The sequence below is a fragment of the Capra hircus genome, chromosome 6, assembly GCF_001704415.2.
Source record: "Capra hircus breed San Clemente chromosome 6, ASM170441v1, whole genome shotgun sequence".
NCBI lineage: Eukaryota > Metazoa > Chordata > Mammalia > Artiodactyla > Bovidae > Capra > Capra hircus.
In genome coordinates, this window is record NC_030813.1 from 44,537,096 (window position 1) to 44,681,274 (window position 144,179).

At 39.3% G+C, this 144,179-nt stretch overlaps 1 protein-coding gene across 1 annotated transcript; it reads right to left on the reverse strand.

The window, feature by feature from the left end:
- Window positions 16,634-72,104, reverse strand: DHX15 (DEAH-box helicase 15). The gene is made up of 14 exons (XM_013964561.2): window positions 71,859-72,104; window positions 63,870-64,305; window positions 58,881-59,074; window positions 44,983-45,142; window positions 43,091-43,309; window positions 37,356-37,523; window positions 27,692-27,778; window positions 26,558-26,707; window positions 26,055-26,163; window positions 25,351-25,542; window positions 22,265-22,387; window positions 20,781-20,971; window positions 18,396-18,565; window positions 16,634-17,201 (listed from the first exon to the last, which is right to left on the reverse strand). The coding sequence occupies exons 1-14, from the start codon at window positions 71,927-71,929 to the stop codon at window positions 17,084-17,086; spliced, it is 2,388 nt and encodes a 795-aa protein (XP_013820015.1). The 5' UTR covers window positions 71,930-72,104; the 3' UTR covers window positions 16,634-17,083.

A 144,179-nucleotide genomic window follows, 5' to 3' on the forward strand; every position in this document is an offset into this window, starting at 1 on the left:
CTATCGCTTCTTGGCCTTTTGGCTAAGATCAAGTGGTGGCTCAGACAGAAAGCGTCTTTCTACAATGTGGGAGACCTGGGTTCGATCCCTGGGTTGGGAAGTTCCCTGGAGAAGCAAACGGCAACCCACTCCAGTACTCTTGCCTAGAAAATCCCATGGACGGAGGAGTCTGGTGTCCATGGAGTCGCAAAGAGTTGGACACAACTGAGCGACTTCACTTTTCTTTCTTTCTTTTCTTTTTCTTTATCAGTGCTATGAAGAAAAATAAAGCATAGAAAGGGGAGATACAGTAATAAGAGGGTGTAATTTAAAATAGACTTCTCTGGGCAGGTGGCATATGAGTAGAGACCCAGGAAGGTACAGAAGGTGGAGGAGAAACCCAGGCAAGTAACTGGCGGAAGGAACAAGAAGACATTATTATATTGATTTATAGCTTTTACATAAAGCATGTGATGATGGTTGTATTAGCTTCCTATTGTTGCTGTAACAAATTACTACAAAATTAGTAAATTAAAGACATTACTAGGACTTCACTGGTGGTCCAGTGGTTGGGAGTCTGCCTTGCCATGAGGGGGACGTGGGTTTGGTCCCTGGTCAGGGAACTAATCCCACGTGTCACAGGGTAACTAAGCTCATGAATCATATGAGGATCCTGCATGCCATAGATAAGGGCTGACCCAGGCAAATAAACAATAAATATTAAAAACAAAACCCCCCCATCCTCCCTGAAACACATTATCATCTTACAGTTCTAGAGGTCAAAAGTTCAAAGTGAGTCTTAACAGGCTAAAATCAAAGTGTCACCAGATCTGTATCCCTTCCATAGGTTCCAGGGGAAAACCTGTTCTTGGACTCTTCTAGCTTCTAGAAGCTGCCTGCATTCTCCAGCTTCTGGCTCCTTCCTCAAATCACTCCAAACTTCATCTGGCTCAGTCATTAAATCTATTGTTCTGTGACCCTCTTGCCTCCTTTGTATAAGGACTCTTATGGTTTTAGTGGACCCACCAAATAATCCAGGATAACCTGACCTTCTCAGTTCAGTTGCCCAGTCGCGTATGACTCTTTGAGACCCCATGAACTGCAGCATGCCAGGCCTCCCTGTCCATCACCATCTCCCAGAGTCCACCCAAACCCATGTCCATTGAGTCGGTGATGCCATCCAACCATCTCATCCTCTGTCATCCCCTTCTCCTGCCCTCAATCTTTCCCAGAATCAGGGTCTTTTCAAATGAATCAGCTCTTCGCATCAGGTGGCCAAAGTATTGGAGTTTCAGCTTCAACATCAGTCCTTCCAATGAACACCCAGGACTGATCTTTAGGATGGAATGGTTGGATCTCCTTGCAGTCCAAGGGACTCTCAAGAGTCTTCTCCAACACCACAGTTCAAAAGCATCAATTCTTTGGTGCTCAGCTTTCTTTATGGTCCAACTCTCACATCCATACGTGACTACTGGAAAAACCATAGCCTTGACTACATGGACATTTGTTGCCAAAGTATTGTCTGTGCTTTTTAATATGCTATCTAGGTTGGTCATAACTTTCCTTCACGGAGTAAGCGTCTTTTAATTTCATGGCTGAAACCACCATCTGCCGTGATTCTGAAGCTCCCCAAAAATTAAGTCAACCACTGTTTCCCCATCTATTTTCCATGAAGTGATGGGACCAGATGCCACAATCTGTTTTCTGAATGTTGAGCTTTAAGTCAACTTTTTCACTCTCTGTTTCATCAAGAGGCTCTTTAGTTCTTCTTCATTTTCTGCCATAAGGGTGGTGTCATCTGCACATATGAGGTTATTGATATTTCTCCTGGCAATCTTGATTCCAGCTTGTGCTTCTTCCAGCACAGCGTTTCTCATGATGTACTCTGCATAGAAGTTAAATAAGCAGGGTGACAATATACAGCCTTGACGTACTCCTTTTCCTATTTGGAAACAGTGTTGTTCCATGTCCAGTTCTAACTGTTGCTTCCTGACCTGCATACAGGTTTCTCAAGAGGCAGGTCAGGTGGTCTGATATTCCCATCTCTTTCAGAATTTTCCACAGTTTATTGTGGTCCACACAGTCAAAGGCTTTGGCATAGACAGTAAAGCAGAAATAAGATGTTTTTCTGGAACTCTCTTGGAAAGATATAGTAATATAAATGAAGAAAATAAGCAATAAAAAGAGACTGTGATAAAAACAGAGTCTAGCCAACAGGCCCACCCATCTAGGAGTCCCAAATTGCACAGGTGGCCCTTTAGGGTCTTGTTATGTTGAATTTTACCTCAGGGTGACTTTTTTAAAAGGTCAGTGAGAAAGGTCAAGGTGCAGTGGAGAGACTTACATTTTCCCTTTAAAATCCAGAATAAGAGTAATTAACCCTTAAGCTGAGCAACTAGATTGGGCAAGTAGGTACACCTAGCCAATTTCTAGGTTTAAGCTGAAATTTGGGCTTAAACCTAGAGTTTAAGGTTGTATATTGTCACCCGGCTTATTTAACTTATATGCAGAGTACATCATGCGAAATTCAAAGTGCTGGGCTGCATGAAGCACAAGCCGGACTCAAGATTGCCAGGAGAAATATCAATAACGTCAGACAGGCAGGTGACACCACCCTTATAAGCAAAGAGGAACTGAAGAACCTCTTGAAGGTGGAGGAGGAGAGTGAAAAAGCTGGCTTAAAACTCAATGTTCAAAACAGTAAGATCATGACATCCAGTCCCATCAGTTCATGGCAAATAGATGGGGAAGCACTTCTTCCACCTTGAAAGAAAAGGAAGGACAAACCTAGACAACATATTAAAAAGCAGAGAATCACTTTGTCAACAAAAGCCTGTACAGTCAAAGCTACAGTGTTTCCAACAGTCATGTACAGACATGAGAGCTGGGACCACAGAGAAGGCTGAGTGCCGAAGAATTGATGCTTTCAAACTTTGGTGTTGGAGAAGCCTCTTGAGAATCACTTGGACTGCAAGATCAAACCAGTCAATCCTAAAGGAAATCAACCCTGAATGTTCACTGGAAGGACTCATGCTGAAGCTGAAGCTCCAATACTCTGGTCACCTGATGGGAAGAGCCAACTCATTGGAAAAGACCCTGATGCTGGGAAAGACAGAAGGCAGGAGGAGAAGGGGAGAACAGAGGACAAGATGGTTGGATGGCATCACTGACTAAATGGACATGAGTTTGAGAAGCTCTGGGAGATGGTGAAGGACAGGGAAGCCTGGCTGGCTGCAGTCTATGGGGTCACAAAGAGTCAGACACGACACAGACTGAACTACAACAAAGCTGAAATTGTCACTGTACATTAGTCTTCTATACTCTCAAAAGCAATTTTATCACCTGCTGATGTGACCCAAGCCATTCAGTATCTCTCAGCCTTACTGTCTGTATTGAGCAGTAAGAATAATACTCAGGGTTCTTCTCAGTGTTGCTGTTGGGACTCAATGTGTTCATTTGTGCAAATCAGTCTAGCACAGTGGCAGGAACAGAGAAGGGCCTCACCAAATAGGAGTTCTCCACCTTTCCCACGAATGGTCATGCTCAGTTAGTGGACACAGGGCATGATTCAAATATATCCTTGAAGGATTCTGGAGCTAGCTTTTCCAGTTAAAGAGTTCAGAAGTTTATTAAATACAATCACAGGGCTTCACCATAAGCCTTGTTGACTGCATTAGGCTTGTGCATCAAATTACAGAGTCTCACAGGTGACTGTATCCAAGCTCACTCTGCTCACTGCACAATGGGCCAAAAAGTTGGGTGTTGAGGTACGGAGTAACAACTTTATTTATAAAGCTGGCAGACCAAGAAGATGGCAGACTAATGTCTCAAAATAACCCGTCTTATGGGTTATGGATGTCAGTTTCTTTTACAGAACAGAAAGGGAGAGATGGTGAGGAAGTAAAGTTTTTCTTAAAGAAGGGCAATTAAATCTTGCAAATATCTCCTGGAATGGCAAGCCTTAGGGAGGGGATGTGTCAACATTCAGGTAGAGGGGCAGGGTTCCCTGAGGCAGGCCATTCTGTACACAGTATCCTTTTAGTGAACAATAGCAACTGAAAGTAAAGGTTAAAGAAACAGATTTTCCCCCTGTAAAAACCAGACCTGGGAGTTTTGTATGGATACTAGCAGGAGGAGCTAAATTATATGGTAATTAGAAAGAGTCCCCATACCCCAGTGGCTTTTACACACAGATTTCATTCTTGCTCACCTGCATCTGGGGTCAGCTGGGAGTTTTGCTTTGTGAGGCCTCATCCTGAATCAGGGCCGTGGCAGAAGAAAATGGGCTCACGCAGCGACTGTGCTCTTAACAGCTTCCAGCTGCACTTACTTGTGCCCTGGCCTAAAGAGACCAAGTTTTGCGCACATGGCCAAACCTAACTCCAAGGGGGATGAAGGAAACTACCACCTGACTGTAACCAGAAGTATCTGGAGAACCACATTAATGACTGGAGCTTTCCAGGTGGCCCACTGGTAACGAATCTACATGCCAGTGCACGAAGCTCACGGGGCGCTCTTCATCCCTGGGCTGGGGAGTCCCTAGAGGAGGGCATGGCAACCCACTGCAGTATTCTTGCCTAGGAAATTCCATGGGCAGAGGAGCCTGGTGGGCCACAGTCTACAGGGTCACAGAACAGTTATACACAACTGAGCACATACATTAAATTATGGGGCTCAGTCAGTTCCAGGGATTTTTGTCCTATGACCTCGGTATAGGGCTCCACGTTAATGACTATCACAAGGATCTTACAAAGCTTTCATCACAATGATTACTCAATTCTCACAATATCCAAGGTAAAAATTAATTAATTAAATGTGATAATTCAATGATAAGCCATCAGTAAACACCAACAAAAACAGAGAAAACCCAGAATAAACAGTCTGGGCAAGTCAGCCTACTATTCTGAGTCAAGTACCTGGAACAGATGAAATGGAAAGTGCTGCTCACCTCAAGAGGTGTCTGCCCATCTAAAGAAGAGTTTGCCTCTTAAAGTATGTCTTTGATAATGAGATTCTCATTTTAATATTGTTTTGTAAATGGCCCCTGAATGAAGGCCAACCATATCAATTCTTAGCTTAAAAATTGTGATCTTTCAATATTGTAGGAAAAACTGGTCAATATTTCTCCTTAAAGTAGCCCAGCATGCATTTCAAGTCTTTTATTGAATTTGTTAACAGTATTGCTTCTGTTTTGTTTTTGGTTTTTTTTTTTGGTCAGGAGGCATGTGGCATCCTAGCTCCCTGACCCTACGCTGAAGGATGAAATCTTAATTACTGGACCACCAGGCAAGTCCCTCAGCGTGCATTTCTAACAGGGTAACTTGAAGAACTGTACAAAAAAGATCTTTACGACCCAGATAATCATGATGATGTGATCACTAATCTAGAGCCAGACATCTTGGAATGTGAAGTCAAGTGGGCCTTAGAAAGCATCACTATAAACAAAGCTAGTGGAGGTGATGAATTCCAGTTGAGCTATTTTAAATCCTGAAAGATAATGCTGTCAAAGTGCTGCACTCAATATGCCAGCAAATTTGGAAAACTCAGCAGTGGCCACAGGACTGGAAAAGGTCAGTTTTCATTCCAATCCCAAAGAAAGGCAAAGCCAAAGAATGCTCAAACTACCGCACAATTGCACTCATCTCACACGCTAGTAAAGTAATGCTCAAAATTCTCCAAGCCAGGCTTCAGCAACATGTGAACCATGAACTCCCTGATGTTCAAGCTGGTTTTAGAAAAGGCAGAGGAACGAGAGATCAAACTGCCAACATCTTCTGGATCATTGAAAAAGCAAGAGTTCCAGAAAAACATCAATTTCTGCTTTACTGACTATGCCAAAGCCTTTGACTGTGTGGATCATAATAAACTGTGGAAAATTCTGAAAGAGATGGGAATACCAGACCACCTGACCTGTCTCTTGAGAAATCTGTATGCAGGTCAGGAAGCAACAGTTAGAACTGGACATGGAACAGACTGGTTCCAAATAGAAAAAGGAGTACGTCAAGGCTGTATATTGTCACCCTGCTTATTTAACTTCTATGCAGAGTACATCATGAGAAACGCTGGATTGGAAGAAACACAAGCTGGAATCAAGACTGCCGGGAGAAATATCAGTAACCTCAGATATGCAGATGACACCACCCTTATGGCAGGCAGAAAGTGAAGAGGAACTAAAAAGCGTCTTGATGAAAGTGAAAGAGGAGAGTGAAAAAGTTGACTTAAAGCTCAACATTCAGAAAACGAAGATCATGGCATCCGGTCCCATCACTTCATGGGAAATAGATGGGGAAACAGTGGAAACAGTGTCAGACTTTATTTCTGGGGGCTCCAAAATCACTGCAGACGGTGATTGCAGCCATAAAGTTAAAAGACACTTACTCTTTGGAAGAAAAGTTATGACTAACCTAGATAGTATATTCAAAAGCAGAGACATTACTTTGCCGACTAAGGTCCGTCTAGTCAAATGGCGGTCTTATGTGGTGGATTTGAGTCCTGCTGGGACTAACCTCCAGAGATCACCTATCTTGGGTGGCCCAACCCTCATGAGAAGAGTTGACTCACTGGAAAAGACTCTGATGCTGGGAGGGATTGGGGGCAGGAGGAGAAGGGGATGACCGAGGATGAAATGGCTGGATGGCATCACCGACTCGATGGACCTGAGTCTGAGTGAACTCCGGGAGTCGGTAATGGACAGGGAGACCTGGCGTGCTGCGATTCATGGGGTTGCAAAGAGTCGGCCACGATTGAGCGACTGAACTGAACTGAACTTGGAGAGATTTAATTTGGACTAGGTAATGATTTTTGCCTTAAAGTTTGACTTGAGTCTGACCCCTGAGTGAAAGATGAAACTCCACTTTATCCCTCTCCAAAAATCCCTGTCTCTTCAAGACAACTCCTCTGTGAAGGGACTACTTAGCTGCATCTCCAGAACCAGGTGGCTCTCTGGGTCTGGCCACTTGGCCTAGAATCTCAGCCACCTCGTCTACCCTGAAGACGGGCAGGAAGCTAAGAACAATTTCCACGTTTCTTAATTAATCCTGGCAAGGAAGTATTTTGGTCTCAAAGCTTGACCACTGGGTATCAGGCTTATGGGGCAAAGGAAAATAGAGATGGTTTATCAACTCCACTTAATGATGCCAATAGAATTCAAGTGAGATTTTCTAAAGGACAGAAAATCAGCTGGCCCAAGATGTCAATATGTCAGGGAACGCTCACTAAACTTTTCATCTGATTAAATCAGTAAATATCTTTTCTACATCTGCTCAAATAATTCATGTGACAGCATAGTGGTATGACCTTAATCCTCTCCTGATTTAAAGACTAAAGGGGAGTGGCCAACTTCTATATATGAAGCAATTCTAGAGACAGGTTAACTGGAAAGCTTCCTGCAACAGAACACCTGGGAATGCAGAAGAAAAGTACTTTAAGGACATCTTTTTCAATGCATAACCAAGTTTAGGAGGAAAGGGGGGAAATCCCCAGGATGGGGCTGGGATGAAACAAAGCGACTGACAACTCAAGTAAAGATCGCATGAGTGGGTAGCTTTGACATTTGACAAATTTGGGAAGACAAGGACAGGAGGAATTGGGACTGAGGGATAGAGCACAACTGTGATTTACACATTAAGTCCTGGCCTCCAAAAATGCAGGTTTCAAGTGGCACATCTAAGACAAGGAAGCTCAACTTTGCACTGGCTGGGGGTAGGGTAAGGTATTATGGGAAATAACAATGCTGTAGAGAAGACATTGGGGCCTGCTCTCCCTACCTTTCATCTCCACTTTCAAGGTTTAAAACTCAGCTCTCCCTTATTAGGTTTGAAATCTTGGGCAGGTTACATAACCTCATAGCACCTTATTCTCCTTGGCTGGGCTTTGGTGAATGATTGATCAATTTAGTTTAAGCGCTTAATTAGCATACTACTTGGTACATAAAAAAGTAGTGTTCAGAAATCAAAATATGTTGGAACTGTGTTTTTCTTCGAGAGTTTCAGTTTTCCTTAAGTAAAAAGAAAAAAAGATACGCATTATCTGAAAGTTGGGAAGGAAGTAACTCCATCTTTAAAGGACAGAGATTTTACATCCCTATGAGATGCTAATCAAATAATTAGAAAAAAACCAGCCTGAAATTAGCCAAGGTTTGAAACTACCTTCATTATGAAATTACTAAAATAACAAACACACAAAATGTTTTAGTAACTGTCATCAAAGTTCTCTTAATGCCACAGGCATAGTTTAAAAGCAATTTTTGTTTGGGAAAAGCAAAAAAGTCAAAAGTAATTATAAAAATAAAACCAGCATGTATATAATTGCATGGAGGGGGAAGCCCTCACTTGGAATGAGAAAAGAAAATAACAAACTGAATACCCTTGAAGCAAACTTGGTTACCTCAGGGCCTTGATTTTCTCTGAAAATGAGGGTTTAAAATCAATGACTTTTGAGGTCCTTTCTAGCATTTCCTGATTTTGACAGCTGTTACAATTGCAACAGAAAGTACTATCCATTTGTCCCTCCCATTCCACAAAAACAAAACACACAGTATCATTTTAAGAGTCAAGAGGCAAATTCTTGTTTTGAATTTTCAAGCGCTACATGACTGCTAAGGTTAAAACTCTCTTTCAAAAATCGAAAAGGTTGAATCATCAGAGGATAAAACCCATCACTACTGCAAACCAAAGTGGATTTTCAACTTAGTAGAAAATCTGAATTGACAAAGCATGCAAAAATTAGCTCCAATAGCTGCAGACTGCCCCTATGAGTATCCTGGTAAATGCCTAGTAGTTTTAAGTGTTTATTGTTTATGCTGCAGAAAGCAATGAGGCTGGAAGCATGAATGTATCTGCCTAGAAACTAGAATAGAATCTTCATTCAACAGGGAGTTTCCTCCAAGTAAAAATAACACAACTAAAAAATTACAAATTCTTATCAAAAGATTTAATGGTTTTTTCACAGGATTCTTTTTCTTTGGCCGGCGGGGGGAGGGGAACGACAGGTAACACGAGTGTAAGTCACCAACTATCAATCACGTATTTGCAAAATTTTCAATTTTTTAGTCACCAGATTTACATACATTTGTAAGCAATGTTTCTCCACATACACATACAGTGAAAGACACTGTTCAAATAACTTTTGATGTAAAGTGGAACTTAGAAAAATCACTTACGAAATCAAATCTTTTATAATAGAAATACTTTAAGCACAGCATTCATACATTTGACAGTAGATTCTAAATGCTTATCTAAACAGAAGCAATGCAATTAAGCTGCCTTCACTCAAAATGGTGTCAGAAGGCAACTACCCTATTTACTAGCCACTGATAAGTTATGACAACACTATTTCAGAGCCTGTCACTGTATTTCTTAACCCCTATCCCCAAGCACTAGGATTCAGGGTATCCTCATCACGAAGGACTTATCTCAAAAGTCTTAGTTCAGAACAGTAAAATAAATAAATAAAGATTGCAACGACACATTTAGAAACTACATCAGGACTTGGAAGTAAAAAAGGAGACGGAGAATTGAGGAACTGTCACTTACCTGTTTTTTAAGTTTTCTATTTTTAAATAAATAGCAAAACTAAACTTAAAACACTAACTGAAAAAAAAAGAAAAATCTAGCAGACTTAAGCAAATCTGTGGGAAACCCAATGGCCACGGAAAACTTTTAGACCACTACTAGTAGGTCTTTGTTCCGCTATATTGTTCAGACATAATTTAATAATACATATGAAGACGGTGACACAGTATTCCCTTTCACAATTAAGTTTTAAAAAGATGATTCTTTAAATATAAGGCATATACAAAAGCTATGAGTATTGATACAAAATAAAAAAATTTCCTTACTTATACATTCAAATATTATTTTCCTCTCTTCCCTTATGGGACTGGGGGCAAATGCTAGAGAAGAAAAACTGGTTTCTGCCTAACAGTTCAAAAAGTCTTCTGTAAGTCTAAACACCCGTCTCCTACTTGCCTGGCTGTGCCTAAATCCTGTCAAGAGACTAAAAAAAGGAAGATCAAAACAAGTAAGGCCTTTCCCTGGACATTTCAACTGCATTTATTCACAGTGCACAACATCCTCAAGTTCTCTCGTAGACAAATACACTGGTCATTTATTTGTAATCAGATGCTGACTTCAGATGATAGCACAGGTTCTGAAACACTGTCACAGACACTGCATTATTAAATATAATGTGGATTGTCCATGAAAAGTTAGTGATTCCTTCCAAAACATTCAATGCACTCTTTCAGGCTACTTCCCTGCAAACATCCTCTGGCATGTAAGAAGACAACATTCATGTTACTTACACCTTCTTGTTACATTCACATGTATCAATGTTTACAAAGGGGAATCTCTTTCCAGGTGATTTTAAGAATCCTGAGTCAGGGACTAAGCAAGACAGACCTCTGGAAGGTGATCACAATAAATATTTCAGAGTTCAAGTAAAGAAGGGAGCTTTACTCAGGACCCACAAAATACCCAATTATAGTCGTATTAACAGCAATGGGATAGGAAAAGCTGCTCCTTACAGGCATTTCATTTAGTCAACCCAACCCTTTGGCGAAGTATTATAACCAGTTCTCCCCTGAAAAATGAGGCAACAGTTTAGGTTAAGTCACATCCAGTTATTTCAAACCCAATCAGCTCATTGCACCATACTCCCCAGCCCATATTCCTTGGACAATTGGATTTCTAGCCTGGTGATTAAAAAGAAGGCAGTTTAGGGAGTTCCCCCACCATCAGTGAGGAAGGAACAATGCAAACATGAGAAAGTCACAGTGGTTAGATTTTTAAAATATCTGCTGATACCTTACTGCATACCAGGCCTAGTGTTAGGTACCAGGGATAGTGACATGTGACAAGGCCCTCGACCTTAAGGCACTCACAGTATATCAGAGAAAAACAGCCTTAAAATACTCGCGACTCCAAGGGGAGAAATGGGAAAGACAATCATCATAATGGCTCCAAATGATGAGGAAAAGCAGTTTGCTGTGAATATGTAGGAGGGAATATGATTCACTTTGGTTTGGAAATAATTCTTAATTCAAAAACTCTCTCATTCAACAATGACTAACAGAGGCCAGGTGGGGCATGCAAATGACAGAAAATGTGTCTTCCTACAGGGAACAGCCACAACCCCATTGCAGATTACTGAGTGCCAGGCTAAACCTCAGGTGGGCCTGTCCTTGCCTCACTTCAGAATATTTTGAAAAACCTTTCTGAACAATGGCTCTAGCTGGTTTCAAATACTAGGTCACACAAAACAGACGAGCAGGCAGAAATCTAGCTCTTTTGGCTACCAGTTTGCAGTCTTTTACCTTCAATGTATGTTAACTGGCTAATCCAACAACCTTCTAGATTCCCAATTCTTATCTACCCGTAACTGCACTATCCAAACTGTTTTCTTTCTTTCTCTCTCACTCCCCAATTCTTTGATCAAATGTTCTGTACTTGCAATCTTTGTCATTTCTCTCTTTAGGTGGCAACTGGGATCTCAATAAAACGACCTGAATGAAGCTGAGATTCAGTTGGCACACTGAGCCATTTCATTCACTTGTACCCTGAACCAGCTCTTTTAGGGGATACGGGGGTGTACCACATGGTATTTGAGATCTTAGTTCCACAAGGGATCAAACTGGAGCCCCATGCAGTGGAAACACAGTCTTAGCACAGTGGAAGCACCGTCAGGGAAGCCCCTAAACCAGCTCTCTGTAATGATTTCTTTGCTTCATTATTACCTTACCTTGTGCTCTTTCACTCTTATTTTTCTGTTTGGGTTCAATCTTCTTACTTGGATTATATTATTTTCTAAGTGGTTTCAGTGTCCCCCACCACTTCCAATCTATCCTCTCTAGTGAACTTGGATCCACTTCTAACCTAGCCTTTGAAGCCCTCCCAACCTAAATTCATAGACTCATCTGTCCTCACACTATGGTACAGACATCATGCTCCAGTCAAGATGGAACATTCCCTTAACACACCGTCGAAACTGGCCCCAAATACCAAGAGCACAAATCATGAAAAGAAGAAAAAAAAGAGGATAAATGGCAGCGGGGGGTGGGGGAGGCGTGTGAATGCTTGAATATTTACAAGTTCTGCTGATTTTCGAAAGAAACTCTTAAGAACATAAGAGAAGTTAATAGGCTTGGAAAACGTGTAAATTATATACCTCATCAAGAACTGGGATCCAGAGTAAGTAAAGAACTCAAACTCAACAATAAATTTAGTGATTAAAAAGAACTAATGATGTAACCAATCATTTCACCAGAGATATGAAAGGCAAACGTGTGTGTGCTCAGTTGCATCTGACTCTCTGTGACCCCACGGATGGTTGCCCCCCACGCTCCTCTGTCCATGCCAATTTTCCAGGCAAGAATACTGTTTATCTTTCTTACTCCAGGGGACAGTCTCGACCCAAGGACTGCATGTGCGTCTCCTGCACTGGCAGGTGGCTCTTTACCACTGTACCACCTGGGAAGACCCATGAATGGCAAAAAGGCATGTAGAAAGATACTCAACTTCTCCAAAGATTGGTTGCTAGTGGAATGCAAATGGAAACCACAAAGAGGGATTACATACCCACCTAAATGGCTAAAATTTAAAATGTAAACAGGTAATTACAAAACACAAGAATGCAGAGCAACACACATTGATGGTAGGATAGCAAAATAGCATTATAAGTACTTCGAAAAACTGCTTAGCAGTTTCTCATAAAATTAACCATGCACTTACCGTACAACCTAGCAATGTTTCCTAGGTAAAACTTCCCCGCTAGTGGCAAAGAACCCACTTGCCAATGCAGGAGACCTAAGAGACACAGGTTTGAGCCCTGGCTTGGGACGATCCCCTGAAGGAGGGCATGGCAAACCCACTCCAGTATTCTTGCCTGGAGAATCTCCATGGAGAGAGGAGCCTGGTGGGCTACAGTTCATGGGATCGCAAAGAGTTGGACATGACTGAAGCAACTCAGCACACACACACAAAATCATACAAACACCTATTTGCAAATAGCTTTACTCACAATACAAAGGCTGGAAATAACCCAACATTCCAGCAACAGGTGAATGCATAAACAAATATGATACATACATAATGGACTACTGAATATACTAATATACACAACATGGATGAACCTTAAGAGCATTATGCCCAATGAAGGAGAATGTTAATGTTGTACACAACTCTTTGCGACCCCATGGACTTGTAGCCTGCCAGGCTCCAAAACGGCAACCAGTTTATGACCTTCTGGAAAAGGCTAATAAACTAAAAGGACAGAAAGTCTGTTGGTTTGCAAAACTCTTGGGGAGATGAATAAGGGGATTAGTGAACAAAGGGACAGGGGTAACACTTTGGGAGTGATCAAAATATCGAGTATTGATTGTGGTGATGGTTATACAACTGTATAGAGTTGTTAAGCTTCATCAAACTACACCTAAAAAAGATAATTTACTGTTATGTAAATCTGTCTACAAAATACTCAGTGCTTGTTGAAATCCTAGTATTTGTTTGACACACAATGAAATGTCCGCCACAAAATTTTGATTAATCCCAAAGTTATGAATGACTGCCTAGAATCTAGCTTTGAGTGAAGGAAAAAAAAAAAGATCTAAAACTTCTAAAAGAGAGATTTAGCATATAAATTTGAATTTCCAGCTTGATTTAAAATATCATTAGGCACTGTCCAAGACAGAGCCAGGGATGTGAGCTTATTTATCCTAGGCCTTCACCACTTCCAGTGACTTACACCTAACCATTTAACTTACTGGGCTGCTTATTTACCTCTCTTTCCTCAATACTCGACTAGTCCTTAAACTATCTTTTCTTTCTGATACCTATTAGCTCTTTCATCTTTACCATATTCATTATACCTTGCTTTTATATTATAGATCTTGGAATACATTTTTAAAACTCCAACCAAACCATAATTCGAGACAATATCTGAATTACCAAATCTATTTTTATAGACTCACACAATGCCTTCCAGAGTTGGTACTTAATAAAATGAACATGATCAGTATTACTAAGCAATTAATATAGAAATTCTCTGAAGGAATACCACGAAATGTCTATTATGGAGAAATGTTAAAAAAAAAAAAACAAGTTATAAATGTAGTTTTACCATTTTTATCATGAATTCTCAATCTGGTTCCACTTACTACAGTCTATTTTTAACTATAAATAAAGACTCCACACACACACACACACACACAAAACCAGCATCTTTTCAAACAGAATAAAATAGGCCCACACATTAAAAGAATGCAAGAAACTTGCCAAATACAAGTAACTCCCAGATTTGGGTTAAACTTAGCATATGACTGATAGCAGTATTTAAGAAGCAATTTTTAAAATGTCTAACCTTAAATGGTTATTTAATGGGCTATAAATGCATTTAACGTGGGGTGAGGTCTCCAAATATTAACATTGTGAGCCCTGAGCCACATCCAAAACTATCATGTAATAACTAGACACCATAAATTTATAGTGAGATTCACAGAAGCTAGAAGGTTATGGTTGCATGAAAGGGTAACAATCTTTTAAGTTGCATTAACAGAAGCAATGGCATGTCTGGTCCCCTGGAAAATACAGATTCCATTACACTCTGCCCAGTTTAGACCGTAGTATTGACTATAATCCAGAAAACACCTACCAGAAGTTAAGCAGGAATGTTCAAAGAAGAAGGCTGAGGGGAAACAGGCTATTCAGCCTAAATAATAAAGATGACAGTTAACTCAAATAACTAAATGGCATCATGCGTAACAGCCAGATGTAGTTAACGTTACTCTGGAATTAAAAACAATTAGAGAAACAGTATTCAGCTCAGCATTTCAAACAGAACAATTAAGATGTCTTCTAAAGTAATGGTGTCTCTAAGGTATCTGAGCAGAAGGGATGGCCATTAAAATTATTGAGAAGAGAAGCGCAATTGTTTGCAGGTACCTTACAAACCTAAAATCCTAGGACTAAATCATATAGCTTTTATTTGGGGGGATTCTAGCTCAATGGATTGATCACAGGGTAATGTTTACTTTATCCTGTCCTATACTCCAGCTGTCTTAATTCTCTCACCATTTACAAGCAAAGGCTCCATTTGCTGCTGGCCCTCCTTCCTTACGCTACGCAGTCTGCACTCTATCTAGGGCTTCTGAATCCAGGGATGTGGGACCGGGGTTAACAGAGGCCAACTGTATCGTGCCATTTAATACAAGCGACTTGAGCAACCATGGATTCTGGTATCCACATGGGGCCCTAGAACCACTCCCTTGCAGATACTGAGAACTATATTCACAACAAAAAATTGTTCTATTTTACTATTTTGAGAGATAAGGAGATCTCTCAAGAAATCTTCAAAAAAGATTTTTCTGAATATTATGGGGGGAATTTTAATATTTTGGTAGGCATGATAATAGAGAATAAAAACTCAGTTGCTCTAATGATTCCATGTAGCCACTACCAACACATATTCACCACTTATACGATACAAAGAATACTAGCCATTCCTAGAAACTCTGCCAAATAAATAACCAACACTGCTCTACACATTGCTCTGTAACTTGTCTCTGTAAGAAAACATAATGGTCAAACTCCAGATTTTAAAAAGCACAAGGTTAAACAATACATACACTAGAAACCTATTTATTATAAAATCAGATAGATTTATAAAGATATGCAACTGATTTACCAACTGTATACTGTGGTATAATTTGATTAATGGACAACATAGGCACATAATGTTGCCAACAGTTAACCCCAGGATAAATTTAAACAAAACCTAAAATATTATTTCAGCACATAAATTACTCCACAGCAACAAAACTAGGCACTTAACAGAAGTATCCCAGTAGCGTAAAAAACTCTTAACTTTCCCAATTAACTCCCTTAAACCATACTAGATTTATGCCTCAAAGTAGTATTTAAATTCCAACTATGTACACCTATAATTTACTTTAACATTTAATTTTTGTAATGAGTGGGAAAGGTAGAAGAGGTGAGTCTGGGCATTAATGAGTACAGTATGCATGCTTTAAGTATGAGGAACTGATTTATTACTAGAGACCCTTTGATAGGACTCACCCTGAAGAATACACCTGACCCTAAAGATGGTCACACCTACCCTCTGATGGGTCATTTGTGGATAAAATAGTCTATACCTGTCACAGAGAAGGAAATTCACATTTTAACACACTATACTCATGACTTTGTACACTGCACAAAACATCCAACATTAAGAATTCAATAAACTGACCAACATCTACAATATCACTTCCTATTGTCTATTTAACACAAACATTTGTTTCAGAGACTAGAGTACATAGAATGTCTAAGTAAAACAAAAAGATCTGCTAAAAATTTGGTAACAAAATAAATAATCAGTCTTATTGAATGAACTTTATGATGAAAACTATCATTATTCTGTCTTTGGGGATCCAATTCTGAGTTAAAAACAACATACTCTATCCCACTAGATCAGATCCTAACTAACCTAACAAAGTGCTACAGTATGTCCTTTAAAACCTAAGAGCAGCCCCTGTGGAAAGACGCTGAATATGGAGTCACAGTACACTTACAATTTAAGGAAACAAAAAAAGCCCCACACTTGGGAAGAAAAGAAGCCATACTTAGACTAGAACAAAAATATTAAAGTGCTGTGGCCAAAATTAGTATAAATAGACTTTATTGAAGTCAGTGCCTCTGTACCGAGACAGAAGATTGTGTCTACATAAGCACAAGTTGTAACATTTCACAACTTCTAAAAGGAATGTCAACAATTACAACGATCATGCATACCATGGTCGATAATCACATTTTAGAAGCATTTTCAACCATTTCTAAAGAAATGCTTATAACATTGTTATATATAGAACTACTTTCAATAAACTGCAAAACATTGATCGACTTTTCCAGTATGAGCTACAGTGTCAACACAAAAGGGAGGCATAAATGTTTAATTTATGAAATCAGAATGGAATATTTACTGTAAAGAAAAATTAAAAAGCTTTCAAATAAAGGCCATTATTGAACCAACATGAAGAGCACAACTTGAACTTTTCAGTTCGTTCATCTTTTAAAGCTGTCCTCTGAATAACTTCAGTTCTAAGCATTGCATTTCAGTACTGTGAATATTCCTTGGATTGCAGTTTGGCAATGATGCGGTCCAACTGTCTCTTTGCTTCACACTGTGGGAAATTGCTCATGTCATAATATTGAGGGGCAATTTTCACCAACCTGTCCAGAAGGAGGGGAAAAATCACCAAATTAACAATTAGAGTACTGGAGCTTCTGATAGGATAGGCATTATTCATTGACACACTGACAAATGCAAATAAAAGTCCAAGCCAATGGTAAAATTACAAATGCCTAATCCTTATCAACACCACTTTCAGAAATGTGTGCTTCTTAGTACGCTGCAGATTTTCTGATGGTGGACTTTTCATAAACTTAAAAAACGAAACAAAAAACCACTCAAATTCTTGTAAAAAAAAAAATACTCCTTTCTTTTACATAGACATTAACATAAGGTCATAAGTTTCTTCACTCTGGAACACTATTTTGATCTATCTCTTTAAAGTTACAATATTACAAGTTCCATACAACAAACAGGCTGATATTCAAATGACTGGATCTTCTCATTTTCTAAGTTTTAATAACCATAAATGTAACTCTATACCCCAAAGAATAAACCTGACTGAATCTTTTTAAACATTTAGCCATGTAATTTTCTTCTCAACAAAGCATTTAAGATAAACTGGTAATGTCCTATACAATTTAAGTGTCAAAAGTCACAAATCAGTGGAGGAAAGAAGCCTCAAAATACACAGCAAGTGACATCAACTAAAGCAAGTGCTTTCAGTCCCACCATTCTTGGCTGACATTTCCATCTTAAGTTACAGAATAGATTCTGGCCCCTAAAAAAAGTCACAAAGGGGAACTGCAGTGGGTGGGTAATTTTGCTTAAAGTCAGTCAGTTCTGATCACATTTTGTGAATCAAATATGCAATGATACAAAAAGAGGTGCAGTTTTTAATGCTTGCTTTGCTTTTAAAGCACCAACACAGAAATAAATAATAACTGAGAGCTGAAATACAAAGATTGACTACTGGAACCTGGAGACCAAGTTAATCACAACAGCAAGAGAACGGCTTCAAAGATACCCTTCATGTTAGTCAAGTTTAACTTGGTGTCTCCAAATTGCCCATGCCCATGCTAACAATTCTACCATCCTCTTTACAAAGCAATTATTCTTAACAGATAATCACACACCATTTTGTGCCCCAAATCTATACACAGGAGTATACACCCTAGCTGGGGAACACCCAAGTTCCCCAGAGTGAACAGAAAAACAAGACAAGACTCTCTTCAGATTCCATTCTCAGCAAAATGGTTAACGAAAACTTTTAGAATGAAAGACACTGAGCTTACCATTCGGGCTTGATGTCTGTACACGTCCGGATGTAATTCTTTGTTGTAAGAACAAACTCATTATAAAGCACCCATTCAGGCTTGTGGTCAAGAACAGTAGAGGGATGCAACTGAACCACTTGGTTATCTTTCACAGTTAAGTAATGCCCTGTTCGTTCTAAATGTGCCACCTGAAACCGAAACCCAGTAAATTAATACAATGCTTCTGACGTGCTAGTTACAAAAGTGATATAAAGCCTATATATCTATACCTATATAATCAGGGAAAGGCAAGCCTCACCTAGTGCTTTTAATCTGATGGCTAGACTTATTTAGCACTGCCTAATAAAAGCAGCTATCAGCAAACTACAGCAGGCTAAATCCAACTCACTGCCTACATCTTTAAGGCCTCTTAGCCAAGAACAGTTTATACACCTTTAAATGACTGGGGGAAAATATCAAAACAGAAACACTTGGTGATGCTGGAGCGGAAATCACATGAAATTCAAAACGGTAAGTAAAGTTTTTTGAAACATAGTATGCCCATTTGTCCAAAGTTGCTTTTGCACAACAAGGGGAGGCAGAGTTGAACGGTTTCAATAAGGGACCTAAATCTGGTCCCATCACTCAATGGGAAGAGATGCGGAAACAGTGTCAGACTTTATTTTGGGGGGCTCCAAAATCACTGCAGATGGTGACTGCAGCCATGAAATTAAAAGACGCTTACTCCTGGGAAGGAAAGTTATAACCAACCTAGACAGCAGATTCAAAAGCAGAGACATTACTTTGCCAACAAAGTCCGTCTAAGTCAAGGCTATGGCTTTTCCTGTGGTCATGTATGGATGTGAGAGTTGGACTGTGAAGAAAGCTGAGTGCCGAAGAATTGATGCTTTTGAACTGTGGTGCTGGAGAAGACTCTTGAGAGTCCCTTGGACTGCATGGAGATCCAACCAGTCCATTCTGAAGGAGATCAGCCCTGGGTGTTCTTTGGAAGGAATGATGCTAAAGCTGAAACTCCAGTACTTTGGCCACCTCATGTGAAGAGTTGACTCATTGGAAGAGACTCTGATGCTGGGAGGGATTGGGGGCAGGAGGAGAAGGGGACGATCGAGGATGAGAATGGCTGGATGGCATTACCGACTCGATGGATGTGAGTCTGAGTGAACTCCGGGAGATGGTGATGGACAGGGAGGTCTGGCATGCTGTGATTCAGGGGTTCGCAAAGAGTCGGACACGACTGAGTGACTGAACTGAACTGAACATATAATAGTAAATAAACTCAATTTCACTCAAATATTTACTAAGCACCTATAGGTGGCAGGCACTACACTTTGAAAGTCCCATTTCTAATGGATTTTGGTTTTAAGAGAGAATTAGAAATCCATAATGCTTGAGTAATAGTGAAAATCCTAACTCTCATAAGCACTGAAACTTCAGAATAAGGTGCCACAATAAACATTCTGTTATTCTGATCTCAAACACAGACAAGGCACCGATCTCCTTTCATTCTGCCTCCGCGCACTTAATGGCCACTCTATGTATTGGGCTCATTTGGCCTTAAGGCAGGCCACATCTTACTTATTATACATAGCCAAAGGAGAGAATCAAAGAACAAGCGGGATATTTAAAAGATAACTAAAATCAATCTCATTTCAAATAAGGTACTGATGTGTTTTCATTTTTTCACCACAAACACTTTCATTTTTAAAAACATAATTGGTTTCATGTCCCTTAAACTGTAAGAATTACCTGACAAGTTTTAACTTCAGCCTCCAATATAAAACACTTAAAACCAAAAGAAATATTTAAAACTTATTTTTCATCTTAAATCATTATTCTGTATCTGACTTTCCTAGGACCCACGTGTCTTATTATAAATACCAAAGATCGCACTACAGGATTGAGCATACAACAGTTGCTTATTTGAATTTTAGGGTGCTAAGTTTCCACAAAGGGAGGAAAGCGAATTGTACTTCTGGATCCATCCAGAAAACTGCCTCCTTTCAGCATTCCAGTGCAATTATACATCTCCAATTAAGATCAAGATTCAAAGAAATTCTTTGATACATTTATCCAAAGTCAAAATTTGCATTGAAGAAATGGCTAATAAAACTCACCTGAAAATAGCCAAGGTATCTATTTAGTATAAAAAGACTCCATTATTTAAAAAGTGCTTGTAAAGTTGATTTCTACATAACTGGATCCCTAACTATGCCATTTGGTAAACTTAAGACATGTAAAAACTTCTCAGTTTATTAGTTCATTCAAGAATCTGGACAAAAAATTAAAGATTATTTATAGGCATTCTTTAACTGAATTTTGTGTTTAAGTGGACTCCAAGCACTGCTTATAGAAAACAAATATTAAGTAAGCACTTAATTATGTACTCCTGTACCGTCCACATACCTGCATAAAATACCCAGTAACCAAAGCTTTTCTTATATTAATATAATAGTCCCTGCTTGTAAAATCAGTACTTCGACGAGGCAAATTAAATCTGTCCATAATTCTTGATAGCTGCTGGCGTACATTATCTGCTGACATCAGGGACCTGTAGTTAATGAAGTTGTCATAACACCACTGAACCGACTCATGATCTACAAAGTTGGAAAGAGGGAAAGTAAGAGGGGACATGAATCATCCAAATAGGTGTATTATCTAATTAAAAAATAAAATCAGTATAAACAGCAAGCTAAACCAAAAAGGGAACTAAACCACATCATTTTATAAATTAATCAGTCTTAATCAACTTTACTAAAAATCTGGAGTCAAGTTCAAAATTTAAAATAGCACTAAGGTTTTTGGCTACTGAATGACAAAACAATGATTTTGGAAAAAAAGATTTTTTAAGTTATTTTATCCATGGAAATCTACCTGGCTCTTTTCAACAGATATTCTTAACAGGGGTGGATTCAGAGAATCTGGAAAAATGCCATGTCTTTCTCATTTTCAAAGAAAAACAGGCTTAGATTAAGACTATCAAATGCAGCTTAAAAGTTATAATACTCTCTGAAAATATGATATAAAGCTAGAAGAATATCTCATCATGTAGCAATAGCATCATATTGAACCATCTTTCTAATGGTGGGCATTTAGGCATTTTTCGTTTTTCTTTACTATCATAAATAACTGAGATGATAAACTTGAATCGTATCTCTGTCCAAAGAATACTAAAAGAAAATTTCACGGATTATCTATAGGTCAAAGGGTATGAGTTTGTTAAGGTTGGTAACATCAAACCTACTGCTTTTCATAAAGATAACATGTATTTCTATTCCCACCTCTGGTGTTAAGACTGCTGCACTGCACTAGACCCACTCCTACACAGCTAAAGACTATTTTTCTTTAGCCTTTGCCAAATTTTATAGGTGACGAAATGGTACCTCTCAAATAATAATGCACATTTACTGAACTGCAAGTAATGCTGAATAGCCCCCCACTCGAGTTTATGAACCACTTACAACCTGGTCATTCACATTTGTAGCCTATTTTCCTATTCCGTTAGTTTACTTTTATATAAGAGCTATTAGGAAAAATATTAGTAATAACTCTGTAAGTAATACAAAACTATTCACACAAAAGGTAAAGTTAAAAAAAAAAACTGTATCAAAAGCCGTATGTTTGTGGTAAATTTTATACCAGCATTTCATTTTGACTGCTCTGTATTTTCTAGCTTTCTAGTGCTTTCCTCCTGATTATAAAAATAAACAACTTTGGGAAAGATGGGCAATTTTTATTTTAAATGCTAGTCAGGAGTTTTTTCTCAAGTACCTTTGGGTTTCTAATGTAAAGTTGTCACAGATAATAAATGAAAGGGAGATGAAGAAATACCTTATATGCTGCAAGTGACGTTTAGACAAAAGAGTGCCTTCAATCTAATTTATACTTACTTTGTTTAAAAGCATGGTAGACATTCAGCAGTGTCAGATGATCTCCATCTATGTGGGCAAATCTCATCTTGGCCTCATCTGCAGCTTTCTTGGCCTCCGTGGGACGAACAAAACACTGTGGGACTAAACAAGGTTGGTATGGGCCCAACACAAACGCCCATATCGATGAGTCACGCATTCACAGACAGAGGAACAAGGCCTAGCTAGGTCAGTTCACAGAGCATAGGGCAGGGCAGGATGGCCTCCAACTGCATCTTGGACTGTTTACTACCTTGATTTGGTACATCAACACCTAACCACATCTGTAAGACAAGAGGGTTTCAAAGCTACAGAGTACCTGATTATTTTTAACTAAATCTAAAAGTAGGCATCAAAAACAGCTATTCTGAAGGCCATCAAGATACTAAAAGCTCAACTTATTGAAAAAACCAGTGCCGATAGCTCTACCAATAACCAGAATTATGGTGTCAATAGCCTTTTAACTAAACAAAAATTTTTCAAAAGGTCATTCATTCAATCTGCTGAATTCCCCACTGCAGGACCTAAAACAACTTTCCAACCAGTCTATTGCCACATTTCTATCGTAATTCTTCCCTAGTGTTGTGGCTATTACCAGCTGGTGGGTATCACTATTAGCACTGGTGAGCAGAAGCATATGTAACATAAAAAATATCATGAAATCTTGGGTTTTGATGGTAGCAGTAGTGGTGGAAGGTTAAACCGCCTTTGAATTAAGAAAATTCAAAAAGGCTAGGAATATTCAGCCTAGTTTTCCAGCATTTTAAGAAAAAGATTAGCAAATAAAGTCCCAAGTTCTTTTTAAAAATTGTTATTTGACTCAAAGTCCTCATATAAAATCAGAATCCAATATTTTAAACGTTGACAATTAGTCTGAAACAGTCATTATGTCAGGGTCATCAAAATGAACTATAGTATTTTTTAAGAGCCTCAATTTTAAATCACATAAAACTTGAAGTTGTTACAAAGTGTGTTCTACATTTTTTCAAATACAAGTTTCCTTAATTTACTTTATCAATTCCATAGTTATAAAAGCAGTAAGAAAATAAAAATATTTAACAGCTTGGGACTTTGTCAACACATTTTTAAAGCTCTTAAAACCTTGTCAACAAAAAAAATTAAAAATCATCAGTTCAGATAGAAAATAGGAATAATCAACAGGATCAAATACAGTATCAAATTACTCTTTACCATCCATACAGTTTCCCCTTTAAAATGATTCCAAAGAAGCCAAACAGAAACAATGACACATGATCACAGTAAATATTAAGTCTTGCTTAATGTAACTGAAGCAAGGTAACATATAAATACAGAAATCTCTCATAGCTGTGAACGTTAATGTGAACTAGCTACCAGAGTTAAATAATTGGGTTTAAGAAGCACTCAATAAGGCCCCTGATTTTTTACTATTTATATCAGGACCCCCAAACTCCAGAAACTCCTTAAATGGTAAACAAAGCATTACAAACTAAGCAAACTGTTTTAGTTGCATGACTTCTTAATCCTTTAACACTCCCCCTCCCCACAAATGCCTTGCTTAATAACTAATGTACATAAATGTTCACTCTCTTGATGTGCTAAAGACAACTAGTTATACCCATGCTTTGCAGAAACACCACAAGTAAGAGATGTAGATGGGAGATCTCAACTGCATCATAATGACCAATTTTTTAAAGGGCTAGTTAGTTTTCTAAACTCGAACAATGCTAACTCTATAGTATGCCCAATAAAAGAGAACCTAGAAATAGAAAAACTAGGTAGGTAACAAACACAGTCTGTTAACTCTTACCCCACACTCTCTAAAGCTAAAATCTGGGTTAAGTACAACCAGGAGAATCTAACAAAAATCACATATATAAGAAAAGGCAGACAACAACCTACCACCACCTCCGCAAGAAACTACAATTTCATTAAAATGATTCAGTACTGCCCTGCCCATCTGCTCTGAGTCTGATCAATCATAACTGCAAAAAAAAAACATTTTCGCTAGTTCTTAAATTAAAAATTCACATCATTAAAACACACATCTAACCTAAGCCAAAAAATTTATATTTAGAAATTTAAAAAAATTCTTCCTTTAATTTCATGTAAGAGTTTTAACTATTTGAGGTATTTAATTATAAATAAAACCAATATACCACTCTATGACTGGAAGTCAATTTTCCCCAGTACTGAAATTAACATTATAGAGTACTTTGACAGTCAGTAAAAACTTAATACGCTTCCTATTTTTAGCTGTAAGATTCAGTGTACATTTCTATGTTAATAATATTTCTCTGTTTTGGAAAATCTAAATTCCAAGTTACTATTTGTGAATTAAATGTTTCAGCTATTAATAAAAAAAAGTATTTGTTCAGCTCAATGTTCTGATTTTTAAAATTAAGCAATTTTACCTATTAAACATATTTCTTTTATCAACTGTCTTCCTGCCACTGTGAAAAAATTACCATCAGATTAGATTTTAAACCTAAAATTATATATTACTACTTCTATTTATTTGATACTAAGTTTAAAAGAATTATTTGACTGCCACTGCAATACAGTTTATACATGAAGAAAAAGCTTACTCTTTCAATGATGGCTTGGTTTGTCTCAGGCTCACTTAAATAGTGCCAGCTACTAGAACAAAGTTCTTCCTGAACTTTCAGCAATAAACTGCAAAACTGATGGACCTACCAAAGAACTCAGCTGTAGTATCTTCAGACTTATTCTTTAATTTTTTTGGCTATAATGTGAGGCTTGTGGGATGGAACCCACACCCCCCTGCAGTGGAAGCACAGATTCTTAACTACTGGACCACCAGGGAATCCTGGCCCTAACCTATTCTTTTCTTACTGATATTTTCATCTGAGCCAATGTTTTTTACTACATTTTGTGCACAATGCTTTACTTTTGTAAACACTATATTATTATGAAGCTATTTTTCAAGATATTTAGCAAACAAATAAAGTCCCTTAAAACATCTATAAAATTCACTATCATACTAAAAATTAAAAAACAAACCCAAAAGTGAAGTCCACCCAAACTTTGAAGAGCTGGGCTTTTTTTAGTTCCTTTCCCTCTATTACCTGACAACATAGCAGTAATAGATAGGACCTCATTAGAACAGTTGTAGTCACAACTTGCAATAACCATTTTAGCGAGCTGTGGATCTAGAGGAAACTCGGCCATCATGGATCCCAATTCAGTCAGATCTCCATCATCATTTAAAGCAGCCAGATAATTCAAAAGTTCTAGGGCTCTCATCAGAGTTTCAGGAGCTAGGAGGAAAAGGCAATCTATTAAGACAAGCTGCCTTAATAAGCAAAAACGTGACAAGGCACAAACTATTAGAAGCAATCTCATTTTTCACTCTACAGTGGACCAAACGTAAAACTCAAACTGCCATCAAATTCAATTACAGAGATCTAGCAAACTATGAATCATATAAAACTGCAAAACTTGCCTGTACAGTAGGTAAATGTCACTTTAAGTACATTAACTGTTAACTCAACAATGTGTTTATCAAATTATTTTGCCTCAAAAAAAAAAAGAAAAAACTTCCCATTTTCATGCCCTGGCAGTAACTCCCAAAACAATTTAGTTACCCTGAAAGATAAGGGGGAAAAAAAGACTATTTGCTATTTTCCCACTCTTTCACACTTAATGCCAACACACAAAATTTCTCTTGATGTATTGTAAGGGAAAGGTAAAATGTATTTAATATATATAAGGAATAGGATAGTCAATTTTGGTTAAAAAGATTGATAAAACATGCTTTGAGAATTTATACCTGGTGGATCCATAAAATCAAAATGCACCAAGTCATCAATACCAAGTTTCTTCAACTGTAACACAACTGATCCTAAATTAGAACGCAAAATCTCAGGATAGGTATTATCCTAGAAAAATACAAAAACATTTGTTTAGTTGAATATCCCATAATCTTCTTGCTCCAGGGGAAAAAAACATATCTGTTCTCATCCTTAGCTATTTACTTTGGCATTTCTTCTAAATGACTGACTTAGACAGGAGAAAAGTATTTGTGGACTAAAAAGGAATCAGATACTTCCCGTAAACTATCTTTACAGGGTTCAAAAGGTTACCACTGCTGCCCAATTCGACTTAGAACTGCAACAAAGGGTTGTATTGGTAGACTACACCATATATTTCAGGGAAAACCTGAACAGCTTACACTGCCAAAAGACAAGATAAAGTAAGTGAAGTAATTTTCTTCTGGTAACAAGTTTAACTTAACCTTCCAAAAACAGAGTAAGGACACAGTAAAACCCTTACCTGCATCTCTGTTTTGTAAGCTTTCTCTGTATAAAGTCGGAAGCACTTTCCAGGTCTTGTTCGTCCTGCTCGACCAGCCCTTTGTTGAGCTGAAGCTTTACTAATGGCTGTCACTAAAAGGGACTCAACTCTGATTCGAGGATTATACACCTATTGGGACGTAAATAACATTACAATTCATCCTCCAGTTAAACACAAAACTGTGATCTAACAAAAGTATCCAAAGCCCAAAATAAACCCCAAAATAAACAAAGCAGTGTTGATGACCAGCATAAATCATGCTGGGGCAGAAACGGAACTCATCATTCCTTAACTTTCCTTCAGGTGTTCCGACTCCAGCATTCTGAGATTCAAGCTAACATGAAAAGTCACTTAACACAGAGGTAGCCCTACTCTTCCTAATTTAAAATGCTTTCAGTTTTACCTTACTCTTATATGGTGGATAGTGCTGAAGGTTTTTGCCTGAAAAAAAAAAACTTGTCAATTTCAACACCCAATGTTCAGTGTGGACATCAAGAAAATATTTTGAACTCAGTCCAGAAGTCAGTTATATGCTGCCAATTTAAAGAATTGTTTTCCATCAAGAACGTGAATACTATGCACAATAAATTCTCCCAAATATAAAACATAATCAAATGCGATCAAAGATCTTAGGTAAGAAAACAGTTTTATTTATTAACTGAGTAATCCCTTAATTTGGCTAAAGTGCTTGGGTACTCATCACTGCTGAACTAGAGGTTAACATAATACTTTTTTTTTTTTCCCAAGTACTATGCCTGATACATAATAGAAACTAATTTAGCTGACTGAGTGACTAATAGGCAGGGATGATAATCCCGTACTTTTTACTACTCCTTACATGAATATACACTCACGTATGAAACACTCAGGATCACCACACAGAAACAAAGAAAGCAATGAAAAGAAAAACAAAAACAAAAACATAGGATTATAAACATGGGCTTAGAATGTGAAAGCCAGCTAGAACCAAAGGCTCAAATCACAAACTTCTGAAAATGAAACACAAATCGGAAAATGATTCTAAAAAGCGAACTTCAGGCATGAAACAAGTAAGCAATAAGTACTATCAAATGAACACTAATTTATAAAGTACTATAGTACTAAAATATGTACCTTTTGTTTTGCAAATCCAGGATCAATTACAAATACCACACCATCTATTGTCAAAGATGTCTCTGCAATGTTAGTTGACACAACCACCTGTTAAGATATGAACAGTATTTAATTTAAACTACAAGCCAAGTACAATTCAAATAATAAGATTAGTCATTAACTTATTATACTAAACAATCAATTACAAACCAGTAAATAAACAGGAATTAGGTTTAATCTTTACTAACCAATGCTATATAAAGACAAATTAATATTTAAGAATTCAAAGTTTCATTTAGTTCATCATAGCACCTTCCATTTTCAATAAAAAATCTTCAGGTTATTACTTGACTACATTAGGTTTTAATTATTCAAATAGCAGAACAAAATCAAAAGAAAATAACTCATAAACCAATAAGTTTATCTCACAGAAAGTCTCTCTGAGAAAACACTTCTTGGTTAATATTCAAACTGTACAACACATACATGTTTCAATACTTTCAGGCAACATTTACAAAGGAAAACTGTATCACCGAAAGTCAACTAAATATTTTAAATGAAATGGCATGTGGGGGTGAAAATCTCAACTTAGAATCCAGTAAGAATTGGTGTTTCATCAGAATTGAACATAGATGTTCTGGAAATCTCAGAAGGGGTATCACAGCATTCAAGGAATCTTAAGGAATGATTTGAACTTTTTATTGAAAGTGAATAAGGTTCAAAGCATTTATATACTAACATGATTGTTTTTTCATGTGGGTGTTTTATGCTTTAGAAAATTAGGGACCTGAGAATGACATGTCACACAATTTTTTCTTTTTAAGCAATGGAAAAATGGGATCTTCATTAGTATTTTTCTCAAAGCATCGGATCTGAGGAAGATTACTGCCATTAAAGTGGAGATGCCTGAATATGCAAGTAGTTGACACAGATGAATCAGAGTCTGCTCTTAAAGCTTTTTAAAATCTGCAAAGAAAGATTAGAGGTGGAATGGAAGTACAATGACAGAAAAAACATGCCATAAGAATTTTAAAGGATGTACTGCCCAAGCAAAGACAAGGAAAACTTACTCAGAAAATGGCATTTAGGAGAGCTGTTGAAGATAAGGTGGGATCTACCCACAAGGGAGAAGTGAAGAGCAGTAGAAGGTTCTGCTTAAACAAAAGCATGTGGATAAGAATGCCATTAGGCACATAAAAGAAAGGACTCACATTGCCAGGTAATCTTGGAGGTTTAAAAGGCTATGGGAACATCATTAACAGGATGATATTATGCAATTATTTACATGTCTAAAACCAAAATGCTCCCTTTTTGCACTGATCAGCTGAAAAGAATACTAACTAGCAAATGAACAGTAAACTATAAGTGGTCTGATGCTAATGAAATATATTTTCCAGAACATTTCAAAGACATGAACATTCAATAATTAGAGCTGAAGTAAGCATAAACAAGGTCAGGAGGTGAACTTCAAAAAGTATAAACAGAGTTTAATATTCTTCTACAAAGTCAGTGTGTAGTATCAAAGCCAGGAATCAAATCTAAGTAGCTAAGTAAGAGTGGAGCGGTTTTAACACACTCAAACTTCAATTTCCTTTTATAACTCTTGCATACTAGTCAGCTGAGACAGAGCCCTTGTAAACTATACAGAATCACAAACCACACGCTTGTTACTATGTAAGAGGTCTTGTGGCTTTCTGGAATTCTGGGGCAAAAGCTGTAGTTCTGGAAAATGTACATATAAACAGAAGTATAAAACATGTATTTTGGGGAAAAAATACACTTCACCTATTTTTTCTAGAACAAAACACAATCAATGTAATAAAAATGTACTGGTGCAAATAATTTTTGTCCATAAAAACTGGTGTTCACATGTTCTCTCTGGGTCTGTGTGACGAATTGTACAACATCTACAAGGAGGTGTGGATCTGTGATTCCACAGATATTAAGAATCAGGTGATGTTCACATCAACTTCGGCAAGCTCTGTGTGATTACTGTTGAGTCAACTGACACCCAAAAGTTAAAACTCTGAAATTCGAAGTGCTAACAAAGACCTAGAGAAGCACAGCTTTTAGGTTTTTTCCAATTTTTTTTAAATTAAAAGAATTAATGGGCTAGAAAGCTTTAAGACAATAAAATAATTTCTTGAGTAGGACCTCCCTGCCCCATGAGAAGTGGGTTTTGGGACAAAAAAGGGAAAAACTATTAAACTGTACAACTTTGAGCTGCAGATACAGTACTTGCTAAGGCTAAATAAAATATGCATACATACACACTCAGCGCACACCCCCCCCCAAAAAAAGACAAATAAATGATGCAAGTTATCTAGCTGCCTTGGAACCTTAACAGTGGGGTGAGGCAAGCCCTAAGTATTTTCTAGATGTATTAAGTGGCACATGATGTATTTAGGAAGCGGTCTCAACACAAAGTGGTCCTGAATTTGTTAACGAATACATATGCTACAAAGCTTTCTAGACTATAGCTTGGCAATAGTGTTCAAAGACCCTTAAAGAGTGTTCAAACCTCAATGACAAAGGAATTATTTCAGATAAATAGCCCAGTATATAAACTCTATGATAAAAAAATCAAAACAATGCCAATTCTAATCTTTTTATATTAAATGTGTTAAGAATAAACTCTCATCTAGATTTATCTCCTTCCCCCTCAATAATCTGCTTTTCAATGGAATTCACGTTGATTTATTTCAATAATTTCATTTCAAAGTACTTGAGATGCTCTACTTGAATTCTATTTGGACACAATAATGCATTTAGGTTAAAGAAGTGTGGGTTTTTAGTCCCTAGGGAACTCGGTGGGGTCTCTAATTCAGTGAGGACATTAGCTTATTTGTTTGTAAATATTCCAGCAGTACCACACTAAGTTATCTTCAGATAGTGGATCATTAAGCCTCTCTTTAAAATTAGAGAGACATCTCCACAAGGGCCATTTCTCTTTTTTATTGAGCAATGTACGCTCTGAGCCATGTTAATTAGTAAACTGTGAGATAAGATACAGAAAAATCAGCTATCTTTATGGACAAAATTAATGAAAATAAAAATAAAAATAGTTGCTGGATTTAATAACACCAAATCTATAAAACAGCAAATAAGTCTCAGTCAAAAAAATGCATACGTAATTTAAGCATAAATATTAATAAACGTAGAAAGCAACAGAAGCTTTAGCTCAAAGTCAAGTATCTGAACAAATATCAAGAATGATTAATGATTAAAAGAGGTAAAGTATCCACCCTCAAAAATTTATGTATTGCATCCTCAACTTTTCTTAACTATTAGAAAGCTTGAAAGTCTACCATTGATGCTATGCTTGAGCACCAAGCAAAAAGATCTCAATTATTTGTAAAAGGAATGCTAGTTAAGTACCCAATGCCCACAGAAGTTTACCTTTAATATAGCCTACATTTTAAAACTTTAGTACTAAAAGGCTGTTTCGTTAGTTTGATCACTATCAATTAGAAACTATTTTGCATAAATTAATACAATGAGGAGTAAGACAACAAATGAAGCACTACTTTACAAAATGTGATCGGATATAATTTAACAAAAGTATGAATCAAATAGTATTTAAAGTAATTGGAAGTAGACCTTAAATCCCTAACTCTTTCTACATAATCTTATTTATCTTTGTGCTTTTGGTCAGTTGTTATTTTTTTGAGTACAGCTGATTTACAATGTTGTCTTTCTGCTGTACAGCAAAGTGAATCAGTTATAAAATACATGCTGTTGCTGCTGCTAGGTCGCTTCAGTCAGGTCCAACTCTGTGCGACCCCATAGATGGCAGCCCACCAGGCTCCCCCATCCCTGGGTTTCTCCAGGCAAGAACCCTGGAGTGGGCTGCCATTTCCTTCTCCAATGCATGAAAGTAAAAAGTGAAAGTGAAGTCCAACTCGTACTGACCCCATGCTCCTCTATCCATGGGATTTTCCAGGCAAGAGTACTGGAGTGGGTTGCCATTGTCTTCTCCATAATATACATATATCCGCTCTTTTTAAGATTCTTTTCCAATACAGGTCATTACAGAGTACTGAGTTCCCTGTGCTATTCAGTAGGACATTATTAGTTACCTATTTTCTATATAGTAGTGTGTATATGTCAATCCCAATCTCCCAATCTATCCCTTCCTATAGTTTTAAATTAATTGCGAATATCAATCAGTGACAACATTCCTGAACGAAAAGTCCCATTCCAGTAACTGGCACAGTAATGTTTAATTAATGAATTCATGATAGAAGAATTAAGCCTTGGCCTTTACAAATAGAATATTACCAAAGTTATAGCATTTAAAAAAAGAGGACAGGAAAGCAGCAACTGAATACCAGTTTTTCCTTTTCCATACCCTCATATAACCTGTGTGCATCTTCATTACCTTTCCTCTTTCCCCACAATCCCATCAATCCTTTTTCCTACTTTAACTGGACCTGTCAGGCCCTGGGTCTGATGGTCACTTACTCATCTTGCCGGCCAGTCAGTGCTTGGCCGTAGTGCATTTCAATGGTCTCAGGTTTTCAACTAGTACTATCTCCCAAAACCAGCTTCAAAATATATGACTGGATGAGTAAACCCTTCTCTATAAACTTTTATAAAAATCGTTCATTATCCCTTAAACACGCTGGGCTTCAAAGTGTTTTCCCTCAGAGTATGATGCACCACTGCCAAGGGAAGTTCCCCCGCCCACTGGGGTCATCCAGGGAGGCTATGAGAGTGCTCCTTTGACTTCTAAGATGAAGCTGACTCATGCCAGGAGATAACATGATTTCCCAGCAAGAGATCCTACAGCTTTAGCTGAACGAAAAACATAATTAGTGGATGATGAAGTAGCACAGTGGCTCTTAGTTTTCATTCTGAATTAAAAGCTGGAGATATCCCAAGGTAAACCAAAGCCCTGGAAACTCCAGTGGCCTCAACATCACACACATATACAACTGCTGCTGAATCACTCTTTTTAGAAAGACAAAATTCCTCTAAATATTCTAGGATTTACAAGAACATGAAAAGCAATAGCTTAAAAAACAAAACAAAGCAACAACTAATTCTATTCCGTGGGCTTAAACTGTTAAAAAGTCTACAAAATGTACCATGTACAGAACCAGCAACAGACTGAACCTAAATTTCTACCATACTAGTATTAACAGAGAAAAGAAGAGCTCAAATATGAAGGTAAGGTGGGCCCCATCAAAGTAACTCAAAATGGAATGAAGAGAACTACATGAAAAGACAAACATGGTAAACCTTGCTGTATTTACTCCAAGATAAATAAAATCCACATTTTAAAATTAAAAGCAGATATACAGAGTACCCATGATTTGAAGAAAAATTAAACCATCCACATGGAAGATGCACTAACTCCACTTTAAACAAGTACTTTTATACACATCAACTGACAAAGAATGAAGTAAAAAAACTGCAGAGAATGAGTACTTTTCAGTCAACAAATCACCTTCAAAATTATATACTAAAGTTATCACTTAAAATTTCAAGTTTCCCCCCAAATTCTGAATGCAAATAGTAACAGAAAGTATTTTACCATGTTCTAGAGACAGCATTATGACAAAAATAGTTGCAGCATTCAACATAATGAAGCTAGCATCAGACTTTTTTAAGTCATGTTCACAGTTTTTGATTTATGATTAACTCTAAACCTGATCCCCCCCCACCCCAATCAATCTCCTGTTAATTTATACTCCACTAGGCTCATGCAAAGATGGGCTTGATAAAGGACAGACATGGTATGGACCTAACAGAAGCAGAAAACATTAAGAAGAGGTGGCAAGAATACACAGAAGAACTGTACAAAAAAGATCTTCATGACCAAGATAATCATGATGGTGTGACACTCATCTAGAGCCAGACATCCTGGAATGTGAAGTCAAGTGGGCCTTAGAAAGCATCACTATGAACAAAGCTAGTGGAGGTTATGGAATTCCAGTTGAGCTATTTCAAATCCTGAAAGATGATGCTGTCAAAGTGCTATACTCAATATGCCAGCAAATTTGGAAAACTCAGCAGTGGCCACAGGACTGGAAAAGGTCAGTCTTCATTCTAATCCCAAAGAAGGGCAATGCCAAAGAATGCTCAAACTACCACACAATTGCACTCATCTCACACGCTAGTAAAGTAATGCTCAAAATTCTCCAAGCCAGGCTTCAGCAATACATGAACTGTAAACTTCCAGATGTTCAAGCTGGTTTTAGAAAAGGCAGAGGAATCAGAGAGCAAATTGTCAACATCCACTGGATCATAGAGAAACCAAGTGAGTTCCAAAAAAAACATCTATTTCTGCTTTACTGACTATGCCAAAGCCTTTGACTATGTGGATCACAATAAACTGTGGAAAATTCTGAAAGAGATGGGAATACCAGACTACCTAACGTGTCTCTTCAGAAACCTATATGCAAGTCAGGAAGCAACAGTTCGAACTGGACATGGAACAACAGACTGGTTCCAAATAGGAAAAGGAGTACGTCAAGGCTGTATATTGTCACCCTGCTTATTTAACTTCTATGCAGAGTACATCATGAGAAACGCTGAGCTGGAAGAAGCACAAGCTGGAACCAAGATTGCCGAGAGAGATATCAATAACCTCAGATATGTAGATGACACCACCCTTATGGCAGAAACTGAAGAGAACTAAAAAGCCTCTTGATGAAAGTGAAAAAGGAGAGTGAAAAAGGTGGCTTAAAGCTCAACGTTCAGAAAACGAAGATCATGGCCTCCGGTCCCATCACTTCATGGGAAATAGATGGGGAAACAGTGGAAACAGTGTCAGACTTTATTTCTGGAGGCTCCAAAATCACTGCAGATGGTGATTGCAGCAATGAAATTAAAAGATGCTTACTCTTTGGAAGGGAAGTTATGACCAACCTAGATAGCATATTCAAAAGCAGAGACAATACTTTGCCAACAAAGGTGCGTCTAGTCAAGACTGTGGTTTTTCCAGTGGTCATGTATAGATGTGAGAGTTGGACTGTGAAGAAAGCTGAGCGCCAAAGAATTGATGCTTTTGAACTGTGGTGTTGGAGAAGACTCTTGTGAGTCTTTGGACTGCAAGGAGATCCAACCAGTCCTTCCTAAAGGAGATCTGTCCTGGGTGTTCATTGGAAGGAATGATGCTGAGGCTGAAACTCCAATACTTTGGCCACCTCATGGGAAGAGTTGACTCATTGGAAAAGACTCTGATGCTGGGAGGGATTGGGGGCAGGAGGAAAAGGGGATGACAGAGGATGAGATGGCTGGATGGCATTACCGACTCGATGGACATGAGTTTGGGTGAACTCCAGGAGTTGGTGATAGACAGGGAGGCCTGGCGTGCTGTGATTTATGGGGTTGCAAAGGGTCGGTACGACTGATGACCAGACTGAACTGAGGCTCATGTCTCAGACTGTAAAGCATCTGTCTACAATCCAGGAGACCCAAGTTCAATCCCTGGGTTGGGAAGATCTCCTGGAGAAGGAAATGGCAACCCAGTGTTCTTGCCTGGAAAATCCTATGGACAGAGGAACCTGGTAGGCTATAGTCCATGGGGTCACAAAGAGCCGGACACGACTGAGCGACTTCATTTTCACCTTCAGGCTCATGCTGCCTATCTTTTCAGTAAGTTCTTTCAGTTTGAAAAATGTATCTGTTCATTTAACATTTGGACAGCCAAGTAAATAATTAACCTAGATAAATTTCAATATCTATAATTTTTCATCAAACTGTTAAGAAAAAAGACAGCAAAAGAAAGAAAAAATTTTGACTTTCCTAGGCCTATATACAGAAATAAACAATAAATTCCAAATTTGATTGACATGTAAGTCATAAGTGAGTAGTATTTCCAAACATTTTTTCCTACATGAATAGACTCAAGTGTATAGTGGTTGCCACGAGGGGTTACTTTGTTCTAGAAATGTTAGTACCCTGTATACACTCAGTTTTATCTGTGTCAATCATCTTCCAAGGTGATAAAAGTAATTATTTATACCCACTTTAAAATATAGATTTCAAACTTTAAAATCAGATTAAGAATCTTACCAAAAATTACATGCAACTTTAAAGAACCTTACATAAATGTCTGGGATTTTTAAAAACCAAGCTGACCCTATTCTAGTGGTTTTCAAACCTTTTACAGCAATGCAACCTTATTTTCAAAGGATATATCAGAATCCCCATCTCAAAAAATAAAAGCATAGCTGCCTGTATCAAACTCAAATCTCCACTGTATCCATTCCAAACAAAGCACGCAGAAACAAGGCTGGAATACCCCTGGCCTCAGTTCCTGTGCCAGGCAGATATCCATATCAATGGGACCCACAGTTCCTACCCTCAAGAAATCCACATTATTTATTCAGTGTTATTAGTGCTACTGTTATCAGAAATCTGTGCAGTCAACAATGACATTTAAGTTATGCTGGTTCCAAAGAAGGAAAGGAGTACCTCAAGGCTATATATTGGCACCCTGCTTATTTAACTTATATGCAGATTATATTATGTAAAATGCTTGGCTGGATGAAGCACAAGCTGGAATCAAGATTGCTGGGAGAAAATATCAATAACCTCAGATAAGCAGATGACACTCCCCTTGTAGCAGAAAGCGAAGAAGAAACAGAGCCTCTTGATGAAAGTGAGAGAGGAGTGAAAAAGTTGGTTTAAAATTCAATATTCAGAAAACTAAGATCATGGTATCTGGTCCCGTCACTTCATGGCAAATAGATGGGGAAACAATGTCAGCAATGAGAGACTTTATTTTGAGGGGCTCCAAAATCACAACAGATGGTGACTGCAGCCATGAAATTTAAAAACACTTGCTTCTTGGAAGAAAAGCTATGACCAACCTAGGCAGAATATTAAAAAGCAGAGACATTACTTTGCTGACAAAGGTCTGTCTGGTCAAAACCATGGTTTTTCCAGTAGTCATGTATGGATGTGAAAGCTGAACTATAAAAACAAAGCTGAGTGCCAAAGAATAGATGCTTTTGAACTGTGGTGTTGGAGAAGACTCTTGAGAGTCCCTTGGACTGAAAGGAGATCCAACCAGTCAATCCTAAAGGAAATGAATCCTGAATAGTCACTGGAAGGACTGATACTTAAAGTGAAACTCCAATACTTTGGCCACCTGGTGCAAAGAACTGACTCATTGGAAAAGACCCTGATGCTGAGAAAGATTGAAGGCAGGAGGAGAAGGGGATGACAGAGGATGAGATGGTTGGATGCCATCGCCAACTCAATGGACATGAGTTTGAGCAAGCTTCAGGAGTTAGTGATGGACAGGGAAGCCTGCCATGCTGCAGTCCATTGGGTTGCAAAGAGCAAGACACGACTGAACAACTGGACTGAGCAACTGAGCAAAAATTCTAGGGAGAAGCCAAGGAACTGAGGAAAAAAGTACTTTGTGCCAAGTGATTTAATGGGGAGAAAGACATTTGGCCACCTTCCTCACCCTAAGCAACCTTCCATTTGCTAAGGAAGAATTTCCCAGGGATATGGAAGCAGTACCTGTCAAAAGATATGCAGAACTCTACACAAATACATTTCCTTCCATTTACTTTGGAAATTCAGATAACTATGTAGCACAGAATTCAGATCACAATCACCTGTAACTTATTCCTTGAATTATAATTCAATACAATTTGATATCTCACAGACAAATCTTTCGGTATCAATGCAATGTTTATAGAGAACATTTCAATGTTACCTTTCTTCCAATTGCTCCATTCTGTTTTTTTGGAGGCGGAGGTTCAAAGATGCGTTGTTGCTGCTGAGGTGGGAGTGTGGAGTATAATGGAATGATTTTGATGTCACCGACTTCAGGGCCCAAATCATCAACCTCACGCTTTATTCTCTTACAGGCTTCATCAATTTCCTACAAAATGAAAGTTTAAGTGTGCAAACAGAATGAATACACACTGCAACATTTTAAGGATTTACTATAATCCTAGTACTATGCAGCTTATTTTAGTCATCACAATTCAGCAAATTTCATTGAGATTTCAGAAATAATCAAAGAAACTTTGATTTCTCTAGTCACATAAACACACAATTGCCTTATTGACATTCCACACCCTTTTTTCTTAAGAGTCAATGTCCTAATTAATTCTCAACAAATTGTACTAAAATTGAATATTCTCACCCAGGAATATTTAACTGCACTCATAACCTTTTCAATTTTCACAATCTACAAGAAATTGATGTGCAAGATATTTTAAATAAGCCAGTTAGGCTTTAATGTCACGTATCACTAATGCAATTATATGGAAGATTTGCTTCATTGTGCCTAATGAGAACACACACCTCTACAGTATCAACATAGATATTTAAGAACCAGGTTAACCCAAATATCTTAAAGCCTCTTCAAAGATCTCCCTAATACACAAAACAATTCCAACACATTTGCATTTAATTCTAGGTTTCCAAAGAGGACACAATGAATACTGGGAGGGTGTGAGAGAGAGAGAGGTAGGTGAAGGCTCTAGGGGATGGGAAAGGGACTTTAACATGGGAAGGGAGCTATATTTAAAATTTTACAGAAGCTTTAATTCAGTTAAACTCAGAAGTACGCTAGATGATTTGGCAGTATGGCCAATATTAATTAGAAGTTACCCTTATTGACAAATTATCTATTATTTGAAAGACAGAACAATTTTTAAAAATTTACCAAGTAAAATTATTGTATATTATAATTAAGCTAGAGTAATTTTCCTTAAAATGATTTCTTAACTAAAGTACAATTCTGTTTCCGTGTTAAGAGAATATACATAAGAACAAAAAAAATTTAAACAAATTTAAAACATTTCAGCTTTCTGGAGTACTGATGAGGTCTTAAAAACTGACAGAGAAAATTACTAAAGATCTTATATACCGATCTCCTTTGAGGTATACAGTTTCCAAAAGAAATGAAAGTTTGCTATTCATTGAAAAAAAAAAAAAAACAGAAACAAATATTTTTACCAAAAAATTGCTTTCAAATGCTGTATCTAGATTAGAATGCCCCCTGCTGGTATACAAAAACAAAATTAGATCTTAAAAAAGGAACACACAAACACAATATACACCCCAAACTATATATATAGTTCTTAAAAACATATATATATATATATCTCCTATAGGAAAACTGATGCCAAATTCAGAATATTTTTCAATTCTGTTAATTCAGAAGTCATCAAATACCAGATTTTATATAGAAAATTAAGAGCCCCAAATTGTGCATTTGCAGACTCTAGAAATTTTAACAAGATTATTCCAAATTTATTTGAATCTATCTGCTAAGCATGTATGGAGCTGAAACAAAATCACTACTGCATGTGATATAATGAGTGAGAAAAAAAATCCCACACTGTTTATGGTTTTATGTAGACAAAGTTCTAAACATTATTTTTTTAAACTTGGCAACAAAATTTTCACTAAATTTTACTGAACTTTCAGAGTCAACCTTGACAGTTCAAAAGACCAGAAAGCTCACTGACATTCATCAGCACAATGCAATCTTCCGCTTAGTCATGAACTGAGACAAAAGCTGAAGAGTTTCTGAATTGAGCAAAAGACTTTCAGCTCCAAAAGCATCAATATATATTGATAAATTAATTAATATATAATAATATAAATTAATTTAGACCCTACTGAAGAATCTAAACTCCTACATGTTGAAAAGACTAATTTTTCTCAGTGAAATTAAAGATGAAAGAATGTATTGCTTAAAGAATGAAGAGTTCAACATCTTGAAGTATTTACTTAAAACAATTCATATTTCAATTACAATCATTGTTATCGAACTTGGTAGCACAGCTCCTCTAGGGAGTTCTACTAGGAACCCCTGGTTTAACGGATTAACAACAAAAATCAACATTCACATTTTCCAAACCTTCACTAATTAAAATTGGTCTTTCCCCTCCCAAATTAACTCAAGCGACTATAGAAACACTATTGTTTACATGGTCAAAATTGTAATATGGTTGTCATTTTTAAGTTTTGAGATAGCTAAATTTTATGGGTACTATTCAAATTTATGGACGGGGTACAGAACTCCCAGAACCTATCACTTAACTGACCAAATAAAAATAACAGGCTCACAGACATGAGGAAAATAGTAATATTGCTACCTCCTCTTCAAAGGTCTTCAAATTCCTCAAAACTAGCTAGTCGGATAAAAGAAACTTAAAAATGGAACAGGATACATGACATAATTGGAGATTATTCCTTTCCCTTCCCCAGCTGTGGGAGAGCTGCCAAAGTATCAGCCATAGAAATTCAACTCACAGAAAAGCATTTCAGGTCCTCACCAGAAGGCCATCTGATATTTCTTACAGAATTCTAATGTGCCTGACTATCTGAACATAATGATTATTTTGAATAGCCGTTAAAAAAAAACATGCTACTCACTCTAGAGAAAATGAGAAACTAGGGACCAGACACCAAAGAACAAAATGGACACAAATGCCTCAACACTGCAAAATATAAAGAAATCCTTCCATTCAAAATGCATACACAGACTAGTAGTTAGAGAGGTTTATCTGTAAAAGTGAATTTGTAACACACCGTATTTCTCAAAAGAACAAGTATGATTCTTTACTGGGAATATTTGCAAACTGGGGGAGTGTATCTACATCTAATGGGTAAAGACCAGAGCCACAATAAGCACCCTACTACGCATGGGGTTCCCACAGCAAAGAATTAATCAGCCTACAACATAAATAAGGACTTCCCTCGTGGCTCAGACAGTTAAGCGTCTGTCTACAATGTGGGAGACCTGGGTTTGATCCCTGGGTTGGGGAGATCCCCTGGAGAAGGAAATGGCAATCCACCCCAGTACTACTGCCTGGAAAATCCCATGGACAGAGGAGCCTGGTAGGCTACAGTCCATGGGGTCGCAAAGAGTTGGACACAACTGAGCGACTTCACTTCACAACATAAATAGTGCTAGAAAAAATAGAAATAAGTACTGGAAAAAAAAATTTAAGGACAGTTATAGTTCTTAATTCAACAATATTTAATTAAATATTATATATCAAGCATCCCTGTAGAATCTGAACAGCAGTTAGAGTTCACCTTCTCCTAGAGGTTAGGCAGTCACATAGCAGACCACTGATTTTGATTATGTGAAAGAACTAGGGCAATTTCCCACTATACTGTTTAGGGTGGTGTCACTAATGTACCATGGGCATTAAAATAGCTAAAACATTCAACTGGAACAGTGACTTTTAACCTAAGAGAACAGAAAAATGGCCTTTAGGGCTTGTTAAAGACACAAAAGAGAAGGTAATGGCACCCCACTCCAGTACTTTTGCCTGGAAAATCTCATGGATGGAGGAGCCTGGTGGGCTGCAGTCCATGGGGTCGCTAAGAGTCGGACATGACTGAGTGGCTTCACTGTCACTTTCATGCACTGGAAAAGGAAATGGCAATCCACTCCAATGTTCTTGCCTGGAGAATCCCAGGGAAGAAGGAGCCTGGTGGGGTGCCATCTATGGGGTCGCACAGAGGTGGACACGACTGAAGCGACTTAGCAGCAGCAGCAAGGATGCAGATTCTTATAGTATTTCATCTGTAAACTTCATCTGTTTCAGCAAGCCTGAAACAGGGCCAAGAACTTGCTTTAACAAATTCCCCTACCCAAGGCAGGCAATCCACTGACCACACTTGAAAAAAAAAATGTTCTAGAGCAGGGATCAGATTTCTTACTATAAAGGGCCAAAATTTTTTAGGCTTTCCATCCATATACCACCTCTGAAGCATATTCTTTGTTTTCATATAAACCCTTAAAATATGTAAAAACTAAAACTAAAATATGTAAAAACTAAAACAAGAGGGTCAAGCACATGTAACTAATTAAAATTCTATAAAATTAAATTTTAGTTCCTCCTCTCACTAGCTGCAATGCAAATACTCAAGCTCATTATATTGTTGCAGCTACAAAAACTAATAGTGTGGCATCTAGTTTCATTACTTCATGGCAAATAGACGGGGAAACAATGAAAACAGTGACAGACTTTATTTGGGGGGACTCCAAAATCACTGCAGATGGTGACTGCAGCCATGAAATTAAAAAATGCTTGCTCCTTGGAAGAAAAGCTATGACAAACCTAGACAGCATACTAAAAAGCAGAGACATTACTTTGCTGACAAAGGTCCATCTAGTCAAAGCTACGGTTTTTTCAGTAGGCATGTATGGATGTGAGAGTTGAAGTATAAACAAAGCTGAGCACCAAAGAACTGATGCTTTTGAATTGTGGTGTTGGAGAAGACTCTTGGGAGTCTCTAGGACTGCAAAGAGATCAAACCAGTCAATCCTAAAGGCAATCAATCCTGATTTTTCATTGGAAGGGCTGATGCTGAAGCTCCAACTTTGGCCTCCTGATGTGAAGAGGAGCTAACTCATTGGAAAAGACCCTGATACTTGCAAAAGACTGAGAGCAGGAGAAGGGGGCAAAAGAGGATGAGATGGTTGGATGGCATCATTGACTCAATGGATGTGAGTTTGAGCAAACTCAGGGAGATAGTGAAGGACAGGGAAGGCTGGTATGCTGCATTCCAATGGGCTGCAAAGAATCAGACGTGGCTGAGCAACTGAACAGCAACAACTATATTGAACAGTATAGACATAAAAACATTTCCACATGTAAAGAAAGTTCTAATGGAGTAGCACTGTTCTAGAAACAGACTCTCAGATCAGACCCTATACCTGACCTAGCGAATAAAAATCTGCAAGATTTCCAAATGACTGGCATGTGTATTAGTTTGAGAAGGACACTGTATAAAATTCACAAAGCCGATCACAACAAATGACAAACTTTCAGAAAACCTCTAAAAGAGTTTCTTTTATCCAGATAACTCACTGAACTTATTTAAACCATCAAAAATTTCACAGCCCACCTGTACACATCCTGATGGAAATGAGTTTAGAAAATGCTTCATGTGAGAATAAAATCCCTATCTTAAAAATGATGTAAAGTCTAAAGAATTTCAGTGATTCCTTCCAATTCTCAATAAACACATGTAGGAAGACAAAAACAAAACACAAACACTTGTTTTCATGGTAGATGGGCACCTGAGTTATACAAATTCCCTTACAAACGAAATTACTGCCTAGAGTAACCAGATTTCATTCATGGCTCAGCAGAATGGCAAATTAGCACAAAACCACTTGCCACTCAGGTCTCTCCAAAGTTGAGATTAAAACTGCTAAATCTTGAAATTCTAAAAGCATTTAATATTCTCAGGATATCAACTAGAACACAAAGGTTAACAGCATAAAAGCGTATATTCCTAGAGTACATAAAGGGAGTTATATATTTCATATAGAAATACAATCATGCTGAAGAAAAACTTTATAGACACTGGGATGAGAAATACATGGTTAATGTATGTTGGGTTCTTAAATTTAAAGTTGCTGCCTAATAGAAATAATATAAATAAGGAACCAAGTAATGACAATACCTCTTGACCAGTTAAGAAAAGTAGTAGATCTCCTTCCTCCTCTTCACACATATGAATTTGGATCACGGTTCGAATTGCCGCTTCAAGATAATCTCTCTCTGGTTCAGGAGTATAAAAGATCTCAACAGGATGTGTACGCCCAGGAATAGTTAAGAGAGGACAGTTATCAAAGTAAATCTGGAATTTTCCTGCATCCAGAGTAGCACTCATGACTATAACCTGAAAAGAAAACAGTAAATTATTTGAAGCGTCTTCAGAGATTGTAAAGAGATGAGTAAAGTTTACTGCTCCATATATGTCAACTACGGTGTCTCTAGTGGCTCAGAGAGTAAAGAATCGGCCTGCAAAGCAGGAGACTATGGTTCTATCCCTGGGTCAGTAAGATCCCCTGGAGAAACGAAGGACTAACCACTCCAATATTGTTTCCTGGAGAATTCCAAGGACAGAGGAGCAAGGCGGGCTAGTCTATGGGGTCACAAAGAGTCAAGACATGACTAAAGCAACTAACACTTTCACTCTTCATATATCAGTTATGCCTTAAAAATTGTGATAAAAAAATCAAATATAGAAAAGCTGAGCTACAGTAAATTTAATTTTTAAAAAGTAGGAATAAACCTGATAACCAATAAATAAACTACTGTATATTTTCATGAAGCAACACCTTAAAAACCAAAGTTTATAAAATTACATAAAAGGAACTGATAAAAGACATCAATATGTAATAGGATTATTACTATGCTATTAAAACAAAGAATGACAACCTCGCACACAGGGAAAAACAAAAAAAGCAAAAAATAAATCAGTGGTACAAATATTTCTCCATTCTTCCAAATCATCTTTACTAAGTGTAAGTTCTTCAGAAAATAGAAATTTCTAAAACAAACAAAGGTTTTCTATACTACTGAAAAAGCCACAGCAACAAAAGGTTGTTCAGGTGCCGGCTGCATGACTGTGTGGTCACCCTCTCTCTATTTAAATTATACATGACAAAACCCATTAAATAGAAAGCTCTCCCATTAAACATTCCACTACAGAGTTCTTAATTTCTACTTTTGAGTTCCTCCCTCGAAATTTCAATAGCTCATAACGTTTAATCAGTAATAGTACTCAGTTGTTCAAATATATTCTTTAAAGTATACATTTAATTTTTATAGTAAAATCAAACTCAGTATCAATTTTTTTAAGACCCAGAATCTTTCTCCCCAGCATACAAACCTCTGTAACACATACAATAACACTCAATACTAAGTTCCAATGAACTGCACACATACAACGCAAAAAGGTAACTTCATAAAATTTGGGAGGCAAAAAGGTCCACACAGTCGGTCAGTTTTAAGCCCTTATCAATACAGTAACACTGGCCAGGGTTTAAATGGTATAACGGACGGCAGGCGGGGGTGGGAGGGGGAAGAACCAAGACCCTAGGTTAAGGGAAGGCATTTCTGAGGAGCAGTATGTTCTGGATACAGTTATTCCACTCTCCAGCATTATGAGTTAGAATGAGTGAGTTTATGTTAGGATAAGAACAGGGATTTGATCCTTAATGAAGGTGTCCCCTGTACTTAATAAAAGGCAGGGTGAGCACAAGGTTTAAAAACACCATGACATAAAATCATTTAAAATGAAACAAAAAACTGGGTGGACTATATAATGAAATGATTAAAAACATACTACTAAAAAGTAGAACTATATTTAAAATCTAAAACAAAGACACAACAAGAAAAATTAAAAAGAAAGTATAAACCACTACTGGTACTCTCCTTATTTGCTTTTATAGGTGATTATTTTTGTAGTTGTAGTGATCAGCATGTACTCCCTTTTAAATATACACACACACACACACACACACACACATAGGGTTTTTAAAGAACCAAACAAATAAACTAATTCACCTTTAAATCTGATCTCTGTCTAACAACCTCCTTCAGAACACCCATGAGAATATCTGTAGCCAATGTCCTTTCATGAGCCTCATCAAGAATTATTACACCATAACGCTCCAAGAGAGGGTCATTCATTGCTTCACGAAGTAGCATCCCATCAGTCATATACCTATATTGACAAATAACATGTTGGTTATTTAGTGCATTTAAAGTTCAAGACATAAATATGAAATGCAAAGACATCAGATAAATATAAATTAACCCTTGTTCAAAACAAATGTTATTATTTAATAATCAATTACAAAATTAAGCTTCCATAAAAACTTTTCACTGAATGTATCAAACAAGTTATATATTATCAAATTCTGTCAAATGAGACTGTAATACCAAAATGCAATGAGAAACAATGTTAATATGATGACAGAATTAAACACATTTCACACAAATGCCAAAGTGAAAATAGTCACTTAAATAAATTTCTTAAAAACAAAATAAAATGTAAAATATTCAACTTACAAAACAAAACCAAGAAACCATTTTAAATTGCTTTATCACATTACAGCACTAAACTGTTGTTATTTCTTTAAAACTGCACTAACTTCCCACTTAAGCTAACAGGTTCAAAGGGGCTGAGACAGCAGGAGTCTACCATCTTTTTTTCCTCAGTCCCATCTAATTCAATAAAATGATGGTAAAGAATCAGAAAAAGGAATACATTCATGGAATGAGGAGCAACATTATGCTGTGGAAATGCTGATAAAATTATGGAAAAGACAAGGCATATAGCATTATCTGTATCAAGGAACCAAAGAGGAAAACTAGGCTTAGGGATGGTTTGAAAGAAGACAGCTAATATAGAATCCAGGCACTTAGATGAAGGGTGGTGTGAAGAATGATTTGTACAGGTCAGTGAATCTCCTGTCTGTTCCCTTCTGGCTGCTACTGTCACTAATACAAAACATCCTGCATTTGGCACTTGGACAAAATGAAGTCTGCCTGCAAATGCTGAAGCCACAGGCCACTCAGTTAAATACAAATCCATGGTTTTATTTACGTAATTAAAACAAGTATAAAAATCTGAAGTCATCATTTATGACTTCACTGTTCTGGCTCTATTTTTCACAAATTAATCTAATCTTTCAAGGACCAACTTTGTATTTTTAGCCAAAACCATCTGTTGAAGCACTAAGTTCTACAAAATGACAGTGTACAACCCAAGTGAAGCCTTCTCTTTATTCTGCCTAAACTTAGTTGTAGATTCAGCTACTCTAGTCTCTAGATGTTTTGAAATATCTTGATCTGTGAGGACGCTTGGTAACTTCTCCTGCCTGCAGGTGTTATTACTGACACAAGCTAGGCAGTCCTTTTGCACATTATCTCAGTAGCAAAACATTAATAGTTTCATATACTTGTGGATAATTTCCTTAGTTTCAACATACTCTGTCTTTTGCTTTGCAAAGCAAAAAAACATGGATTGGTCACTCTTTGAACAATATCTGCTTAAACACTATCAAATGTATACCCTGTTGCTGTTTCCAAGCCTACTCAATTCAACATGGAATTTAGTGTAGTATTTCTGAAAATACTGTAATTAACAAATGAACTCAACATACGTAGTTCCAGAAATACGTATTACTTATGAGAACTGACGATATGTACAGGTAGATCAAGTTCAATCACTGACCACCACCTAACTTCCACCTGTAAGACCCTCAACAGACTGTAAAATGCATTCTAATGTCACATATTAAATTGCTATTAAAAAGCCACTAAGTATCAAATTTTCACTTGAAAACCCCTTTAAAAAACAATACCCCTTTATTCTGATCTTTCCTCAACAAGCTTCAGACCACCACAATGTGATGATGGCATCCAAAAGTAGAGCTGACCCAAATACTCATTCTTTCATATTTTTCTGAGAAGAGGGTAACGATTACAAATGGCAGCTTATAGTTATAATTAATGAGCTATTATTTGCTCTTTATTAACAATTATGCATTATCACCTGTACCAAGTTAAATGGTCAACTAAACCCAAATCCTCGGACTTCCAGGTTTTAGAATCAGAATTAACATAGTTAAATTTGTTGCTTTCCCAGGGAGTATTAGCAGTTAACTTTTCCAGGGCTTTAAAATCAGTGGAATAGCCTGCTAAGACTAGGTATCAGTATACCGATTCCCAATCCCAGGCCCCTCAGACACTGACATACTCTCCTCAGTCCTATGACTTCCCTGGTGGTCCAAAGATTGAGAATTCGGCTGCCAATGCAGGAAACACAAGTTTGATTTCTGGTCCAGGAAGATTCCAATATGCCCAGGGGCAAATAAACACAAGCACAACTAGTGAGCCTGTGCTCCAGAGTCCCAAACCTGCAACTACTGAAGCCTGAACACCCTAGAGCCCTTGCTCCACAACGAGAAGCAACTGCAATGAGAAGCCAGAGCACCGCAACAAAGGCAGCCCTTACTCACAACTAGAGAGAAAGCTCTCGTGCACAAGGAAGAAAAATTTTAAACAAGCCCAGAAAGAGTAGAGAGCTATCACCTGATGATTTGCTAGATATATGAAACCCTTTCCCAAAAAACCAAAGTAACCTGATAGAATAAAAAAAAGGCAGAACCAGGTTCTGATAGCCCTATAAAGACCCTAACTATTTTCTTTTACCTAGATCAAGTTTTACTACCTTTCAAGGTAGCAATTAAATATTTACCCAGACTAAGGGGTGAGCCATAAAAATAGGGTGTCACAATAAAAGCTGTAATTACATAATTCTGAAGTTTTAGTAATGGACTAGTAACCAAAATTTCCCAGGACAGCCAAACTCTACATTTTACTGGGTATCCTATTATCCACAATGTTTCTCTAACTGTCTTGGGAAAATACTAGCTTTAAAAAGTCATCAGTTTCATCTAGGAACTCGTTAGAAATACAGAACTGGCTTCACTTGGGATCTACTTGATCAAAAAATTTGCACAGATAGCAACCTGTGTTTGCTTTCACATTTTCACATTTTGATGCTTGCTAAGCTGCAGAAAAGTGTTAGTCACTCAGTCATGTGACCCCATGAACAACAGCACACCAGGCTCTCCCATCCATGGATTTCTCTAGGCAAGAAGCCATTCCCTTTTCCAGGGGACCTTCCTGACCCAGGTATCCAATCCAAGTTTCCTGCATTGTAGGCAGATTCTTTACCATCTGACTTATTATTTGCTGTCTATTTTATATTTACTTTAGACTACAGAAATGAAGTTAGACAAAAAGCAAATTCAAACAATTTTTTATTCAAGTACAAAATGGGTTGTAAAGCTGCAAAGACAACTTGCAACATCAACAATGTGTTTCACTCAGGAACCAGTAAAGAATGTATAGTGCAGTAGTGGTTCAAGTAGTTTTGCAAAGGAGACGAAGCCTTGAAGATGAGGAGCACAGTGGCCGGCCATCGGAAGTTGACAACGACCAAATGAGAGTAATCACTGACGCTGATCCTCTCATAACTGCATGAGAAGCTGTCGAAGAACTCAACTATGACCATTCTATGGTCATTCAGCACTTGAAGCAAACTGGAAAGGTTTGCTGAAAAAGCTCAGTGAATGGGTACCTCATGAGCTGACCACAAATCAAAAAAATTGTTCTGAAGTGTTGTCTTCTCTTATTCTATGCAACAAAAATAGCGAACCATTTCTCAATCGTATTGTGACATGCGACAAAAAGTGGATTTTATACTACAACCACCAATGACTAGCTCAGTGGTTAGACGAAGCAGCAGCTCCAAAGTGCTGAAATTTCCCAAAGCCAAATTTGTACCCAAAAGTCATGGCCACTGTTTGGTTCCTGCCCATCTGATCCACTGCAGCCTTCATGGAATCCTGACGATATCATTACGTCTGAGAAGTACGTCTGACAACTCAATGAGATGCACTGAAAACTGCAATGCCTGCAACTATTGGTTAACAGAAAAGGCTCAATTCTTTGCCACAACAACACTCAACTGCACGTTGCACAACCAACACTTCAAAAGTTGTACAAATTGGTCTACCAAGTCTTGCTTCATCTGCCATATTCACCTAACCTCTCACCAACCAACCAGCACTTCTTCAAGAATCTCGACAACTCTTTGCAGGGAAAATGCTCCCACAACCAGCAGGGAGGCAAAAAGTGCTTTCTAAGAGTTGAAGCATGGATTTTTTTTTATATATACTATAGGAATAAACAAACTTACTTCTCGTAGGCAAAAATTTACTAATAAAGATGTGTTTGAGCCTAGCTGCAATGACTTAAACTGCATCGTCTGAAACTGCAATGGTATTTTTTAAATTATTATTTTTTCCACTCATGATCTTTTAAATTGAGGTATAGTTGATTTAGGGCTTCCCTCAGAGCTCATCACTTCATGGCAAATAGATGGGGGAACAGTGGAAACAGTGGCTGACTTTATTTTTTGGGGTTCCAAAATCACTGCAGATGGTGATTGCAGCCATGAAATTAAAAGACGCTTACTCCTCGGAAGGAAAGTTAGGATCAACCTAGACAGCATATTAAAAAGCAGAGACATTACTTTGCCCACAAAGGTACATCTAGTGAAGGCTATGGTTTTTCCAGTAGTCATGCATGGATGTGAGAGTTGGATTATAAAGAAAGCTGAGCACAGAAGAATGGATGCTTTCGAACTGTGGTGTTGGAGAAGACTCTTCAGAGTCCCTTGGACTGCAAGGAGATCCAACCAGTCCATCCTAAAAGAGATCAGTCCTGGGTGTTCACTGGAAGGACTGATGGTGAAGCTGAAACTCCAATACTTTGGCTACCTGATGTGAAGAACTGATTCATCTGAAAAGACCCTGACGTTGGGAAAGATTGAAGACAGGAGGACAAGGGGACGACAGAGGATATGATGGTTAAATGGCATCACTAACTCAATGGACATGAGTTTGGGTAAACTCCGGGAGTTGGTGATGGACAGGGAGGCCTGGCATGCTGTGGTTCATAGGTTCTCAAAGAGTCAGACATGACTGAGTGACTGAACTGAACTGAACTGAACTAAAGGAGCTGAGATGGTAAAAGTATCCGCCTGCACTGCGGAAGACCCAGGTTCAATCCCTGGATTGGGAAGATCTCCCACTCCAGTATTCTTGCCTGGAGAATTTCATAGACAGAGGAGCTTTGCGGGCTACAGTCCCTGGGATTGCAAAGAGTCAGACACGACTGAGCGACTGACAGACACATAGCTGATTTACAATGTTATGTTTATTTCTGCTGCACAGTAAAGTGATTCACTTATACAGACTTTTAAAATATATATTCTCCATTATGGTGTACCACAGAATATTGAATATAGTTCTCTGTGCTATACAGTAGGGCCTTGTTTAAGATATGCATTTTAAAACAGCACCATAAAAATGACTGTCAACCAGGTAGCAATATGTCTGGAAAGCTGAGAAAAGCATCTTAGATTCCAAAAAGAAATACAAATGGCTCATAAGTACATGTAAAGACGCTCAATTTCATATAAAAGAAATGCAGATTAAAATCATAATGAGATTTCACTTTTTAACTTACAATATAGACAAAGATAAAAATGTTCCACAACAAAGTGTTGTCAAGGTCATAGAAACAGATACTCATTTGCTCATCCCTTAGTCAGAGTAGCTAAAATATGGCAACAGCTAATAAAATTCCAACACACCCTCTGACCCAACCAGTTTCATTTTTAAGAAACTCATTTCACAGATATACTCACCTGAACGTGTGTGAAAAAAATGTGTGTACAAGTTTATAAGAGAATACTAAGGACATCAACTGATTTTAATAAAAGAAACTGTAAACTCTGAGTGTCCATCTAAGGAATTAAACTAGCAGTCACTAAAATGAATGAAGAAACTTTACACTGATCTAGAACAATCTCCAGGGAAAATATAAGTGAAATTAGCAGCCATGTGTCTTGAACCAGCCCTACTATTAAAGCTGAAGTTTAATACGTTCTGAATATCCTAGTTATGTGCTGTTATTCCAATCCTGTTAGGGTTTTGGTTACCTTTCAAAGTATAGGCTTTATTCTGGCATGACTAAACACGCAAATAAATCAAAACTGTTTCTAGAGGATCCAAAATTCATTCAGCATGACCAAAAGAAATTCCTGGTATCTATTTCACACATCGAGTAAAACCTGAGTAATCAGATTTACTACCTTACAAATACTTACACATAAATAATTCTATGGAGCTGAAGAATGAGGATAGAGAGAAATAACAGCATATAGAGTGATTAAGGACATATCCTTTTTGCAAGACAAACCTTGGTCAAGTTCCTGCTTTCTTACTGGTGCTCTACCTTAAATAAGTTCAACTTCCTCTAATGCTGCATTTGAAAAATGAGAATACAGTGGCTATCGTTCAAATTAAATAAAACAATAAATGCACCAACTGCCTGGCACTTGGTAAGTATTCAATGTAGAACTGTACACTACACTCTTAACTAACCTTCACCTAAAGAATCAATCTTTGGGAAAATCGATCTTACTCTACAAACATATTAGAATAAACCACACTTCTGTCCCTACCAACTGGGCCAACATAATCTCATGTTACACAGTGATAACCTTTTAGGATAGAAAAGAGAGTTGTATGTACACATCCTAAGTTATATGCTTCAGAAAAGCTTGAAAAAGATAAATCACATACAAAAAAAACCATCAAATGTGAGATAACTATAGAAGAGTGAAACAGGAATTCCATAAGACTGAACTCTTAAAATTCCAGAAAAGCAACACCTGGGTATTTCGCAAGTATCTCAGTTTAATCTCCCTTTAACAACTAGACATTTTACTAAGTAATGGAACTACAAAGGGCCCATATTCAAGGAAATGGCATTGGTTCTACACTAACAGATTGATAAATGAACGTGTTAAGTTTTACGTTACAATAAAATGTTTAAACTTCACATAAAATTTCTATTTACCATTAAGTTTTTAGACTAATCCATTACAATCCAGTCAAGTGACATCTCTATTAAAGAAAACCTACCTACAATAAAACGCCTACACAAACAGGTTTGTGTGTGGTAATGTCTTCAAACTTATAATGGATCAAGACTTCTCAAAGAGACCATGACCAAAAGTAGTACTTAATGCAATTTTCTACATGTAACTTACTTTTTGTTTAAAGCCCCTATCAGCAGAATACTTCTCTGAATGACAACAGTAAGGAACAAATGATAAGGCTAAAACAGCTTGCATTTATCAGGGATAATATTAGAAGACAGAACCACATACAGTGATTTTAAAAATATTGTTCTTTTCACCACCAAATATGATGAGTCTACCGTAGCAATCCTTCACAATATCAACACTATGAAATGGTTGGTCATCCCCCAAAAAGCCAACAATTTTTTAACATGTTTAGAGTGAAAGCTATTATACTTACTGAACAGCTATTGATAAAACTCATCAAATTATCTTCACCCATGAAAACGACTGTTTTCATCAATTAGTACTTCTATATGACATGGGTACAAAGAGTTGATGATGTATTTTAAGTATATATACAAGTCAGTTTAAAAAATAGGTTTTTTTTTTTACCTCTTTCAGAGGGCTTCCCTGGTGGCTCAGACGGAAAAGAATCTGCCTGCCACGTGGGAGACCTGGGTTCGATCCCTGGATTGGGAAGATCCCTAAAGAAGGGAATGGCAATCCACTCCAGTATTCTTTTGCCTGGAGAAACTCATGGACAGAGCCTGGTAGACTACAGTCCATGGGGTCACAAAGAGCTGGACACGACTGAGCAACTAACACACTTCTTTCAAGTGATCTGGCTATTTCTGGACTCACCTCTAACTTACACAGCTCACATACAATCCCCTAGCACAATCTAGGTTTACATTACTGAGCAGAAAAATAAAGGTGGCAGCATCCAATCTGATTTGAAGGTGTAAGAAACTGCTGTGTTCCAACAGCAAAGATATCCATTATTAAATAATGGTGAATAAGAATGAAATCAATTACTAAGCTTTTTCTTTCAATGTCCAATATTTGTTTAATAGACTATTAGGCTGTTAGAACATAAATTATTAGAATTTTGAGTTATTTCTTAAAGGGCTAGAGTACCATGAAAAACTCCTAACATTAAGCATGCTATAAACCAAAGCAGCGTGAGAATGTCTACTCCACTTAAAATCCAACTTATCCACCTAGTTAACTTGCCTATCTAGGTCTCACCATTCTTCTCAGCTCAAACGAAGTACTTCCTCTTCTGTGAAATCATCTACACAATTCATGTGACATTCAAACTATCTTAACTGCTTCACAGCATACCTCCTCTATCAAGTCAAGAAAGAGTCAATGACACTGATATAGCTCCTTAATAAACATAATGCTCCTTTCGTCTGTAAAAGGATAAAGATTTATATAGGTTCAAGTTTAATTTGACATTCTCAGCAAAAGCATTACCCCATGAGTAACATGAATCTCACTACAGCCACAGCACTATGTAGCATTATACTGGCTACAATGAGAACAAACCACTAGATGTGAACAGTCACATGGAAAGGTGCCATATGGTACTCTGAATAATGTGCAATCTAAAATGTTTTAATGAAATTCTAACACTTATAAAAAGCCAAAGAGAAAATATCACATCTTATTTATCAAATGCATAGCTTCCTAGTTATCAACTTACATGTTGAAGATCATCAGCCTAAGCATACAGCTTTATTTTGGCAAACACCCAAAATACATTTGGTATGTGTTTCAGAGTTAGAGATCTAATCAAGCAAAAGAAACACCTAAGAAATTAACGAGAAATAAGGAAACGATATGGCAACCCACTCTACTATCCTTGCCTGGCAAATCCCATGGACAGAGGAGCCTGGCAGGCTACAGTTCATGGGGGTGGCAAAGCATTGGACATAACTGAGCCACTGAGCACACAAGGAAATTAAATCATTTTTTCAAATATACTGCTTATTCCTCACATTTTCATAACTTTTGAAGGAAATGATCTCTTATCTTTACAACAGAATTTACAGAAAGCTATGATGGACGAGTATGTTCTTAGTATTTTCTTAAAAGGTGTCGGCACTATAAGCAAGAGAGACTTCTATAACTAATCCCTTGCAAGTGCTTTAAATACAAAGGTCAAATGTAATACTATATGCAGACCTTTAGGAAATCAAGTTAGCTTTGTATGAATTAAAAGTCAACAGAATTTTTTTCTAAGGTGACAACAGTGATTTTTTTAAGTTTCTATGACAGGAACTTCTGAAGTGGTAAACAACCACATTTATTCTTTACACCTACTCCTTTCTGAAGATCCAGTAAAACTACCTTTCCCTAATTCAGAGATACACTTGAATTAGAACAAAGCCCACCATTAACAGATGCTCGATAAATTAGTTTATAATTGATGTTTATATAATAATCTCTAAAGACCAGATTTGTTTCCACATCTTACCTTCAGCCCTAAAAGAATATTTGGATTATTCATTCATTTCATATTGACAAGTAATATCAATGTTTAATTCAAGCTAAAACCCCTACATTGTAATTCAAATACTGTATTAAAAGGGACTATATTAAATTAGCTTTGTAAGTCCATTTTAAATTAACCAGGTTAACTGGTTAATAAAATACAACAATTTCTCACAGTGAAAATCTACCACCACTATCAGCAGCAGCAAGAGAAGAAATGTTGACTTAGCACTTGCTATGTTACAGGTATTATTCTAAGGGACACACACAAATTACATATTTGATCTGAGAACAATCCTAAGATGTAGCTGTTATTGTCAGCTCCATCTTCTGAAAGCAGTAAGCTCAAGGAGGTTAATTAACATGGACAAAATCACAGCCAGTAAGTGACAGACTAGGACACAACTAGGCACCATGATCCTAGAGTCTGTGCTCCACAATCTATTTCCTTTTGATTCTTTTCTCAAGTCAAGTTTTTAGAACAAGACTGCCTTGTTAGAAATTCACTCCGGAAACTCTAAGCAGTCATGCAGCTGGTCCTTTGAACTGTTCCCTGAGGTCCCAAAGAATCTGCTATGGCAATGGCTGGTAAATCCTCCCCAAGTAGCAACCTTAGAGGTTCTGTTATACTAGGCTCTTGTATTTGTTATGTACTTTTAGATTCTCTTTCATCTTCTCACCTCGACTGCCTTTTGGAAATTAAAAAGTTCCCCAAGTTTCTGAACCATGTTCTGTGAAATAGTACTTCTTTAGCTGGCTTGTTCAAAACACCTCTCCCTCAGGTTTTACAAAGGGTTTATCGTATCTTAAAACCCAGGCTGTTTATTTCCCCCATCACTCAATTAGATCTAGACTATGCCCTATCTTAATTGTTCTTGATTTTCCAGCAGATTGTCCTTAAGTTATATAAAAGATAAACATCTCAAGATGCTTACCTACCCTTACAGAGCTAACATCATGTGTCCTCCAAAAAAGAGCTGCAACACTTTCTGCTTCATACACATTATCCCAGATTGAGTTCTTAGCCTTCTGACAAATTCCAAAACTGAAATGAAACTGATACTCAAAAGCAAACGATTCAGAATAAAAGGTAAATGACATACACCAAATCAACCTATCACTGTACCTTCTCCACCAAGGCAAGTTTAAACAATCAAGGAAAATGTCTTTCTGTGAAAGCTCTACCCTTTCCACAATTATGTTCACCAATAGTCTACACTGTGACAAGTTTTCACACTCCTCTGCTGCCCCTTCCATGTCATTTTTTTTTTTTTTAAAATAAAGGATCCATGCAGAAGCATACAGATACAAACTCCCTTCCCAACGGGTTTATGTTACAATCAGGTTAAGAAAAAGAATCAAACCAATCTCTGATTATCCATACTGTCTATAAACCAGTCCTGAACCATCTCAAAACTGATCTGCCTTAGAAATGCTGACTTACACAAATCAGTGTAAGTAACATGAAGTAACATGAAGACTACAGTGCCTTCAAGTAAAAAGTATGTTTTTCATTCAGAAAAAAGGGTTTTTTAAAATGATGTTTTATTGCTACTCCTGGCAAACCATTACTTTTACTTCAGTTCTTAACTGAAATTCTGCCGTCTCTTTTCCAGCCTCAGGTGAATTCTCAAGTCATGCTTTCAAATACACTCTACAAAATTCTTTCAAAGCCTAATCATAATTTGAAATTTTATATTTACTGTGTATTTGCTTTATGTGGACGGGGCCAGTTTTACTTTTACTACTATACCTAGCACTGCCCAACACACAGAAGGTACTCAGTTATTAGCTGACTGAATGAATGACTAAGCATCACTTGCGTAAGTTAAAGCTACTAGGTTCCCTCGGTATCACACTCAGTAATTTTATAATTTGAGGAAAAAAACAAAAAGGAAGCATAGCACCAAAATAATAGTGAAATTAGCTACCAAAATAATAATGTAAATATTAAATATTTTAACTACCTCACTGAGGTACGCCGCCCCCCTCCAGTAACTTCCATTCCAAGATGGCCAGAGGAACATACATATATTGCAAAAGCAATACTTGAGGAGGAAAAAAGGATAGGAGCAGGCAAACACACAACGAATTATAAAAACCATTTCGCAGTGGTGGTTTTGAAAAGTAACTTGACTAGAGCAATATTAAGACCTAGAATGTAGACACATATGTGTCCCAAACACTGGAGAAACTACCTTTGGACCATTAGCGTATAAAGATGAAGCTAAAGTAGTCTCAAACAAATTAATTAGTAAATCAGCATTTATAGTGTACACAATGAATCAGGAAGGATATGGTTAAATTCTCAGCCTCTCAAGCAGAATCTTGAGTTAGTCCTCGTCACCATCCTTCTACAGTGAAGATTAAAGGCTTCTTCTGACTATAAAGTAGATCCATAGGCATTTTATATCTACACATGAGAACAGTTAATGGAGGGCTCAAATAGTTGTCTAATAGTTGTCTGATGTATTCACTCTTCCTACCCAATTAACTACGTAACTAATTCTCATTAAGTTAAAGCTTTAGCTATTTTGAACATCTGGGTTCTCAAAAAACAAGCTGATGGATGACTACACAAAATATATCTAGGGATTCATAAGACACTGCACTTAATAAAACTCTCCCATTAGTTAAAACTACCACTTACTCCATACTAACAGGATGTGATATCACTTAAAGACAATACTAGGTTACCTTCTAGCTCTTCAGAAGATTCCAAAAGAAATTTCAATAAGCTTACCCTACAAGAATTAAGGTTTCTTTTTAAATTTAAATAAAGCCACTAGAAACCATTCCGCAAAAAAAATCACAATGCCAAAGATAGAGCTCTCAAATCTATTGTCATTCATTCCCTATTAACTGAACCAAAATCTTTCCCAAGCATGTATCTTTTGAAAGCCTACCAATAAACATTTACACATTTTGCCCTAACACTGCATGTAACATTCTCATCTCCCAATTCCTAAATTCTGCTCTCCCTGCTCAACTATGGCTTACTTAAAAAAAAACTCAACGCACAGTAAATCAAATGTCATGTTATTGTTTCTCCTAAAGGTGAGCAAAATCTGCACTTTATTATCCTCAATTCCTGGACATTATCTAATCTTAAAGTAATAAAAAAAATAAGTTTAGATTTTAGGTAACGCTTTTGTCAATTATACTGTATTTACATCTGATAAATACCATGACTGTCACTAAAAATTTATTCAATAAAGATTAAGGTTTAAGTCAAAAACACACCTCATAAAGTTACAAAGACAAGCTGACTCAAGTAAACACTTAATTGCTATTAACAACTAATTAATAAAGCAATTAATTGGAAATTATAATAAAACAATAAATCAAAGAAACTAGAAGAAACTGAGATGGAATTTGAAAGGTAGCAAGGTTTTGATTATGGAAAAAAATGTTAAGTTGTGATAGCACCGTTACATTTAGAGAAATCTTATTTTTGAAACAGATGCACTGAAATATTTACAGATCGAAAGTATATGATGCCTAGGATTTGCTTATTTTGGGGGACACAGAAATGGGTTGAGATATGGATGAAACAAGATGAGTCAACTTTGAAGATGCAGGACAAATAAATATGAGTTTATTACAGCATTATTCTACTTTTACATACATTTGAAGTTTTCTGTAAAATACACAGCTTCCCCTGTAACGCTGTATCTATCTCTGCCATCAAAGACTCCTGTTGCTGTCTATGTAACATCTTACCCACCACTGTCTTTTAAAAACAACCTCAGGGACGAGACAGTATCAAGACAAAGAACTCATTTTAAAAAATGAAGAAACTGTCATATGCATACACACGGAATAAACAAAAGAGTTTCAAAAGAATTACCATCAGGCAACAAACATCACACTACTTATGCTGAACCCAAGTGTGAAGATGAAGATTAGAAATCAGGAAAGTTAAAGCATTAGAAAGCAGCTCAATATGGTTGTCAATCATATTAGAAAGACGTTCAATATGGTGTAACAAAGAGGTTTTTGAGGAGACTCATAAGAGTATATTACAAAAGATTGCTCCTTTTAGTTCAAAACACATCCATGGTAACACTAGTGTAATTAATATCAAAAGCCCTCTACCCCAAATAAATCATATCCCTTCCCATACATCCTTCTTTCTACAAATATTTTTCCTTTACTAAGATATATCATCTACCTTTCTGTCATACTTAAATGATACACTTCACCTAAGATATAGCACCAAGTAACTAAAATCTGACCTATGAAATTCAATGTCTACTGAACAGCTATATATATTACTAACAAAAAAAAAGAATCCATATTAAAAAGTCATCTAGTAAGCATAAGAAGGTTTAATCTGGATTATTCTAAAACTGGATAACTTGAGACTCCACTAGCAAGGTCTGCTATCTGGTGGCAGAAAACTAAAAGTAGAGGGGAAATAGTGTCCATTTTTAAAGACAGTACTTACTTAAGAATGGTTTTTGCACTACTGCAGTCTTCAAATCGAATGGAGTAACCAACTTCCTGGCCCAACATCACATCCATTTCATCAGCAACTCTCTGAGCCACACTCATTGCAGCCACTCTCCTGGGTTGGGTACAGGCAACTCCTCTTTTGGGTCCTGGTAATGATCGCATGTACTCCACACACCACTGTGGAATCTATCAAATAATTTCACATTTAAATTAATTCTACTCTGCCTACACATCGAGTATGTTTAACATGAAGTGTTTTATCTCATTCTAATAATTTAAGACAAAATTCAATTTAGGCACATCACAGTTATTATTTACGACTCAAACTTTTAATAGCATGAGCTCTCCAAGGCAAGGAAAGGTCACAGAGAACACTGATACGATGTAAACCACACCTTGGTGAGCTAGGTACACTGAGCTGAATATGCTGTATGGTATCAATGTTCCACCACCAGGCATTTTTCTATACACGGGGAAAAAATTCAACTTAGGAAAATTCTAAGTTTCTAACAAATGTTAGTTCCCAAAAATATTCTAAGAAACTGTTAACTTAAATTCTTATACAATTTCAGTTACAAAGTAATGCACATAAAAGTAGAAATAATATCTATTTGCAATTATAAAGTTGTATCTTTCAATTCAATTCAAATTTGTTATGTTAGGGATTTCCCCAGCAGCCCAGTGGTTAAGACTCCACTCTTCCAATGCAGGGAGCACAGGCTCTATCCCTGGTTGGGTAACTAAGATCCTACATGCTGTGAAGCACATTCAAAATGTTTAAAAAAAAAAAAGCTAAGTCAAGAGAATCTAACTCCTATCCCTTTCCCCTCAGAAGTATACACAACAGTAACATCCTAAAGGTTCGTTTTAGGAAGATCTTAAAAGTTAACTGTCAATCTCAAACTCAAGAGAACCTAGAGAAGTAGCAACAGCACTTCCCTGAAGGAGTGCAAGGAAGGGTACAGAAGGGGTGGCGGGAGACCAACAGATATAAGCAGCTGGTTGTTGCCATGATGACAGTGTATTTCCTGGCTGTTTCATTATCAACAGAAGCTCAGAGATCCTCTAATTTAATGGTTCTTTCTCTACCCACCTACCTGAAAAAGAACCACGGGAAAAATCTTAAGTGCTTACTGCATTCAACTGGAACCCACTGCTACAAAGACACAATGGGTCTCCATCAAAGCCCTCAAGTCTATCTGGTTTTAATGTTACAGAAAACATGGGAGTTTTTTTGGTGTAGAATTTATACAGTGATATTTGAAGAACACTGGTTGTTGTACTATTATTGCATTGTAGACAGGTTTTCTGCAATTTTAGGATAACCGCTGTCATTGACAAGTATCTGAAAAGGGAAAGGAGAGATTATGCTGCTTCTCTAGGAATGTAAATACGCATATCTTTAAAGAACTTAAAACGAACAAAAATACTAAACTAAAACAGAAGGGCATCTCTGGGCTTGTAAACCAACAGATCGAAGTTTATGTGGCTTTCCAGAAAAGTTTTTTATGTATCTTCATTTCAGCAAACCGCCTACAAAGGCAAAATGTACTTCATTTGATCAAACAAAATGAAATTCAAATAAACATTCGTTGGTCAATTAAAGTCATTAAAACTTAATTCAGAACTCTCAAAGCAAGAACATTCACAGATTTTTAAATTCACTCTAGTGAAACAAATAGCTTACTTCCACTTTAAAAATAAGACAGGAACAACTTTGGCCAATTCATCAGTTTTTGAACTTTCGATCTCAGGACCTCTTTATACTTTTAAAATAACCCAGAATGCCCAACAACTAATACATTCTTTGTGTTAGGAAATTAAAACTGAAAACTTGTTAAAATATTTATTAATTGCTTAACAGTAAAAACCCATTCTATGTAGCATTAACAGTTGCTATGAAGAAAGTACATCCTAAAAAAACAAAATTTAGCAAGAGACTACACTGTTTCAGATCTGCTTATCTCTAATGTCTGGCTTAACAGAACACAGACTCTAACTGCTTCTATTTTGAATGTACTACAGTATTTGTTTTGTTTGAAGTATATGAAAAAAATCTCAGGAACTCTGAAAGGGTTTCAGGAACTTCCAAGGGTTTCTATACAAGATTTGGACCCTGGCTTCATCAATATATTTATCCATATTTCTAAGAATAGCATTAAGAAGGGAAGTACATCATGAAATATGCTGACTTGCTCAAGCCAAATATCAGTTCTAAGCCGTCCCTTCCCTCAGCTTCCCCTCCTCCATTTGTGACCATCTACCTAAAAACTGATCCATAGCCCTCAGTCTTCTTGTTTTATATATCACCCTAAGTGATTCTATTTATTCTTCTGACATACATCAAATGTCAATCCCAACCCTAGTCCTACACCTGACCTTATCATTTCATTTGAAGAATGGCTAAGTTTTTGGTATCCTGAATCCAACAAGTTTAAAACCAAAACCACTTCTCACCTTTCTCCAAATACTTAAAAATCCCTCCCACGTCTCCTACTCAACAATAGTAACATCTTAACTCCAATCTTTTTTTTCTGGCTACACAGCATGGGAGGTCTTAGCTCCCTAAGCAGGACTGAACTACTGCTCCCTGCAGTGGAAGCATGGGGGTCTACCCACTGGCCTGACAGAGAAGTCCTCAATCTGTCCTTTATTCTCCGTTCTACCACCCTATACAAAATCAAATTGTTATGACTTCCTACAAAGCCTGCCATCAACATTCTCACTAAATAGGACATTTCTGTAAAATTTCTTGTCATTTCCCTTCAACCTAAAGGTTCTGCTGACCCCTTGATCTGCAGCAAGAAAGCTACTGTTTCAGTCTCCCCAGCTCCACCTCCGTCTCCAAACACACACTATACACTCTGGCCAGGGGCTATGCTTTCTCTTCTCTCTAAACATATGCCCTTTCTCATGCTGTCCCTTTGGCTGAATTAGCTTTAGTTTTTTATTTGGCTATAGTATATGTATACCAAATTGCAATGTGCAATGTCTTCACTATGAATCTCAGTCAAAAGTTAAACTACATAGATTCTGTTTGGAGAACTTCATTTTCTGATAGGCACACACACAAAAAAATTACTCAAAATGACTGACAATTCTTAATGGTTTCGAGTCAAAATTCAGTAGGAGTATGCCAAAAAAAGTATTTGCATGAAATTCATTATTTGAAGAGTTCCCTTCAAATCCCCCAAATGCCCTGCAACCCTAAGTATCCAAGTATCTTAAGTATTAAAAACAAACAAAAAATCCCAAATACCAATCCAAATAATCACAAACCTCTTGTTTTGAGTTTGCTTGACCTTCTCCACTAACTGCTTCTAAATAAGCTCATCTCTGAAATAATGTTAACCATATAAGACCCCAGAAGGGCAAAATGAAATAACTTTGGCTATGAGACAAAGGTAAAAAGTTTTAAACACTGAACCCAACCATATCTATTATGTAGTCTAGGGCAACCTACTAAACTCATAAATCTAAATCTCATTTTGCTCATCTGTAAAATGGTGATTAACAACTTCCTTGCATGGCTGCTGAAAAAATGAGATAATACAAAGTACACAGTGCCTGGCTTTACCCAACTGCTGATTAAACAACTACATAAACCACTGAAATAATTATTAAAAACATGAAACTAATAAGTTCAGAGTTATATCATTCCATGTATTTAATTCTTTAAATTTCCACAAGGTGATAAAAATAAACCAACAGTTTTAGTTTCTAACATCAACACTACATTTCCTCCACTTTAAAAGAAATATCATATTCACAAAAGCTCAGTCTTTTAAATAACAAAAACTTTCAATTTGGGTTGCTATTGTAGTCTTCAAAATGTCTCCATGAAATAATTAATAATTTGTGTCATGTAACCTTAAAAAAAGGTTATCTTGTAAATTCAGTACACTCAAATGTGAACACTTATAATAGATAAATAAATACGGAAAAACAGGCCAGTAGGAAACAACGTAATTATCTCAGCATGATGAATAATGATTAAACTCATTCCAACATTTTCCTAAATTTTCCAAATTTTCTACAATAGCCAGGGACTGCTATTTTTGTAAAATTTTAAGAAATGTTCTGATAGATCAGGATCAATCATCTGAAAATACGGTTATCTCACTTCTCAAGAGAATGCAAGTTAAAAATTACACTGAAATACCACTTTCCACCTATCAGATCTGCAGAAGTTCAGTAGTACACTCTAGTGGTTTCCCAGATCTGTTCTAATATATGCTCATGGAAGGTTAAACTATGTTGCCTATTGCCTATGGAAGGCTATTTGGCTGTATGCACCAAAATTACAATTAATCCTCCTCTGACCCAGCACTATCTGGAAATTTATCTCAAATATATACTTGGCCATGCAAAACAACCATCAGAAACAGCCTAGATGTCTATGATATGGGCCTAGCAAATAAGGGCTCATCCATGTTTGAGAAATATCCTAAGTATATTACTAACACAACACTAATATGTGTGTTTAGTTCAGGCGTGGGGAGGATGGGGACACTACTGGATGGAGGTCATAAGTAAAGAGATCTCACTTAGCTCTTCTACTTTTTAAAAAGAATAGATATCATTCACACAGTTCAAAACAATTATAAAAACAAAAAGCAATGAAAATGACAAAAACAAAAATCACTCCAATGGTTCAGATCTCTTCACCTTGGCACCCCCAAATATGTATCACACCAAATTCAAAGTGGGTGGGAGAGTATCACTGTCATAATTTACATAATAAAACTTGGGGGGGGTATCAAAACCAGCACTGCTGTTTTCCCAAAGAGACTCAGGAAAATAGGTACTCCCTACACAATCTCTACCCTGTAAGTCACTAAAAAGTGCTAAATACAGAAAGCAGCTATGCCTCAAAATATTCTGACAGCCCAGCCAATGAGAATAACTGCCAGGACCAAATCCACAACATTCAGTAAACACAAACATTAATAAAGTACGTACATGGCATGCAGTGACTCACCTGTGTTGTTTTACCAGACCCAGTCTCACCAACAAGCACAAAGGACTGATGTCTAACCAGAATATCTGTAAACCTATCCTTGTATTCCCAAACAGGGAGCTGAAGTCGTTTCTTTAGAATATCATAGTATCGAGGTGTGTGGGGTAAGTTGGTAAATGGATTAATGCACTGTGGAAGTGACGTGTGTCCTGCATGTCCGGTGTGTGTTGAATGCGCAGAATGTGTCGAATGTGTTGAATGTGCCGAGTGGGTTGAGTGAGCTGAATGGGAAGCTTTTAAAGGTGGTAATCCAGCACTGATAAGCATAGCATTTGTCGAAGCTCGCAATTCCTTCTCCTTTTCTTTCTCCCTTTCCCGCTCTCTATCTCCTCTATCTCTTTCTCGGTCTCGATCTTTAGACCTATCTTCACGGTCACGGTCTCGATCCCGATCCTTCCTAAAAATAGAAAAAAAAATCTTACAATTCAGATTCCAAATTCTATGCAAAATTTTCACAGCAACATTATAGTCACAAGAAAGTAAACGTCCAACAACCAAATAAAAAAACTGATATAAAACTCAAAAGTACTAGAAACAATGAAAAAGAACTTTTAATCAAGGATTCTCCATTCATAACCATCTTTCCCTTCTTTGATGATGATTCAAATTCTCCTAAGAACAGTCTCTCTCCACTTTCACCTATCAGCTGAAATAACACAAGAACTCGTTTTGCAAGTAAAATCCTCTCTTTCTTAGAAGATAAAGAGTAAGGGCAGTGTGGGAAAAAGGCAGGGACAAATTAGGCAAAGAGAATAGCATCAGTCCTTCCCAAACTCTCCTTCAGGTTAGGTTATGTGAAAATGTATTTTTGCACTGAAAGTGTATTTATTTATTTATTTATTTTTAATTTTTATTTATTATTATTTTTTTAAATCTTTAATTCTTACATGCGTTCCCAAACATGAACCCCCCTCCCACCTCCCTCCCCATAACATCTCTCTGGGTCATCCCCATGCACCAGCCCCAAGCATGCTGTATCCTGCATCAGACATAGACTGGCGATTCAATTCTTACATGATAGTATACAGGCAATGACGACCCTGTATGCAAGACAGGAAAAAAGACACAGATGTGTATAATGGACTTTTGGACTCAGAGGGAGAGGGAGAGGGTGGGATGATTTGGGAGAATGGCATTCTAACATGAAAGTGTATTTAAAACTTAACAAGAAATAAATCTTTTATTGCTTCTGCCTCAAAGATAATTCCACCTCATATTACAGTCACACAAATATTAGTTGAAGAACTAGTAAGTTTGTTTTCTTAAGTTACAGTTTCCAAATTTTGTTCAAAAAGCATATATTACTCTACCAAAAAAACTAAAACTTTTTACTCTGGTTTTCACTGTTTACTCTTGCATCTATCATTAACAGTAATAGTAAAACATTGAAAGTACCCTGTAAAACCTATGTATGCATTAATCATCCATAAAGTGAAAAGTAGCCCATTAAAAAAAATCATTGGTTATTATTAAGTTGTTTAAAATTTTAAAATTACGCAGATGACCACTATATTAATCTTAGGTCATTTAGTCAACTCTATTATCTACTTTTAATTACTAACTGTTATGTCTTAGTCGCTAATTTGGGTCCAACTCTTTTGACCAGCGACGATCCATAATACAGTAAGAATTTTAAAATTACCTGTTTATTCATTCTACTAACCTAGTGTGTGTGCGTGTTCTCAGTCGTGTCCCACTCTTTGAGACTCCATGGACTGTAGCCCGCCAGGCTCCTCTGTCCATGGAATTTTCCAGGCAAAAATACTGGAGTGGGTTGCCATCTCCTACTCTTGGGAACTAATCTAGTTTATTTCAGACCAAATTCTACAGCAGACAAATGTACAAGGTATTTGGACTCAGACTTGAAAACAGTGAGGCAACATGGAACCATGAAACAAGCCGCTAAATATGTCACTGTTCCTTATCCACAACACACAAAAGTCATGAATTTCCGATGCCCCAATTATCGGCAGCAGACAAGGGAAGACCATTCATTCTCTGTAATAGCATATCGGCTGGAAAAGTTACTCCCCTTAAGAGAACAGAGCTAAAATGCTGAACCCAGCATGAGTTACCATGGTTCCCCAATTACAAAAAATGATAAGCTGACCAATTTTATTTGTTCTTATCCTTTCGAAAATAAAGTTCTATTCTACAGAAACTTGCCTAGAGAGAAAAATCTTATTACACATACACAAATATTCACACACACACACTTTTCACATAAAATCTTTTCATACATGTATCTATAAAAAGTGATTTCTCCCTTCTCCCATCCCAGTGTTCACCTTTCACAGAACTATAAGATATACAAGCTAAAACTGAAACTTCTCATCCCATCTGGTATAAAAAGAAAGAAATCAAAGGAACCTAAAGGACAATCTACCTAGCATACAAAATGAAGCCCCACCAGTTCAGAACTTAAGCTTCCTGGCCTATCTTCAAAATAAACCACCAACCATCCTTTCTTTGGAACTCTGCATTCAAGTGGGTATATTTTTCCTTTTCTCCTTTGCTTTTCGCTTCTCTTTTCGGGGCTTCCTTGGTGTCTCAAAGGATAAAGCGTCTGCCTGCAATGCAGGAGACCCGGGTTCGATCCCTGGGTTGGGAAGATCCCCTGGAGAAGGAAATGGCAACCCACTCCAGTACTCTTGCCTGGAGAATCCCATGGACAGAGGAGCCTGGCGGGCTACGGTCCACAGGGTCGCAAAGAGTCGGACATGACTGACTGACTTCACTTCACTTCTCTTCTTTTCACAGCTATTTGTAAGGGCTCTTCAGACAGCTATTTATTTGTATCCGGTCCCATCACTTCATGGCAAATAGATGGAGAAACAGTGGCTGACTTTATTTTGGGGGGCTCCAAAATCACTGCAGATGGTGACTGCAGCCATGAAATTAAAAGATGCTTACTCCTTGGAAAGAAAGTTATGACCAACCTAGACAGCATGTTAAAAAGCAGAGACATTACTTTGTCAACAAAGGTCCATCTAGTCAAGGCTATGGTTTTTCCAGTAGTCATGTATGGATGTGAGCTGGACTATAAAGAAAGCTGAGTGCAGAAGAATTGATGCTTTTGAACTGTGGTAATGGAGAAGACTCTTGGAGATCCAACCAGCCCAACCAGATCAATCCTGGGTGTTCATTGGAAGGACTGATGTTGAAGCTGAAACTCCAATACTTCGGCCACCTGATGTGAAGAGCTGACTCATTTGAAAAGACCCTGATGCTAGGAAAGATTGGGGGCAGGAGGAGAAGGGGACAACAGAGGATGCAATGGTTGGATGGCATCACCAACTCAATAGACATGAGTTTGAGTAAACTCCGGGAGTTGGTGATGGACAGGGAGGCCTGGCATGTTTTTCAGGGGCCTTCTTCACCAGAAACTTCATTACCAAAAACAACCACAACAGAGGAAGGAATAAATACATTCTGAAGACAAAAAGATTAACTGCTGACCACATACTGGGGTTTAACCCTGATGTAAGTGTAAAAGGAGCACCGAGATCACAGCTGCATATCCACCGGAAAGGTATAAGCCTCAGTGTACTCATTTGCAAAGTGAATAGTATTAAGAATCTCTTAGATTAAAACAAGAAAGCAAATTCAATCACTTTGAAATGTTGCCTATGATTCTAACTCTCTACCTTCAACAGGACAAGGAAGATAAAAGGGCCAGTTAAGGAGGGCTCAAACTCACTGCTTCATAAACGTATGTAGGATATTGTATATATGCATGTTTCCTTTTTAAAAACAGGTACTTTTACTATAAAGGAGTTTGTTATTTAGAAGATTTACTAATTGAGGTCTAATGCTTAAAAAACCAATTATTAAAGCAGTGCACTATAATCACTTAGCCACAATACTGACAGGAAGAGACAACAGGACACAGTTGTTGAGCACAGGGTTCAGTATTCTATATCAGCTTAATCCTCAACCTCAGCGCTTAAGCTAACTATATATATAACCAGTTATTTCTTTCCTCATCGATAAAAATCTCATGGGGTAATGCAAGGATTAAATGAGTTAATATAAATAATGTGCTTAAAATAGTGCCTGGAACATAATAAATATCCAATATAACACCAGTTATCATATTTTTTAATTTAAAATACCAGGTTAAAATTCTACATGGAATAACAAATGCTCTAAAGATGTAACCTGTTTATCCAAGTACTTTAACTAAGCACTGCTCTTAATCTGGCATTCTCACTTTCCAAGGATATATCGGACTTTGAAAATACATTACTAAATACAGATAAGGATGTTCATCACACTTTTTACTTCTAAGGTTGGAAAACTACCCAAAAAATCAGTGAACAGGAAACTGGTTAAATAAATTAAGATACTCCTTTACAAGTAGAATACTATGCAGCCAATGAAAAGAATAATGTATATCTATTCCACAGCTTATGACACATTTCTGGGTGAATTTTTTTTTTTATTAAATCAAAGCCTAAATAATACATATTAAAAGGCAGCAATGGAGAAGCAGACACAGAAATCAGACTTATAGATACAGTGTGGGAGGGAGAAGTTGGGATTGAGAGTAACATGAAAACATATATATTACCCTGTGTAAAATAGCCAGCCAGTAGGTATTTGCTGTGACACAAAGAACTCAACCCACTGCTCTGTGACGACCTAGATGGGTGGGATGGCGCAGGAGATGGGAGGGAGGTTCAAGAGCGGGGGACATATGTATACCTGTGGCTGATTCATGTTGATGTATGACAGAAACTAGCACAACATTGTAAAGCAAGTATCTCCCAATAAAATTAAAAAAAAAAGAAAAAGATCTTACTGCTATCAAATATTATAGTTCATACCTGTGAATAAATATGCAGAGACATAAGTAAAACAAATTTTCATCAAGAGATTAAGGAAGGGGATGAAGGCATCTGAGAATTTTTTGCCTTTTACATTTTTATGAATAGACATTTCTTGTGTTCCCTGGGGCAAGTTACTTAACCTCACCTACATCACAAAACTTAAGTGAAAAAAACATATACATATATATATACATACACATATAGTACCTAAAGTATTTTGGGAACTATACATATTATTTTATCACTATATTTGCTTCACATTTTTAACAGAAAAAACTTATCAGGCAGTAATAACAGAAACAAACATTAAGATGAAAAAGTCCCTGCTGCTGCTGCTAAGTCGCTTCAGTCATGTCCAACTCTGTGCGACCCCATAGACGGCAGCCCACCAGGCTCCCCCGGCTCAGAACAAGAACACTGGAGTTGGTTGCCATTTCCTTCTCCAATGGGTGAATGTGAAAACAGAAAGGGAAGTCGCTCAGTTGTGTCCCACTCTTCGCAACCCCATGGACTGCAGCCTACCAGGCTACTCTGTCCATGGGATTCTCCAGGCAAGAGTACTGGAGTGGGGTGCCACTATCACTTGGTTAACAATTTTACACGAAAATGTTGTGAATAATGGAAAAAAAGAGTATGTAACAGAAACCTTCAACGTCTCTACCTGACTCCAAAACTAAAATATACCAAGAGTATACAAAGCCAAATACAGTTTAGGAGCATGAATCTGAGGTATAATCTCTCACTGAAATTACCTTCACTTCTCAGGAATGGGGAAAATGGGACATCCATGTTTGGCAGTGGAGTTCACATGACCGACAGGCCTACTCTCCCAGGTAAAACCACCTGTTAACTATAACTAGCAGGGCTTAAAAAAAACTACAAGGCTGCCTGATAGTCAACAAATGTGACTTTTAAAATTATTAAATGGGGTGGGGGTGGGAATCCCAAGCACTTATAAACACTGTAAACTCACTGCTAGATGAAGTTCTATGAGAAATGACATTCAGGTGACATAGTAATTACTATACAAATGCCCCACCAAAACATCTCAGAACTTGAGTTTTATTTCAAAGATGAACTCTCCTTCATCTACAGGTAGATGTCATTTATAATACCCAGGAGAATCATAAGTTCACCATGAAAGACCTGAAAAGTTCATATTTTTACTAAAGATGCCAGATTTACAAGAAAAAGGGCGCAAATCCATGTCCCTATCATGGGACCACTAATCCCAAGCACTTGAATGGTGGACATACATCATAATATAAGTGAATTCATTTATTGTTTTCCAATTTCAACTCTGAGAGAGAGATTAAGATGCTAAGCTGCACCTTAGCCAGATGACAAGCAACTTACTTTTGCTTCACAGGAACAAAGAAGCAAGTGTTCCCTACTTCACTAACCCAATATACACGTCACTAAAATAGGCTGTAATGACACCGAACTAACCATAGTCTGTGTGCTGTATTGGAAAATGCAAGAAGCAAACTGAAAATCAAAAGATCAAGGTTCTAAATTCAGCTGTAAACTAAAAGGTTGCACAAGCCACCTTAACAACTCTGGGTCTCCATTCCTCATCCCTTGAATCCCTTGAGTGTGAACAATCATACTCTCCTCTTTCAAGTGACTTCCAGGTCTAAAGAGTTTGTAAAATTTTGCTGTGTGTTATGAGGGGGCGGGGTGAGGGTCCACTGCCGAAAACGACAAAACTGACATAAACACTGCAAACTAAAAAATTTACAAGATTAAAATCTTACATACTTATACTTTCCGTATTCAACACATGAAAAGATATCAAAAAGTACACCCTATCCTGGCTTATACTCCCCAGACACCTCAATCAACCCAAAGGAAGGGCTCTGAGTGAAGAGAAATTCAAAAAAGTTATCCAGACTTGACACAGCGATTCTGCACAAGTATACACACAGTACTATGCAAAATTATGCAAAGTATTGAAGGTATCCAGACTTTCAAGTCTCTTGCCTGAATTATTCGAATAAATCTCTGTACATCAGGGAATAAAGTACACACTGAACAAGAACTTATTTTCGTGCAATTGCGAAAGTCAACTGTTAAATTTCTCTGCATCTTGAAGAAAAGGCCGAGTAGAAAGAAATCGGAAAACACCCGTGTATTTCAACTCCCAAGCAATCTCCCCAAGGGCGACATTTTGCCGTTTTAAGTACCAGACACTTTTGAAAAGGATCTTCTTGTTTCAAAAGCTACTTATGAATGAGGGCGGGGAAGAGGGACAGAAAACAAGAACTCACAGGAAAAAGAGAGAGAGAGACTATCTTCTAATATCTATCCCAGGGATAACCCTGTAACTACTGTTTCGGCCAAAGCAGGAAATAAAGGAGATGGCGGGAGCGTGGGCAGAGAGCGGAAGTTTGCCTTGTACCTACTTTGAAGTGTTTGAATGGACCGAGGCACGCGCTCTCCCGCCAAAGTATAAACTCAGCGGCCCCAAATCACCAGCTGCTGCCCAAAAGGCATATTCCACAGTTTTCTTTTCTCACGGATGGCCCTCTACTCTCCCATCCCCCGGTAACTCCTCGTCTGCACGCCTCACTCAACTTCCCCCACCCGCGCCTACACCAGAATCCACGCGCTTCTCTCACTTTTCGGCCTCCGCTTCTCCCCTTGCTGGGCACTCAGCCTCCCGCCAAGGCCGTCTCCCAGACCCCGCTGCCCGAGAAGTACCTAGTGCCCTTGGAGGCGACTACTCCTGCCGCGCCCTCCCCCACTCTCTCCTCCGGATCCAGGCCTTACCGGGAGCCCAGACCACGAGGTCCGCGGTTCCCTCCCGTCCGCTCCCCTCGAACGGACTCTCGCTCGACTCCGCCCGGGGAGGAGGCGCCCCAGTGACCACGCCAGGCCTCTCCGCTCTCTCCACTGGGCCGGGCGGCGGCCGCGCCACTCAGCTCCCCCGCGCCCTTGCCGGGCCGAACGCCGGGAGTGGCACCGCTCTCCCGCGCCCCGCCGCCAATGACCCGAGCCGAAAGGGAAACAAAGCGTCGGGCCCCGGGGTCCGCTCGGCCTGGCCCTCCCTGGCCCGTCCGCCGCCGGGACCCCAACAAAGCCCGAGCCCTTGCCTCGCGCCCCCGGCCTGGCTTACCCATCGGTCCCCGCACGCTTCTTGCCGGAGGGGTAATCCTCCCCCAGGTCCAACCGGTGTCGCTTAGACATTTTCGAACTCCTCGAGCAGGCGGTTATGAAGGAAGAAAAAAAAGAAACCCTCGCGGCTCTATCCGCGCAGTCGAGGGCACCTTCTAAACTCTGGAGGACCCCCACCCCTCCCGCTACAACAGCCTACACCGTGCGGCCGGAACCAGGAGCTAAAATGGCGGCGGCGACGAGGGCTGGGCCTGCGCGCGCGCTTCCGCGGTATGATTTGCGTGCGTGCGTCTGTAGTGCGCGCGCACGCAGCGGAGGCGGGAACTCCAGCCCCGCCCGCTGCCTCTAGGCCCGCCCTTATTCCTTCGTGCCTGGCTTCTTCCTCTTGCCACCGCTTTCCGCCGTCTTGGTAGGTGCTAGGCTGGTTGAGCCTTTGGGTCGTTCATGCCCTTCTGATTTTGGAAATTGAGAAAAGAGAAAGTCTAATGCTGAGTAGGTGATTCTATCCATTACCCTGGCATTAGGGGGACGCAGAACTAGGACTGGAACCCAATTATAACTCCAGGTCTGGAACTTGAAACTGCTGAGCTCAGCTGCCTTGAGGAAACTGAAGTGAGAAAATGTCAAACTTACCGTAATCAGTTTTGCCTTCAAAAAAAAAAAATTGTATCAGGGTATAGTTGATTTAACATTTTGTCTTTAAAAAGAAAAAGAAAAGGACAATATGCAGTCTATTGATCTTTTTACTGGAATAGGGAAAGTTGACAATAAAGGCGTAACTTTTTCCTGCGTGTCTATTATGTGCTTCCAAGGGATTCTTGCCCACAGTGATAGATATAATGGTCATCTGAATTAAATTCACCCATTCCAGTCCATTTGAGTTCAATTCAGTCACTCAGTTGAGTCCGACTCACTGAGACCCCATGAATTGCAGCACACCAGGCCTCCCTGTCCATCACCAACTCCCGGAGTTCACTCAGACTCACATCCATTGAGTCAGTGATGCCATCCAGCCATCTCATCCTCTGTCGTCCCCTTTTCCTCCTGCCCCCAATCCCTTCCAGCGTCAGAGTCTTTTCCAATGAGTCAACCTTCTCATGAGGTGGCCAAAGTACTGGAGTTTCAGCTTTAGCATCATTCCTTCCAAAGAAATCCCACGGCTGATCTCCTTCAGAATGGACTGGTTGGATCTCCTTGCAGTCCAAGGGACTCTCAAGAGTCTTCTCCAACACCACAGTTCAAAAGCATCACTTCTTCGACGCTCAGCTTTCTTCACAGTCCAACTCTCACACATACATACATGACCACTGGAAAAACCATAGCCTTGACTAGACAGACCTTAGTTGGCAAAGTAATGTCTCTGCTTTTGAATATGCTATCTAGGTTGGTCATAACTTTCCTTCCAAGGAGTAAGCATCTTTTAATTTCATGGCTGCAATCACCATCTGCAGTGATTTTGGAGCCCAAAAAAATAAAGTCTGACACTGTTTCCACTGTTTCCCCATCTATTTCCCATGAAGTAATGGGACCAGATGCCATGATCTTAGTTTTCTGAATGTTGAGCTTTAAGCCAACTTTTTCACTCTCCTCTTTCACTTTCATCAAGACGCTTTTTAGTTCCTCTTCGCTTTCTGCCATAAGGGTGGTGCCATCTGCATATCGGAGGTTATTGATATTTCTCCCGGCAATCTTGATTCCAGCTTGTGCGTCTTCCAGCCCAGCGTTTCTCATGATGTATTCTGCATAGAAGTTAAATAAGCAGGGTGTCAATATACAGCCTTGACGTACTCCTTTTCCTATTTGAAACCAGTCTGTTATTCCATGCCCAGTTCTAACTGTTGCTTCCTGACCTGCATACAGATTTCTCAGGAGGCAGATCAGGTGGTCTGGTATTCCCATCTCTTTCAGGATTTTCCAGTTTATTGTGATCCACACAGTCAAAGGCTTTGGCATAGTCAATAAAGCAGAAATAGATGTTTTTCTGGAACTCTCTTGCTTTTTCCATGATCCAGCGGATGTTGGCAATTTGATCTCTGGTTCCTCTGCCTTTTCTAAAACCAGCTTGACCCCCTCCCCATCCCCGCCTCTTGTCCATTTTAGTTAGCTGATTTTTAAAATGTCAATGTTCATTCTTGCCATCTCCTGTTTGACTACTTCCAATTTGCCTTGATTCTGGGACCTAACATTCCTATGCAATAATGCTCTTTACAGCATCGGACATTACATCTATCACCTGTCACATCCACAACTGGGTGTTGTTTTTGCCTTGGTTCCATCTCTTCATTCTTTCTGGAGTTAGTTTACTGATCTCCAGTAGCATATTGGGCACCTACCAACCTGAGGAATTCATCTTTCAGTGTCCTATATTTTTGCCTTTTCATACTGTTCATGGGGTTCTCAAGGCAAGAATACTGAAGTGGTTTGCCATTCCCTTTTCCAGTGAACCATGTTTTGTCAGAACTCTCCACTAAGACCCATCCATCTTGGGTGGCCCTACATGGCATGGCTCATAGTTTCATTGAGTTAGACAAGGCTGTGGTCCATGTGATCAGATTGGTTAGTTTTTTTGTGATTGTGTTTAGTTCTAGAAGGTCTTGTAGGTCCATAGTCAACAGAAGAGTCTGAAGTGCAGTACTTGGATGCAGTCTCAAAAACGGCAGAATGATCTCTGTTCATTTCCAAGGCAAACCATTCAATATCACAGTAACCCAGATCTATGCCTGACCAGTAATGCTCAATGACCGAAGCTGAAGTTGAACGGTTATATGAAGACCTACAAGACCCTCTAGAACTAACACCCAAAAAAGATGTCCTTTTCATTATAGGGGACTGGAATGCAAAAGTAGGAAGTCAAGATCTGGAGTAACAGACAAATTTGGCCTTGGTGTACAAAATGAAGCAGGGCAAAGGCTTAAAGAAAACACACTGGTCATAGCAAACACCCTCTTCCAATAACACAAGAGAAGACTCTATACATGGACATCACCAGATGGTCAATACTGAAATCAAATTGATTATATTCTTTGCAGCCGAAGATGGAGAAGCTCTATACAGTCAGCAAAAACAAGACCAGGAGCTGACTGTGGCTCAGATTGTGAACTCCTTATTGCCAAATTCAGACTTAAGTTGAAGAAAGTATGGAAAACCACTAGACCATTCAGATATGACCTAAATCAAATCCCTTACGATTATACAGTGGAAGTGAGAAACAGATTCAAAGAACTAGATCTGATAGACAGAGTGCCTGAAGAACTATGGACTGAGGTTCATGACATTGTACAGGAGACAGCTATCAAGACCATCCTCAAGAAAAAGAAATGCAAAAAAGCAAAATGGCTGTCCGAGGAGGCCTTACAAATAGCTATGAAAAGAAGAGAAGTGAAAGGCAAAGGAGAAAAGGAAAGATATACCAATTTGAACCAGTTCAGTTCAGTCGCTCAGTTGTGTCCGACTCTTTGCAACCCCATGGACTGCAGCACACCAGCTCTCCCTGTCCATCACCAATTCCCAGAGTTTACTCAAACTCATGTCCATTGAGTGGCTGATGCCATCCAACCATCTCATCCACTGTTGTCAATGCAGAGTTTCAAAGAATAGCAGGGAGAGATAAGAAAGACTTCCTCATTGATCAGTGCAAAGAAATAGAGGAAAACAATAGAGTGGGAAAGACTAGAGATCTCTTAAAAAAAAAAAAAGATACCAAGGGCACTTTTCATGTAAAGATGGGCACAATAAAGGACAGAAATGGTGTGGATCTAACAGAAGCAGAAAATATTAAGAAGAGGTAGCAAAATTACACAGAAGAACTATACAAAAAAGATCTTCATGACCCACATAATCACGATGGTGTGATCACTCATCTAGAGCCAGACATCCTGGAATGCAAAGTCAAGTGGGCCTTAGGAAGCATCACTATGAACAAGGCTAGTGGAGGTGATGGAATTCCAGTTGAGCTATTTCAACTCCTAAAAGATGGTGCTATCTTTGACAAAAGAGGCAGGAATATACAATGGAGAAAAAACAATCTCTTTAACAAGTGGTGCTGGGAAAACTGGTCAACCACTTGTAAAAGAATGAAACTAGAACATTTTCTAACACCATACACAAAAATAAACTCAAAATGGATTAAAGATCTAAGTGTAAGACCAGAAACTATAAAACTCCTAGAGGAGAACATAAGCAAAACACTCTCCGACATAAATCACAGCAGGATCCTCTATGACCCATCTCTCAGAATACTGGAAATAAAAGGAAAAATAAATAAATGGTACCTAATTAAAATTAAAAGCTTCTGCACAACAAAGGAAACTATAAGCAAGGTGAAAAGACAGCCTTTGGAATGGGAGAAAATAATAGCAAACGGAGCAACTGACAAAGAATTAATCTCAAAAATATACAAGGAACTCCTGCAGCTCAATTTCAGAAAAATAAACGACCCAATCAAAAAATGGGCCAAAGAACTAAACAGACATTTCTCCAAAGAAGACATACAGATGGCTAACAAACACATGAAAAGATGCTCAAGAGAAATGCAAATCAAAACTACAATGAGGTACCATTTCATGCCAGTCAGAATGGCTGCTATCCAAAAGTCTACAAGCAATAAATTCTGGAGAGGGTGTGGAGAAAAGGGAACCCTCTTACACTGTTGGTGGAAATGGAAACTAGTACAGCCACTATGGAGAACAGTGTGGAGATTCCTTAAAAAACTGGAAACAGAACTGCCATATGACCCAGCAAACCCACTGCTGTGCATACATACTGAGGAAACCAGAACTGAAAGAGGCACGTGTACCCCAGTGTTCATCACAGCACTGTTTATAATGGCCGGGACATGGAAGCAACTTAGATGTCCATCAGCAGATGAATGGAAAAGAAAGCTGTGGTACATATACACAATGGAGTATTACTCAGCCATTAAAAAGAATATATTTGAATCAGTTCTAATGAGGTGGATGAAACTGGAGTCTATTATATGTGTGAAATAAGTGTATGGGTATGAGAGTTGGACTGTGACGAAAGCTGAGTGAAGTAAGCCAGAAAGACAGTATAATAACGCATATATATGGAATTTAGAAAGATGGTAACGATAACCCTGTATGCGAGACAGCAAAAGAGACACAAATGTGTAGAACAGTCTTTTGGACTCTGAGGGAGAGGGTGAGGGTGGGATGATTTGGGAGAATGGCATTGAAACATGTATATTATCATATGTGAAATGGATCGCCAGTCCAGGTCCAATGCATGATACAGGGTGCTCAGGGCTGATGCACTGGGATGACCCAGAGGGATGGGATGGGGAGGGAGGTGGGAGGGGGGTTCAGGATGGGGTACACATGTACACCTGTAGCGAATTCATGTCAATGTATGGCAAAATCAATACAATATTGTGAAGTAATTCAATTCAGTTCAATTCAGTTACTCAGTCGTGTCCGACTCTTTGCGACCCCACGAATCGCAGCACGCCAGGCCTCCCTGTCCACCACCAACTCCCGGAGTCCACTCAGACTCATGTCCATCGAGTCAGTGATGCCATCCAGCCATCTCATCCTCTGTTGTCCCATTCTCCTCCTGCCCCCAATTCCTCCCAGCATCAGGGTCTTTTCCAATGAGTCAACCTTCTCATGAGGTGGCCAAAGTATTGGAGTTTCAGCCTTAGCATCAGTCCTTCCAATGAACACCCAGGGTTGATCTCCTTCAGAATGGACTGGTTGGATCTCCTTGCAGTCCAAGGGACTCTCAAGAGTCTTCTCCAACACCACAGTTCAAAAGCATCCATTCTTCAGCGCTCAGCTTTTGTCACAGTCCAACTCTTGCATCCATACGTGACCACTGGAAAAACCATAGCCTTGACTAGACAGACCTTTGTTGACAAAGTAATGTCTCTGCTTTTTAATATGCTATCTAGGTTGGTCATATCTTTCCTTCCAAGGAGTAAATGTCTTTTAATTTCATTGCTGCAATCACCATCTGCAGTGATTTCGGAGCCCAGAAAAATAAAGTCAGCCACTGTTTCCACTGTTTCCCCATCTATCTGCCATGAAGTGATGGGACTGGAATCCATGATTCCGGTTGGTCATAACTTTCCTTTCGAGGAGTAAGCGTCTTTTAATTTCATGGCTGCATTGGCCTCCAATTAAAATAAATAAATTTATATTTTAAAAAGGATTTCAGCACCATTGTAGCAAATAAATAAGTAAAAGATGGTGTTGTAAAAGTGCTGCATCAATCTGCCAGCAAATTTGGAAAACTCAGCAGTGGCCACAGGACTGGAAAAGGTCAGTTTTCATTCCAATCCCAAAGAAAGGCAATGCCAAAGAATGCTCAAACTGCCACAAAATTGCACTCATTTCATATGCTAGTAAAGTAATGCTCAAAATTCTCCAAGCCAGCCTGCAACAGTATGTGAACCATGAACTTCCAGATGTTCAAGCTGGTTTTAGAAAAGGCAGAGGAACCAGAGATCAAATTGCCAACATCAGCTGGATCATTGAAAAAGCAAGAGAGTTCCAGAAAAACATCTATTTCTGCTTTATTGACTATGCCAAAGCCTTTGACTGTGTGGATCACAATAAACTGTGGAAAATTCTGAAAGAGATGGGAATACCAGACTACCTGACTTGCCTCCTGAGAAACCTGTATGCAGGTCAGGAAGCAACAGTTAGAACTAGATGTGGAACAACAGACTGGTTCCAAATAGGAAAAGGAGTATGTCAAGGCTGTATATTGTCACCCTGCTTATTTAACTTCTATGCAGAGTACATAGTGAGAAATGCCAGGCTGGATGAAACACAAGCTGGAATCAAGATTGCTGGGAGAAATATCAATAACCTCAGATACACAGATGACCACCCTTATGGCAGAAAGTGAAGAGGAACTAAAGAGCCTCTTAATGAAAGTGAAAGAGGAGAGTGAAAAAGTTGGGTTAAAACTGAACGTTCAGAAAACGAAGATCATGGCATCTGGTCCCATCACTTCATGGGAAATAGATGGGGAAACAGTGGAAACAGCGTCAGACTTTATTTTTTTGTGCTCCAAAATCATTGTAGATGGTGATTGCAGCCATGAAATTAAAAGACGCTTACTCCTTGGAAGGAAAGTTATGACCAACCTAGATAGCATATTCAATAGCAGAGACATTACTTTGCCAACAATGGTCTGCTCCTTGGAAGGAAAGTTATGACCAACCTAGAGAGCATATTCAACAGCAGAGACATTACTTTGCCAACAAAGATCTGTCTAATCAAAGCTATGGTTTTTCCAGTAGTCATGTATGGATGTGAAAGTTGGACTCTAAAGAAAGCTGAGCACCAAAAAATTGATGCTTTTAAACTGTGGTGTTGCAGAAGACTACTGAGAGTCCCTTGGACAGTAAGGAGATATAACCAGTCCATCCTAAAGGAAATCAGTCCTGAATATTCATCAGACAGACTGATGCTGAAGCTGAAACTGCAATACTTTGGACACCTTATGTGAAGAATTGACTCATTTGAAAAGACCCTGATTCTGAGAAAGATTGAAGTTGGGAGGAGATATGACGGACATGAGTTTGAGTAAACTGCAGGAGTTGGTGATAGACAGGGAAGCCTGGTGCGCTGCAGTCCATGGGGTCACAAAGAGTCGGACACGACTGAGTGACTGAACTGAATTGAAATCCTATGTGCTTCTGCAGTATTAACCCTACTGCTATTCTCATTCTTACAGTAACCCTGCACAGTTGGTGTTATTTTATAGACATAGACACTAAGGCTGAGAGACGTTTTGTCACACAGCCTTTACAGCTCTCTCTAATACCGTGGCAAACTTGGGGTAGAATGACTATGACTTTTGTGACTCCCTCCCCACTGAGAACCTATCTGTTTGCTCCTTTACATTCATTACCAGAAGAAGTACACGAGGAAAAGATCTGTAAACCAACCCAAGCCAGGTGAGTATAAAGAAAAGACACATTTTTCATTTTCACCCAGACCTGTATTAAACAATGTGTTCACTGTTTTGTTATACCACCTTCTTCCATATTCCAGGCAACTTCATAATTCCATCTTCCCAAAACTTTTTATCTTTCCGAGCAGAAACTGTTCCAGGTGCCTTGTATAGTCTTCTAGGGAATTGAAATTTTTTCCATTACGAGAATTTTGTAAAGGCCAAAATAAATGGAAATCCAAAGGGACAGTGCCTGGTGAATATGGCAGATGAATCAGAACTTCCCAACCAAGCTGTAACAGTTTTGCCTGTCATCAAAGAAATATGTGGTCTAGCATTATCCTAATGGAAGATTATGCATTTTCTGTTGACTAAGTGGAGTGCTGCTTTAAGTTGGTCTAATTGGGAGCAGTACTTGTTGGAAATCATAATTTGGTTTTCTGGAAAGAGCTCATAATAGAGAACCCCTTCTCAATCCTACTAAATACACAACATCACCTTCTTTGGATGCAGACCAGCCTTTGATGTGGTTGTTGATGGTTTATTTTGCTTGCCCAACTATTTCTTCCTTTCAGTATGATTGTACAGTATCCACTTTTCATCTCCCATCACAATCTGTTTTAAAATAGAACGTTTTCATTATGTTTATGTAAAGAATCGTTTGCAGAAATACGATCAAGAAGTTTTCCCTGCCACCCCCCTGGCTTAACTTATGTGGAATCCAAACATCAAAGCATTGAGCATAACTAAGCTGGTGCAAATGATTTTCAGTATTTAATTTGGATATTTTGAGTATGTTGGCTTCTCCTGCCTAGTATAACGTTGATTCTTCTCAATGTCTCCATTTCCATCAACTTCATCTGGTCTACCTAACCATGGAGTGTAGTCCAGTGATAAATAACTTCGCAACCCACTTCAACACATTTTTCTTCATATATTGTACAAATCATTTTTGCATTTCAGTTGTGTTTTTACTTTTCTTGAAATAACAAAATATAATATGCCCAAAATGTTGCCTTTATTCTTCCATCAGCAATATTAAAATGGCTACACAAAAATTCATCAGTTTTGATAAGTTTTTTTAAAATGCGTGCTGATCTGACAGCTGTCACAATACAATCTAACAAAATTGTTTTGAATGATGTTAAAGACAACTAAACACTATTAGAGCCATCTTACAGAAGAAAATGAATGAACCTTTTGGCCAACCCAATATTTTGTGCAATGGTTATATGGATGCCCTGGAAGACCATATTTGGGTTCTTATCCAATCCTCAGAATTGTAATTTTTTTTTTTTTTGGTACCAAATCTACTTTCCAAGGTCACCGCAAAGAAAAGTTAATATCTTCATTTATAAAATATTCAGTACAACTTTCTACCTGAAAGTACATTAACAATACATTGAGTTTTGTTGGAGAGCATGATGCATAATCTCTGAATTGCAAACCTGAAAGGGTATGTAGCTTATTTTCTCTTTCTGCTTCATTTTCAAATGAAGAAGCCTAAGCCATAGATTATGACCAAGTTCACCAGTGAGTATCAAAGTCAGAATTAAAACCCATGTCTCATTCTCGCAGTTCCAGGCTCAGGTCTCCAGTTTCCCAGTTTGAGGGCTACTATATAAGTGCTCTAAAATTTTTCAGAAATGGTGAGGGAAAAATTGGAATTCTACCTGCAGAAATGTTCCACCATAAGAGGCATCAGCCTCTCATCAATGTGCAAGGAAATTTGGCAAAGGAGGAACTGAAGTCAAGGTGATAAGACTTCTTCCTTAGGTCTAGTGTGTTTAAAGAAAACTAATCAATGGTGTTGCGACCCGAATGACTGGAGAGAGGCCGTTTTTCCCTAAGGATAATGGGCTTTCTGGAATCTACAAGGGGAGCAAAGGACCAAAATCTCCCAGGGTGTTCTGTGAGGAGGAGTAGAATTCTGGGTCTGAGTGATTCGCCATGGATTTTCAGGCAAAACAGTCCTTGGGATGGAGAAGATCTGTCCTCTTGCTCCCTTCCAGCTTTCTGGAAATGTTGCCAGAGGATATTTCCATTACTTTTACTCTACCAAACAACTCTAGTCTATTTGGTCTATGGCCTGAATTTACTCACCCAGAGGAAATCTCTTCTGCAGCTAACCAGCTCCAGCTGTCAAGCCAGAGGTGTCTCTCAACCTAAATTAATAAGTAATATTCACCAACACGTATAAAGCACTTATCAGGTTCCACTGGATCCTTATAGCAACATTAAACTGGGTGCTGTGAATTAGGTTTGACAGGTTAAACACAGGTGCTTTGTTTACAGGTGAGGAAACTGATGTACCAAGAGGCTGAATATCGTGGCCAAGATGACAGTTTTGGATTCATCCCAGGACAGTCCATGTGCTTCAGGGCTATGCAGTACTGCTGCTAAGTAAATAGGTATCTACATCCCACATTATTCTCCTGGAGTTTGGTTATTGAGTTAGGTTTCCCAAGTCAGACAAACTCAATGTGAACTGGTAATCTGAAGTTTCTACATTGTTGAAGGTAAGGACATATTTACAGAGCTCTCGATAGAGGGATCAGGATTTAAACACTTGAACCCCATCTGCTCCCAGAGCCATATGATTTTAGCCACTGACCTGCATCAGTATTGTCTATTCTTAATTACTTCATTTACTTATTCACTCAACAAATATTTATTAAACTCCCATGTTGCATTGAATTAAGTGCTGGGAAAAGGGGAAGAACAAAATAACCATAGTTCCTGCCTTCATGACACTTACCAGAAGGAGAGAGGCAGGCATTAGATAGCTAAACACACAGGTAACTATATCTGGTAAGTATTTTTAGGCCATCTAAAGGGAACAAGTACTGTGAGAGCGTATAACAGGTGGCTCTTATCTAGAGTGAAGGTTAGGGAAGAACTCTCTGAGAAACAGACATTTAAAGACCTAAAAATCAGTAAATATTGGCCAGGTAAAGAGGTAGGGAAGTGTTTCCAGGCAGAGGAAGCAGCCTATGAAAAGACTCCAAAACTTTAAAAAATCAGGTGCAATCCACGGAAAGGCAATGCCAAATAATTGCACTCATTTCACATGCTAGCAAGTATATGCTCAAAATCCTTCAAGTTAGGCTTCAGCAGTACATAAACTGAAAATTTCCAGATGTTCAAGCTGGGTTTAGAAAAGGCAGAGGAAGCAGAGATCAAATTGTCAATATCCATGGGATCATAGAAAAAGCAAGAGAATTTCAGAAAGACATCTGCTTCATTGACTACACTAAAGCCTTTGACTGTGTGGATCACAACAAACTGGAAAATTCTTAAAGAGAAGGGAATAACTGGACCACCTTACTTGCTTCCTGAGAAAGCTGTATGGAGATCAAGAAGCAACAGTTAGAGCGGGATATGGACAAACGAACTGGTTCAAAATTGGGAACGAGTACATCAAAGCTGTATATTGTCACCCTGCTTATTTAACTTATATGCAGAATACATCATGCAAACTGCTGGGCTGGATGAACCACAAGCTGGAATCAAGACTGCTGGGAAAAATATCAGCAACCTCAGATATGCAGAAGATACCACTCTAAAGAGGAGAGTGGAAAAGCTGGCTTAAAACTTAACATTCAGAAAACTAAGGTCATGATATCTGGTCCCATCACTTCATGGCAAACAGAAGGAGGAAAAGTAGAAGCAGTGACGGATTTTATTTTCTTGGGCTTCAAAATCACTGCAGACGGTGACTGCAGCCATGAAATTAAGACACTTGGTTCTTTGAAGGAAAGCTATGACAAACCTAGCATATTAAAAAGCAGAGACATCACTCTGTCAACAAAGGTCTGTATAATCAAAGCTATGGTTTTTCTAGTAGTCGTGTACATGTATGATATTTGGACTATAAAGAAGGATGAGCACCAAAGAATTAATGCTTTTGAATTATGGTGCTGGAGAAGACTCTTGCAAGTCCCTTCGACAGCAAGATCAAACCAATCAATCCTAAATGAAATCAGCCTTGAATATTCAAAGGACTGTTGCTGAAGCCGAAATTCTAATACTTTGGCCACCTGATGCAAAAATCCGAGTCACTGGAAAAGACCCTGATGCCAGGAAAGATTAAAAGCAAAAGGAGAAGGGGCTGACAGAGGATGAGATGGTTAGCATCACTGACTCAATGGACATGAATTTGAGCTAACTCCAGGGGATAGTGAAGGACAGGGAAGCTTGTGTGCTACAGTCCCTGGGATCTCATAGAGTCGGACGTGACTTAACGACTGAGCATAATCCACAGACAGAGAGAACATGAGTGCAATGAGATGAGAAAGACATGATCCTGCAGATTCAAGAAGGGGCCGTTTCACACAGAGCCTAAGTTGTTATGCTAAGGATGTTAAGACTATCCATCCCCAGGGCAATAGGAGGCCGTCAAAAAGATTTAATTGGGAAAACGATATGATCACTTGTGAGGATTTGCCAGGATCAACCAGCCAATCTCACTCTTTGACTCTTTAGCTGCAAAATGCTTACAAATCCAAAAGAATCTGCAGTACTTTGTTTAATGACTCTGTTCTCACTCTACCATTTAGTATAAAGAATTACAAAGTGTGGCAGGCACTGTGACTTGCCTGGTAATTCTGCTTCAAGACTGAACAGCATCCCTCAGTTTCTAGGAACGCTACCTGGCGATAGCCCTCAGCTATCTTCTCTCTTCAGGAATTTCCTTAGTTAAAGAGAGCTGCCCGAGGGCAGCTTGAAGACATCGTGGAAGTATAAACGTCTGATCTCCCTGCCCAACTTGGAACAACAGTGATCTTCAGAGCATCAGAACCCTCTGTGGGATCAGCTGAGGTTGGTATCATTTAGAATGTTATCTCCTGTACTGCCATGTATTTTGGCCACTAAGCACCCAGAGTTAGCTCAAAACCCATGATTCAAGGGCACAGTGTCCAATAAGACTGCCCTTACTCCAGATGTTATCCACAGGCTCAGGGACCAATAGGCCACCTGTACTTCTGACTGACAAGCTACAATTTTAGGATTTCCCACAACCTTCTCAGGTTCAGTAATTTGAGGGAATAATGATTCACAGGACTCAAGAAAGTGCTACACTTATGATTACAATTTTATTATAAAGAGTGCACATCAGAACTAGTCAAATGAAGAGATACCTGGGGTGAAGTCTGGAAGGGTCCTGAACACAGAGCTTCTGTGCCCTCTCTCTGTGGAGTCAGGGTATCTCACCCTCCTGACACATCAGTGTGTGTTCATAAAGCAGGAAGCTTCACTGAGCTTCAGTGTCCTGACTTTTTATTGGGGTTTCATTACACAACCATAACTGATTGAATCACTGGCCCCATGGTTGAACTCAGTCTCCAGTTCCCTTCACCTCTCTAGATGTCCAGAACTTGGGTTGATATCACATGGCTGAAAGTCTCAACTCTTTAATCACATGGTTGGTCTTTCTTGGTATGACCAACCTTCATCCCAAATCATCTCATTAGCATAAACTCAGGTGTGGTCCAAGGACCCACTATAAATAACAAACTCACTTCTGTCCCATCGGAAAGTCCAGTGGTTTAGAAGTTACCTCCCAGGAACCAGGGACAAAATCCAGTCAAATTATTATGCGACAGCCTCATAACCTAGTTTTTCACTCTGTCTATCCTACTCTTATGCCTTTCCTTGCACTAGTGTTCTTCATAAACTTTCAGAACACTGATCTTTGCTTCAGAGTTGACTTTTCATGGAACCTGATTTAAACGCTTTGGTACCAGAAATGGTCCAAGAAAGCAGCTACAATGATTGAATATTGGAGTTGGCCACCAATTTCACTGGCTGGCAATAACTCAGTGATGGCAGGTGAAACAGAGCTACCGCAAAAACGCAGGACAATTGTTAAAGCTTTCAATCATGGTGTACTGGGAAAGATCAGGCACTGTTGCCAAAGTATAAGGGAAATAATATCTATAAAACCCTTAGGATTTGACTGGCTATTGCTAAGTGGACTTAGCAATCCCTTATGATTATATCAAATCTCTTATGATTATACAATGGAAGTGAGAAATAGATTTAAGGGCCTAGATCTGATAGATAGAGTGCCTGATGAACTATGGAATGAGGTTCATGACATTGTACAGGAGACAGGGATCAAGACCATCCCCATGGAAAAGAAATGCAAAAAAGCAAAATGGCTGTCTGGGGAGGCCTTACAAATAGCTGTGAAAAGAAGAGAGGCGAAAAGCAAAGGAGAAAAGGAAAGATATAAGCATCTGAATGCAGAGTTCCAAAGAATAGCAAGAAGAGATAAGAAAGCCTTCTTCAGCGATCAGTTCAAAGAAATAGAGGAAAACAACAGAATGGGAAAGACTAGAGATCTCTTCAAGAAAATTATAGATACCAAGGGAACATTTCTTGCAAAGATGGGCTCGATAAAGGACAGAAATGGTATGGACTTAACAGAAGCAGAAGATATTAAGAAGAGATGGCAAGAATACACAGAAGAACTGTACAAAAAAGACCTTCACGACCCAGATAATCATGATGATGTGATCACTAATCTAGAGCCAGACATCTTGGAATGTGAAGTCAAGTGGGCCTTAGAAAGCATCACTACAAACAAAGCTAGTGGAGGTGATGGCATTCCAGTTGAGCTGTTTCAAATCCTGAAAGATGATGCTGTCAAAGTGCTGCACTCAATATGCCAGCAAATTTGGAAGACTCAGCAGTGGCCACAGGACTGGAAAAGATCAGTTTTCATTCCAATTCCAAAGAAAGGCAATGCCAAAGAATGCTCAAACTACCGCACAATTGCACTCATCTCACATGCTGGTAAAGTAATGCTCAAAATTCTCCAAGCCAGGCTTCAGCAATACGTGAACCGTGAACTCCCTGATGTTCAAGCTGGTTTTAGAAAAGGCAGAGGAACCAGAGATCAAATTGCCAACATCCGCTGGATCATGGAAAAAGCAAGAGAGTTCCAGAAAAACATCTATTTCTGCTTTATTGACTATGCCAAAGCCTTTGACTGTGTGGATCACAATAAACTGGAAAATCCTGAAAGAGATGGGAATACCAGACCACCTGATCTGCCTCCTGAGAAATCTGTACGCAGGTCAGGAAGCAACAGTTAGAACTGGACATGGAACAACAGACTAGTTCCAAATAGGAAAAGGAGTACGTCAAGGCTGTATATTGTCACCCTGCTTATTTAACTTCTATGCAGAGTACATCATGAGAAACGCTGGGCTGGAAGAAACACAAGCTGGAATCAAGATTGCTGGGAGAAATCTCAATAACCTCAGATATGCAGATGACACCACCCTTATGGCAGAAAGTGAAGAGGAACTAAAAAGCGTCTTGATGAAAGTGAAAGAGGAGAGTGAAAAAGTTGGCTTAAAGCTCAACATTCAGAAAATGAAGATCATGGCATCTGGTCCCATCACTTCATGGGAAATAGATGGGGAAACAGTGGAAACAGTGTCAGACTTTATTTTTGGGGGGCTCCCAATTCACTGCAGATGGTGATTGAAGCCATGAAATTAAAAGACGCTTACTCTTTGGCAGGAAAGTTATGACCAACCTAGATAGCATATTCAATAGCAGAGACATTACTTTGCCAACAAAGGTCTGTCTTCAAGGCCATGATTTTTCCAGTGGTCATGTATGGATGTGAAATTTGGACTATGAAGAAGGCTGAGTGTCAAAGAATTGATGCTTTTAAACTGTGGTGTTGGGGAAGACTCTTGAGAGTCCCTTGGACTGCAAGGAGATCCAACCAGTCCATTCTAAAGGAGATCAGTCCTGGGTGTTCATTGGAAGGACTGATGCTGAGGCTGAAACTCCAATACTTTGACCACCTCATGGGAAGAGTTGACTCATTGGAAGAGACTCTGATGCTGGGAGGGATTGGGGGCAGGAGGAAAAGGGGACGACAGAGGATGAGATGGCTGGATGGCATCATCGACTCGATGGACATGAGTTTGAGTAAACTCTGGGAGTTGGTGATGGACAGGGAGGCCTGGCGTGCTGCAATTCATGGGGTCGCAAAGAGTCGGACACAACTGAGTTACTAAACTGAACTGACTGAACTGAACAGACATTCGAAGGCTGATAATACTGGAAAGCAACCCCAAAGAAGTTGTAGAAGCTAGATGACAAGTACCAATAGAAGCCAGGGAAATATGCATAGGATTGAATTCTGATGTTTCTGGATAAAAAGAGAAGAGAGAGGTGGAACGTAAAGTCAGATGAGGGAGAATTTTATCCATTTGGGATTACCTTCCCAGAAGATACAAGATTTAACACTCAGACAAGAACCCCAGGTGACAGCATAAACACACTTAAGATGTCATCTAGAAGCAGGGAAAAAGCAATGGCCCATGCTACACCAAATAAGGTAGAAATGCTGGAACTGCTGTGGTTGACAGTGTAAGGGGGGTATTAAACAGCTCAGATAAATGAGCATGCTAGAGCAAAAATCCTTATATAGAACTGGAAAACTAAGAAGAATATACTTCACAGAAAAGTCTAGAGGATATACCACTTATCAAATCAAAAAGAAATTTTCTAGTGAGAGGCAACAACATCACTCATAAATTCAGTGGTGACTCTCTTTGGAGTCCAGGACTGCAGGTAGAAGATGACATTTCAGTACTGGGCTTCCTGAGAGAGGTAGAGACAATAGGACCCTGTAACACAGAGATCTTATTGTGACATTTAAATGTCCGAAACCAAGTGGATGCCACAAGGCAGGAGTGTAGTCAAAGGGGCCTGACCCACAAAATTATAGAGATGGTAAATAGAACAAGGCATCTACGGCAAAATAGATGGGCAACCATCAAAGAAGTCCTCAATCTGAACAACTCAAATAAATCAAGGCTGGATGATTAAGAAGTTGAAGAAAGTTGCCCCAGTGAAAACTTGCCCAGTTTCTGGACCTGGACTATGTCAAAACCCAAATTCTTCACAATGAGTAAAGCAAAGCAGAAAGATGAGTTTATTGAAAGGCTTTTGACCTGCAAGCTGGTTACCAAGAAATGAGTTCAAGTTGCTTAGATTAAAGGTTTTATTTTCTGGTGGGGGGTTGGGGAGGATAAATACAGAAGTTATTGGACACTTTTAGTGGACTGGTTGCCTGGTGGTCTTCTGCCTTAGCTCAGGGTAGCTGAGTCCAAGGAATAAAGAAATCTGAAGATGGCATGAACACACTTGGCATTTGAGGATTGGCTGGCATCCTCTGCTGATTTCTGAGAAGAGCTGTAAATTCATGCATCTTAAGTTGGTAAGCTGAAGTTAGATAAGTTTCCGTTTTCTTTAACACACCTGAATTAGCCAGCTCCATTTTGTCCCTAACATAAGTAGCTCCATTTTAGTTTTGGATTGACAACCAATTTTTGGACCTGGAATACATTAATTAAAGGAGAAATACGTCCCTGGGGGAAAGGACTACAACACCATAAGAGTGTACACAGTAATAATTCCCCAGTAATCGAGTCCTTTCCTCAAGGGATCTATAGCTTTTTGCTTATGGCTGGGGAAAGAGTACCTTTTCCCCCAAACATTTCAAGGACAATTAGATGCAGAACTTGAACTGACATTGATCCTGAGAGACTCAGTCTTTGTGGACTTTGTTAGACTGGGGCAGAGAGGGGCCCGGGATGGAGGCCTAGCCCAGGTCCAGCTTGTAGTAGATTTACTGGATTTTCAAACGCATCACTTGTCATGCCCCCATTCTACAAATGTACACTTAAGAGTAGATGTCCTTGGTATTTGCACAGCCCCCTATACTGAATTTTTGGCCTGTAAGGTGTAAGAACTATCATAGTGGAGAACACCAAGTAGAAGCTTATGAGACCATACCCCCCCACCTCAGACAAGGTACTAGATAAAAAACAACCTGGGGAGGAATTTCCATCTACACCACCACGATGTGAAGAACTTAGAAGTTATCACTACTGTTCTTAGAAGAAAAAGCTGAACAAATGAAAAGCCATTGGCTTTTATTGAAACCATTAGAACACTGAGGTTGCCCAGTAAACTGCCACCCTGAAGTCTGAAAAGAGTGACAAGTTCAGAGAGTCATAGCAAAGATGTGACTGTGAGGAGCAGGAAACTCTGGAGCCTTAAACGGTGGGAACACTCATCTCAGGGGTCGTTTTGACAAGTGCTAATGACTGAGTGGGGACTATCTAGAGAGTGAGAAGCTCTGCTGGGCCTCAGTCTTAGCTGTGTTCCCATGCTACAGAGAGTTTTACCTCCAAAAATCTCACCAAGTTTTCATAATAAAGAGCCAAGAAGATACTCTTATGATTCTGGAAGAGACAGTGGAAGAGCAGCCATTGTAAAACATGCCCAGAATATTCTCCATTACAAGAGTTTACTTTCCAGGAGAGAAGACTTTACCAGAGCCTTCTCACCTGCGGGAGGGCATTTCTCCCACTCCAACCCCTTCTAGCCTTTCTGAGTTTGTTTTTTTTTTTTTTTTACACTATGAATACTTTTTATTCTCTGTAGTTTTTTAATGGAGTAATATATTTTACTTTTCTCCACATGTCAATAAATATAAATCTACATTGACATTGAATGGCTAAATAATATTCCATTTTATTATTTGGGGGGGTTTGGTTTTTTTTTTTAAAGATTTATTCATTTGACTGCATCAGGCCTTAGTTGTGGGATGGCGATCTTCGTTGCATCATGTGGGATCCTTTGTTGTGGTGCACGGACTCTGCTTGTGGCAGTGGGCTCAGTAGTGGTGGTGCAGGCTTAGTTGCTCTGTAGCACATGGAATCCTAGTCCCCTGACCAGGGATTAAACCCATGTTCCCTGTAATGCAAGCTGGATTCTTAATCACTGGACTACCAGAGAAGTCCTTGTTTTTTTTTCTTTATATACATATATATTTGAAGTATATTGACTTGCAATGTTTCAGGTGTACCAGAAGGAGATTCAGTCACAGATGTATATATATTATTATATATACATAATATTAAAATATGTATTTTTTCAGATTATTTTCTGTTAGAGGTTATTATAAGATGTTGACTATAGTTTCCCACACTATACTGTAAATCTCTGTTGCTTGTTGCATTTCGGCTTTTTAAAATTAGAAGTCTAGCATTCTATTCATGTTAAGTCAAACAAGTGGAATCAAAATGTCAAAAAATTTTTAGATAAGCAAAAATTCATACATTTTCTAAAATATATATTATGCATACTATTTTTTATATGTATACAAAAACTTTACTACAACACTTGATAAACTCTTGCTAAAGAACATCAACAAACAACAATTAAAAAAAAAAAAACAGAAGAGAGGGGGAAATTGGAAAGCGTAAACTAAATGAGCATGCATACTTATTTGTGTCTGACTCTTTGTGATCCTTTGGACTGTGGCCCACCAGGCTCCTTTTGTCCATGGGATTTCGCAGGAAGGAATGCTGGAGTGAGTTACCATTTCCTTCTCCAGGGGATCTTCCTGATCCAGGGACTGAACCAGTGTCTCCTGTGTTTCCTGCAATGCAGGCGGATTCTTTACCACTGAGCCACATGGGAAGCTGGGTAATGTAAGTAGAGAGATGGGAACTCGAACTAAGAGTGAAAAGGAAATGCTAAAAGTCAAAAATGTTGTAACTGAAATGAAGAATGCATTGCAAAATATATTAACAGAACTTCTTCAGGGAAAGACAGTTATACATCCATGTCCATAAAGCATTTCACAGTAGCCAAAAGGTGGAAATAACCCAAATGTTCAATGATGGATGAATGAATAAAGAAAATCTGGTGTACTTACACACAATAGAATCTTATTTAACCTTAATAAGACACGAAAATCAGACCATCTATAATGTAGATCAGTCTTGAAGACATCATGCTGAGTGAAATGAGATGTTGAGCGTTACGGAGATTAATAGTGGTGGAGGCTGCACGTAATGTGAATGTATTAAATGTCACTGAACTGTATACTCAAAAATGGCTGAATCAGCAAATTTTGTATGATATAATCATCCTTTGATATCCAAGAGGGAGTGCTTTTGGGACCCCTGTAGGTACCAAAATCCACAGATGCTCAAATCCCTTATATAAAATTATGTAATATTTGCATATAACCTATGTACATCCTCCTGTATGTTTTAAATCATCTCTAGATTACTTATATTACCTAATACAATGTAAATGATATGTAAATAGTTGCAAATACAATGTAAATGCTATGCAAATAATTGCCAGAGTGTGGCAAATTCGAGTTTTGCTTTTTGGAAATTCCTAGAACTTATTTTAATATTTTTCATCCACTATTGGTTGAATTTTGTGGATGTGGAACCCACAGATATGGGGAATCAACCATATGTATTGTACCATTCATATACAAAAGGAATGAGAGAAAAGAGGTAAATGTGGTTGCCTCCCTAAGAGATGGCTGGGTGATGATTCTCATCATGTTGGTTGGTTATTCTGTTGCTAAGTCATGTCTGACTCTTGCAACCCCATGGACTGTGTAGCCTGCCAGGCTCCTCTGACCATGGGATTCTCTAGGCAAGAATACTCTGTTTAATTCACCATTCTGGCCTCTACAAAATCCAGACAAATCCTGGAAAATGGCAATGGACTATCACAAGTCTAACCTAATGGTTAGCAGCTGCTGTGTCAGGTATGTTATCTTTGCTAGAGCAGATTAGTGTGGATGCAGGTAGATGATATGTGGCCAGTGATCTGACAAATGGACTCTTTCTATCCCTATCAAAAGGAGAATCAGAAGTAATTCACATTCCTTTGGACTGCACAACAGTGTCCGCTTATAGCCTTGTCCTTAAGCTATGTTAACTCTCTGTCCTCTGTCATAACATTGTCTAAAGAGACATGAACCGGCTGGACATCGTGCAGAATATCACACTGATCCAGTAAATAGATTACATCATGCTGGACAAAATGAACAAGAAATTGCAAGGATATTAGCTAATGTTATAAATCAGGGTTTTTTCTCCTCCTCAGAAAGCTGGTTGTTATTTACCAGTATACCACCACTCAGCTCACATCTCTTACTGCATGGGGGAATCCTTGATGATCAGTTAATATAGGGAGAAAAAGCCTGAGCTTTACGCAGAAATGGCTCAACTTCGTTTGCTGGTGCAAGTTAGAAAAGAGTCATGACGGCCTTGCTACCCCACCCAGTATGGGCTTGAAAGGTAATGGTGAGAAGAATGTCTCCCACCTGGTCAACCACTTTATGTGGAAAGAAAAGTGGCCTGAAATTAGAGTACATAGGGACTTGCGGGCAGTGCTGAATAACTGGGCCATCTGGTCAGGGGTCTGAGAGCAGAAAGCTTGGAGGTTTGGAGAATAACTAAAACAAGGGTAAAGCCATGTGGATGAATACATGGAAGTGAGCAGAGAGTATAAAGATCTTAATTTCACATGTTAATGACAGTCAGAGAGCATCACAGGAGAGGTACCAAAAAAACCCCGCATATCCCAGTTGATACAAGCCAGCCTCTGTCATCTGCCACTCCATTGCTTGCATGATGGGCACGTGAATGGGGTTCCCATGGTAACAGGAATGAAGGTTCTTCATGAATGCAGTGGCACAGGGCTCCCTTAAGACTGGTCGAGCTACCACCGTGACTGAATGTCCAACCTTCTTGCAACAGAAACAAATGCCATAGTCCCTCTAAGAGACCAAGCCACCATGTGAAGACAACTTAACTACTTTGGTTACTACCATCTACCCTTTCCCAAGAATAGACATATGTTCTAGATGTGGATTTGCTTTTCCTGTTGGCAGTGCCTCAGCCAGTACCATTCATTATTCAAGTGCATATAGAATATTTAATCCTCTAGCATGAGATCTCACATACTACTGTGTTACACAAAGGGACCCACTTAACATTAAAGGGCAGTTGGAATGGGCACATGACGGTGAAAATACATTGTTCACATCACATACTGCAATACCCGGAAGCCACTAGCCTGATAGAAGAGCCATCTCAGAGACATCTCTTTATGACAATGGCATGCCATCCTCCACAATGCAGGGCACATTCTAAATAAACGACCCTTATGTGGTGCTGTTTCCGTAAGAGGTAAAATACACAGGCCTAGGAATCGAGAGGTGAAAGCAGGAGTTGTCCTGTTTTCCTTCACTCCTAACGACCCACTTGGGGAATTAGTGCTTCTTATTCTTGAAACTCTGGTTCTGAACAGTCAAGAGCCTTGGTTACTAGAAGGGAGTACTGTCACCATGGCCACCACCCGGGCTCTTAAAGCTCCTCATGCCAACGGATCAGAGGGCAAGAAGAGGAATCACCATCCTGGCTGAAATAATTGGCCCTAGTCACCAGGAGGACATAAGACTTCTATTAGACAGTAGAGGCAAAAAAAAAAAAAAATACTATGCTTTGCACCCACAAGATCCAGTTGAGCACTTCTTGGTACTGTCTGGTTCAGTGTTGATAGTAAATAGACCAGTGTAGTAGCTATAGCATGAGAACAGCGGGGTGACGGGGGACCTAGCCTCTTTAAGAGTTGAGAGTCTGGATCATACTTCCAGGTAAGCCACCAGGATGTCAGAGGGTGACACCAGAGGCTGAGGGTGAGGGTAAAATAAATGGCCAGTAGAGGAGAGAGATGAGTACTAGTTGCAGCACTGAGACCTACTGTAGTTGTGGTGTCTGCAGTTGATCCCAATGTGTACTTCCTCCCCGAGGTAACCTGTGTCTAATGACTTTGGCCACCTGATGCAGACAGCTGACTCATTGGTAAAGACCCTGAAGCTGGTTGGATGGCATCACCAATTCAATGGACATGAACTTGGGCAAACTCCAAAAGATGGTGAGGGACAGGGAAGCCTGGAGTGCTGCAGTCCATGGAGTTGCAAAAAGTCAGACATGACTTGGCGACACAACAATAATTGGACATCATAGAAATATATAAATCCTGGTTCCAACGATCATGATCTAGACCAAATTGGAGTGTTACCCTAGCTTTGGAGTTCCTATTAGGATCAACTTAGACCTTTCATGGGACTAGCAACCAAACTTTTCTTTCTGCCAAATTCTACTTTCTTTCCCTTGGTATTAATTCCTGAAGCAATCCCTTGTAAACTTCCTATATGCTAATCTCAGTGTCAAAGTTGCTTCCCAGGAAACCCAGTTTAAGATACCAGATTGATTTCTTTATCTTCAGTATGAACAACCTGCAAACAAATTCTAGATTAATTGTCAGAAAGCTTGAAAATCTCATATGTACATTGATTAGTACATTCATTTAACAGATATTTATTTAGCACCAACTGTATATCAAGAGCGCAGGCGGCCGTGACCGGTGCACTAAGCATGGCCGAGAGGAGCAACCCCACGTCCAAGGAGCCGTGGCTGAGCGGGTGCAGGAGGGCCTAGAGGAGCTATCCCACGATGAAGGTCAGGAAGGGTGGCAGTGAGGAGATACCTCACATCCAAGGTAAGGAGCAGCGGCTTCGCTTTGCTGGAGCAGCCCTGAAGAGATAACCCCTGCCCAAGGTAAGAGAAACCCAAGTAAGATGGTAGGTGTTGCAGGAGGGCATCAGAGGGCAGACACACTGAAACCGTACTCACAGAAAACTAGTCAATCTAATCACACTAGGACCACAGCCTTGTCTAACTCAATGAAACTAAGCCATGCCTGCGGGGCAAACTAAGACGAGCAGGTCATGGTGGAGAGGTTTGACAGAATGTGGTCCACTGGAGAAGGGCATGGCAAACCACTTCAGTATTCTTGCCTTGAGAATCCCATGAACAGTGTGAAAAGGCAAAATGATAGGCTACTGAAAGAGGAACTCCCCAGGTCAGTAGGTGCCCAACACGCTATTTGAGATCAGTGGAGAAATAACTGCAGAAAGAATGAAGGGATGGAGCCAAAGCAAAAACAATACCTAGCTGTGGATGTGACTGGTGATAGAAGCAAGGTTCAATGCTGTAAAGAGCAATATTGCATAGGAACCTGGAATGTCAGGTTCATGAATCAAGGCAAATTGGAAGTGGTTAAACAAGAGATGGCAAGAGTGAACATCGACATTCTAGGAATCAGTGAACTAAAATGGACTGGAATGGGTGAATTTAACTCAGATGGTCATTATATCTACTACTGTGGGCAGGAATCCCTCAGAAGAAATGGAGTAGCCATCATGGTCAAAAAAAGAATCCGAAATGCAGTACTTGGATGCAATCTCAAAAACAACAGAATGATCTCTGTTCGTTTCCAAGGCAAACCATTCAATATCACAGTTATCCAAGTCTATGCCCCAACGAGTAATGCTGAAGAAGCTGAAGTTGAACAGTTCTATGAAGACCTACAAGACCTTCTAGAACTAACACCCAAAAAAGATGTCCTTTTCATTATAGGGGACTGGAATGCAAAAGTAGGAAGTCAAGAAACACCTGGAGTAACAGGAAAATTTGGCCTTGGAATGTGGAATGAAGCAGGGCAAAGACTAATAGAGTTTTGCCAAAAAATGCACTGGTCATAGCAAACACCCTCTTCCAACAACACAAGAGAAGACTCTACACATGGACATCACCAGATAGTCAACACTGAAATCAGATTGATTATATTCTTTGTAGCCAAAGATGGAGAACCTCTATACAGTCAGCAAAAACAAGACTGAGAGCTGACTGTGGCTCAGATCATGAACTCCTTATTGCCAAATTCAGACTTAAATTGAAGGAAGTGGAGAAAACCACTAGACCATTCAGGTATGACCTAAATTAAATCCCTTATGGTTATACAGTGGAAATAAGGAATAGATTTAAGGGTCTAGATCTGATAGATAGAGTGCCTGATGAACTATGGACTGAAGTTCATGACATTGTACAGGAGACAGGGATCAAGACCATCCCCATGGAAAAGAAATGCAAAAAAGCAAAATGGCTGTCTGGGGAGGCCTTACAAATAGCTGTGAAAAGAAGAGAGGCGAAAAGCAAAGGAGAAAAGGAAAGATATAAGCATCTGAATGCAGAGTTCCAAAGAATAGCAAGAAGAGATAAGAAAGCCTTCTTCAGCAATCAATGCAAAGCAATAGAGGAAAACAACAGAATGGGAAAGACTAGAGATCTCTTCAAGAAAATTAGAGATACCAAGGGAACATTTCGTGCAAAGATGGGCTCGATAAAGGACAGAAATGGTATGGACCTTACAGAAGCAGAAGATATTAAGAAGAGGTGGCAAGAATACACAGAAGAACTGTACAAAAAAGATCTTCACGACCCGAATAATCACGATGGTGTTATCACTCATCTAGAGCCAGACATCCTGGAATGTGAAGTCAAGTGAGCCTTAGAAAGCATCACTACGAACAAAGCTAGTGGAGGTGATGGCATTCCAGTTGAGCTGTTTCAAATCCTGAAAGATGATGCTGTCAAAGTGCTGCACTCAATATGCCAGCAAATTTGGAAAACTCAGCAGTGGCCACAGGACTGGAAAAGGTCAGTCTTCATACCAATCCCAAAGAAAGGCAATGCCAAAGAATGCTCAAGCTACCGCACAATTGCACTCATCTCACATGCTAGTAAAATAATGCTCAAAATTTTCCCAGCCAGGCTTCAGCAATACGTGAACCGTGAACATCCTGATGTTCACGCTGGTTCTAGAAAAGGCAGAGGAACCAGAGATCAAATTGCCAACATCTGCTGGATCATGGAAAAAGCAAGAGAGTTCCAGAAAAACATCTATTTCTGCTTTATTGACTATGCCAAAGCCTTTGATTGTGTGGATCACAATAAACTGTGGAAAATTCTGAAAGAGATGGGAATACCAGACCACCTGACTTGCCTCCTGAGAAATCTGTATGCAGGTCAGGAATGTTGGACATGGAACAACAGACTGGTTCCAAATAGGAAAAGGAATACGTCAAGGCTGTATATTGTCACCCTGCTTATTTTACTTACATGCAGAGTACATCATGAGAAATGCTGGGCTGGAAGAAACACAAGCTGGAATGAAGATTGCCAGGAGAAATCTCAATAACCTCAGATATGCAGATGACACCACCCTTATGGCAGAAAGTGAAGAGGAGCTAAAAAGCCTCTTGATGAAAGTGAAAGAGGAGAGTGAAAAAGTTGGCTTAAAGCTCAACATTCAGAAAATGAAGATCATGGCATCTGGTCCCATCACTTCATGGGAAATAGATGGGGAAACAGTGGAAACAGTGTCAGACTTTATTTTTTTCGGTCCAAAATCACTGCAGATGGTGACTGCAGCCAAGAAATTAAAAGACACCTACTCCTTGGAGGAAAAGTTATGACCAACCTAGATAGCATATTCAAAAGCAGAGACATTACTTTGCCGACTAAGGTCTGTCTAGTCAAGGCTATGGTTTGTCCAGTGGTCATGGATGTGAGAGTTGGACTGTGAAGAAGGCTGAGCTCCGAAGAATTGATGCTTTTGAACTGTGGTGTTGGGGAAGACTCTTGAGAGTCCCTTGGACTGCAAGGAGATCCAACCAGTCCATTCTGAAGGAGATCAGCCCTGGGATTTCTTTGGAAACAATGATGCTAAAGCTGAAAGTCCAGTACTTTGGCCACCTGATGCGAAGAGTTGACTCATTTGAAAAGACTGATGCTGGGAGGGATTGGGGGCAGGAGGAGAAGGGGATGACAGAGGATGAGGTGGCTGGATGGCATCACTGACTCGATTGGCCTGAGTCTGAGTGAACTCCCAGAGTTGGTGATGGACAGGGAGGCTTGGTGTTCCATGATTCATGGGGTCGCAAAGAGTCGGACATGACTGAGCGACTGAAGTGAACTGAACTGTATATCAAGAACTATTCTAGATGCTAAGACTCTAGTGATAAAAAATGAATTAAAGAGTCCTTCCTTTGTGAACTTATGTTCTAATGGAGGGCAAGCAACAATAAGCATGAAACGAATAAGATAATTTCAGATGTTGATGAGTGCTATGAAGAAAATAACACAGGATAGTATGCTATGGCGTGACTGGAGATGCTAGAGGTTTGACAGGCTCCATTGAGAAGGTGGTTAAGTAAAGCTTCTCTTAGAAGATGACATCTGAGCCCAGATAAGAGGAACCCAGGGCTTCTTAGGTGGCGCAATGGTAAAGAATCCGCCTGCTGATGCAAGAGACACCAGAGACACGGATTCAATCCCTGGATGGGGAAGATGCCCTGGGGTGGGCAGTGACAACCCACTCCAGTATTCTTGCCTGAAAAATTCTTTGGACAGAGGAGCTTGGCAGGCTATAGTCCATGGGGTCGCAAAGAGTCAAACATGACTGAGTGACTGAGCATTTACACACCTTTTAAGAACTTGGTAAGACTGTTCAGACCAAACAAAAGAGCATGTGTAGGGAAGGAAATTAGTATGAGCATCTAAAATATATAGAGACCAGAGTGGAAGGAGGTGGTGATTAAGAAGGAACGGGCTAAGAGGAAGCCATTGAGCATAGACAGAGGGCAGTTTGTGTAGGACCTATGGGACATTGAAGGGAATTTGGGATAATTCTAATCTCAGTGGAAATCCATTAGAGGATTTTAAACAGGGAAAACTATCATCTGTCTTACCTTTTAATAAGTCACTTTAGTTGCTGCTGGAGAATCAGCTAGTGGGAAGAGAGGCAAAGTGAGAGAGTGTTGTAGAAGCTGGTGAAGCAGGCCAGGTGAGAAATGATGGTGACTCAGCGTGAGGTGGTAGCAATAAAGCAGGTAAGATGTAGCTGGATTTGGGATCTATTTCAGAGGCACAGCAAACAGGACATGCTAAGGGATTGTCTCAGCAGAAGCTCAGGATAACAGAAGAATGTCTGATCAACTGAGTGGATGGTGAAACTGTTTATGAAGATGGGAAGGACTGTAGGTTGAAGGGAATGAATCAAGAGCTCTAATCTGGTGATGCTGAGAGACATGACACAGAATGACTGGTAATGTCATGAGTTCTGCTACACTGCCCAGGCCCCAGAGACAGGGTTCAAGCTGGTAAAAAGTAATATTGGGCTCCCCTAGCAAGAAGTCAGGCCACCTCTGTATTGCCAGACAGTTTACTATGAACATTTGAGGCATCTGGGATAAAAGAAAAGAAACAAAGTGAAGTTGCTCAGTGGTGTCCAACTCTTTGTAACCCCAAGGACTGTAGCCTACCACACTCCTCTGTCCATGGGATTTTCCAAGCAAGAGTACTGGAGTGGGTCCCCATTTCTTTCTCCAGAAGATCTTCCTGACTCAGGGATCAAACCCAGGTCTCCCACATTGTAGGCAGACGCTTTACCATCTGAGCCACCAGGGAAGTCTCTCCTTTCCTGTGGCACATACACCTTGTCTCTCTTCCCTGTGTGGACACTCCAGCCCAACCGTGATGGCTCTGGTCCGGGTTCCTGGGGGCATGGACTCGAAACAGTCTTGTTGCCTTTGGGCTTTTGACCTCTGTCCAAGTGGGTGAGTATTGCCTGAGAAGAGCCCCGGGCGAGCCTGTAGCGTAGAGCTCAAGGCAGGAGCCCTGGGTCCCTGGGTCTATGGGAAATCTCATTCTAGGCTCTAATAATGTGTACCAGTTTCATCCCCCTCTCCATCATGATAACTGTATAAATAGAGTAGTAGGAAGCTCAGGATACCTTGTTATCAGCTCCATATAGGTGCCAAATTATTTAAGAGGCTAGTAAGAAGAATGGTGGAGAAGGCAATGGCACCCCACTCCAGTAATCTTGCCTGCAAAATCCCATGGACGGAGGAGCCTGGTAGGCTGCAGTCCATGGGGTAGCTAAGAGTCGGGCACAACTGAGCGACTTCACTTTTACTTTTCACTTTCATGAATTGGAGTAGGAAATGGAAAGCCACTCTGATGTTTTTGACTGGAGAATCCCAGGGATGGGGAGCCTGATGGGCTGCCGTCTGTGGGGTCGCACAGAGTCGGACACGACTGAAGCGACTTAGCAGCAGCAGCAGCAGCAAGAAGAATGGGGACTTCCCAGGTGGCGCTAGTGGTAAAGAACCCGCCTACCAATGCAGATGATGAAAGAGACACTGGTTTAATCCCCGAGTTGGGAAGATCTCCTGGAGGAGGAAATATTAACCCACTCCAGTATTCTTGGGCTTCCCAGGTGGCTCAGACAGTAAAGAATCTGCCTGCAATGCAGAGGACCTGCATTTGATCCCTGGGTTGGGAAGATCCCCTGGAGAAGGGCATGGCAACCCACTCCACTATTCTTGCCTGGAGAATCCCATGGACAGAGGAGCCTGACGGGCTCTGACCCATAGGGTCAAAAGAGTTGGACACAACTGAAATAACTTAGTACGCACGCAAGAAGAATGGGAGCCAATAAAGAAAATAAAAATGAACAGAAAGTGAGGACGGCAAGCCCATTAGACTGTGAGAGACTGAAGAACCATGGCCACATTACACCCAAGCTTGGATCTTCAACAGAATGCCTTACTAGGAACTTTCTAGGTGTATGAGGACAGCTTCTCTCTCCATCCCCAGCTTTACACTCTTTTAAGGCACATCTTTCTCCTGGTAAAGTACCAATGAGGAAGATTTCACCACTTTCACCAAATCAATAGAGCCTGCCTTCCGCTGGTCTCAGTTTTTCAGTTGGGTGAAATAGGTGTCACTGCGCAACCAACCTTTTGGTTTTTGCTCTCCTGGATCTGCATGCCCACAGAGTCTGTTCTCCCTCTCCACTCCTGATCCTCAGAGGAAGCTTACAGAAAGAGAGCACCCACACTGCTCTCACCCACCCCAACCTCTTCCTCCAACAAGAGGAGGGAGCCCTGTAGTTTCCAAGCTGTGCTACTTCCATTCAAAAAGGAAAGACGTATTAGCCTCACTATCAATCGCACATCTAAAATACAGTTCTTGGTCAGTTCTCCAAAGCCAATTTTCTAAAAGCCAACTCACCAAAGGCTGATATACTGAATGGTCCATTCTCCAAACTCAAAGCACCAGGAAGGAGTCTGGCATGGATTTTATTTTTTCTTCCACGTCTCTCCTTAACATGCTTGTGCTTTCCTCCACCTTCTTGAACATATTTGTGATTACTCTTATAATGCTATCATTTAATAATTTTATCATCTGTGTTATTTCTGGGTCTGTTTTATAGATTGATTTTTTTCTCATCTTTTTGAGTTATATTATTCTGCTTCTCTGCATGCCTAGTAAATTTTTATTGGATGCAAATGGTTTGAATTTTGTCTTGTTCAATACTGGTAAATTTTTGCTCCTTTGGATAGCTTTGTGTTCTGTTTTAGGACACAGTTAAGTTGCTTGGAAGGAATTCAATCCTTTTGAAACTTGTCTTATTTATACTTTGCTAATTGTGTTCAGGACAGCTTTTAGTCTAGGGCTAGTTCTGGAGATTGTTCTGCCTGATCTTTTCTGGTGGTCTTTTCCTAGCCTCATGTAGTTTTCTCACATATAGCACTTGTGTCCCCACAAATTCACGTGTTGAAACCCTAACCCCTAATGTGATGGCATTTAGAGGGGGTCTTCAGGAGGTGATTAGGCTTAGATGAGATCATGAGGGTGGGGCCCTTATGATGGGATTAATGCCTTTACAAAAGGAGGAGGATCCTGGGCATCTCAATCTCTCCCAGGCACCAAGGAAGGCCATGTGACAGTATAAACAGGAAGAGAGCCCTCACCAAGAACCCAATCAGACACCTTGATCTCAAACTTCCAACTTCCAGAATTGTGAGGAATAAATGTGTGTATTTTTTACTTTAAAATATTATGTTAATTTCAGGTGTACAACGTATCTATTCAATATTTTTATAGATTATACTCTACTTAAAGTTATTTCAAAGTAATGGCTATAGAGAAATAAGTGTCTGTTTTTTAAGCCACCCAGTGTATGGTATTTGCGGCAGCAGCTGAGCTGACTAAGGCACACGTACTGATGAGTCCTAAGCTGACTTCTTAAGAGAACTCTTTGCAGATCTTCTGAGTTCTCTCCACATGGCTCTTCACTCTCTAGCCTGACCCACAAATTCCAGCCACCTGGACCTCCTTGGGGGTCAGAGACCACTCTGTTTAGGCGCTCCTTCCTGGGCTGCAGCTGAGAAATTCTCTCTAGGCAGTATGCTCGGACAATCTTAGGGTTCACCTTGCTTGTTTTCCTTCTGTTGTCTGTTCAATGACTGAAAACGGATGTTTTATATACTTTTTCTTGTTTTCTAATTTCATTGCATACAGAGGAGGCTAAATCCAGACCCTGTTGTTTCATCATGGCCAGGAGCATAAGCCTTACAGTATGTTAGTAAACTAAGTTTATGCTGTAGATTCAATGTTCCAGTATCTAGTAGGGAAAGTCTTCCCTCATTTTTCTTTTTATTTTGAAACTTTCTTGGCCATATGGCTTCTTTTCTCTTTCACAGGAATTGTATAGCCAGGTTACCCATTTCCCTTAGAAAATCCTATTCGATTTTGGATTGATATGGAATTAAATTTATATTCAATATAATAATATGAGATACAACTGATACCTTTATACTTGCATATACCTTGCCCTTGGATGGGAGAAATTAATATTATAAAATAATACTTCTCAGCTGCTGGATGCTTCTTGATAGCCTGGAAAGAGAGGATACATGATACAATTGGACTGGGCATTTGAAGACCCAGTGGAGAACAGGCTGGCCAATGCAAGGTTCATAAGCTGGAAGGTAGTGGAATTCTACTGGATGAAAACATTGAAATTCTAAACTGTAAGGAGACAGAGTGTTCTCTGAGATAGTTTTCTTTTTAATGAGAAAACAACATGGAGAGAAGTATATATAGTATGTATATATATATTTAGGAAATGGGAGATACAAATACACATATACACATTTTATACATATATATATATATATAAAACACATGTGTATAAATCCATAACTACTTAAATTTAAAAATACAAAGTTAATTAATTATAAAAACCATTTTAAAATGACTTCCTGTGGGGAAGTAGTGGACAAGCAGAGAGAGAAGCTGGGCTTTTCTTAACATACCACGCTTTTAGATCTGACTTTAAAACCGTATGTTTAAAAAAAAATAAATAAATAAAACCGTATGTTTTACACAACTGTACGTCAAACTTAAATTTTTAAAAAGCAATCTCTAAACACTGAAAGCGAAATAAAACAAATGAACCCAACCCAACCAGAATCAGGTTGGTGGCACAGCTACCCGAAGAGAACCAATTTAAAGTGACTTTTTAAAGCACACAATTTTGATAGCCCATCCCTAGTGACATATGCCCCACAGACAAAAAAAAAAAAAAAAAGAATTGCAAAAAAAATCTTAAACTGCTCTGAGAAATCCCACATTTTTGTGGCAGTATGGAGACCATTATTTTCAGACTAAAGTGTATGCAGATTTGCCTGAAGGAAATGGGCAATTCTGCCGGGATTGTCAACAATTGAAATTTTTTGTTGTGGTAGAAAGGATTTCAGTGAGTTTAGTAATAACATTGTACTCTTTAATTTGAATTGAAACTGTTGGTATAAATTCATGACATATAATCTTACCAACAAATGCCATTTTCTTCTCGGTCCACTGACAAAGTCCAGAAAAACTGATTAATCCTTTAACATCAAGTGCCCAGATGGTGGTCCCAAATTCATTTTCACCTAGAAGGCCAAAGGGCCCCTTGGATTACAGCCTTGACAGACCTAGGGTAGGAAATACACCACCTGCCTGGAGTAACTGAGCTCCCTGCTCTCGGGCGTGACTTTAAAGAGTCCCAGGGCTATGTCCAAAGGCCTCCAAGCCAACTTGAAGAGACTCCCACAGTCCACTGAAACATAAATAATATCTTTAACAGATTGATGTATCCAATATGATTACGCCCACTAGTTCATAACAGCAAACAAAAACAAAACTTAGTGGTCACTTTCAGAGGATTCTAGGAAGTCAGCTCATCCAAAATCATTTATCTTGTAGTTTTTTGTATAAAGTGTACGTCAAGGTACCTAAGTAATGAAAACACTTTCATAGAAGAAACTTTGAAAGCTGCTTCTGTTAATAATACAGAAGGAGTGATGGAGTCAAAACATTACCACTGTTTGCAAATTCTAACAAATCCGTGGGTAGAGGGGTACTAAACGACAAAGAGACAACAAGGCATCCTATGCCATCCTCTGCAAAGAGTATTTCCCAGAAAGCTGAACCCAACTCTGATCAGACTTCTAGATCTAACCACCAATAGGCAAAAACTACTGTGGACAAAAGAATACATTAAATGACACCACAGAGATACGAATATCAAAGTGCAGGCTAGGAAGCGGTACTGGAAAAAACAACCCGTTTTCTTCAGTAATTGCAAGAAAAAAGTGTGGAGGAATCTATAGATCCAAAAAAGACTTAAAGGCCTTGTACCACCAACTGCAATTTATGACCTTGTTTTGATCCTGAGTCTAACAAATAGACTAACTAGTTTATTTGAGAAAATTGGGGAAATTTAAACAATGACTCACTCCAGTATTCATTTATAAACAATGACTAGACATTTAATGATCAAGAAATTGTTAATTTTTAAGATGTGATAATGGTATTTCTTTTTAAAAGAAATAAATACTGAAACTCTTATAGATAAAAAATAACAATAGTACCCCCAAATAAATATAACAGAGTTCCACTTATTATCCTAACAAGTTTTTTGAGAGGTGGTAAAACTGTTTAAAAATATAGATGGAAATATAAATCCCTGAACAGGAAAGAAAACTATAAAGAAGATAAATAATGAGAGAGTTGCCTTCAACTGAAAGCCACTGTAATGAGAATCACTGTAATACAACCAGCACGATATTGGCATAAGGGTAGACAAATCAGTGGAACAGAAGAATGGATCCAAAAATAGATCTCAGTATATATCATAATTTAATATGTGACAAAGGTAGTATTTCAATTCTGTGGGAAAGAATGGTTTATTTAATAAATAGTGCTGGCATAACTGGCTATTCATCTAGAACAAAATGAACTTGTATCCCAATTTCACAACAAATCCAAAAATAAATTCCAAGTGGATTAAAAACTTAAATGTAAACAATAAATCTTAGAAGAACATTGAGGTGGCTACATGCAAATAGAGGGGATAGAAAACACCACATTAACTAAAACCAGAAACTGGAAGAATAAAAGATAGACATATTTGATAACCTTAAAATGGAAAATTTTATATAGCAAAAGATATCATAAATGAAGTCAAGATTAAAAATAGGCATTTAGAAAAATACATATAATGCAGGAGGCTTTCCAGGTGGCTCAGCAGTAACAGTCCACCTGTCAATGCAGGAGCCATAGGAGTCGCGGGTTTGACCCCTGCGTAGGGGAGATCCCCTGGAGGATGAAATGGTGACCCACTCCAGTACTCTTGCTGGGATAATCCCATGGACAGAGGAGCCTGGTGGGCCACAGTCTGTGGGGTTGCAAAGAGTCAGACACGACTGAGCAACTGAGCACGCAAACTCAACAGCAGTCAGAAAACTGCAAATTAAAATAATAATGAGAGATTACATCCATCAGACTGGCAAAAATGTAAAAGAATAATATTATCTATTGCAGTCTCATGCATTACTTTTGAAAATGTGAATTGTTACTGCCTTTTGGAAAAAAAACATCTAATAGCATCTATTAAAGAATCCACATACATTTTGACCCAATGATTGTACTACTGGGAATGTAGCCAGTAGAAATAAAAGAACCAGTATGGAAGGCTATATATAACTTGCTTATCGCAGAATTATAGTAGCAAAAATCTAAAAGCAAAGTGAATATGCATCCATAAGGAAATGGTTGAATAGATTGTGCGTGTATCTGCATCATAAAATACTATGAAGCTACTAAGAGGAAGGAGTTAGAACTACTGCTGACAAATATTTCTGCTGACAAGGATTTCTTCACGATGCTGCATGATCATGAAGGCACGATGCTGAGAACTGTGTATGCTATGGTTCCCTTATATAAACTAGTATATGTTTGTGTGTGTGTATTTATGTAAATATATACATTTATACAGACCTCAGTTTGCTTATGGTCACATGAGCTTGGGAAAAAAAGCATGGAATGCTCTGAAAAACATTGTTAATAAGGGCTGTGCTGGGTTGAGGGTAGGGAGATTAGATTTAGGTTGAAGAGGATTAAAGGAAGAAAAAGCTGTAGAAAATTTTAAAACTAGTATGATGATATTAAATGTATATGTATGTATATATAATTACACACATTAGTATGTATATACATTATATATACACAAGTTATATACAAGTATAATATGTGTGTCTATATATTAAAAGCAAAAGCTGTAGTTAAATCTATATTAATATATCTGCAGAGATGTCCATGATATGTTGTTAAATTTTTAAAAGCTAGTAATGTGTATGGCATGATTCTGTTTGGTCAAAACAAAGCATATATAAGCAAACCACTGTAACTGTGGGCTGTATAACTTGTAATACTGAATGAACCGTGAACAAGATGTGAAGGGATAAATGCCAATTGTTAACATTTGTTACCTCAAAGGGGGTTGAGATGGGGATGAACTGATGGTTAACTTTTTGTTTACACATCATTGTACTGGTTTTCTTATTACAGTAAAGCCATATTGCTTGATAACTTGAGGAACATCAAGCAGAGGGAACAAAGAAAAAAATGTAGTCTTCCATTGAGAGAACATATTAGCTTTCGTTATATATTTAAGCCTTTTTTTCCCCTTAAAGTTTCTTGATAATGGTTGTTTTCTTAATCAGAAACGAGTGTTTCAGGTTTATCAAATGTTTGGGGGGCATCTATTGAGACGATCATCTGTTTTTTCTCCTCTAATTAAATAATGCTATTTCCTCTTCAGTATCTGTACTCTCCCACCTGATCTTATTCAGTTTCATGGCTTCAAACATCATTACACGTGCTGCTGCTGCTAAGTCGCTTCAGTCGTGTCTGACTCTGTGCAACCCCATAGACGGCAGCCCACCAGGCTTCCCCGTCCCTGGGATTCTCCAGGCAAGAACACTGGAGTGGGTTGCCATTTCCTTCTCTAATGCATGAGAGTGAAAAGTGAAAGTGAAGTTGCTCAGTCGTGTCCGACTCCCAGTGACCCCATGGACTGCAGCCCACCAGGCTCCTCCATCCATGGGATTTTCCAGGCAAGAGTACTGGAGTGGGGTGCCGCTGCCTTCTCCGATTACATATGCTAACTACCCCCAAATACATGTCTCCAGCCCAGACCTCTCTTCCAAACTATAGATCCTAGAAAACTGCCTGTTGATATCTCCTTTTTTATTATTATCATTTTTAGTTTATTTATTTTAATTGGAGGCTAATTACTTTACAATATTGTAGTGGGTTTTGCCATACATTGACATGAATCAGCCATGGGACATCTCCTCCTGAATGTCTAAGGACATCTCAAACTTAACATGCCCAAAATGAAGCTCACAACTCCCTTTCCTCCCCCAAACCTCCCCAAACTTATTCTACATGCAGGTGTCCCTATATCAGGTAAGGACAACCACAGCGAACTAGTTCTCAGGCCAGAAAAAATGTGTCGTTTGTGATGTTTCTCTTTCACATTCTACACTCAGTGCATCAGGAAATTCCATTCATTCTACCTTCAGAATATATTAGAATTAACCACCTTCATTACCACCAATACTTCCATCCTGATCAGAACCACCACATTCTCTCACCTGCGTTGCTGATCTTCCTGTGTCTGTTCTTGACCTTCAACAGGACATGCGGGGTCAAGTCATGCAAAGGTTCATGAGACCATATCACTCCTTTGCTCAAAACTCTGCACTCTTCCTTCCCTGCCTACACACTTCCCCTGACACTACCCCCAATTCATTTAGGTTAAAACCCAAAGTCCGCACAAGGGATACACGGTCCAGCACCCTGTGACCTCTTGACCTCATCTGCTAATTTCAGCTCCCTCCAGATTCCTAGAACATTGTAGGTATACCGCTCCCACACTGGAGCCTTCACACTCACCATCCCCTCTGTTCTCAACGCCCTTCTCCCAGATGCTGCTTAGCTAACTCTCTCCTCCCTTCAACGAGCCCTACCTTGACCACTTTATTCAATATCCAGCCTCCTACTCCCTCAAGACATATCCCTCTTGCTCCATCTGCTTTTTCATCTTCAATGCATTCATCCTCTTCTCCATACTGAAACGTTTATCTTTTATCGTCTGTCTCATGCCACTCGAACACAGATCGAAGAGGACAAGAACTTTATTTTGTTTACTGATGTGACAAAATGCCTAGAACACTGCCTGACACGTAATAGATGCTTAACATTTGTTGAATGAAAGAATGAATTCATGAATTATATTAGCTCTAAGCATGGCACTCCCTTAAGCCAGTTCCTTCAATGCTATGATTCCTCTTTTATATGTGTTTTAAACTGTTATGTTCTATAAGGTTTTTAAATTTCTCTTCAATATGACTCTTTAAGGAATCATTCCAAATTTCTGGCTCATTATTGAAGCCTTTTTTTTTTTTATTGTTTCCCCATACTATTGTAGATTTATTTCCTTTTAAAGTAACACTATGATGATTTCATAGGATTCGGTGAGGAAAGAAAGGCAGATATTTGTGCTCCCTCCTCCCATCCTCAACCTCAGAGAATTAGGAGTTTGTTAGTTTGCGTCAGTCTCTCTGAGCCTGATTGAATCTGATGAACTGAAATTACTGGACTGCAGGCCCTAGTGACCCCATCAATACAAAGTAGCCTTATGAAGGCTGGCTTGGCCACCAGCTGCTCTTCCTCTGAGATCTTCAGCTCTAGCCTTTCAAACGTAACACTGCTCTCATTAACCAAGATATTATAATTATTTTTTTTTCAATTCAGAGAGGAAATGAATTGCATAAAATCTAGATAATAAAAATCAGGTTCTAATGTCTGACAGCACTTTTTTTTCTTACTAATCGGCTCAATCTTAAAGTTAAAGATATCCACCCACATCCTTAGGGAACTCATTGAAAATCTTATGCAGCTGAAAAATTTCTCATCTCCTTTTGCCATGGCTCTACGAGTCAATTAAAGACTTTTCAAAATGTAAAATATGCATTTTTATGTCTGTTTTCAAAGTCACTAAAGACCAGATTTTGACCATTGATTTATATGCTGAATATGCCTACCCTATGAAAAGAAATTCAGTTAATTTAGGAGTTCTAGGAGTGTGCAAAACTATTTTTAATCTAACTTTCCTACCAGCATAGCATTTAAAAACCACAGAAAAATGTGCTTTTTAGTCCCTCATTTAAAAAATTTTATGTTTTCAATGCTCTAGGTTTTTTTCAGTTCAGCTCATTTGCTCAGTCATGTCCAACTCTTTTGCGACCCCATCGACTGCAGCACACCAGGCTTCCCTGTCCGTCACCAACTCCCGGAGCTTGCTCAAACTCATGTCCATCACATCAGTGATGCCATCAAACCATCTTATCCTCTGTTATCCCCTTCTCCTCCTGCCTTCAATCTTTCCCAGCATCAGGGTCTTTTCCAAAGAGTCAATTCTTCACATCAGATGGCCAAAGGTTTGGAGTTTCAGCTTCAACATCAGTTCTTCCAATGAATATTTAGAACTGATTTCCTTTAGGATGGAGTGGTTGGATCTCGTTGCAGTCCAAGAGACTCTCAAGAATCTTCTCCAACATCACAGTTCAAAAGCATCAATTCTTCTGTGCTCAGATTTTTTTTATAGACCAACTCTCCCATCTATACATGACTACTGGAAAAACCATAGCTTTGATTAGATGGACCTTTGTTGGCAAAGTAATGTCTCTGCTTTTTAATATGCTGTCTATGTTGGTCATAACTTTTCTTCCAAGGAACAACCGTCTTTTAATTTCATGACTGTAGCCACCATCTGCAGTGCTTTTGGAGCCCCCAAAATAAAGTCTCTCACTGTTTCTATTTTTTCCCTGCCTATTTGCCATGAAGTGATGGGACTGGATGCCATGATCTTAGTTTTCTGAATATTGAGTTTTAAGCAAACTTTTTCACTCCTCTTTCACTTTCATTGAGAGGCCCTTTAGTTCTTCTTCACTTTCTGCCATAAGGATGGTGTCATCTGCTTATCTGAGGTTATTGATATTTTTCCCAGCAATCTTGATTCCTCTTGTGCTTCATCCAGTTTGGCAGTTCGCATGATATACTCCACATGTAAGTTAAATAAGCAGGGTGACAATATACAGCCCTGAAGTACTCCTTTCCCAGTTTGGAACCAGTCTGTTGTTCCATATCCAGTTCTAACTGTTGCTTCTTGACCTGTATATAGATTTTTCAGGAGGCAGGTCAGGTGGTCTGGAATTCCCATCTCTTGAAGAGTTTTCCAGAGTTTGTTGTTGTCCACAAAGTCAAAGGCTTTGGCATAGTCAATAAAGCAGAAGTAGATGTTTTTTCTGGAACTCTTGGTTCAGTTTTTTTAGTTTTATGTAATTTAATGGCCATGAAATTAAAACACACTTACTCCTTGGAAGGAAAGTTATGACCAACCTAGATAGCATATTCAAAAGCAGAGATATTACTTTGTCAACAAAGGTCTGTCTAGTCAAGGCTATGGTTTTTCCAGTAGTCATGTATGGATGTGAGAGTTGGACTGTGAAGAAAGCTGAGTGCCAAAGAATTGATGCTTTTGAACTATGGTGTTGGAGAAGACTCTTGAGAGTCCCTTGGACTGCAAGGAGATCTAACCAGTCCTTTCTGAAGGAGATCAGTCCTGGGTGTTCTTTGGAAGGAATGATGCTAAAGCTGAAATTCCAGTACTTTGGCCACTTCATGCGAAGAGTTGACTCATTGGAAAAGACTCTGATGCTGGGAGGGTTTGGGGGCAGGAAGAAAAGGGGATGACGGAGGATGAGATGGCTGGATGGCATCACCGACTCGATGGACGTGAGTTTAAGTGAACTCTGGGAGATGGTGATGGACAGGGAGGCCTGGAGTGCTGTGATTCATGGGGTTACAAAGAGTCAGACACGACTGAGTGACTGAATTGAACTGATGACTATGTTAGATTTGGAGGAAAAGTGTTCACTGTGAACCCATTTTTCCAAGACTAAATATGAATTAACATAGATAAAAAATCACAAAACTGTAATGGAAATTATGTACGTATTTATTTAACAGAGCCACAAGACATGCAGGATTTTAGTTACTTGACCTAGGGTGGAACCCATGGCCCCTACAGTGGAAGTGAGGAGGACCACACTCTTTCATCTTCCATGCATTCCTCCTGTTCTTCATACTGCCAGGGAAGTAATTAAAAATTACTATTTTTTTTAAAAATGTGACTTGCCCTTTGACTACTAATCTCAGCCAAGATTGAGAAGAAAGACTAATCTCAGCCAAGATTGAGAAGAGAGCTTGAGCTGTCAGCCAAGTCAGCACCCTTACCTGTCAACATCCCAACTGTCACCTGGATAGACCAGTTTTTTAAATTAATTAATTTATTTTAATTGGAAGCTAATTACTTTACAATATTGTGGTGGTTTTTGCCATACATTGACATGAATCAGCTATGGATGAACATGAGAATAATCCAGTTTTCTGAGATCTTTCTGTTCAATAGACCTATGTCCTTGGCCTCCTGTTAATAGTTTTATCCTTTTCCCCTACTTTCTCCAAGGTACACCAATTAAGAATTCTGGCTTGCAAACCATTGGTATAAATGGTTTCTATTATCTGGAGAAAACCTATGGGAATGGAGCCCCTCATCTTATTTTGGAGTTTATTCCAATATTCTAGCCCCCTGATAGTAAATAAGTTCTTTCCTGTGCCCATCCAGAATGTTTTCCTTTACTGTCAACTCATTTTCTCTTAATTAAAATTATTGGCCATGGAAAATCATTGCTCATCATCCTCTGTATTATCCTTAGAGACAATGCTCAAGATCTCTTTTTGCCCTATTCTAATTTTTACTTGTGAAAAAATGGAAACTTACTTTTAATTTCTCATCATTTTTGGATGCTGTTCAGCAATTGCATGTGTCTACTGAAATGTGGCCAAAATGGGCCCCCATTTACTAGATCTTTGTAACGATGGTAGATTTTGAAAGATTGAAACAATAGGAGAAATTAAACAGGAAATGACAGATTTAACTGTCTAAAAATTTTCAATTTCAGTTCCATGAACATTAATAAAGTTGGCTAGGAAAGTATTTGCATCACATTAAAATAGTAAAAAAAATTCATGTCTATACAATATAAAGAATTTACTTTTATGAAAATCTGCTTATATGTAAGATCCAATTTTTAATTAATAACTGTGCTCATTTAAAAAATATTTTGGTTATTTTCATTTAAAACCATCTTTTTGAGTAACATCAAGACTCTGGTAGATATATGAATCATGAATAACCAATATTCTTATTAGCCAACAGTCACTTTTCCTCAAAATCTAGTTGATATGTGATATCTTGGCAGTCTTCAAGAAGCTTCAAGAGAAAGTAAGCTCTTCTTCAAACCTGTGATCCTGTATTCTGTGACACACTGTACTGCTCATGTTGTAACAGTCACGATATTATTCTGCAATTATTTATATGACTGTCTTCTTCCTAGAAATCTTCATAAGATGACAGAGACGGGACAATGTTTTGCTTCATTACCTTTTCATTGTCTAACATGGTGTATACTACATGCAGTAGGTGCTTCAAAATTGCTTATAGAATGAATTAATTCACATTAACATAAATGTAAATAGTAATTATAGAATTACAGAAAGGTCTTCCTTCTCAAGCTCTTAATCAAAGGTCTACAAATACAATGCAATATTGTCTTTTCAAAAAGACTTTAATGTATTGGTGGACATATGTTCTTTTTACCTAGGAATTTAAAAATATGAATATTATTAAAAGAAATGAAAAGGTAAGAGTACTCCTGGAAATAATTTATCCAAGTATTACAAGGACAATCAGCTTACAGTGTTCTTAAAAATGTAATACACTCATTCTGAAGTCCATCTAGAGAAACAGGTAAGAGAAGAGCCAGATAAAAAGAAATAATGAAGGGAAATGGCATATCAAATATTTAAATGTTTCACTAAATTACACTAATTAACATGCTATGGACTGTTATGGAAACAGAAAGATTCTATTAAATAAATAGACTGGGAAATTCAGGGGTTATCAGAAGGATGTATAAAATTATTTTCTAATAAAGTTAGCCTTTGAAAAGTAGTGGTGGAAAGGTGGTCTCTCCAATAATGTATGTTATGAGAAATGGAAAGACATTTGGCAAAGGTCATCTGAATCTCTACCTCATTTCTTTTACCAAAGAAAATTCAATGGCTTAAACGTTTAATGCAATACAATGACAACAATAACAAAAACCCCAGAAGAACATGAGAATAAATTTTTAAAAAGTTGGAATGAGGAAGGCTATACTAAGCATGACATGATATTATGAAACCACAAATGGTTAGACTGATTGTTTAAATTTTTTAAGTTCTCTAAATCTCCATGCAGCAAAAAAAAAGCATGCAAAACAAACAGAAAACTCTCCATAGATTAAAAAGAGACAGGCAAGGAACAGAAAGAATAATGTTTGTAATACGTGAATTACTAATCTATTCAACAGGCAAAGAGTTCATACCAATCTATATGGAAATGATTAATATTCCAATAAAAAGATGGGCAAAGGATAGGAACACAAAATTCATAGGAGGATAGTAAATGGCTAATAAATCTACTAAAAGGTAATAAAACAGTATCAAAGTAAAACAATGAAGTTCCATTTTTTACCTATTAGATTAGTAATTTAAAAAATCGATGACATACACTTTTGGCTACAGAGAGAGGAGATAAATATTCCCCACCCCTCCAAATTGGCAGAGAGTGAGAAGATGCATAAAATATTTAAAATATTTGAGAGGGAAATTTGGCAATATTATAATATTTGAATTAGAACAAACAAACAAAAATATATTTAAGGGCTTTTGCGGTAGCGTTGTTTGAAACAATAAATGCTAGATGCAACCTGAATGTCCATCAATAGGGAATTCCATTATCACAGAGCAATACAACGGATCTCTGTGCATTCTATGCATATAATGGATCTCTACATTCTGAGAATATACTAGAATAGAGTATGAAAAGGTGTGTCTTATGTCATTAATCAGAAAAAAAGCAAGTTAAAGGCAATTAGAATAGGATCCTATTTGTTTTTTAAAGAATATTCATAGCATGCATACTTTTCATATATTTATATAAAAAACTATCTGAAAAGATAGTTCTAATGAGGTGGATGAAACTGGAGCCGATTATACAGAGTGAAGTCACCCAGAAAGAAAAACACCAATACAGTATACTAACACATATATATGGAATTTACAAAGATGGTAACGATAACCCTGTATGCGAGACAGCAAAAGAGACACAGATGTATAGAACAGTCTTTTGGACTCTGTGGGAGAGGGAGAGGGTCAGATGATTTGGGAGAATGGCATTGAAACATGTATAATATCATATAAGAAACGAATCGCCAGTCTAGGTTCCATGTAGGATACAGGATGCTTGGGGCTGGTGCACTGGGATGACCCAGAGAGATGGTATGGAGAGGGAGGCGGGAGGGGGGTTCAGGATTGGGAACGTGTACACCCATGGCGGATTCATATTGATGTATGGCAAAACCAATACAGTATTGTAAAGCAAAATTTAAAAAATTGTTTTAAAAAAAAGAAAAAAAAAGACATACAGTTTATTAACAGTGGCTACTTCTGGAAACGGGATTGAGAGGTGATAGTTATGAGAGACTTTTTTTAACTTTCTTTTACTTTTTACGAATATGAAGTATTATGTGTTTGTAATTAAATTTTAAAACATTGTAAAATAATGCTCACTTTTTTACATAGCAGGCATTAAAGGCCCTTTGACAATTAGGCAACAGGTGATGAGCCACAGAATGGGACAAGTCTTTGGGCATAAAATCTAAGAGGATATCAAAAAACCCAGAAATCAAGATGAGTGATATTTTAACACACTATTTTAAAAATATATTTTATTGAACTATAGTTAATTTACAATATTGTGTTTTTTTAGGTGTATAGCAAAATATTTCAGTTATAACTACACATTTTTTCCAATTCTTTTCCATCATAGGTTATTATAAGATACTGAATATAGTCCCCTGCTCATATAGTAAGTCCCTGTTTCTATCTATTTTATACATCATGGTGTGTATCTGTTGATCTCATACTCCTAAGTTATCCTTCCTCCCACCTCTTTCCCCTCTGGTAACCATAAATTTTTTTTTTTTTGTCTGTGAGTCTGTTTGTAAATAAGTTTGTTTGTATTATTTTTTAGATTTCATGTATGGGATATCATATAATGTTTGTGTTTCTCTCTCTGACTTCTTTCAGTATAATATCTCTAGGTCCATCCATCTTGCTGCAAATGACAATATTTTATTCTCTTTTATGTCCAAGTAATAGTCTATTACATGTATATCACATATACCACATCTTCTTTGTCCTTTCATCTGCTGATGGACACTTAGATTGCTTTCATGTTTTGGCTATTGTAATTAGTGCTGCTGTGAACACTGGGGTGCATGCACCTTTTGAATGACAGTTTTTGTCTTTTCTAGTTATATGCCCAGGAGTTGGATTGCTGGATCATATGGTAACACTAGTTTTAAGTGTTTTAAGGACCCTCCATGCTGTTTTCCATAGTGGTATATTTCCACCAACTGTGTAGAAGGGTTCCCTTTTCTCCACATCCTCTCATTAATGCACTATTTAAAAAAATCAAAGTTAATGTAAAAAAGTCTATTATGAACGAAATATCAAAAATTTAAATGAAGTTCTGCAATTGCATGATTCACCTCACTTACCACCCCCAATCCTGGTCCTCTTGCATTCTGTCTTTTTTTTTTTTTAATGTTATTGTTATTTATTATTGATTTTTTAAAGAAAAACTTTTTACTTTGAAATAATTATGCATTCACAGGAAATTTCAAAGATAGAATCTGTGTGTTCTTTACTTAGTTTCCCACAATGCTTATATCTTATATTACCATCAGTCAGTCAGTTCAGTCTCTCAGTCGTGTCCAACTCTCTGCAACCCCATGAATTGCAGCACACCAGGGCTCCCTGTCCATCATCAACTCCCAGAGTTCACTCAAACTCATGTCCATTGAGTTGGTGATGCCATCAAGCCATCTCATCCTCTGTCATCCCGTTCTCCTCCTGTTCCCAATCCCTCCCAGCCTCAGAGTCCTTTCCAAAGAGTCAGCTCTTCGCATGAGGTGGCCAGAGTATTGGAGTTTCAGCTTTAGCATCAGTCCTTCCAATGAACATGATCTCCTTTAGCATGGACTGGTTGGATCTCCTTGCAGTCCAAGGGACCCTCAAGAGTCTTTTCCAACACCGCAGTTCAAAAGCATCAGTTCTTTGGCACTCAGCTTTCTTCACAGTCCAACTCTCACATCCACACATGACCACTGGAAAAACCATAGCCTTGACTAGGCGGACCTTTGTTGGCAAAGTAATGTCTCTGCTTTTGAATATGCTGTCTAGGTTGGTCATAACTTTCCGCAGTATAATGTTAAAACCAAGGATTTGAATTTGGTACAATGAATGCATGTTTTTCTGTGTCATTTTGTAGCTGGTGTAGACAGATGTAACCACCACTACAACTGAGATACAAATGATTCCATCCCTTGAAAGATCTTTCTCCTGCTTTCCTTTACAGTCACACTCATCCCTTCTCCTCCCTCATCCTTAGTTTCTAGCCAAAACTAATCTGATTCCCATATCTGTAACTTTGTTATTTTAAGAATAGTGTATAAACAGAATCATAGAATACGTGACCTTTTGAGATTAGGTTTTTTAATTTAGCATAATGACCTTTATTTAACTTCTATGCAGAGTACATCATGAGAAACGCTGGACTGGAAGAAACACAAGCTGGAATCAAGATTGCTGGGAGAAATATCAATAACCTCAGATACGCAGATGACACTACCCTTATGGCAGAAAGTGAAGAGGAACTAAAAAGCCTTTTGATGAAAGTGGAAGAGGAGAGTGAAAAAGTTGGCTTAAAGCTCAACATTCAGAAAATGAAGATCATGGCATCTGGTCCCATCACTTCATGGGAAATAGATGGGGAAACAGTAGAAACAGTGTCAGACTTTATTTTTCTAGGCTCCAAAATCACAGCAGATGGTGACTGCAGCCATGAAATTAAAAGACGCTTACTCCTTGGAAGAAAAGTTATGACCAACCTAGATAGCATATTCAAAAGCAGAGACATTACTTTGCCGACTAAGGTCCATCTAGTCAAGGCTATGGTTTTTCCTGTGGTCACGTATGGATGTGAGAGTTGGACTGTGAAGAAGGCTGAGTGCCGAAGAATTGATGCTTTTGAACTGTGGTGTTGGAGAAGACTCTTGAGGGTCCCTTGGACTGCAAGGAGATCCAACCAGTCCCTTCTGAAGGAGATCAACCCTGGGATTTCTTTGGAGGGAATGATGCTAAAGCTGAAGCTCCAGTACTTTGGCCACCTCATGCGAAGAGTTGACTCATTGGAAAAGACTCTGAGGCTAGGAGAGATTGGGAGCAGGAGGAGACGGGGGCGACCCAGGATGAGATGGCTCGATGGCATCACTGACTCGATGGACGTGAGTCTGAGTGAACTCCTGGAGATGGTGATGGACAGGGAGGCCTGGTGTGCTGTGATTCATGGGGTTGCGAAGAGTCGGACACGACTGAGAGACTGAACTGAACTGAACTGAATAATGACCTTTTAAAATTCATCTGAATTATCACATGCATCAGTAACTTGTTTTCTTTGTGGAGTAGCATTCCATAGTATGGATGTTACCAAGCCATTGTTCAACCATTCACCTATTGAGGGAAGTTGCAGTTGTTTCCAGTTTGGGGCTGTTACAACTGCTATGAAAAATCGTGTATTGGCTATTGTGCAGATGTTTTCATTTACTCCTGTGTTATACTGGAAGTGTATGTTAGTTGTCTAAGAAACTGACAAACTGTTTCTTTGGTACAGAGTGGCTGTACTGTACCATTTTATATCTCCACCGGCAAGTGATCCAGTTTCTCTGCATCCTCCCCAGCATTTGGTGTATGTTATGGGCTGAATTATGCCTTATACATTGAAGCTCTAACCCCCGGTACATCAGAATGTGATTTTATTTGAAGATAGGGTTTTTGAAGAGGTTAAATGAGGTCATTGGTGTGGACTGTAATCCAATATGCCTGGTGTCCTTATGAGAAGAGGTTAGGACTAACCATACACAGAGAAAAGACCATGTGAAAACACAGGGAGAATTCGGTCAACTATAAGTCAGCGAGAGAGGCTTCAGAATGAAATCAACCCTGCTGACACTTTGCTCTTAAACTTCTAGCCTCCAGAATTGTGAGAAATAAATTGCTGCTGTCTTCAACCATCCAGTCTGTGGTATTTGTTATGGCAGTTGTAGTAAACTAATGCAGTATTGTCACAATTTTTTATTTTAACTGTCTGACAGGTGTGTAGTGACATCTCATTGTACCATTAATTTGCATTTTCCTAATGGCTAATGATGTCGAACATCTGCTCATGTGCTTATTTGCCACTTGTATATCCTTTTTGGTAAAATGTCTCTTCATGCCTTTTGCCTGCTTTCTAACTGGGTTGCTTGTTCTCATAATGTTGACTTTTAAGTGGTCTTTGGATATTCTACAAATGAGACCTTTATAAAATACATGATTTGCAAATATTTTCTCCCAGTCTAGAGCTTGCCTTTTCATCCTCTTAATAGGGGTCTTTCACAGAGCAAAGTTTTAATTTTGATGAAGCTCAGTTTATCCATATTTTTCTTTTATGGGTTGTGCTTTGGGTGTTATGTCTAAGAAATCTTCATTAAGTCCAAGGTCCTAAAGACTTTCTCCTGTATTATCTTTTAAAAATTTCATAGCTTTACATTTTACGCTTAACTATATGATCCATTTTGAGTTAATTTTTTTTATGAGATGTGAGGTTCAGGTCAATTTCATATTTATCTTTGAGGGTTTTGTTTTGTTTTGATTATGGATAGCTAATTGTTCCAGCATAATTTATTTAAAAGACTATCTTTCCACTATTGGATTGCATTTCACCTCTATAAAAAATTACTCGCCTGTATTTATGTGGGGCTATTTTGGGAGTCTCTATATTCATTCTTTCACCGATCTATATGTCTGTCCCTCTGCCAAAACCACACAACCTTGCTTACTGTAGCTCTATAATAAGTCTTGAAATCGGATAGAGTGATTTCTCCCATTTTATTCTTTTTCAGATGGTTTTAGCTATTCAACTTTCTTTACCTTTCTATATAAATTTTAGAATTATCTTGTGTATCTACAAGAAATATTGTTAGGAATTGCATAAAAGCTGTATATCAGTTTAGAGAGAATTGATATCTTTGGTACACTGAGTCTTCCAATCAATGTATATGGAAACTCTGTTTACTTAACTTGTCTTTGATTTCTTTCACCAGAATTTTGTAGTTATCGGTAGACAGGTCTTGTACATATTTTGCTACACCACACCTAAGTGTTTCACTTTTCGGGTGCAATTGTTGTATTTTAAATTTTGGTTTCCACATGTTTGTTGCTAGACTATACACAATTACTAGAATCTCTGCTGCTGCTGCTAAGTCGCTTCAGTTGTGTCTGACTCTGTGTGACCCCATAGACGGCAGCCCACCAGGCTCCTCCATCCCTGGGATCCTCCAGGCAAGAACACTGGAGTGGGTTGCCATTTCCTCCTCCAATGCATCAAAGTGAAAAGTGAAAGTGAAGTCGCTCAGTCATGTCCGAGTCTTCATGACCCCATGGACTGCAGCCCACCAGGCACCTCTGTCCACGGGATTTTCCAGGCAAGAGTACTGGAGTGGGGTGCCATTGCCTTCTCCACTACTAGCATGTAATTCATTTTGGTATGCTGATCTTGTATCCTTCAACTTTGCTAACATTGCTTATTAGTTCTAGGAGTTTTTGTCGAATTCTTGTGATTTTTTTTTTTTTTGTAGATCATCACATGATCTGCAAATAATAGCAGTTTTATTTCTTCCTGTCCAACTGTTCCTTTCCCCCCTGTTACAGAGTCTAAAATATCCAATGCTATGTCAAATAGTGTTACCTTCTTCCTCAACTTTTCGGGGAAAACATTTAGTCTTTCATTACTAAGTGTGATGTTAGCTGTAGTTTTTTGTAGATATTCTTTATCTAGTGGAGGAAGTTCTCCTATATACTCTTAATTTCAGGAGAGTTTTTATCATGAATGGGTGCTCAATTATGTTGAAAGTTTTTTCAGCATCACTTTTCTCTTTTAGCCACTTAACAGCTCCACTTGTTCGTCATGTGCAATCCTTCTTACATATATCTGGGTTTTATTTACTAATATCTATTTTTAAAATTTGTACCAATATTCATGAGAGATCTTTGCAGTTTTCTTTCCTTTTTTTTGTACTGTGGTTGGTTTTGGTGTCCGGATAATACTACCTTCATGGGATGAGTTGGGAAGTGTGCACTCTTTTATATTTTCTGGAAGAAATTGTGGGCACCTGTGTTCTTCTTGCCTTGATTTTTTGCATTAGTGATCTTTTTAAATATTGCATTTTAATACTATTTCTCTTGATTATTGAGTTTTTGGTGTCACCTTATATTTTGCACCCAAGGAGAGTGCGTCAGTTCCTCACCCTACTCCAAGCACATGAGTCATAAAAAGGTTACATTTAACCCAACCATCCCACCTGTGAAATGTCATTCTGAGGAAATTATTCAGAAGGGGAGAAAAAGTATTTTCACATATATGCTGCACTGTGCTTAAATTGTATAAAATTATGAAAGTTTTATGAGAGAGTTTAGATTATAAGCAAGTTTTTTCTTAACTAAAATATTTTTGATACTTTCATAGTAATGCTTCAAAAATAAATGCATTTAGTTTTTTGTTTTTTTACAACTTTAGTAATTATTTTACTATTCCAAAATATAGCAGAAATATGACTGGACTTTTGCAACTTAACACAATTGTGTAATAAAAAAGGCACTTTCCCATCTACACCATCTTTGAGGAAATGGCTTCAGTTGCTATAATAAATTCTTTTCAACTTCTGGTAACTTTCTTTTGCTTGTAGAAGAAATCAAAATGAATCAGAAAGGGGAATTTTCTCTCCAAAGAATAAATCTCTGGATTCAGATACTTTATCTTCTTTACCTCAAATGGTAATATTTCCCCTTCTTGTTTGCTCTGGCCCTACACACAGAATTCAAGGTTATGGTGAGGAAATGGAATGACAACGGGATGAAACCCAAGTGAGGCACCTCCCTCACCCATCCGTATAGCCGCTTACCTGGTTGAGGGCCTCATCATCTCTCCCTGGGGATATTGGAACAGCCTCTGATTGGCCCCCCCTGCCGCCAGCCTCATTCTCTTCCCATTCATTTTCACACATCTATGACAGTTTTTAAAAATACACACATTTTCTTATGAGACTTCCCTGTTTAAAGCCTTTTGTGATCCCCTCATGTGTAAAGTAAAACACAAGACCCTTCATAGGCCCAGTCACTCCAACCAGTGTACTTTTTCTATCTCCATCCTCATAACACCAAACTTTAGCCATTGAACTGCTCTGAGTTTCCTGAATAAGTCAAGTGTTTTTGTTCACTCATGTAATTTTCCTCTAATTTTTACCTTCATTACTCCAATGACAAAAATGTACCTATTTTTAAAGACAAACTTTAAAAAAGTCACCACTTCAGAAAGCCAATTACTTTCCTCCTTCTCTTGTTTCACAAAAAATGTCTCACTCCCTTTGTCATGTCCCATAGTCCTTTACCCTTTCACCTGTGACCTTATCTTCTTAATCAACAAGTTAATACATTTTCTGATAAATTTAATTATACTAATGAGGACAATCAGACAAAATACTTAATTAAGATGACATAGCACATTTGACAATATATTATAATTATAATATATTCAAATATTCTTAAATCATGCCCTCCATAAGCACACTTGATGGTATAATGTCATCTTGATTTTAAGACACTGTTGATTTTAAGATGCTATATTTACTTAGTAATACATTTTTAAAAAGGCTATTAATCTACATCAATCTACATTTTTTAAACAAATTTATCCAGATAATTACATTTTACTTTTTTTGTTTAGTGTTACAGAATCTGAGTGTACGTCTTCAACATAATGAGAGAATCTGAATCACATCTCATCACATACAGTTTGCATGGCATTGCGGGTGTATCATGGTCATTTTGTAGTCTGTGCTGGTGATAGTGACCTCTTTAGCATCTTTAGGTAAGATCATTAAGTATGAAAGTATATTAAACATTATCAAAGTTTTGCCATTGTTTCTTATTTGGTTAAACTCAGAGTCTTGGTTGCCATTAATTAAATAATATATTGCTGGAAGTTAAATGATTTCATTTTAAGTGAGAAGAAGCTTTAAACAGAGACCTCTAAAGCCTGAGTGCTGTGTGAACTGGTTACACCTGGCTCTCCCAGGTTTGAAAGTTCTATCAGCTATTTCTGAGAGACTTGGCCGTTTCTGAAGTCCTTAATTGCATTGCTTAATGAAGAGAGGATTTTTGTTGTTGTTGTTTTGTTTGTTTATTTTACTACTTCATCATAACATAATTTTTTGGAAGACACTTAAGCAACAGTTGGGAATTTGAAGTTCAGTTAAAATTTTATTGCCAATACAAACAATGGTGAGAAAAAAGTAATATACTCACTGTGCTTCACTAAATGCTCCTGTGTTCAGGCCTTCTCGCTTGTATTATCCCAGGAAGGGGCGATTCACTCTTCTACCTGGTGGCTGATAAGAGAACAAGAATCGGCACTGATTAAAAAAGGCACATTTCAATTCCAGAAATAGAAAAACTTAACAAACATTTGCATCTATCATCACAAAATTAAGGTTGTTGTTTATGTGTTTGTGTCCTTCACAAAACTATGAACCCCTTAGTTCTGCTATTTCCTCCTTCTTATCTGTGTTCCTAGTGTCCAGTGTGGTACTTGGTATGTAATATGTGCTCAATAATTACCATGGAATGAATGGGAAAATGCAAACTATAAACCAGTCAGATAACTAATAATATGTGTTCGTATATCAGTTATTTAGTTGCACTGACCTAGGTTTTAAAGGGGTGATTATCAATCTATCCTTCTTTATTTTGTGACTTGTGACAAAGATGTTTTGTTCCTCAATTTGAAGAATGTTTTTCTCCAGTGCAAGAGGAAAAAGTCACATAAATGGGTAGAATTTCCTCACTTAGATTGTCCCTGACTCTTTGGAATCTGCTTCTATTTCTCTGACAGGGAATGGTTCACAAACAAGCAAATAACCAAGTAGCAAACCAATATTAATAGGACATTTTAGAAATATCTGATATCATTAGGTCCAGAGATGATTTTTCAAGGAAATATGTGCTGAAGTCTGTGTTTTTTTATTGCACACAGATACTCATGTCGTATCTAGGATGGTGAAACTGGTTTTTTTGGTTCATATAATGGAACTAAATAAACCAATATTTCATGATGCTATTCAAAGAACTTTCTCAACAGTTCAGCTTTTAGGACTAGATGCACTGTCTACCCAAAAGCTCTCCAAAGAGGGAGGCATAAAAAGCCTGGGTGTAAGCAGGGTGTTCTAGTTGTACATTGCTCTAACAAGCTATCTTGAATATATTGGCTTTAATCACTAATCATCTAATTATGTCTCACAATTTTGTTCATGAAGAATTAGGCTGGAGTCAGCAACAGTGCTCCATGTGGCATCATGTAAGATCCCTTGACAATATTTGGCTGGAGCTGGGCCGGCCAGGAGGGTACCAATGGCTTTGCTCACTTGTCTGGTGGCTTTGTGAGTCAGATGAAAGCCGTAACTCAGCTATGACTATCCATTGAAATGCTTATGTGTGGTTTTTCTATCAAGGTTCAGTTCAGTTCATCCATTTGGTCGTGTCCAACTCTTTGTGACCCCATGAACCGCAGCACGCCAGGCCTCCCTGTCCATCACCAACTCCCAGAGTCCACCCAAATCCGTCTTCATTGAGTCGGTGATGCCATCCAAACATCTCATCCTCTGTCATCTACTTCTCCTGCCCTCAATCTTTTCCAGCATCAGGGTCTTTTCAAATGAGTGAGCTCTTCGCATCAGGTGGCCAAAGTATTGGAGTTTCAGCTTCAACATCAGTCCTTCCAATGAACATTGAGGACTGATCTCCTTTAGGATGGACTGGTTGGATATCCTTGCAGTCCAAAGACTCTCAAGAGTCTTCTCCAACACCACAGTTCAAAAGCATCAATTCTTTGGCGCTCAGCTTTCTTTATAGTCCAACCCTCACATCCATACATGACCACTGGAAAAGCCGTAGCCTTGACTAGATGGACATTTGTTGACAAAGTAATGTCTCTGCTGTTTAATATGCTATCTAGGTTGGTCATAATTTTCCTTCCAAGTAGTAAGCGTCTTTTAATTTCATGGCTGCAGTCACCATCTGCAGGGATTTTGGAGCCCAGAAAAATCAAGTCTGTCACTGTTTCCAATGTTTCCCCATCTATTTGCCATGAAGCGATGGGACCGGATGCCACGATCTTAGTTTTCTGAATATTGAGCTTTACATCAACTTTTTCACTCTCCTCTTTCACTTTCATCAAGAGGCTCTTTAGTTCCTCTTCACCCTCTGCCATAAGGGTGGTGTCATCTGCATATCTGAGGTTATTGATATTTCTTCCGGCAATCTCGATTCCAGCTTGTGCTTCTTCCAGCCCAGCGTTTCTCATGATGTACTCTGCATAGAAGTTAAATAAGCAGGGTGACAATATACAGCCTTGACGTACTCCTTTTCCTATTCAAGGTGGCCTCGGGATTACTGGTCTTCTTACTTGACAGCCCACAGCAATATGGTGGCACTTCCACCCTATTCTCTTGGTTCAAGCCTACCTACTGGAGAAAGAAATGGCAATCCACTCCAGTATTCCTGCCTGGGAAATCCCATGGATAGAAGAGCCTGGTGGGCTACAGTACGTGGGGTCACAAAGAGTCAGACACAACTGAGCAGGTAAGCACAACCACCCAGATTCAAGAGGCAGGAAACATAGGTCCTACCTCTGGAAGGAAGGAGTTTCAAAGATTTTGCAACCTTGTTTTAAAACTGCCATGAGTGTGTCGGTGGGGAGACTCCAACAGGAAGCCCAGTGTGTGGGGGAAAAGACTGTGTGCCCATCAAGCCTGAAGGGCATGGTGAGGCTGCAAGTGGAAGGATGAGAAATAAGGTCAGAATCAAAGCAGGAGAGTCAGACACTACTTGATAAGAGGAACTGTTGGCATCACATATTCCGAAGATCCATGAGCAGCAAGAGATGCTGGAGTGTGTGGTATCCCTGATAGAGGCCATCAGAGGCACTCATGACCAGATAGTCACTATTTTATGCTCAGACATCTGGGCAAGCTTGACAGTGTGGTCACTGGAAATCAGCATTTCCTCTAGTCGACAACTCAGTCCTTTTTCTGTTCCACAGATCCCTTTTTTAAACCCTGACTAGGGATCACTGTTTTCTGGCCTTTCCTTAGACAAAGGCTTCTGTTGAGTTTCCTGATCCCTGACTAGCTTAACCTTGGGGGCCACAGGCAGAGGGCCATGGACAGATCTGGGGCTTCTCTGGCTTCTTTGAACACCCAGAAGGACTTCCATCTTCATCAGCAGATCTTTTATATGTATGCCCTGAATTCTGTCTTACCTTTGTTATTTCATCCATATCCTCTGTCTCTTTCCTATTCCAGTTACCCTTCTGTTCCCATCTTCATGTTCCAGTTCATTCAGGGTTTTCTTAAGGCTTTCTCTGAACTGATATTTTCCACCCCAGATTTCCCCACCAGTAACTCTCAGAATAGTAAATTGTTGACTTGTCAGGAAATTTGCCAGCTGGTTGATTTCACATGGATAGTTTCAACTTGGCCACGATAGAGTGACTATAAACCAGCCCTCCCTATACCAGAACTGTTGTTAAATACTTACCAGCACATGATTGCTCATTTATGAAATGATTTTATTTTCTTACCTCTGCCTGAATTTAATTCAGAAATCACTATTTCCACTCGCTATGGAGTCACAAAACATTTGCATTTGAAAATATAAAATTGTTAAGACCAAGTGGCTTCAAAACCCTGTCTGTAAAGTGGTGATAACATCTTCCTCCAAGTCGTGATGGGACAAGACTGGGTCATGCCAGTCTAGGCTCAGCAAACACTAGATACTCTGGCTCTTATCTCTCTGCTGGTCCCCAGCCTTTTCAGACTCAGGTTACTCCTTTATCCAGTGATAGTTTTTGGAGCTCTCTTGTTCTATGAAAAGCTGGTACTAGTGACTCATCAGTGAAGTATGTTTTAAGCTGATGGAAATCTTTATACTGGTGGGAAAAGCCCACAACAATCCACATTCGTTTGTACTTCTGTGATGAACTGTGAAAACCAGGTCTTGTTCTGCAATGCTAAACCCTGAGCATTTTGAGGGGATTCTGAATGTGAATTCTTGGATTGTTATCCATATTGTCATTCTTCCACTTGGACAAAGCTCTTTTTCTGAAATACCCAGCTGGCACGTGTCTATAGTCAACTGTGCCCTAATTTTGTAGGACCAGCTTCCCTTTGTGTTGAGGTCATTGTGCATTGAGGTCAAATATGAATCATTTGGACAAAGCATGTTGTCCCCTCTTCTCCAGGGTCTGAAACACACACGTGCCATCCTACACATCCCCTGACATGGGTAGTGGCTGTTAACATGTTTTGCCCAATGGAATTCATAGCTGCTTCTTCCTGCAAGGCTAATTTCATTTGGAAAAGACATTTTTTTTTAAATCCTAGGGTTATTACATTTGATGAGATTAATTGCCCCCGAGCTTTAAAAATGCATATTTTGACGGCCAACAAGTATGTCAAGAAATACCTGAAGTAAAAATATAAAGCAAGGGAAAATAGCAGTTATTTGTTTGACTTTAGAAAGTGTCAAGGTCCTTTTATTTGCTGCTTTATGGTCCCAGTGGACTGTTTGAATTTAAAGTTAGGTTTACTGAGGTGTAATTTACATGCAGGAAAATGTACCTTTTTTGGTGTAGATTTCTATGAGTTCTGACAAACGTGTGTTCTGTGTAATCACCACAATCAAGGTGTAAAACATCCCGAGATCTCCTCCAAATTCCCTAGGGCCCCGTGATGCCAACTCCCCTCTCCCACCCCCAGGCCCTGGCAATCACAGATTGGTTTACAGCCTCTAAAGTTTTGTCTTTTTCAGAAAGTCGTGTTAATGAAACATTATACTACATCGCCTTTTGAGTCTGGCTCCTTTTACTCAGTGAATGCATTCGAGATGCACCCACGAAGCGCCTGTACCGGTGGCTTGTTCTTTGTTTTTGCTGAACACTATTGCATTGGGTGCGTGTACCGCGGCTTGTTTATCCATTCACAGTTGCAGGACATTTGGGTTGTTTCCAGGTTTGGGTGATCATGAATCAAGCCACTGTAAATATCTGCATACAGATTTCTATATGAACGTAGGTTTTCATCTCCCTTGGGTCAGTCCTGTGTGACATTTTCTCAGCCCCCCAAACTCCTATGGCTTCTTCACACCTGCCTGCATAATCCTCAAAGCCCCAGTTTGGAGGGGCTGAGCACCATTCTCACTTCAAGTAGGGATGTGCGAGTTCCAGAGTAAGGAAGCAGTTTTAGAATTTAGGTCTGTAGACACCTGACCTACCCCCTGAGGAGACAGGGAAATAAATTGGATGCAGAGAAATATATAGGTGGTTGATAGATGGAGGGAAGAGAGGTGGGCAAAATAAAGGAGTAAGAACAAGACACATCTCCTACATCAGGTGCTGTAATTAAGGGCTCCTTCTTAATCAGCAGCCCAGCTGCCTATACAATTGACTTGTGTTTCTCTGCTTATAAACGGAAACTGTGACTCTCTGAATTATGATTTGCTTAAATCCACACTCTTGCCATTTGTGTGTAGGAACTAATGTATTGCAGCTGATAGCTGAGCTAAGGCGAGATGATTAGGAGGTCTCCGGTCATGAGAGATTTCTGTTAATAATTCCATCTGAAGAACAATAACAGCTAACACCGAGAGCTTGCCATGTACCAGATACTATTCTAAGGACTTTACATATTCGAAATCAATTAATCCTCATGACAACCTTAAGAACTAGTGGTAATTTCCCTCACTTTACAGATTTTGTAGAATCTGAGGCACAGAGAGGTTGAGGACCATCCGTAAGTGGCAGAGCCAGAATAAACACAGGCCATCTGGCTCTCAAGCTCATTTGCTTACCCATGAGTCTTCCCTGCCCCGAAACTCCTGCCATGAAGAGCCAGGCATGTGACATGTCTTCTCTGACCTTCATACTGCCCCACAAGGTGACTCTCGTTATCCCTATTTTACAGATGAGGGAATTGAGACTCAGAGAAATTAAGTAACTAGGTCGAGGCCCCCCTACTGGTGGGTCATGGAGCTGGGAATGGAATCTGAGTTAGTTCGCAGGCTCTCCACCACCCCTCCCTGCCTCTTGTAAAATCCTTTTGTTTGCCTTGGACTTGACCTGAGTTGAGAGGCTGTCGAGGACATGAAATGAAGATGAATCTGTCTGAGGCTGTGTTAACCTGCTGTCTAGGCTCAGCACATGCTGCCTGCACATTCCTGCTGGGACCTGGCTCCTTGCAACCTGCTGACCACTGAGAGTTCCTCTCTGGGGATCAGGAAGCCAGTTGTAAAAATATTCTGATTTTTACCAGGGTTTTTCTCAAATAATAAACTCTCCTAGAAAAGTTAGGGGAAAACACATACACACAAATAAAAATTTTTTGAGGATATATCTATGATAGATGTCTTCTTGAATTCATTTGACTCAAATTTCCTTAATAGGCTGCTTATTCTGGGCATCATACTTGCTCTAATTAGTTTTTTTCATCATGTGGCAGTTGGTCTCTGGAGGAAGAGAGAGTTTGAAAGCATAAGCAGCAACCGTGGCTATAAAAGCACCAAATAAACTCGTCATTGCCTTGGCTGTGCTTCTGTGAAGTGGAGGTGAGGGCTGGTCCAGTCCTTACAAATCTCACCTTGCACAAAAATGCTCTGACATGGAGGATGCTTGGTTTTCATTATTCTATCATCTTTGGGCATCTTCTCCAAGTTCAGCTCTGTATTCAGCACTTTTGGATGCTTGCTATCTCCGGGCCCCACAGCTCACTTTCTGTACCCCTCTGTCCCCCTGCTGAATTATGGGTTCCTGAGTGTAGGGAAATAAGTCATCAGGGATGAATTGGATCTGACTTTCTGTCATCCAGGAGTCTCTAGTTTAGTAGGAGAAACTGACATATATATAAATAATTTGAAAACATGGCACCCTGTGATAGTGCAATAGTATTATAACAACGATGATTACATTCAAGGACAGGATATCATGGTCCTGGCACTGTGCTAAATCCAGCACGTGTTTCTGTATATCTTTAATCCTTAGTGAAATCAGTGCTGTAGCAGTTATCTACTGTCTTAGTAAGGCTGTGTAACGACCATAAAACCTCAGTGACATGCAGCAACATTTATTTTTGCTCACAAATCTGAGCATTGGCTGGGAGCTTCTGCTTCTGGGGCAGCCGGCTGTTGGCCAAGGCATTTTGGCTGAGTGCTCTCATGCATCTGGGGGTTGGCTGGTCTGAGAAACTCTCAGATGAAACGCTTTGCCTCTGTTTTACTCTGTCTTTCCTCCTTCACCAGGGCAGCTCTGGCTTATCCTTATGGTAAAGGCAGGATTCCAAGATCATGGAAGCTCACAAACCTCTAGAGGCTGGAACTTGAAACTGGCCCACAGTCAGTTCTGCTGTACTTGCACTTGGCCAAAGTAAGTTTACAAGGGTAACCTAGATTCAGGGAATGGAGGAGAGGCTCCACCTCTCAATGAGAGGAGCTGTGAAGTTACTCTGTAAAGAGCATGGGTGCCAGAGCAATGAAGAATTATAGTAGACACTTTTGTAATCTACCATAGGGACTACTATCATCCCCATTTTACAGATGAAGAAACTGATGCATAAAGAGGTACCTAAGTTCCCACAGAAAGTGCGTGCAGACTAAGTTGCTTCAGTAATATCTGACTTTGTGTGACCCCATGGACTGTAGCCCACCAGGCTCCTCCGTCTATGGGATTCTTTAGGCAAGAATACTGGAGTGGGTTGCCATGCCTTCCTCCAGGGGGTCTTCCAGACCTAGGGATGGAACCCACGTCTCTTATGTCTCCTGTATTGGCAGGTGCATTTTTTACTGCTAAAGCCACCACAGAAAGTAGTGGCATCTTAAACAAAAGGGCTGTGAAAACACTGATGAAGAAAGAGATTAATGCGTTTAAGAAAGACTTGAAATCTTCTTTCATATGGGGATGAATCAGAACTGGGGCACTGTAACAGATGCTGCTGATGCCTCACCCCAATTCACACAAGGATCACCTCTGAGCACACCAGCAGCTGTTGGGAGTAGCTGACAGGCTTCTCACCTCAAAGGACTCTTAGCTCTTCTGCTTGAGGCTTTCTCCAAGGTCATCAAATTTCACTCTTCTCCTTGCAGGGGAGCCAGCGAGTGTCAGAGTTAATGCCCTCTCAGGGGCAACCCTCAGCCAGTGTGGGGTAGGAGCTGCGGAGTCACCAACCCAGCTTCCCCATCCTGGGTGGAATAATTCCATGGCATATCTTACACATTTCCTGAGATGATCCCCCTGGGGACCTTGCCCCAGGTTACTCTCAGTAGTAACCTACTCATTAACACACACCATATCACCATCCTCTTTCAAGGAAGCACCTGCACCCAAACCCTTGTCTTAGGATCTGCTTTTGTAGGAAATCAAAGGGAGACACTTTGAAGGACGGACAAGATATTGACAGATAGGGGAAGCCCTGTGCAGTGTTCCAGGCAGAAGATTTCATTTGATAAGGTCTTGAAGCTGTTCTGAGCTCATCTATTTTGTTTGTCCAGAAGTGCTTTTCAGAACCAGGCCGATTTTGTAACATGTAGTGCGCAAAGCAAACATGAGGGATACCGATGACCTAGTTACTCATTAGTCACCTTAAATTTTTTTTGTTTCTCAAAAAATTAGCTTTCCCAGTCAAAGGAAATGCAGGCACACTGTAGAAAAACAGGAAATACCAAAAGAAGTAAAAAGAAGAAAGAGACATCATCCTACATATAGGCAACTCCTTCCTAATTTTTTTTCTGTATTTTCTTTTGATTTTTCTTCTATGCATATTTTAATGTTTCATGTATACTATTTTCTTCAGTTTGGGATTCTTCTCTTCCAGTTGTCATCAGAACAAAAGCATTTTAAGCATTATTAATACATCTCCAGAAATCTGAATTCTAATGACTGCATTATATTACAGCTTGTGAATGTGGCATAGTTTTACCTAATCATTCCCCCAGTTCTGGACACTGTGTTTAAATTTTCTTTGTGCAAATAATACTATATTTACATCACTGTGTAATCACATTTTATGTTAATTTCAGATTATTCCTTTGAGGAATAGATTTCTAGAAATACAATTAGTAGGTTACAGGGTTTAAGCATTTTCCCAGGCTTCTGGCCACCAAAATTTTAACTTTAACATTTAGATTTTGCCCAGTACAGATATCTGTCTTAGTACTGAAGGGTTTTTGTTGTTTTTTTTTTTCAAAACCTTATTCATACAAGCAATGTGTACTTATTGAACACCTGTTATGATTGGGTATGGTTCTCGGTACTAGAGATACCAGTGAACAAAACACACACAAATACCTACCCTGGGTGAGTAAAAGAGAGCCTCAGACATTTTCTAATGAATACTAGAGGGTAAGGACATGCTTAAAAAAGTGATGAGTGCATGTCATGAGGACCCAAGAGCCTGCTTGAAAGGGTTCCCACAGCAAAATCTGGGGTAATATGAATACCAAATAATGAAAGAAAATAGTGAATTATAAATTATTAAAGAAATAGAAATTGATGAATCCACTGTAATGATAGGCAGATAAACAAACACACAAGGGAGAAGGGAAAGCTCTTGCTTATAGTAAAATGCCAAGTTCCTGTTGGTCAGTGGGCTGCGAATGCTACAGTTGGAAACTACCATTTTATTACTAACATAATAAAGATTGGCTTAAGCAAGAATCAAGAGATTATCCATCTAGGAGTTAATTTTCATAGGGAACAGGAGATCTTCATGGTCTTAGCTGTCTCTCTAGAGACTGGTCATCAGCTGCAACAAAAAGAACAGTAACTGCTCAGTGCAGAAACTGAACAACATCTTGACCAGATGATAAAAACTGATACCGCCCAGGAGAGACAACAGTGTGTGCTTCCAAATGCCACTCATTGAAAAGGACACGTCATTAATGATGTACTCTGGTTGAGAATACCTAACATGGATATAACTGTGAAGAAATAATCAGACCAATCATTCCCAAATGAGGAAAGTTTTATTGAGAGAGAGGCAGGGGGTGAGAAAAAACACTATAGCCTTCAGAAGTTTCAATGTCATAAAATACAAAGAAAGGCTGACTTGGAGAAGACAAGCTATAAAGAACAGTAGTAGGTCTATTGACATTATTGTGTCTCTTATCAATTGGAATACCCTAAACACGTTAGATTAGAGCATTTTATCAAAGTTAAACTTGCTGAAGTTGGTAACTATGTTAGAGTGATTTATAATATCCCAATTCTTAGGAAATACATACTGACATAATTAGGTATAATAGAGCATGATGCAGACAACCTACTCTCAAATGTTCAGAAAAGTATTATGTAATCACATAGTATGGTTGTATAATTAAAATAATCACATATGTTTTATGTGTGAGAGGGAGGGAGTAAATTATAACGCATCTGGATAAAATGCTAACAATAGGTCAACCTGGGGCTAGGGGTCATGGGGATTCTTCGTCCTTGCTTTATGTTTACTGCTTTTCTGAGTTTACAATTATTTTCCAAATAAAAATTTTGATCTCACAGAGCCCACATTCATTAAGATTACAAGAAGATTGGGGTAGAATCATGAGTCCGCACACTGGAATGAAAACTATGTTCAAACACTTTACTCAACATGTGCTTAAGCATAGATAGCCAGCCTTCAAGCATCACCTTCTGATACCCTGTCTCTAGACTGCGATGAGGTCCTTAACCAGTGGGGGTGGGAAGGTCCTCCGCCTGTGCCCCACTTCCTGGTTATGCCTATAACGTCTCATCACCCTATTCTGCCTGGTGATATTTCTTGTTTCATGGCTATGTTAGCCAGGTTCCAACTAGGATAATGAAAACCTTCTGGGTATTTAAAACAGAGGGAGCTTAATGTGGGGAATTGGTTACCTGGGTGATGGAAGAGTTGAGAAGATAAATGGGAGATTGAGGCTGCCCAGAGATTTGCAACGGCAGAAAGTCACGGCCACTTCTGAGCTGGAGGAACAAAGGGGAAGGTCGTGTTGCTGGAGTCCAGAGGCTGGGGTTCCTGACGGACACAGGAACCACGTCTGACAAGAGCTGGCAGCAAGTACAGTCCCTGCCTCTCCCTTCCTTCAGCTACTGTCGCCCAGGACTGTCTCTCTGTGGCTGAACCCAGGGTCAGCCGACCTCTCATTCTCTTAACACACACAACTTGTGGGATGTACAGGAGAGTAGGGAAAGGATGAAAAGTGGATCTTAGGATAGCCACTTTTATGCCCTTATAGCTATCTGCAGAAAGATCTTGGCATTTGCATCCACAATGTTCAGAATTCCCTCTATGTATTATGTCTAGGGAGGCTTGGCCTCTCTCCTGTCCTTTTTGTAAATGTTTGGTCTAGATTCTTGGGCCCGTGACTCTGTCTCTATTCTGAGCCCTCTGTTGGCCATGATTCCTTTCAAGCTGACCTGGTTCAGCCGTGGTTTCTGCAGCCAAGCAGATTCCCTTGAAGACCTGCATGGTTTCTGCATTAATGTTTATATCATGAATGTGCCTTTGAGGATGCTAATCATGCACTTCTCACCCTCTCTCTGGTTTAGTTGCTCTTTCCCAACCGCTGCCTATAATAGTGTGAGCAGGAGTTTAGCCTTCTTGGGTGAGAAGAGTATCTTTTCTCTTGGGATCTGGCCTGAAAGCAGAGTTCCCTGTTGGGTGGTGCTATGACACGACCTGGGTACTATTACTGAAAACAGCCCTGACATCACTACTCAAAGATGTTGCTGCTATGATCACATCAAGCTCAACAGCTTGGTAGCCTGTGCTTTCTTGTGGTCTGGTGTCTAAGAGTGGAAATGATGGGACTTGGGCTCCCATTTTTCCTGGACAATTAATTTATTCCTTCCATGTCCACACACAGTTCAGTTCAGTTCAGTCACTCAGTCATGTCCAACTCTTTGCAACCCCATGGACTGCACCATACCAGGATTCCCTGTCCATCACCAACTCCTGGAGTTTACTCAAACTCATGTCCATTGAGTTGATGATGCCATCCAACCATCTCATCCTCTGTCATCCCCTTCTCCTCCTACCTTCAATCTTTCCCATCATCATGGTCTTCTCAAATGAGTCAGCTCTTTGCATCAGGTGGCCAAAGTATTGGAGTTTCAGCTTCCATCAGTCCTTCTGATGAACACCCAGGACTGATCTCCTTTAGAATGGACTGGTTGGACCTCCTTGCAGTCCAAGGGACTCTCAAGAGTCTTCGCCAACACCACAGTTCAAAAGCATCAATTCTTCGGCGCTCAGCTTTCTTTACAGTTCAACTCTCACATTTATACATGACTACTGGAAAACCATAGCCTTGACTAGACGGACCTTGGTTGGCAAAGCAACGCCTCTGCTTTTGAATATGCTGTCTATGTTGGTCACAACTTTTCTTCCAAACAGCACTAGGGGATGGGGCAGATGAACACCCTGTCTGAGAGTGACTAAGTGTCAGCGATCTAGAAGTCCCCAGTTCAGTTCTCTTAGCCTGCACTCACCATGTCTTTAAAGATTTAAATATCAACTCAATTTCCTATCTCACTTTTGCTGGAATTCAACATCCCTCCCAACCAGCAGCTCTATTCTCTGTGGCTTTAAGTGCCTCCCAGTCACCTCAGGCTTCAGTCTCCTGTTGCCATTTGATTCTCAATCTCCATTGTACATCCTCTCTCCTGTTTCTTTTCCACATCATTCAGTTGCTGTCTATTCTTAACATCAGGCAGGTCCTTGACCTTGAAGGCCATGTTTCAAATGCCACATTCTCGTTGTGGCTAGAGGGAGAAATGAACCCCCATGGCGTTTAGGTTCAGCTGCATTTGCAGCCAGAATTGCTTGCTCAAGTACATGAGCTTTCCTAAAATTCCATGTTGACACAGGCATGCTGCTGCTGCTAAGTCACTTCAGTCGTGTCCGACTCTGTGCAACCCCAGAGACAGCAGCCCACCAGGCTCCCCCATCCCTGGGATTCTCCAGGCAAGAACACTGGAGTGGGTTGCCATTTCCTTCTCCTGACATAGGCATAGCAAACTTTTATTGAAATTTTGAGTGTATGAGTGTTGCTGTTAACTCAATGTAACCCATGCAAGGGCATATACCTACCTAGACATCACAGCTTAAACACTAAACATCTCTGTTATGTCCATTAGCCTTTCTTGTACCATGAAGTTCTTGGCCAGTCTTGCATACTGGATTCTCTGGTGGCTCAGATGGTAAAGAATCTGCCTGCAATGCAGGGGACTCAGGTTCTATCCATGGATTGGGAAGATCCCCTGGAGAAGGGAATGGCAACTCACTCCTATTCTTGTCTGGAGAATTCCATGGACAAAGGAGCCTGGTGGGCCACAGTCCATGGGGTTGCAAAGAGTTGGACATGACTGAGCAACTAACACACACACAATCTTCCATTTAAAAACATGATCTGCCCTCATATTCTCCATTCCTTTTTTTTAAAATCTCTTTTTTCTTATTTCCTCCATTTTAGAGGATAGTCTCCAAATCCAGCCATCTCCCTTTTTATTTTCCTAGGTCAAGCAGGTCACTTCCCTAGCTACTGTCTCCAGGCAGGCCCCACCCTGAGTGCTAGCCTTCTATAACCAGAATGGCTTATCAAAATTTTCACTAAATAAGACAGTTCTCTCTCTCAGGTACCCCACAACTAATGTGTTTGTAGAGATGGGATGGGAGTGGGACTGGGAGGGGAGAACACAGGAAGGGGGGTTGACAAAGGTATCCCTTGTAAAGGGGACAAAATAAACTTGGTAAGTTTGAGAATAATCTGGACTATTTTCTGCTCTCCCAAATATCCAACTCACAACCTCTAATTCTGTGCTTTGTTCTTTTGGGCTCTGAAAGCTTTTTGGTCTTCAATAATTCTCTATTAAAATGCAAATACCTACTGGGAGTTGTTAAGCCTTATCAGTTAATAGTTGACTCTTGCATAAGCATAGGATCCTGCTTTAATGGGGCCAGGATGGCAGAGGAATGGGGTGATTTTGTGGAAGGATGAATAGATTCAGAAAGAAGGGGAGAGAATATTTATCAAAGAGGTCATTTGGGATCTTATATTTTGACCAGAATGAACTCTGCTCACGTTTATCCATAGTCTTTTCCTTTGCCTTCTCAAAAGGAGCCATTTTTAAATGGTTGGTTCGTTTCCCCTTGACCTGAGAGTAAGTTGAATTAAGGAGGGATGTTGGAGCCTCTCTCGTCTGTCATGCCTGAATAAGAAAGAGTAAAAGTAATCCAAGGAAATAGCTACAACGGTGCCCCCTTTCAGTTTAAATTTAGCTCTGTTTGATGGCATCAGTGCTATGGCAAACATGCGGCGTGGCAGCTGGTGGGTGGCAGCAAAGACTGGACGTGGCCCGGATGATGGGTGTGCTTCCTCCGTGGTAGGAGGTAAGCCAAATTCCTACCAGTGGACTTGCCAACCTGTGCACATTAGGAAGGATCAAATGAGAGCTGTGGATGCACACTGCCAATCATCCCAGCTCCTGGGAAACCACAGAAACCTGCACACACCTCCAGAGGACATGAAGGCATCATGAGCTGAGTCCCCAGCTGCCTTCCTGCTTGAGGACCTTTTCTATCACCTGTGTGTTCTCTACCTACTGTGCATATCTGCTCTCTCCTGCTGGCTTGTGAGCATCTTCAGCAGGAGCCAAGGCTGCTTCATCTTCAAGAGCAAATCCAAAATGCTTCCAGAATGAGCTCATTCATGAAGAAGAGGCAGCAATGCAGGATCATTCCAAAGCAGAATGTGGAAATATTCCTTTCCTCCAGGATTCTCTTGTCCCTTTCAGTGGTGATATTACAATATATAACAACCAGGAAGGCACCAGCACCAACAAATAAGACTAGAAGCAGGCTTGTTCTGAAGCTGGGTCCTGGGCCACCGGCCCAGCAACAAGTTCCTGGAGCATCAAGTTCCAAGGGAGAGACAGGACAGGGCAAGATTTGCCTAGTTAGCTCAGAATGCTGCTGCTGCTGCTGCTAAGTCGCGTCAGTCGTGTCCGACTCTGTGCGACCCCATAGACGGCAGCCCACCGGGCTCTCCCATCCCTGGGATTCTCCAGGCAAGAATACTGGATCCACCAACGTGGAAATGTTAACATAGGTATGTGTGCCCGACACACAGCATGATGGAGTTATAGTGGTTAACATTATCACTTGTTAGATTCCTGGAGGCCTGAGGCTATGTGCTCACGATCATCAAGTTTTCCCATTTGGTGGTGGTCGGGGGGTTCACATCTCCAAAACAACCCAGGAAATTTGCATCAGATATTATCTAGGTACTTCAGAGAGGAGCTAAAGCAGAGGATATGGTGGAAGGCCTGTCCTGGGAAAGCCCAGTAGGGTTCTGCTCAGTTCCGGAAGCATTCTAATATTTTAACAACTTTATGGCTATCCTGGTGTGTCCTGCCTGAGTGCCAGCCCCTGCCCCTTTCCAGGCACTCTGCTTTCGGACCCAAAGCTGGGATGAAGCTGGGCCAATGAAAGTTCTACCTTGCACTGGCCTGTGCACTTTGGTGGGGGAGGAGTTGTCAGTGAGCTCAGTCCTAGGGAAGGTGTGAGGGTCATTCTGAAGACGACCAGGGCTTGGTGGCTCAAAAGGCAGTGTCTGGGGGCTTCCCTGATGGTGCACTGGTAAAGCATCCCCCTGCCAATGCAGGAGACACAGGTGTGATCCCTGATCCAGGGAGATCCCACATGCTGCAGAGCAACAAAGCCCGTACACCGCAACCACTGAGCCTGTGCTGTAGAGCCCAGGGCCGCAATTATTGAAACCGCACACCACGACCGAAGCCCGTGTGCCCGAGAGGCTGTGCTCTGCAACAAGAGAAGTCACTGCACTGAGAAACCTGTGTGCCACAACTGAAGAGTAGGCCCCACTCACCACAACTAAGAAAGCTTGAGTAGCAATGAAGACCCACACAGCCATAAATAAATAAATAAAAAGTTAAAAAAAAAGGGCGGGGGGCAGTGTCTGTGTAGCCCTGAGCTGGCAGGACAGGCCACAGCCTTTCCTGAGGCCCAGCAGGCTTGGTCACAGTCTTTGGTGCCCAATTTCCTGTGGTCTATAACAGCTCCAGGGAAAGGCTTCCTGTGACACTAAGACATCAGTGTTCTATTCTGTTTTTTGCCTTGCTGATTCCTACTATTGAAGAAACAAAAGACTTCCCCTTCCCTACAGCTCTCATCCCCATGAAAACATTTGTTTTTTTTTTTTTTTTAAGGCAAACTCAGTTCTGCAGCTTGCTAGAGCAAGGAAAGGCACTGTTTTAGTTGCATGCACTTTAGATCCAGCTTAAGGCTCAGTTTTACTACATCTGTCCTCATTCATGCATCAGGACAGAGGGAGAGGAACCTTGACACTTGGGATCTTTGGGTGGAATCACAGACCTGGCTGGGGGTGAGGGGAAGGACAGGAGGAGGAGAGAAAGGAAGTGAGCTATTTTCAGTTTGTCAAGAATCCAAATGGAAATTATAGATGAACACAGCACCCTTGTGTGGATCTAGAGAAATTCAACTTGAGCCAGCTTAGGGGTAAAAAAAAAAAAAAAGTGGAATTAATTAGCTCTTGAAATCAATATACAGGAAGAACTGGGGTGTGCTGAGCCTCGGGGACAGCTGGGACCAGTGCCTTAAATGTCACCAGGACATTCTTGCATTTCCCCAGCGCTCACCTGTGCTCTCCCCTAAATATGGGATTCCTTCTCTGGGTCAGTGGTTCTCGACCAGTGATGGAGTGTAACTTTACCCTACTCCCCCCACAATCCCCTGCACCAGGGGACACTTGGTAATATCTGAGTGGAGATGCTACTGGCATCTAGTGGGTAGAGCCCCAGGATGCTGCTAAATGTTCTACAATGCACAGAACAGCGCCCCCCTCTCAAAAAAATAAAAAATTATCTGACCCAAAATGTCAATAGTAGTTGGGAAACCCTGGTTGAAGACCAGCTTCCTCTGTATAGTTGAAACTGGCTGCTGGCAGCTCCCAGGCCCACATCCAACAGCTTTGGCAATCCAAGGGGCTATGGGGAAGCCAGTAAGAACAAGTGGACTTTGATGGAGTGAAGGCTGGGAAACATATTAAATACCAAATCCTTCACTAAAATACTGCACAAGCCAGGCTAGTATTCCCCATTTCAGGCCCCTTTTCCTGATTCCTCCAATGAAGACAATTCCTGGGGGACGTGTTCTTGCTCCGAATCTATGGGTGGTAACTGGCTATTCAGATAAACTAATTCTTGCTAATGTTTACGTAGCTAATGAGTTATTCTTTCCAGATGACACAATGCCCAACCTCATTACAATGTGCGTATCCTTTAAAAGGTCCTTAAGGGGGGAAATAATGGCAGAAATTTCAAGCAAATGGGAGCTTGGTGGGAAGATATTTTGGTTTTGGTGTCCTCCAGATTTGGGTCATTCAAGCAGGTAGCAGGTTAGACTGTAACTGAATTAGGCACGTTCAAGGTCAACATATTTTGAGATATATTCTAAGGAACACTGAGTCCCTAGGATGGTAGAAGGTATTATGGAAAATAAAGATTCCGTAATCAAGTCAGTTGGGAAATTCTGGTGTAGACAACATTTAGTGGGTTTCTTTACTGTAAGACTCATAGCTTTTAATGGAATGAGTGTGGTGTGATTCTTAAGAAGGAACTATACAGTACGTAGACTTTCCAAACTTTTGGGGCCAAGAAGCCCCCTTTGTTGAGACGTATTTTACACAGGATGACCAGTCCTGTTTCACACCTGCTGTCCTTGCATAATTGCTATAGGCATCTACTTCCATTCCCCAAAGTGTACCAGTTTGGAGAGTAAATTCTATGGTCACCCTATTCTAACAGAAACACACTTTGGAAACCCTTTTCTACTGTCATCGTAATATGGAGAGAACAACTTTTTATATCCTTTTATATCAGCCTTTAGATGTCTTCTCTGCTGGAATATTTTTCACTACTTGGATATCAAACTTAGATGCTTAGTTCTCTATAGATGAGCATAGTATAAAAATTATTGGGAGCAATCATTTCCTATTGTCCCTCCAGAACACAATTTAGAACACTAAATTGACCCCTCCAATCAATGTTAGCATTAGAATCCCAGAATCAAAGCACAGACTTTTAAAATTAGACGGACCCTAAGGTCACTGCATTATTAAGGCATTGTTTGTTTGTAAGAGACAGAAACTCCAACAGAACAGCCAAAAATAACATAATAAATTTAGGGAAGAAACTTCTAGAAGCAGAGGACAAAATTCAGGAACCAGTACACCTTCGTGTCCCCTGGGGGCTGGACCATTTCCTTGCTGTTTCCAGGATTCTTTCTCCAACCATGGTTTGTCTCTGCCTTAGCGTCAATCTGTCCCTCCTGAGACCATGCTGCCTCTGTAGATGCTGGTGATTAGAGAAGACTAATTTATGACCTACAAGTATTTACATAATAAACATCAGACAAAACAATCATTCAAAAATTAGAACCATGAGAAAAAAACGTTAAGCAATGTAGAGTGATTTCAAAGGAGAGGAAGCTTAAGACAATATTGTAAGGTCAAAATGTAGGACAAAAATCAGTTCTTGTAAATAATTACCTTGGAAATCCCTTGAATCCCAGATAAAGCACAATGTGTATGGTTTTACATCCTCAACTCTTGGTATGTACAAATGACAGAGGCATGTAGTAATGTGCAGAAAATGAATAATGTACAGAAAAATAGTACATATGTAAAACATAAACTTCCAGACTTTTTACTTTTATAAAAGGGAGCTGAGAAATGGAAGAATAAAGAAGATAATAAAGAAAAACTACAGGTGGTTTCTTCAGTGGATCAAGCGCTCAGTTTAGAATTAAGGGATGTGGTTCTCTGTGCTGTGCTCAGTCACGTCTCACTCTGTGACCCCATGGACTGTAGGGAGCCCACCAGCCTCCTCTGTCCTTGGGATTCTCCAGGCAAGAATCCTGGAGTGGGTTGCCATGCTCTCCTCCTAGGGATCTTCTTAACGGAGAGATTGGACCTATGGCTCCTGTATTTCCTGCGCTGCAGGGGCATTCTTTACCACTGAGCCATGGGGACAGCCCTAGAACTAAGGGGTATTTTGTGCAGTATCTTTCAGCACCAGCTGATAGTTAGGGCAGAGGCCATGGAACACAGGGAGCAGAGCTGCATTGTCTTCCGTCTAATGCTCACACTGAACTTGCTTCCCTGAGGAAGGATGGGGAAGTGTCACCTGCCCTGTTTCGACTCTGCTTACTTTTCCTTTGGTTTTCTTCCTTTTTTACCCCTTCCCCTTAGCCCTCTTTCTCTCTCCCTTCCATCTATCCCGCTTTCTCTTAAGCCAGTGTAGCAGGCGATGTAATCTAGTAGTAAAAAACGTGAGATACTGGTGCATTAATTTAAATCTGACCACTGACACTATGGAGGGGGGCTTCCCTGGTGGCTTAGATGGTTAAAAATCTGCCTGCAATGCAGGAGGCCCAGGTTCGACCCCTGGATCAGGAAGATCCCTTGGAGAAGAGAATGGCTACCCACTCCAGTATTCTTGCCTGGAGAATTCCACAGACAAGAGGATCCTGGTGGGCTACAGTTCCTGAGGTCGCAAAGAGTCAGACAGGACTGAGTGACTTAAGCACAGCACACAGCAATACACTGTCACTGTGGGACCTTGGAAAAGTTACTTAGTCTTTCTATACCTCACGCATAAATGATAGAACATGTCTCGCGGTGTTATTGTGATGATTCAATATGCTAATGCATGCAGAGCACCTAGAACAGTGATAGACACTTATCATCGCTCTCACGGTTGCTACTACTATGACTACTATTTGTACTGTAAGATAAAGCCAAGAGGGTCTCAGTTCTCTGGGAACCTTTACTGATGTCCACTTGATTCATTTCCTCCAATCCCCACTGTTTATTTTGCTTGTTTGTTTTTCTTTTAAACCCATCTTCGACTGGTTTGCACTTTATGGAGAGAAAACCTCTTTTGAGTCTTTGCTTAGGAGTTCCACTGCATATCTTATTCATTCATTCATTTAAAACATATTTATTAAGTGGCTTCTCTGTCCCAGGCATAATTCCAGGTGCTGGAGATACAGCAGAAACCAAATCAACATGAATCCCTGCCCTCAGGAGCTGATATCCCAGTGGGAGAAATACTGTGAAGGGGAAAATTTCAAGTTTATAATCCAAATGATACTGTCTTTCTTCCCTCACCTGCTCCAGTTTGCTTGTCTCTAATTTCTTGATGTAAACTTTTCCCCCTTTTGGTTTATGTGTGAATACCCGAGGAAGTCCCAGAAAAAGCTTTAGGCAGCTTCCTTTTTTCTTTTTTTTAAATAAGAATACTATTTACTTGAAAGTATACCTCTGGACATGATATCACTGGTATTTTTAGATATTGAAAGACTATTTTACATAAGCAATTGCCAGCTTCCTTGCCTTTAACTTCGTTGCTTCCACATGACTTGCTCCCTCCCCTGACATGTGTGGTAGCATTTTCCTAGGTGCTGTTGGCCTTTTCTAAGCTGGATCCATCTCCTGCCTGGTCTTTCAGAGTCCCTTCCTCTGGTGTAGGCAACAAATCCCAATTTAGCATCACTTGTGATTATAATTAATGTGCTGTTTACTCCCTCTTCCAGATCATTAATGAAGATGTTAAATGAGACCAGAATGAAACCATGTCCCCGTGGCATCCTGCTAGACACCTTCCAACAACTTGACACCCTGCCATTTGCTGTTTCATTACCCTTTGTTTACCTCATGAGCCCAGGCCCTTGCTTCTCAAAGAGGCAGAAAACTTGATATTTCTACTGCTGCAGAGATGGCACTTTAAAGTGGGGTTTATAAAACCAGGCAGAGTGTCAACACGTCTTTCTGGGTTTGAATGAAATGTTGGATTATGAATAGAGCATTGTCAGTAAATACTTGGTTGCTCTCTCTCCTCTCAGATGCCTTTGTTTTCCCTGGACTTTCTGCAGCTGTTC

Excerpts from the sequence above, each read along its gene's own strand:
- DHX15 (XM_013964561.2), bottom strand. The coding sequence starts at position 71,929 with ATGTCTAAGCGACACCGGTTGGACCTGGGGGAGGATTACCCCTCCGGC. Across the intron at positions 43,310-44,982 it reads GACAGAGATCAGATTTAAAG|GTTATAGTCATGAGTGCTAC; the intron begins GTGAATTAGTTT and ends TTTTCTTTTCAG. Across the intron at positions 25,543-26,054 it reads TGATTTTATGGATCCACCAG|CTCCTGAAACTCTGATGAGA; the intron begins GTATAAATTCTC and ends TTTTCCTCCTAG.